The sequence below is a fragment of the Mastigoproctus giganteus genome, unplaced genomic scaffold, assembly GCF_048544385.1.
Source record: "Mastigoproctus giganteus isolate SK-2022 unplaced genomic scaffold, ASM4854438v1 scaffold_15, whole genome shotgun sequence".
NCBI classification, from domain to species: Eukaryota; Metazoa; Arthropoda; class Arachnida; order Uropygi; family Thelyphonidae; genus Mastigoproctus; species Mastigoproctus giganteus.
In genome coordinates, this window is record NW_028328292.1 from 2,586,750 (window position 1) to 2,708,645 (window position 121,896).

The window sequence follows — 121,896 nt, forward strand, 5'->3', positions numbered from 1 at the left end:
ATTGGCTGAAAGGTCATTATTATTTGTTTTTATCCAGAGTAAGTTCTGAAGGGTAAAAACCAGCAAAGTCCTGATTAAATGTAGGGTAGTTCAAAATTAACAAGTCATCAATGTATCTGTAAAGCTTTGTCTGAGGGTAGAGAGGTCTTAGACCAGTATAGGTTAACTAAGACACAGCTAGCAGGGCTTCCCATGGGGGGTACATTTGGTTTGCAAGTATATAGATTTTCCTTCAAAAATGTAATTGTTTGAAACACTAAGATTAATGAGGTTGTTCCAGTAAACTGAATTACAACCAATAATATCTTTGTAGTTGTTGTAAATTTTATTTAGTACCAATTTTAAGTTGGTTTGTTCTATGCTGGTGAATAGACTATTGAAGTCAAAAGTTTGCAAATGAGAGATGTTATCATATTTTAGCATTAAATCAGCTCATACACCAACCATAAGAATAAGTATTTACTGTAACTAAAATATTCACAAATTAAAATAAAATAAATATTTACAAAAACTAGTATTAAATTAAATTATATACATGTGAAAAACATTAAAACTGTGATAAAATCCTTGAGATAAAATACACTAAAATAAACCGGATTAAAAGTGATAAAAACAATAAAAATCTCTGGAGCTTTTGGAAGCATCGGCTTCCTTCCTCAGCAGTAACAAAACTTCCTGCAGCACGTCCTGCAACATATAACAGGCTCACGGTACTTATACACATGGTGTAGTCGGCGCATGGTCTGAACTGGAAGCGGAAATAGCTCAGGAACGTGTTAAGCAAAACCGTTCATCCGTACTTAGGATGATAGTTTCAAACAGAGGATGCATACCAATACCTCTGTCCCTATTCATAATATTGTGGTCAGATGAACAGATTCGTAGGCTCTCGAGCCATTACGGTTCTGGAACCGTAAATTTTTTTTTTAACTTCTTTCACTTTTTCACCACTTTACTTCCAGTGTCTACTATCCTTTAAACCTCTCTCAGTTCAGGCACTTTTTAATGCAGTACGTTAACTAACTTATTTAAACTTCCAGGAAACAATAAACTAGATATAACCCACTCTCCTCTTAAATTTTGATTTTGGAAAAGGGATGATAGAGACTAAATTCTAGAATTTGTTTATTTCATATTTTACTTGAATCTCTGATAGTAAAAATTTCACTGTTTACAGTTTGGCATTGTCTAGCCTCTGGGATAGACAACACGGAATTACAAAGGCACAATTGAGTGATCTTGCCTCGGTTTTGCCCCTCCCTCACCATACTTTTTTTTTTTTTTTTTTTTTTTGAAATCCTGCTTAAATATATTCAAACGATGATATAATTTTAATGACATAGTTAATAAAAGCTTACAACTGAGTAGAACAGTTCTGACTTTCTGGGATTTTCTGCATTTCTTTATCATTACTTCACTGAAGCAATGGTAAAGAAAAATATATATGTCCTTGATTAATGAATATAATGTCAGGTGTGAAGATTTTGAAAAATGTGACGGCGCACTGAGGACAGCCTTTCAGCTATAGCTGGGTGATACCTCAAATGTACCTGAAGGTTTGTATATTGAGTTTATTTAAGCCATCGGAAGACAGCATTCTGAAGTTTTTGTCACAATGAAACATCCCATTTAAGTATGAATGAATACTTTTGAATATCCATGACTGCATCAGTATGCTCGTCATTTACTCTCTTGCTTTGACAACCTATTGTTGTGAATCAACATTTCATTTATGATTATAATCAAGACATGCCTGCAGTCACAGAAGACTCACACTCACTTGGAAGATCAATTGAGGATGAAGACAACAATGCTGGAACCAAATGTCAGGTTCTTAGTTCAGAGCAAATGGTTAAAAAAAAACCTATTTAAATTGTTTTCACTTTCTCAGTTTTTTAAAATATTGGTAAATATAAAAAAAAAAATTATCATTTTTGTATTAATTCTGTATTATGCATTTTGAGAAATATACAGGGAGTCTAAGTTATTCACCTGATTATGAAGCTCAATTAAAATTTTATTATAATAGATATTGTAAAATGGCTTGCTGCACTTAATAAAGCAGCCCAAAGAATTTCTTATGACAATTTATCACACAACTGCACTTCAGTAAGCCGTATGGACACCTTTGGTAGCACATAGAATGTCAAGATGATAGCCATTTCATTTCAGGTGTTTTGAAGCATCTCTTGAAAAATGGAAGTCACTGCCTGTTCAATCCAGTCTTTTAACTCTGTGACCTTTTTAACTTTTTTTTTTTGCATACATCTTGTCCTTTACATAGCCCCATACAAAGAAATCCATAGGTGTTGATATCCAGAGAACAAGAAGGCCATGGAATGGTACCATTCCAGCCAATCCATCAGTTAGGAAATTGTGTACATTCAATCTCCAGTATGGTGGTGCCCCATCTTGCTGATAGAACACGTGTGGCTGCATATCTTCCAGCTGTGGTGCAGCATATAATTTGAACATATCTAGGTAATTTTCAGAGTTCACAGTGTTTTTGTTGAAGAAAAATGGTCCAATCACCAGGCTAAAGAATGTGCACTACATGTTTACTTAGGGACTATCATGCCCATTTTCACAAACTGAGGAGCGATTTTACATTGAAAATGTAAAATCCCTCCTCATTGAAAATAATATTTTCGAGAAAGTGCTCATCTTTGTCTATACAGTTGAGAATGTGAATGGCAAATTCCTTTCATTGTAGTTTGTCATGAGGCTTAATTTCCTGGATGATTTGAGCTTAGTAAGTATAAAGTTTCAATCTCTTGCAAACCACCCAGTGCAGTGAGTATTTGCAGCTACATGCTTGTCTGCCTGATAGATTTTGTACGACTTTGGATAAGTATATCCTGAATTTCCAAAACTTTATCTGCAGACACACTATGCCTACCTACTCCTTTCTGGAGCAGCATGCTGCTAGTTTCTTGAAACTGTCTCAACCATTTCCTCATTGATTGTTCAATAAGTGGACCTTTCTGCAACTCCCATTGAAAATGTCTCTCTACAATCACTGGAGATTTGGTATCCCACAGCTACAACACACACATTGCTTTCTCCTGCACTGTTGTCATTTCAATGCTGTACTGTCTCAGTGCTTGCTGGGATCAAGGCCACCAACCATATGAGAAAAAACTCAGTTTCTTTGATAACTCATTATTATTATTATTATTATTACAGACAACCCCCATACAACACAGTACTTCTACAACATGATTTTGCTCTAACACCATTGATAAATTGAGGAAATCCTCGTGCAACACCAGTACTTATATTAGCATTAGTAGAGGCATATGATGCAAGAGAACAAGCTTATGCAGCATCAGCCAAAAAAAAAAAAAAAAAACACTCTCCAAGTACCTGTCCAGCTCAGCCTAAAATTTATTTAGGCTATCAACATCCACAAAGGATGGAAGTCTGTTCCACCAACCAACCACCCGCTGGCTAAAGGCAAACTTCCACACATCTATCGTACATCTGTCTTTCCTCAATTTGAATTTATGCCCTCTCAGGTGATTATTCTAAGCAAGAGGAAGAATCCCATTAGCATTGAGCATGCTCAAACCATTCAAGGCTTTATACACCTCTATCAGATCACCTCGCTGGTGCCTAGTCTCCAGACACTGTAATTTGCAAAACTTAAGCCTTTCTTCGTAAGAGCAACCCATTGTTCCATTCACTAATCTTGTTGCCCTTCTCTGTACTCGTTCCAGCAGCTCTACATCCTTCTTGAAATGAGGCCTCCAGACCTGTATACAGTACTCAAGGTGTGGCCTGACCATTGCCTTATACAAGAGAATAATCACCTCCTTATCCCTGCTAGAAAAATTCCTGCATATCATTGACAAGACACCATGAGCTACTCTTGCAGCCTGTCTACACTGCTCAGAGAACTTTATATCTGCCTGCACAATTACCCTCAGGTCCTTTTCATTCTCCACCACTGTCAGTGTAGTACCACAGAGTTGATACGTTCCTCTGGGGTTACTGTTTCCCATATGTAGTACTTTACATTTGTCAATGTTAAATTTCATTTGCCACCTCTCAGCCCATCTGCTCAACCTTTCCAGATCCTGTTGTAGCAGCATAGCGTCAGTAGTGTCCTTAACAACCCTGCCAACCTTTGTATCATCTGCAAACTTGGACATTAAGCGTGATATACCATCATCAGTATCATTTATAAATACAGAAAACAATAATGAACACAACACTGAACCCTGAGGGACTCCACTAATAACATTAGTCCACGATGAGCAGTGTCCATTGATTACCACTCAGTCTTCTCCCCCTCGACCATCCCTTTATCCATAGTAGCAATTTGCCTGCAATGCCACACTGCTCCAATTTATGCAGCAGTCTTCCATGTGTAACAGTACCAAAGCCTTTCTAAGATCCAAATATATAATATCAAAGTTATTCCCTGCATCCAGTTCTTTTGTGACCACATCATAGTATCCAATCAAATTGGTCAGGCAAGACTTTCCCTTAACAAAACCATGCTGTGTCCGAGCTATAACTGAAGTTTTGTCTAGATGATCCTCAGTGCTTCTTTAGCCAGTGCCTCCATTAATTTTCCTGAAACAGAAGTTAAACTCACAGATCTATAATTACTTGTGTCATTCTTTGATCCTCCTTTGTGAATTGGGGTCACATTTGCACTTCTCCAGTCTATGGGTACCTCCCCTGAGTCCAAAGAAGCTCTCATAATTATGGCCAAGGGTTTGCTTACTTCCTTTGCTGCCTCCTTTAATATAACTGGATAGATCCCATCCACCCCGGGTGCCTTTTTTATGTTTATCCTCAACACTTTCTCCTCCATTTTCCTCTCAGTTATTACAAAATCATCTAGCTCACTGCCAGAGTTTACTTCACCTCTGGCATTCCCCTTCCTGAATAACTCCTCATGTGTGAATGTAGATGCAAAATACTCATTTAGTTTGTTAGCCACCTGAGCAGGATCCTCAACAGTTGAACCATCGATATGAAGTGGACCAATCTGATTCATCCCTTTCCTTCTAGAGTTTACATAGGTAAAGAACTCTTTTCTGTTTTTCTTTGCATCCTTTGCCAAGGATTTCTCATAATCTGCCTTTGCCTGGCTAATCTCCTTTGTGACTTGGTAGGCTTCCATGTCAACCATTAATTTATATGTATCCCATGCATTTTTCTTCTCTGCCATATGTCTCATTAGTTCATCTGACATCCATTTAGGCCTAAACCTTGAACAATATTTCTTAGTTGGTATGTAAAGCCTAGTAGCTTCCAAGATAAGTTCTTTGAATGCTTCCCATTTTGAATTTGCTGTTGGTAACATCATCAGTTGGTCCCACTGTATAGAATTTAAATACCGTCTCAGACCATCATAGTCGCCTTTATGAAAGCCAAAACCCTTCCCTTTACCCCTGATGGTAATTACCTCTTTGAGTAAATCCCACTTCAGCACACTGTGATCACTGCCACCTAGTGGTTTGTTTATCTGCAGATTCTTAATGCATGAAGAATCACTACTGATAATCAGATCAAGAGTATTAATCCCTCTAGTTGCCTCCTGAACATGCTGATGTAGAAAACAATCATCCAATAAATCCACAAAAGCCTTGCTAGTATGTGAGTGACTAACCCACAAATTACAGTCAATATCTGGGAAATTAAAATCCTCCATTATAAGACTGATTTACTGGCCCACAATTCCTATATATCATTGACAAAACCCCATGACCTGCCCTGGCAGCCTGTCTGTATTGCTCATAAAACTTCATATCTGACTGCACAATTACTCCCAGGTCTTTTTCATTTTCTACCACCTTAAATGTAGTACCACACAGTCGGTACGTTTCTCTGGCATTACTTCTACCCATATGCAGTACTATGCATTTGTCAAGGTTAAACTTCAGTTGCCACTTCTTAGCCCATCTGCTCAAATTATCTACGTCCTGTTGCAGTAGCACACTGCCATTACTGTCATTAACAACCCTGCCAACCTTTGTATCATCTGCAAACTTCGACACTAAGCCTGATATACCTTCATCAATATCTTTGATAAATATACAAAACAACAGAGAACCCAACACCGAACCCTGTGGGACTCCACTAATAACATTAGTCCAAGAAGAGCAGCACCCATTGATTACCACCCTCTGTCTTCTCCCACTCAACCATCCTTTTATCCATTGTAGCAACTTAGCCTTAATACCATTCTGCTCCAATTTGTACAATAGTCTTCCATGCGCAACAGTGTCAAAAGCTTTCCTGAAATCCAAATATATGATATCAAAATTATTTTTTGCATCCTTTGTAACCTTTGTAACTCCTTTGTAACTGTAGTTCCTTTGTAACCACATCATAATATCCTATCAAATTTGTCAGACAAGACTTTCCCTTAAAAAACCTCATGTGGTGTCTGAATTATTGCTGCAGTCTTGTCTAGATGATCCTGCAATGCATCTTTAACCAGTGACTCCATTATTTTACCTGGAACAGAAGTTAAACTAACTGGTCTGTAATTACTCGTGTCACCCTTTGATCCCCCTTTGTGAATTGGGGATACATTTGCACATCTCCAGTCCGTGGGGACCTCCCCTGAGTCCAAGGATGCTCTCATAATTATGGCTAAGGGTTTGCTTAGTTGCTTTGCCGCCTCCTTTAATATAACTGGATAGATCCCATCCACCTGAGGTGCCTTTCTTATGTTTAACTTCAACAATTTCTCCTCCACTTTGCTCTCAGTTATTACAAAATCATTAAGTACCCTGCTACAATTTGATAACCTTCTGCCATTATCAAACCTTAACTCCTAAAAGGGAAAAGGAGGCGATTGTCCCTCTGTATAAGGGAATGGTCAGGCCATGCCTTGAGTACTGCGCACAGGTCTGGAGGCCTCATTTAGGATGGATGTAGAGGATGTGAGGGGAATGAAGGGATCCTCTTACCAAGAGAGGCTTAAGTTCTGCAAATTGCAGTGGCTGGAGACTAGGCACCTACCGGGTGATCTGATTGAGGTGTATAAGGCCTTGAATGGGTTGAGCACACTGATTCTGATGGGACCCTTCCACTTGTTCAGATTACGAACCTAAGGGGGCATAAATTCAAATTAAGAAAAGACAGATGAAGAATAGATGTGCAGAAATTTTCCTTAAGCCAGCTGGTGGTTAATTGCTGGAACAAACTTCCATCTGTCGTTGTGGAAGTTGATAAGTTAAATAAATTTAAGGAGGAACTGGACAGGCATTTGGAGGGAATGGTGTGATTTTTTTTTTTTTTTTGGCTGATGCTGCATAAGCTCATACACTTGCTTTCTTGCATCACATGCCACTACTACTACTACTCCTCTATTTCTCTGTACAGTTTCTTATTATACTCATCAGAGTCATTAGGCACATTCCTACTCTCAGTTTTGATCTCCCAATGCTTATGTCACACCAAACTGACTCGACACTGCACTGTCCAGCGATGTCGACTGGCCTCACTTCCTTGGATTTTATGTGTTAACTAATAGCATAACCCCTCCTCCCTTCCCATCCTGTCTATCCTTTCTGTACACATTGTACTCCCCAAATTCCAGTTCTGCATTCCTTATAATACGGTTTCGCTCTAACATGGTTTGTGAATTGCGGGAAATCATGCATAACACTGTATTTTTGAGCTTTTGTGCTGGTTAAACTCTGCTATTATGTTTAATGTAATTTTCAATGTTTCTGTTCCTTTTTGTGAATCCCTGCTCTTTTTTTGTGAATCCTTTTTGCGAATCCCTGCTGGTGACTTGCTAGTCGTTATTGCCTTCATGATATTTTTCTACAGCACTTTTCCTTGCACAACACAGTACTTATATAATACAGTTTTGCTCTAACACAGTTTGAGAATTGCGGGAAATCTAACATAACACTATTTTTGAGCTTTTATGCTGGTTAAACTCTGCTATTATGTTTGTAATTTTCAATGTTTCTGTTCCTTTTTGTGAATCCCTGCTGTTGACTTGGTGGTAGTTATCACCTTCATGATATTTTTCTAAAGCAAATTTCTGGAGGTCACTACCATAAAACAATTTGCAGTTTCCAGTTTATTGGTCTCTTCTGTTATTGTAATTAATTATAAACTGGTAGTAAACTCAATCTTCTTGCATTTGCTATAGTACCAATAGCTGGAATTCTGTGAGTTTTCATGTTATAGTGAAATGTGTTTCTCCTTCCATGAAATATTCAATCATATAAAAAACATAAATAAATTTTCAGAAACTCATTACTCTGTATCTCACTTGTGTGTATCATGTTTATTGCAACTTGTGCATGCCATGGTCTTTTTTATTAATTGCTTATCATTTCTACTGTTTTAAATTTTACAACCAAAAAAAAAAGTCAGTGAACAGAAATATCAATTAGTTAGTATGTACATATTAATTAAGCTATGTACATAAGCATAAATTTATTTTTATTTTGCTAACTGGAAAATATTCTTCTGGTTTTCATGTATCGTTTAACTTTGTTAATTGGTATGGTAATAAGGTTAAAATTTGTGCTTTATATCTTTAAAGCAAGGTCCACTATATTTTGTTGGGCGATCCCGGGGTTAGATTCTATGCTATTGAACTTGTGCTTGTTTGTGACCATAAAAAATCGTGACTTCAAAGCATGCAGTTTGTGACTTTTAAAGAGAGCAGAAGGTACATGAAATCTAGATGCTGCAGAAGAGATTGTGCTTGGCTGCAATGAAGAGGAAGACAATTAAATGAACGTACATTATCTGACATATAAGTATGACAGTTTGTAAGGTAAGATGTTTGTTCAGTTATTAATATTTAAGTTATTATTATTATAGCCAAATGGGCTAGCCAGGTGGGTAAAGTGCCTGCCTGGAAACCCAAAAGTCGCGGGTTCGAATCCCGCCTCGGGCTTGGATCAGAGTAAAATGCAAAAACTTTGTGAGGTGCATTATGACCACAGAAGCCGGTGCGCGAACTAACAAAAAAAAAAAAAACCTACTATTATAAAAATAAAGTTCAAATATTAAGTTTTCAATAGTTATAAAAAAAAAAAGGTGTATTTTTGTTAGCTTTTGGAACATCACCCACCCCCTTTCGTACTGGTTCTCAGTCCCATATAACACGGTTTCGCATTACACAAGATTTTGTAGGAACCAAACTAACTTGTTATACGAGGGTTACCTATATTATCTTTATACAATAAACCTCCCAGATTCACCAATCCATTATCTGGTACCATCCATTTTCTGGCTGTATTTATGAAATTGAGTAAATCAACTGACTACCTGAAATTAGACAAATTTAGTTCCTCCACTGATTAAAGCAGTGGTTAAAGATGATTGCACATTTGGAAATTTCACCTTTGGCATCTTATGTTTTTACTGCACTCCAGTGACATCAACAATTTTGTGTTTGGTTTGGGACTGTATAATTCTTATCCATGAACAAGGTTGCTCATTTCCTGGCTTTGACAATTTGTATGTTTAGCATTAGCTTAACACACAAATTGGATTAGTCGAAAGATGAGTAAAATAAGCCAATATATATCACCAGTAGATTAGCACCGATGGAATCCATATTGGCAATCACTGATCAGATGGAAAATTTTGAGATGGTTCAGAGTTGATGATTGATGTTTTTCTCTTTTAATTTGGAAAGAGTAGGGATAAGTATAATGTGACACTAATTTTATGGGGGGGGGGTATTTGTCATCATTTTTAGGAACTGGCTGGATATGAGCACATTGAGGTCTGTAGTTACACAAAGGTGTGTTGTCTCAACACTGGTGAGTGTCCACTGGATCCATTTTAAATATTTCAGCCCTCATTTGTTTATCAGTGCCCATGATAAATGATGGAAAATGAGGTGTGCTACAAAATCCTCATTGCAAGGGTTTATATCTAAACAACACTTTATAATTAATATTCTTTGATAGAAAACCAAGCAGAAGGAAAAAAACCACCAGTAGAATAAAAAAGCCTAAAAAGGACAACACAGCACATGTGTTTGGAGAAAAAGTTGTTTGCTTACTTAGTCTGCTTGCAAATAAGTTTTATCTAAGGTGTGGACTGAATAAATAATTCCAGCTTCGTGATATTCCTCCAACAACTTTATGCAGTCCTTCCCTGTATTTCAGAAGTGTTTTATATTGTCTTACATAAACTGATTTATGTAAGACAGTATTAGTGGTTTATACTAGTGGCTACTTGGATGGAATGCACAACACCTGCACCTTCCATTAAAGCCATTATTTTCTCTGAAAAACATGATATACCTGGATCAGAAAATCAAGGAGTTCATGAAGGTCACCCTCAATGAAGTAACTGCTCTCATCAACAATTCCTTCATTTAAAGTACCTACTACAAAATATTTTAAAGGGTAGTAACACAAAAAAAAAAGAAATCCAAAACTTCTTGGTCCACCATAATCATCTTAATCCATATTGGGTTCGTTCCAAGAATTATATCAGCAGAAGAATTCAGCAGATTGTCAGTCACATACATAAATCTGAATGGAAAGTTCACTGATAATTCATGTATGATAAAGTTCAATTCTATAAGTTTAGAAACCATATGAGTTTCTCCAACAGTTTTTAGTTTCAAAACATTGAAACTAAAATAAAAGTTCCAATGTTTTGAAACAGACAATTTCCCTTTCCTTTCACTGTTTCGATTAAATGTTGGGAGATAAACCCTTCAGCACCTGTGTCTTGAATTGCTAAGCATCGATAATCAAAGACAGAGGTCTGAATAACTTGTTGAGGGGCAATACCTACAGATGATAGTGCCATACCATTAAGTGGTTCATTCCTTGGCCATATAGAATGCAGTGTGCATTCCATGCACCATCTGTACACATGGCACATCTATACAGGAAGATCCTATTTTAGAAATCTATGCTGAAGAAGAAGAAATGGATACTGGTTAGCCAGTTTTCCCAAAAAAAGACAAACCAAACTTGGAACATCATAAACCAGTCACCTTGAAAAGCAATCAGAATCAGCTCCATCAACTAAACAAAAAAATGCCTTGTATTTTACAATGGAACTGTAGAGGCTTTCACTGCAACACAGACGATATCCAAGATCTAATTAACCATTATTCTCCAGTTGCCCTTTGTCTTCAGGAAACGTACCTAACCTCGCAAAATTCTTGATAAAGAGCTATTGCCTTTATCGAAGAGATCAAAATACAGCTAATGCTGCCCATAGTGGTGTGGCAATCCTAGTAAATTCAAAGATCCCAACTAAATATTATCCCACTTCAAACGGAAATAGAAGATGATGCTGTTCATAGCCTCCATATTGCAATAACACTTGTCTCAATCTACCTACCGCCAAACCATACTTACTCTTTAAAAGATCTTGAAGACCTCTTCATACAGATACCTCAACCTCTCTTTATATTAGAGAACTTTAATGGGCACCACCCCTTATGGGGCATTCCTAAATTAGATAGACAGGGTCGACTCATTGAAAGCTTTTCTCAATACTGGTGCACCCACACACGTACAGCTCCCAACTGGACACACCTCAGCAATAGATCTCTCAATTTGTTCTCCAGTACTGGTCCCGACCATAGAGTGGTACTTAATAAATGATCCCATGGGCAGAGGCCACTTCCCAATAGTATGCAACCTTTTGATAGCACAGACTCCTTCAACTCAACCCTGCAGAAAATGGAAATTTGTCCGAGCAACCTGGGCAAAATTTCAGTCATCAACTGCCCTTGATGAGTAAAAAATCCGCCTCCAGCCTATTGATAATGTGACAGATTACATCACGTTGCATCTAAATGTGGCTAAAGACACAATACCACTATCAAATCCCCCAGGCCAAAAGCATTATAATTATTGGTAGAATGAGGATTTCACCAAAGCAAAGAAAGCCAAAAATAAAGCATGAAATTTATTTTGGCAATGTCCAACCACAACCAATCTCATTAATTATAAGAAATTAAAGGCAAAAGCACGTTTCATACAAAGGCAAGCCAAGAATGAATCCTAGACCCATTTTGCATCAAGCATTAACAAAAACACTGACACCAAAATAATATGGAAAAAAAATTAGACAGCTTTCTGGTAAGTTTCCTACCGTACCTTCTCCAATCCTCTCCTGTAATGGGCGAGATTTCTCTAGTCCTTTAGATATCGTAAATGCTTTGGGCAACACATTTGCTGAAAACTCAGCAGCATCAGCTTATATCTTTCCAAAGAATCTTTCCAAAGAATTAAAAACACTGCAGAACAACATTCTATTAACTTTCAAACTGCCCTCCTTTTGCCATATAACAAACCTCTGCAATATTCTCAACTCTTGCATGTCACTGGAACAGCCCACAATGCTGCAGGACCAGATGGAATCTATTATGTCATGCTGCAACATCTTGATAACAAAGCTTTGTGCCTCCTCCTTGTCTTTTAAAACCGTATTTTTCTAGAAAATGTTTATCCAGCTTCTGTTTTGGCATTCCTAAAGCCTGGAAAAGATCCAATGAATCCCCATAGCTATAGACTAATATCCCTCTCAAGCTGCCTCAGCAAAATCCTTGAAAAAAATGTCTACAGTAGACTCATCTGGATCATTGAGTTAGAAACTTAATGAGCCATAGTCTATATGGCTTTCATCAAAACAGGTCATACTTGGATCTTATGCTTAAGGCTGAATTTGCCATTCGTAATACCTTTATTAAAAGAATATAATCTGGTAGTGGTTTCAATAGATATAGAGAAGGCTTTTGACACCACCTGGTGGCACAGCATACTTAGAGATCTTTACTCTCTCTTGGTCTACAGGGTAACTTTCTTGTGAAGAATTTTCTACCTACTAGATCATTTCAAGTTCAATACCAGCATGCACTTTCTGCAATATTCATTCAGCAAGAAGGTGTTCCATAGGGATAAGTAACTGAGTGCCACACTTTTTGCTTATTTAGAATAGATTCTATCACTAAACAACTTCCAAATACAATTGAGACTTACCTTTATGCAGATGACCTTTCCATCTCCTGTCATTCCCAAAACATGAGATCTATTGAACAGCAGCTTCAGATATCACTGAATAAAATCCAGCAGTGGGCCAGCATCAACAGCTATCGACTCTTGCAGCAGAAAACAGTTGCCATCCATTTTTGTAGACAACACAAAATCTAATAACATTAGATTTCTAGGATTAATCCTGGACAGCAAGTTAAATTTCTTAGAGCACATTAAAAAAGTACACACTGGCTGTCTTAAAAAGATAAACATATTCAGAGCACTATCTGGCCTAACATGGGGTGGAGATCTACCTCCCTGCTCCAGTTATACAGAGCATTAACAGATCCCATCTCGATTATGGTGCTCCCATCTATGATTCTGCCAGAATGAGTGCATTACACTGGCTTAATCCAGTTCAACACAGTGCATTGAGGATTGCACTTGGTGCATTCAGAAATCAGCAACACATAGCCTTTACATTGAGGTTCACAAACCCCCACTAGCTTTACATAGGAAATTGCTATTGCTGCAGTATGCTGTCAAGATACAAAGTTGTGTCTTGCATCCCATTCAGACATACTGTTTTAATCCACTATTAGAAAATCTCTACAGAAATAAACCTAGCATAGTAAAACTAGCTGGTCTTTGCCTTCTTGAACTGATGCAGGTTTGGAATGTTTCCATGCATTCTGTACAACAGGTAACAACTTGTACTCAACCACCATGGGTTCCTCCTCCTATACCAACCTCTGACACTTACCTCTGTCAATGGGGAAAGAATATTTTGCAAGCATCAAATATCAGACAACTTCTTGCAGTTCACACTCAAAGATATATTGATTTTCTCCCAATATACACAGATGGCTCTAAATCTAATTCAAACGTTGGAGCAGCTGCAGTGTTTCCGAATACCATTGTTTCAGCATTCCTTCCATCTGAATTCAGTATCTTTTCAGCTGAATTATTAGCAATTAAACTAGCTTTACAAAATCTCATTTCTGACTGTTCCTTAAAATCTGTAATTTACACTGGTTCCCTTAGCTCAATCAAGGCATTGTGTAATTCCTCACATAAAGTTCACCCTGTTATAAATGAAATTAGAGGATTATTACTGCAGATTGAAGAATGCCACAAACTGGTCACCTTCTGTTAGATTCCAGCACATTCTGGTATTTTGGGCAATGAACTAGCCGACAAAGCTGCAAAAAACCAAGTCACCTTAGATTTAACCAATATCCCTGTTCCAGCATCAGACTATGCACTAATCATTCATGCTGCATGCCTATCAGAATGGACAGCACTATGGCATTCTCAAACTACTAATAAACTCTTTAAGATTAAACAGGATCTGAAAGTCTGTCATTCCCGTGGCTGTACATCAAGACGAGAAGAATTAATCTTTTCAAGAGCAAGAATAGGTCATACTCACCTGACCCACCTTAATTTACTCACAGGAGATGATACACCACAGTGTCCACATTGTTTTATAAATCTGACTGTTAAACACATTCTCATTGACTGCCTCTACTATAAACAAGACAGAATTTCAACCTGCAATCACTGGTTAATCTTCATCAACCAATAACTCTAGAGAATCTGATTGGTGACAATGCCAATATGTCTGAATTTTTCCACTTCCTCAAGCAAACTGGAATTTTTAATCTTTTCTGATTAAGGAATTTTCTGACTGTATAAGACTTTCTCATTTCCTTTTTTATAATGAATGAATAGGTGTATTATAGCCAAAGTAGCTTATGTGCCATCAAACCCCCACAATAACAACAGTTAGTCTTTGAATGCATCAATAGCTTATTGAACGTTGCAACTTCTAAAGAACAAAATTATTTCAATGCTCGGCATGTACTGCATAAACTTCTTTAATTTTTACTATCTTTAACTAGAGCAAAGTCCATTTACTTTTGAATTTAATTATCAAAATACTTAGCTTAGTAACTGAAATTTAACAAGGTAGCTTTTCTCTATTTTTCACATTGGCACACCAACTCCATAAGCTATTAGCTACTAGTGTTCTCTAATAACAACTGGTAACCAAGAGAATCACACCTTCACTTTTCTGTGTATGATTATTAACAGTACATAGTATTAACTCTAAACATTCGTTTCTGGTCAACAATAAATTACTACTGGTGCTAATAAATTTAATCTGTGTCCTTAACAATACAATAAAGTTTTCTCTACATAATGATAAATGCACAACATAGATTTAGATCAAAGAATGACATTGCAACGAAATATACATAACAATTTAAAAGTACAGTAAACCCTCGATTTACGACTAATAGGGGAGAAGGGGATGTCTGTTAATGCCGAAAGTCCGTTAAATCAAATGTAACCTTTGGGGGGGCATTTTTGTTATTGTTCTTAATGTAAAAAAAGCTTTAATACAATATACAGTACTGTACAATATAAAATGATGTTGCAATTTGACTTTTGATTTACGGATATCAGAAACAGTTTTTTTTTTTTTTTTTTTTAACGCCGTAAATTTCATAAACATGTGCCACTGAGATGCCTTGTTCTAATTTCTGTGCCACATTTAAGTTCACATGCTTTCTTTTAACTCCTCTATCATTTGATGCCATTTTAAATTGTAGGATTGAAAAATTATTTAATAAATAAAGCCACAATTCAGAAATCAACCTGACCGTACGATAGCTTGAGGCAGACTGAGACCGAAACAAAGTGAGTTGGTAGACCTGCAGTTTAGTGTCCCGAGTCATGTTCAGCTCGCAAGTCACTGCCTGCTCTTATGGGAAAACAGCTATTTGAACACGTTTTCAGAAAGAATAAAAACAATTTCCTGAATTTGATTATAAAAATAAAAGTAGGTAATTATCAAAACAATAATGGAAATAGATAATTATTATTAATTTTTAATTAATAATAACACTGAAGTTTTGTATAACTTAAAAAAAATAATATGGTCAAGATTAATATGTACATTACTGTATTATTTGTCCGGTCCGTGAAATCACTTATATCGGGTCCATTAAATTGAGGGTTTACTGTAACAGACAGGACATAAAGAAAACATTCTCTTTTTGTAACTATTTCTTTCTTAACGTAGAAAACACAAAAAAATAAAATAATAATAATAAATAAATAGTAGTGGAGAATATACTTCAGTTCAAAGTCAAATTTTTTGCTGGAAGTACACACATAAAGTAGAAATGCCATCAGGATCTGGACCTGTCTTAGCATCAACGTTGTTCATAATTCTTCTAACCTTCTTCTGTCAGCAGACCACAGGAAATGACTGGAGATGCTAGGTATGGTATGAGGTGGTTTACCTAAATTGTTGATATATGAGGTTAGAAGAAAAGTAGGGTGCTAGTAGATTGGCTTTATCTTTTGCTGAGGATGCAATTAATCATCAGGTTGTAAGAGAGGTGGGAGTGTAGATGAATAGAAGTTGTGGCCAATAGCTTTGGCTGAAGGCCAAAATGTTCGACTTCCACTTGAACAAGAAGTAATTTTTGCTTGATTGAGTTTTACAATTGTTGCAAGCTTTAGTGTAGGGAGGAAATGAAGCTGGAGATTTGGATGCAAACCAATCACCATATGCAGCATTCTTCTCATGGCCAGCTTAGCATATTAATTGGAAAACCAAAGATCACATTTTAATGTGGAATAAAGGATTTCATCCCTACAAGAATAAATGTGCAATAAGAAGAAAAACCTTGCAGATCATCCCATTTTGGCTGAGAATGACAATGAAAGAGAGGCCTCAGTGAAAAGATACCATCACTTAGTTCTGATCTGAGGTATCTAGAAGACCACTAACATTGACTGTGTACTTTTAAAGATTATTTGTCAGGGAAGCAAAAAGATCAAATATTGGGTGTGTAGTTAGGATTGTCTGGTATTCTTGTAGATAAATGAACAAGCTGTGTGAGATCGTTAGTAATTCAAAAGCCTCAGCATCTTGAATAGCTGGCTCTTTAGTAATAGCAATAGCTACATAGCATAAGGAAGCCACAGGCTTTTGATGTACTGACCAAAAAAAACCTAGAACCTTACATCTTTTTATACTAATGATGTATACTGCTGGAGGAATAACTGATATCTCGTGGTCTTTATTGCCTTTGACCCTTACCTTAAACAACCCAACTGCTGTAAAAGTTTCTTGTTTATCTAAGTGGTATTGTAGACCTCCAAGTTTGCTTACTGTTCTTCAGATATGAAGTTCAGCTTCTATTTTCGTAGTAAACGCATAACACTGACACCATTCTGCAGAAAAATTGTTAGTACATTTATCTTTTCTGTGCAATCTCAAACAAGAAAGGTATTAGAACTTAGTACCATGCATGTTGAAGGCTGAGAAGACCGAAGATATTTATTGACTTTAGACTTGAATTTCTCTTCACTGTAATTTTCAGGAAATAAGTGTGAAGGAAGGTCGTTTCAGAAAGCTAAGGTTGAAGGGATAAATGAGGAAGAAGAAAAATTGATACTGTGAGTTTTGGCATTGGACAGTGAATGGACATGTTAATTACTTGTGGCACGTGTTTGGACTGGTTTGGAAGGGACTGGGGAATTACAGATTCCAATTCAGAAAAACAGTGCCTAAAAATATCTATAGAAAAGGCATGCAGCAGAAACTGAACATCTATGAGTGAAGGAGTGCAGGGATGTTATAAGAGACTGGTCAATAATTAACATCGACTTCTTTCTTTTGAATGAGATCAAGAAGCTTGGGAAAATTTTGAGGAGACCACCCCAGGGAGCAATATTCAATGTGGGAGCAACATTTAGTATTGGGCCAATTTCAGACTTGTACAGAATGCTTAGTTATTGTTTAAAAGAAAGGTAAAGGTGAGAGGGAAAATGAAAACCACTTTTTATGCAGAAGGAGCAATATTTGTGTCAGAATGGAGCAGAACAGATTCCAAATTAGAAAGTATGACAAAGAATATCGGTGCAGACATAAGCACAAGTACTGGAAATGGACATCACTGAGATTGAAACTGAAACAACATAATTTATGAAGTGAATGAAGTTTTTTTTGGAGGCTTAGATCTTTTTGCAGATAAGTTTTTTCTATTAGTTTGACTATTTGTGATGCATTTTGTAGATAAAGTAAAAGTGTTAGGGGACATACACGAATTAATAAAATTTTTGGATGCAACATATACACAGGAAGAATATCTGAGCTCCTTGACATTGCCATGACCCCATACACTACTTGGACTCACTAGCTCATTTGGATGCCTCCTAGAGCTGGGTTCCCCAAAGAGTAGTCCATAGCCCAGTTTTTTTTTTTTTTTTTTTGTTAGTTGTTGGTGCATTGGCTTCTGTGGTCATATTGCACCTCCCAAGGTTTTTGCAGTTTCTTTTCTACTCTAGTCCAAGCCTGAGGCGGGATTCGAACCCACGACCTTTGGGTTGCCAGGCAGGCACTTTACCCACCCGGCTAGCCCAATCAGCTCTGCAGCCCAGAACTAGTCCCCAAACAACTTATTTGAAATATACCTACATAAGACTATAAGAAGATTTCCTGATAAAATGAAAATGTAATAAAATACCAAATACCTAGTTATACTAAAAATAAATTTAATTCTTTTATAATTTATTAAATTTATATCTATGATGCCTGCAGACTACTCTGCTCTTGGGAGGGGGAAAACAAACAAACTGCAACATAGTAGCTGATGCGCTCATCAGTTTTATTATGCCGTATAATTAGCATGCATGCGTACATCTTGTGTCTGGGGTGACGGACTGCCTCCATGTGCCATCTTTTAACTTACAAACCATGCCGCAGTCAGTGAGAACCCGACAAGCGGAGTGTACGTGCCTATTGTTGTGTCTTATTGCTTTTCGTCTCTGTCACCTGTGAAGTGATAAATTTAATACATAGTACAGTATTACATGTTTTTTAAAGTAAATATTTATATAAACATCCTGTCATTTTGATATGGATAAGTGGCCGAAGAAATGTCTGCCTAACAAGTCAAGTGACGGTGCAGCCTATTACAAGTAGAGATAACAGAAATAATATTAATAAATGCCCTGGCAATGGGCAGACTGACAGCATGGAAAAGAAATCCAAAACTTCTTGGACAAGACAGTATTATGAAGATAATTTAAAATTTGGTTTTATCTGCAATAATCACATGCCATTGTTTATTATTTGTTTTGAAATGTCAATTGAATGCAGGAAACTGAAATGCCACTTGGATTGTGTGCATACAGAATACCCAATTCAAAGAAGCCAAAGGAATTTTTCATTGATAAGAAAAATGAATATATTTCATCTAGAAAAAATTTTGTAAAGACTGTTTCTGTGAGGTGCTGCAATGAAGACCTGGTTATGGCTTCATGTGAAGTTGCAAAACTAATAGCCGAGACAGGATACCTCATACTATCGAAGAAACTCTCATGAAGCACATTCAAAGCTGTCAATTTTTTTCTTTACAAGTGGATGAAAGTACAGACATAGCAGATAATGTCAATTTAGTATGGTTTTAAGGACACTGTGAGTGAAGATTTTGTTTTTTAAATCCCTACCAACAAGAACAATGGCTGAAGAAATTTTTAAATTAATCAATAATTATATAACTCAAAGTGGAATTGATTGGAATAAATGTATCGGATTGAGTTGCGATGGTGCCCGGTCAATGGCAGGTTTCCATATGGGACTTTTTCCGAGGGTCTGAGAGGTGGCTCCAGATTGTGAATGGGTGGATTGTAGTATTCACAGAGAAGCGTTAGGTGTAAAAAAAAATGCCTTTGGTTTTGAATAGACTAGAGCAGCAAAGCAACGAGCACAAAGTAGTGGTAGTACTGTGGCTTGCGGGAGAACTGAAGGGGGTGATTCTCCAATGCATCACAGTCTAAAAAATTTGCGAAATGTGAAATGTTTGCAGACCTCTCTAGAACAGGACATGACCTAGCCAAGGAGGATGTCTCACTCCTGTGTATCAGGCAACACAGTGGCAATCTCTAAGGCAGGATAATGTGCTGGTCCCACAAGAAGTAGCTATTGTTGGGGACTCTATTGTCAGGGAGATGGGGAATATGTTATGTAAAAAAGGATAGGTGGAACAGGACCAGGTTATGTCTGCCAGGGGCAAAAGTTGATGATGTTGTAGGGCAGATATCATCTTTTAAGGGCACAAAAGGTGATATTGTTGTACACGTTGGCACCTTAAGAGTAAGAGATCTGCAGATTTACATAACAAGTAAAGGTCAGTGCTGAAAAAAGCCAAGAGTTAGGGTTAAATTTGAAAGTGTCTGCAATTCTGTCCAGACATGATAGGAGAGAGTATATGACGAGAGCCTTGTCAATCAATTTGGCCCTGGAGAGAGACTGTGCAATGCTCATGGGGTAGAATTTTTTTCAGCATGGTCTATGCCTGCTAACAGGAGAGACTGCTTTTTTACAGGGATGGATACACTTAAATAGAAATGTGCAAGAATATTTGCTGATGCTATCGAGGCAGTGTTTCGGAAAACTGCTAGCTTTCGGGGTTTCACAGACTAAAAGATTAACAGTAGCTGCAGGCAGAGGTGAAAGTGATTCTTGCACTGCTTCTATTGTAATGAGCAGCAGCCTAGAGAGCAGGTTACTGGGGATTTCAAGAGCTGCTGGGAGTCATCATGGAACAAGTAAATACGTGGACTGTGTTAGGGTAACTAAGAGTAAGAACAGGTGCGTGTATACTTGCATATACACCAATGCTAGAAGTACAGTGAATAAATTTGATGAATTTGAAGTGCTGATCAAGACATCAAAGGCAGATATTGTTGGGATATCAGAGATATGGTATCACACAAATATAAGCAGTGCAGAATTGGAATTTGGGGAGTACAATGTGTACAGAAAGGACAGATAGGGTAGGAAGGGAGGAGGGGTTATGCTGTTAGTTTTTTTTTTTTTTTCATGGATAATGGGAAGAATCCCATCAGAATTCAGTGTGCTCAATCCATTCAAGGCCTTATACATCTCAGTCAGATCACCTCACAGGTGCCTAGTCTCCAGACGCTGCAATTTGAAGAACTTGAGGCTTTCTTAGTAAAAGGACCCCTTCGTTCCCCTCACCAATCTTGTTGCCCTTCTCTGTACATGTTCAAGCAACTCTACATCCTTCCTAAAATGAGGCCCCCCAGACCTGCACGAAGTACTCAAGGCTTTGCCTGTCCATTGCGTTATACAAAGGGATAATCTCTTCCTTTTCCCTCCTAGCAAAATTCCTGTATAACATTGAAATTGCAGAGAGCCTGTCTACATTGCTCAGAAAACTTTGTATCTGACTTCAAATTCACTCCCAGGTCTTTTTCATTTTCTACCACCCTAAGTGTAGTACCACACAGTTGGTACATTCCTCTGGGGTTACTTCTACCCATATGCAGTACTTTCATTTGTCAATATTAAATTTCATTTGCCACTTCTCAGCCCATCTGCCCAAATTTTCTAGATCCTATTGCAGTAGTGCACTGTCATTAACAACCCTGCCAACCTTTGTATCACCTGCAAACTTTGACACTAAGCCTGATATACCTTCATCAAATATCATTGGTGAAGGTATCATCAAATATGAAATAAATATACAAAACAACAGTGGTCCCAACAGTAGACCCTGTGGGACTCCACTAATAACATTAGTCCACAAAGAGCAGCATCCACTGATTACGACTCTGTCTTGTCCCACTCAACCACCCTTTTATCCAATGTAGCAACTCACCCTTAATACCATACTGCTCCAATTTGTACAGTAATCTTTCATGCACAAGTGGCAAAAGCTTTCCTGAAATCCAAGTATATGATATCAGAATTATTTTTTGCATGTAGTTCCTTTGTAACCACATCAAAGTATCCAATCAAACTTATCAGGAAAATTTTAGAGGGAACAGTTGCCTGAAATGTTTCATGCATTTTTATTTCTTAGCCACCAAATTCATCAGTTCGTGTGACATCAATTTTGATCTGAACCATCAAAAGTATCTTGTAATTGGTATGAAAAGCTTATTATCCTCTGATTAGCTCCTTGAATACTCATCATTTAGTATTTGCATTTTTGACATCAGTCGATCCCACTGAAATTATATAAAAAACTAAGGCCATTGTAACCATAATACGTGAACAGGTACTGAATTGAAGATTATTGCTTTCTCTTGATGCCTTTCTAACATGGCGCACTATGGTCATAGTTGCTGATGCGCCCAATAAATCCCGAAACAAACCTTTCTAACATGTTGGTATAGAAAACAATCATCATAAATGCAAAAATGTTCTTCATATTTTATGCAAATATATGATAATGAGTTGCACTGATAATATTTGAAATGTTTTTAAAGTTTTTTTTTTTTTTAGTTCAACTCATTAAAAAATTTACTAAATATCAATTTCTTGTATTGTGGATTTATTTTGGGCCATCACTGTGAATAAGCAAAAGCTTATTGACAGTGATGGCAAACAGCAAAAGTTGGGAGTGAAAAGGAAAGGTAAATAAGTAAAAACAGCAATTTTGGAGGGTCATGGTCTTTGAGGATTATCTGTACTTGAAGATCACCCGCTTTATTCTGTTAACAATGATCAAGCAATTAAACTGACTTGTTTCATTTATAATTATTTATAATGAAAATAAATGTGGTAAAAAAACACTTTTTCTTTATAGCCCATGTATACTAGCAAACTTGTGGGACGTCACAGATAAAGATATTGACCGCTTTACTGATGCATTTTTGAAAACCTGGCTTCCTGAATTTCATGATGTTCATAATGGCCCTCTAGTTACAGAAATTGGTCATGCTGTTAGGTTGGCTAGAAAAGCTTGCAAGCTGCCTTATCTTATAGGTGCTGCACCTGTTCTTTATGGCTTACCTGTATACAGTCAGAAATGTTAAATTATTGTAAGCCTAAGATAAATATATTTTAAGACAATGTGTGGTGATAAGCATGAACTTTTTTATTCTTATCTTTAAACTATGTACAGTCTTTGTAAATGAATGCCTACTGGTTTTTCTCACTTAGATAAGTAATAAATAGCTATTTGTATTTATGCAATAAAATTGGAAAGTGTATCAAAAGGTAACAATTTTTATCCATTCAAAAGTGCGTGCATGCATAGGTTTGTCCATTTATTGAGCACAAGACATCAGATATTGAGCACAAAATATCATCAGATATTGAGTGAGACGTTTTGACAGTTGGCAGAATGCAGGTACATTGTGGCAGCAAATTTGAGGAGCAGTACAGTGTTTATTGAGCACATAACATCAGTTTTTAGGGTCTGTAGTCTAACGAAGAACCCTTATAATGTCACTCAGTTGTCTGTCTGTCCGTCCATCCATCTGTCACAGCATTGTATCTCTGGAACCACTCACCTATTAACTTGAAATTTTGCATGGGTTTGTACATCATGTGGGCCAACATAATGCCATGTTGATCGTTGTTGACAAAAATTTGTCTGAGAAATGGGAGAGACAAAAAATGTTTTCGACAACCTATAGCTTATTATACACTGTTGGAAAAGAGCTCAACAAGCCCAACAAATATTTTAAAAATTAAAAGTAGCAGTGCCAGCCAGGAAAATGTGAGTAATTTTCGTGTACCCCCTTTATTTCCGTTGCTAATGGAGCTAAAAATTTAAAAATCGCATTAGCTATGCGTTATTCAATGCTTATCAAGGGAAAACTATTCCGATTGAAATCTATCATTTACTTTTTGTGTTAAAATTAAAACAATTTTTTATTGCACTTCGATAGCATGCTTCTTTGTCCTAAGTGACTCTCCTTTTGGTGACAAATGCTAAATACAGTAGACTCTGGATTTTCCAGGATAGATAGTAAAATAAACATCCCGGTTAATCCAAAAATACAGTAATTTCCCGACATACATTCCAGACTTCTTACATATAAGTCAAGTTTTACGTAACTAGGGAATGACTAATAAAATATTGCTCCTATATCCGTGATATGCCAAAATTACAAAAACCACATAATATCCTCAGAAGAATTAAGAAAAATAGTTAAATATTTTTAATTAGTTCAATTAAAAACTTTATCTGGGGACAGCGATCAAGTAGTTGGAGTGGCACATATGAAAAGAAAACATTAAAGGAAGAAATTATACAGTAAAAACTGATATGTATTTTGTAGCCTTGGTTATCATAGTTGACTTCATTGGTACCAATTCCTTCACTGCTTCTCATATCCTGTCTTTTTTCTTTATTATTGTGTTCACTGTTGACACTGACAAATCTAAATTCCGCGCGATACTTGTTCATGTTTGACCATTTTCAAACATCCTCTTTTTTTTTTTTTTTTTTTTTGTTAGATTTACTAGAACTGCTGTCACTTATACTCTTAGTTGGCACCATGATAATGGTCAAAATGAAATTTTATGTAAAGAATTTCACAGGGTTAAGGCAAAAACTCGCTATTATCACTCCACGCGAGCTCACTTTTTACTAAAACACCTTTCTGGAAGTCACTACCATAAAACAATAAAAACAATTTGCACTTTCCGGGTTATTGGGCTTTTCTGCTACTGCAATTCATTATAAAGGTAGTAAACTCGATCGTATTGCATTTGCAATAATACCGATAGCTTAAATTCTGGGGGATTTTACATTATTATGGCGAAATGTGTGTCCCCTTCACTGAAATCTTCAGCCATATAAAAAAAAAAAACCTAAATAAATTTTAAAAATCATTCCTATTTTTAAGCTTGTGACTCCATATCCCGCTTGTGCAATTTGTGCATGCCGTGATCGTCTTTATTGATTTCTCATTACTATTATTATTCTGTTTTAAATTTTACAATCCTAAAAAAGAAAAAAAAATTGAGTGAAAAAAATTAACGTAAGTTCGAAGTTACGTAAGTCGAGGATTTACTACAGTACAGTATATCCAAAAATGATCAGCAGCCTACGTAAAAAATATGCCGATAGATAAAAAAAAAAAAAAAAAAAAAAACTTACCACGCACCACTACTCGCGTGTCCAATATGAGCTTCCCTTTATTTTTTTTTATGTCGATTTTAAATCTAATAGCTTCCCTTTATTTTTTATGATGTCATGTATGGTTTGGTCACCAACATTATTATTATTATTATTATTAGCCATATGGTGCAAGGAAGCCTAAGGCTTATGCTGCACCAGCCAAAAAAAATTTTCTGATTTACACAGAGAGAAAGAGAGAGAGAATCACCAAGAAAAAGAATGATGATGATATTGAGTTCAGGACCCTGGGTGTGCCAAGCCCATACTCACCAGATGTGAGCCCCTGGGGTTATTTATAATGGTTCATTAGAGATTTAATGGGTGCACCATTTTAAAACTTTTGAATAATTTCAAGTTTTTGTTTAATTGAAAGCGCAACTCATTTGCGTTTACCCATCATTTTCACGATTTCTAAACAAAAAAAATTTCGTTATCCCTGACATAAATAACGAAACAAAATTTTTCTCTTTGCGGTGCGACGAAACAGAACAATCCAAGTAATGCACTAAAACAAACTAAACTTTTTTTTTTTTTTTTTTTAGCATTGGGTGTGAAGACAGTGAGGATTGCAAGATAATAATCTCCCAATGAAGACTTTATAACACCCTGCTTGTTGCTTATTTACAACTTGCAAAACATCTGTTTATTATTATTTGAATTTTTTTATTTTTATTTTATTTGGAGTCTTGAAGTGTCCAGGTAAATCGAGAGTCTACTGTGTAGTTAGTTAATAATTCTATAAAGGTAATTTATAAATTTTGCAACGAGAAGTATTTTTTAACAATTTTCAAAGCTGTAGTTCTTCCGGCAAGGAGGTACTCAGAGCCAGTGTTGGGGAGATGCCTGCATGGAGTCTTGCATGGCCCTCACCTGCCAGTTGCTTCTCCAGGAAGAAGTCAGAGTCTCTTCTTTAGGCCAAGCCAGGGTACTAGAAACTTTTTTTCAGTTATCATAAAGCTCTCTATTTGAGATACTACACAAATGACCATTCGTGACTACCGACCCTTCATCCTGTGTGCCCGGTACTCAGTAGTTGACCGATTTATTCCCTCATAGCCAAACATGATATTAATGGCTGTCAACATTACTTCACACACCAAAAAGAGTGCATTCATGTCTATACAAGCAAGATGAGCACCTCCAGCATATTCGTTAACAGTTTTAATAAAATTCTGTTATATTTGATTTTAACCCAGTATCAAATAAATTGAATAAGTCACATGCAAGCATGCTACTGTATTGCATGCATACCAGCATTTTTGGGAAAATGGGGCAAGAAATAGTTTAAAATTTGTTCACTTTATAATTCTATTCTTTATTCTGACATTGTATTACATAATAAGAACAAATGATAACAAAATAAACTATATTCCCACTATCTCATCCTTTAACACACAAGGAAAAAAAAAAAAAAAAAAAAGTTGAAACCAGTTTATGGGAAAATAATACCCAAACAAATCAGTTATGCATAATCACAAGTGAAGATCATAATGGAGGAACTGAAATTCACCATTATAATTCTAACAAATATTTTATTTGTTTGGTTAGATAAACCAAAGTGCCTGCAAGGGGGTTAATTTAAGTATGTGCTACTAGTGAAACTAAAAAGATATCCCAATTATTTAATTTAATCAAAGCTATATACTGCTTTATTAGGACCCCTATGCAGATATCTGGTTTAGAGAATGATGGGCAGTCAATCCCCCAAAGGTGAAATTCTTCATCTTCAAACTAACTCTCCTTAGATATTTGGGAGTTGGAATCAAAAGTGGTGGTTGCAAAGTTGTAGTCTCCATTTAATAAAACATTTTCTTTTTGAACCATTTTTATGCATATCTGAAAACAACTATAATAACTATATATATATATATATATATATATATATATATATATGGTAAGATAAATATCCATTGTTATTAGACACTTGTTTATGTATTAGGTGTATTTACTGAGCAGTTGGTGCAGAGATGCCATGTTACATTTATAGTAGTATTACTTCAGTGATATTGAATTTCAATTAAAAGTGGCCATTTACAATAACTTGCATTATAATACTGTTTTTCACTATTTTACCACATTCATTTAAGCTTGCACCTCATGATACAAAAGTGCAAGCTTAAAAATCAGTGCACATCACAAGCAGATGTGCATTTATTCAATCATTAAGTCTACATAAAATAGTTGATTGGCATCTCCAGCTTTGCAACCGACATTTTTATTTTTATCTCCCACATCCTAACTTTACTCCTTTGGATTACAGAATTTTACATCATTCTAATTGATAATAAGGTTCACCATAAAGAGTTATGGTAGAATTTTTAGTGCCAAAGAAAGAAATGGCAGAAATATCACAAATATCTGAATACAATGGTCATTCAAAGCCAGCAGTAATCCCCAACAGAAACATGGATGATGGCATTCAATGGAATCAGAATGTCACACACAGAGTTGCCTCTACTGCTCACGAGGGGGCTGAAGCTAAATAAGAAATATAAATTTATTCTGGAAGTAAGATACAGTACAGTACAAGGATGGTGTAGCAATTGCATTAGAACTAGCTTGAAAGAATGTAAGATGGGCTGGAATTAATTATCTGGAAGAGTTGTGGCAGAGGTTCTGGACCTGGTGCCAGAACTGCTGTAGCTAGTAGTATGGTAGTTTTGCCACCGGTATACCTCGCCCATACTTTTTACAACTATAGGATGGGATAAAATAACACCGGTCTGACAAAAGTAACCAACCCAAATACACTTTGTCTAAATTAATTAGCTTATTGGCAGTATTTCTGTATTATTTTGAGACTCAATCATCCGGACAATGGCAACATAAAGAGAAGGATACATCCCAATGGTTGGGGAAGAGGGGGTCTATTCTATCTTCCTTCTTAGCAATACTGATTGAAAGCTAACTAGGAGAGTTTTCAATCAGAATTGCTCAGAATTAGGCATTCTTGTTTGCTGCTGTTGGCCTGACAATAGTCCCCAGGTGTTAAATGAAACTAATCTCAAATGGGAGTAGTATTATTCTTTATGTAACTAAAATTATACAAGGTCTGATCAAAATATTTGTTGATTATTGCAAAAAAATTGATTTTTTTTAAATGATAAAAGTTTGTATTGTTAATATTCTTCAATATAACCTGCAGCCACATGCTTGTTCCATCATGCCTGTCACTGATAAAACATTTTTGGAAGTTCTCTTTAGTGACTACTTTTAGGTGGTTTGTCACATTTAACTGAATTTCTGGAATTGACTCATTGCTTTCCAGTCATATTCTAGTTTAATTTTGGGAATAACCAAAAGTTACACAGTGCCAAATCAGGTAAATAAGGTGGTTGTGTGCAAAGGGGATGTTTTTTTTGTTAGTTAAAAATTGATGGACAGAGTTTTTGCATATCAAGTTTGTTGTTTTCAGTACATGCAAAAAATAGGAAAATCAAGTGTTCACTCATGCTAGACTGACATCATTTCAAACTTGGTCTGTGTGTGCTCAAAAGATGCAAGCTCTGTTCACAATCTTTTAGCAGTAGTTAAAAGATTGTGAAGATTCTGAACTTTTTTGATTAAACCTTATGTCTGGTGAGTATGGGCTTGGCACACCCTGGGTCCTGAGCTGGATATCATCATTCTTCTCTTTCTTGGTGATCTCTCTCTCTCAGGGTAACTCAGAAATTTTTTTTGGCCAGTGCAGCATAAGCCTGAGGCTTCCTTGCACTGTATGGCTAATAATAATAATAACATCCACCATATATTAACAGTGGCAGTCAACTGCACTTATTGTAAATTCTCTGTAATATTTTTTTTATGAAAACCCCAAACACAAAAGGTATCAAAACCTATAGTACTTAGTACCGTGCATGGGTTGAATGAGAAGTATGGGGGGAGGGGGATGCCGGAAACTTTGCTCTAGAGACTAAACATGGGTTTCACCACTTCAAGCCTCCAATAAGCAAAGTGGTGGTATTTCACCGGTTGATGAAAGTCATCTACCACCTTAAAATATGCAGTAATGTTAAAAATAATGCAAATGTAGCCTATAGGAAAAAACTTACAATGGGCAATTTTTGCTATTTTTTTTTTTTTTTTTTTTCCATTTAATTATGCACTTATGCTGCATAGAGGAACATTTTTATCAGCATAATTGTTGTTTGGTTTTTAGGAGCATTAGCAACTAAGGCCATATTGCTCCGGGGATATGCGGTGGTTATTCCCTGACCTTTCTGCATCCTCCATATTTGGTGGTCACGGGGCTCGAACCCCGGTCTAAACAAGAAGCATGTGCTACGCACTGCTGCTCCTGCCCACCTGGCTATGGAGGTGCCCTTATCAGCATAAGAGAAAAGACAAACAGCATAAGTCAGCACTAAACTCTAAATTCGTGAGCTCCAAGTAGAAATTTATATCAAAAATGATTAAAAGCAACTCCAAAAAAGTGGCACCACAAAATTTACACTAATGTTATATGCAAATTAGACGCTACTGATAGGCTTGTGAAAGGGCCACAAGGACAATAACAGGTAAGACACAAAAGGTCTTTGGTACATGTGCTTATTGGTACAAGTCACCTTTTCAAATCTGTATGCTGCCATAAAAATTGTACAGCCCAAGGCAATGCCATTCACACTTGTTTTGAAAACTTAACTAAGCAGCAAGTATGCGGAACCTTTCAGGTGCCTCTTCCTTTGCACATCAATTGTTGGTTCAAGATTAATTTCTGAAATTTTCTCTACCTTCCAAAATATAGATCTTATTTCACTATTACTCATATCTGAAGTAATATTTTTGTTTTTTTGCAAAATAATAGCATGAAAGAACCCGACAGGTGCCACTTATGTTTGATTTTGCACATTTATATTTCGATTTTACGTTGAACAACTGCCATTCTAGTTCAAGGTCACCAGTTAACCTCAATCTTGTAAATGTAGCATTGTCTCGGTCTTGAACAGTTCAGAGCTTTTGAAGAGTAATTAAGCTGTAAGCACATGAGAACACCTGATAGAGTTGGTTCCCTGCAACTTTTTTTGTAATTATTTTTGTGTAGGATTCTGTGAAGTGAATAGGTACTCCTTTCAGTTTTATTTTTAAATTGAAAACTATTGAATACAGTAAATTCCTTACATACGCATGTTCCAGGACTTCTTATGTAAGTTGAGTTTTACGTAACTCAACGGAATGACTAATAAAATATTGATACTATATCCCTGATATGTCGAAATTACAAAAACCACAAATTATCCTCACAAGAATGAAGAAAAATAATTATACATTTTTAATTAGTTCAATTAAAAACTTTATCTAGGGACAGGCGATGAAGTTGCCGGAATGACACATAAGAAAACATAAAAGGAAGAAAAAACACGTTATTGTACTTTAAAAACTGATGCATTTTGTAGCTTTGGTAATTGACTTCATTGGTGCCAATACCTTCACTGTTTCTCGTTTTCTGTCTTTGTCCTTTGTTATTGTGTTCACACTGACAAATCTAAATTCTGCGTGGTACTTGTTATTATTTTTTTATATCCTTATTATTTTAATTTTTGATCCAAATCAATCTCATTCCTTTTCTTGGTAGATTTATTAGTAAATTTCTAGTAAATCTACCGAGTAAGCGGTAGATTTACTAGTAAAGCTACCGCTTAACTAAGCAGCAAGTATGCGGAACCTGTCCCTGCTAGCAAAATTTATTAGTAAATCTACCGCTTACTAGAGAATAAGTGACCAATTCGAGAATACTAGAGACAGCGATGTCACTTCTCTTAGTCAGCACCATGATAATGGTCAAAATGAAATTTTTGTAAAGGGCTTCACAGGGTTAAGGTGGAAACACACTATTATCATCTCACGTGGTCACATTTTACTAAACCACATTTCTGGAGGTCACCACCATAAAACAAAACAATTTGCTGTTTCCAGTTTATTGTGCTTTCTATTGGTGCAATCTATTATAAATGGATAGTAAACGCAATCTTATTGCATTTGCAATAATACCAAAGTTGTAATTCTGTGGGTTTTTACATTATTACGGTGTGTTCCCTTCACTGAAATCTTCAGTCATATAAAAAAACAAATTTTCAGAATATTCTCTTCATTCCTATTTTTTAAGCTTCATAAACTTGTTACTCCATATCACACTTGTGCAATTTGTACGTGCCATCTTCGGCATTATTGATTGCTTTTTTTTTTTTTTTACTGTTTTTAATTTTACAATCCTAAAACAAAAAAAAAAAAAAAATTTGAGTTAAAAATAATTTAGGTAAGTCTGAAGTTACGTAACTTGGGGTTATATAAGTCAGGGACTTACTGTATTAGCATTAGTTGAGGCATATGATGCAAGAAAGCAAGCTTATACAGCATCAGCCAAAAAAAAAAAAAAAAAAACCCTTTCAATTTCACCCATCCATTCACTCCAAATGTTTGTCTAGTTCTGCCTTGAATTTATTTAAGCTCTCCACTTCTACAACAGATGGAAGTTTCATCAAAGTTTCTTCCGATAGAAGAAAGATGGAAGTTTGTTCAGCAGTCAACTACCTGCTTGCTAAAGGCAGACTTCCACACATCTATTCTACAACTGTCTTTCCTCAATTTGAATCTATGTCCCTTCAGGTTCTTAATCTGAGCAAGTGAAAGAATCCTATCAGCATCAAGCCTGCTCAAACCATTCAAGGCCTTATACACCTCAATCAGATTGCCTTGCAGATGCCTAGTCTCCAGATGCTACAATTTGCAAAACTTAAGCCTTCGTAAAAGCACCCTCTTGTTGCCCTTCTCTGTACTCATTCTAGCAACTATACATACTTCCTAAAATGAGGCCTCCAGATCTGTATGCAGTACTCAAGGTGTGGCCTGACCATTGCCTTATACAAGGGTATAACCTTGTCCCTGCTAGAAAAATTCCTATATATCCTTGACAAGACTCCATGACCTGCTCCATGACCTGAGCAGGTCATGGAGTCTTGACAAGACTCCATGACCTGCTCAGAGAACTACTATCTGACTGCACAATTATCCCCAGGTCTTTTTCATTCTCCACTTCCCTGAGCATAGCACACAGAGAAACGTACCACACAGTTGGTACATTACTCTTGGGTCACTGCTACCCATATGTGGTACATTTACATTTGTCAATGTTAAACTTCAGTTGCCACTTCTCGGCCCATCTGCCTAACCTTTCTAAATCCTGTTGCAGTAGTATACTGTCCTTACTTTATTAACAACCCTGCCAATCTTTGTATCATCTGCAAACTTCGACATTAAGCCTGATATACCTTCATCGATATCATTGTGATAAATACACAAAAGAACAATGGGCCCTGCACTGAAACCTGGGGAACTCCACTAATAAAATTAGTCCATGTAGAGCAGTGTCCATTTATTACCACTCTCTGCTGTCTCCCACTCAACCATCCCTTTATCCATTGTAGCAATTTGCCCTTAATGCCATACCGCTCCAATTTGTACAGCAGTCTTCCATGTGGAACAGTATCAAAAACTTTCCTGAGATCCAAGTATATGATATCAAAATTATTTTTTGCATCCAGTTCCTTTGTGATCACATCGTAGTATCAAATAAAATTGAATACTACGATGTCAGACAAGTCCTCTCCTTAACAAACCCATGCTGTGTCTGAACTATTACTGCAATCTTGTCTAGATGATCCTGCAATGTTTCTTTAACCATAGACTCCATTATTTTCCCCAGAAAAGAAGTTAAACTAACAGGTCTATAATTATTTGTGTCACCCTTTGAACCTCCCTTGTGAATTGGGGATACATTTGTACATCTCTAGTCCATGGGACCTCCTCTGAATCTAAGGATACTCTCATAATTATGGCTAAGGGTTTGCTTACTTCCCTCGTGGCCTCCTTCAATATAACTGGATAGATTCCATCCACCTTGGGTGCCTTTTTTATGTTTAACTTCAATTTCTCCTTCACTTTGCTCTCCATTATTACAAAATCATATAGCTCTCTGTCAGAGTTTAGTATACTAAACTCTGACAGAGCTATAACAGAGTTTAGTATACTTCTGTCCTCCCCTTCCTTACAGAATTCCTCATGTGTGAATGTAGATACAAAATACTCATTCAGTTTGTCAGCTATCTGAGCAGTATCATCAACAGTCGAACCTTCAATATTAAGTGGACCGATCTGATTCATCCCCTTCCTTCTAGAGTTTACATAAGTAAAGAAGTCTGCTGTTTTTCTTTGCATCCTTTGCCAAAGATTTCTTTTAATTTGCCTTCTCTTGCATGACCTCTTTTATGACTTGGTTATACTTGCAGCTTTCTTCGTAAGTGCACCCTTTTAATCCTGGTAGGGTTTTGTGACCTGTCATAGGCTTCTGAGTCTCCAGATAATTTATATGCATCCCATGCATTTTACTTCTCTGCCATGAGTCTCATTAGTTCATGTGCCCTCCATTTAGGTCTAAACCTTGAATGGTATTTCTTATTTGGTATGAAAAGCCTAGTAGCTTCCAAGGTTAATTCCTTGAATGTTTCTCATTTAGAATTTGCTGTTTGTAATCTCATCAGTTGGTCCTACTGTATAGAATTTCAAAACTGTCTCAGACCACTGTAGTCAACTTTATGAAAGCAAAAACCCTTCCCTTTATCCCTGATGATATTTACAACTTTGAGTAAATCTCACATGAGTACACTGTGATCACTGCCACATAATGGTTTCTTTATCTGTAGATTCTTAATGCATGAATAATCACTGCTGATAATCAGATCAAGAGTATTACTCCCTCTGGTTGCTCCTCGAACATGTTGCTGTAGAAAACAACCCTCCAATAAATCCACAAAAGTCTTGCTGGTGTGCAATTGAGTAATCCACATGTTCCAGTCACCGTCTGGAAATTTAAAATCCCCCCATTATAAGACAATCTGACTAACTTGGCCCACTCTATTTCTCTGTACAGTTTGTTCATTGTACTCATCAGAGTCATTAGGCCTATAACACACTCTTACTTTCAACTTGGTTTTCCCAGCGCTTATGTCATACCAAACTGACTCAACACTTCACTGTCCAACCATGTCAACTGGAATGCACTGCCTTAGATTTTGTGTTTCTTAATTAACAGGATAAACCCTCCCCCCTTTTTGTACACATTGTACTCTCTAAATTCCAATTCTGCACTGCTTATATCTGTGTGTCATGTATATCTGTGTGTCATATCTCTGATATCCCAACAATATCTGCCTTTGATGTCTTTACCAGCACTTCAAATTCATCAAATTTATTTACTATACTTCTGGCATTGGTGTACATGCGAGTATACATTCACCTGTTCTTTCTCTTAGTTACCCTAACACAGCCCATGTATTTACTTTTCCATGCTGACTCCCAGTAGATTATGATACACTACCCTAGCAATTTTAATTTTTGTTGGAGCCCATTGACTTTTAAGTGCAGTATACAAAAATAGAATGCAACAACTTACAAAATTGTGAAAGAAAGTATCTCCACTCTGCATTTACATCAAGATCTTGTGACCTTCAACATAAAATGTAAACACTTTGTCTGGCAGCATTAAAGGGATTAAAAAATTCAGGCAATTTGGATAGACTTTGTAGGCCTAGTTGATGCTTGAGATGAACTTTCAGTTAATATTGAAGGATGATCTAAGATTTGAGGATGCTAATCTTTTATGAAAGTAGGAATCCAATGAAGTTTGATTTGTGGCTCTTCTTTTCTTTTCTCTGTATATTTCTCTATAACAGGCATATTGATCTAAAATACCGGCATTTATTTTGGAACTTCTTTTAAAATTGGAATCTGCCCTTTCAGAAATGGGTATAGCTCCTTCTAAAAGCCTGAATTCTTTTGAAAGTTTCTTACAAGTTTAGGAATAGGATTCAATACATCCTCAGGATGAGAATCTTCTTCGTTACTTAGGGGCTGTGAATGTGACGCAAGCTTCTAGCTCTAACTGCCTTGCCATATCTACAATATTTGTAATAGCCTCTTCAACATGATTTTCAAATCCTTCAAAATCATCAGTGGTAAACTGGGGACAACTTCTTCCAAATGCCTTTAAGTGTTGACTGTTTCACTTCATCCCTAATAGTCTTGATGCCATCCAAGATCATGAAGCCTTTCTAGAATTCTTTTACATTTTCTCTAGGCCTAATACTTTCCGATTTACTATCTATTGCAGCTACAACCTTAGCAAATATTCTCCTTGGGTAATATGATTTAAATGCAGCAATAACACCTTGGTTGAAGCAATGTGGTAGTATTTGCAGGGAGGAAAATTGCTTGAACATTTGTGGTAAGGTCATCTAATGATTTAAGGTGACCAGGTGTGTTATCCAAAAGAAGCAAAATTTTGAAGGAAATTTTTTTTTTCTGTACAGTATTCCTTAACTGCAGGCACAAAGTAATTTGAAAACCACTCTTCAAAAAGTGATGCAGTAATGCATGCTTTTGAATTTGATTTTCAATAAACAGGAATACTTGATTTTGCATAATTCTTTAAAGCTCTTGGGTTTTCTGAATGATAAATTAGCATAGGCTTCAATTTAAAATCCCCTGCAATCTTGTGCCTTCCATTGGAACCTAACAAAAGAGTTAGCCTATATTTTGCTACTTTAAATCCCAGTATTTACTTCTCTTCCTTTGCTATAAATGTTCTCAAAAGCATTTTTTTTCCATTAGAGGCCAGTTTCATCAACATAATACCCCTCATCGATGGCTAGCTCATCAGGAAAATTAGCTGCAACTTTTGTATCTGCACCAGCTGCTTCACCTTGAACTTTAATGTTATGGAGGTTGCTCTTGTACTTAAATCTATTAAACCAGCCTCTACTGGCAGCAAATTCATCATCCTTAGCTGGCTTTCATGTTAGCAAAGAGACTTATTTTTCTGGATGATTGCTTGGCTTAAGGGAACAACACTGGCTAGTTTGATCAGTTTTTCCATATCAGCAATAATATTGTCACATTTATGAATTATTGTTATACTGACTAGTGTAGCACTTTTCATTTCACTTATAATTTTCTCTTTATTTTTAAGAACAGTAATAACTGAAGTGTGAGGTAAGCTTAGTCTATGACCTATCTCACTGTTTGATTCACTGTCATCACTCAATTTAATAATTTTAATCTGTGAGAGCATCCAATGTGAGAGCCTGATGGCTTTTCTTCTTTTCACTTTTACTATTATTAGCCATATGGTGCAAGGAAGCCTGAGGCTTGTGCTGCACCAGAAAAAAAAAAAAAAAAAATTTCTGAATTACCCAGAGAGAGAGAGAGAGAAGTAGAAAGGAATTATCAAGAAAAAGAATGATGATGATATCCAGCTCAGGACCCTGGGTTTGCCAAGCTCATACTCACCAAATGTGAGCCCCTGCGTGTCGGTTTATTTCTTGTTGGCATGTCATGCCCTACCCCCGCAACTTGGTGTCTCAGGAATGGAGCATAGGGTATAATTAAAAAAATGTCTTAAATATGGATTGTAGTAAAGTGGATCATCTTAAAGTGGGGTATGCTTGTAACAAAAGAGGAGAAAAGGAAGTATGTACTGGAACTTAGTAACAAGTTCTTGGTCCTGAAAGGTCTTCTGCAGACCTTTTGGGACCAAGATATTGACAAGGAATACAACTTTCTGAAAGTGATAAAGCCCAAGAAAATATGAAAGAAATCCAAATATGAAACTGATATGAAATATGACATTGGATTTCATATGACAAATATGAAATCCAAATAGGTAACTGATCCCTGGGGAACCCAATCTGTGGAATAACTTTATCACAACCCTCTGGCTCCTTCCCTGAAGCCATCTAATGATTCCAACCTGTTCCATATATGAAAGAAATCCAAAGAACAAAAAATTAGTCAAGAAACTCTCTCCTCATGATGAATTGATAAAGAGCAAGATAAATGCCGACAAAGCCAAAATTGAGTTTACTGAGTTATGCAAAGCCATTAGAAAGAGACTCAGAGAGGACACAAGAAGATTTAATACAAGAAAAGTAGAACTGGAATAGGTAACTTGTTCCAGTAATTTATAACTTGCTGGCTAAAATAAAACTTCCTGCAATCCAGTCTAAATATTTCTTGCCCTGCCCCTGCAACTTGAATTTATGGTCCCTAATTCTAGAATCATTTATAACAATGAAAATTTCATCCTCATTCATTTTACTTTTGCCTCTCAGAGCCTTAAACACCTCAATAAAGTCTCCTCTAAGGTACCTAGTTTCTAAGCTGTGCAGCCCACACATTTGTCTTTCCTTGTACGAATGCCCTTTTGCCAATTTCACCAAGCGAGTTACCCATCTTTGGACTCTTTCAAGAAGTTTGCTGTCTTTTTTTTTAGGTGCAGTCTCCATACTTGAACATGGTATTCCAAGTGTGGTCTAACACTAGCCTTGTATAATGGGATTATGGCATCCTATCTCTTAGCCAATGTTCAATAAGTCATCAATAAGAAACCATGGACCTGCCTTGCAACCTGTGTACAATGCTCAGAGAACTTGATGTCTGACTGTATCGTAACTCCTAAGTCGCTTTCTTCCACTACTGACTTTAGTTCAACTCCAAGGGTATAAATTATTTTGGGGTTGCTGTTCCCCAGGTGTAAGACCTCGCATTTTCTGAATTAAAGCATAGCTGGTCACTTATGTGACCATCCCTGAAATCTATCTAGGTCACTCTGAAGAAGCTTTACTTAATGGTGATCATTAACTACGCCACCAATCTTTACATCATCTGCAAATTTCGACATCACACCCTCTATCCCTTCATTGATGTCATTTAAGAAAATCAAAAACAACTTTAGTCCCAATACTGATCCCTGGGGAACCCAATCTGTGGAATAATTTTATCACAACCCTCTGGCTCCTTCCCTGAAGCCATCTAATGATTCCAACCTGTTCCAGCTTATAAAGTTACTGCTCATCTGGGACTGAGTTAAATGCTTTGCTGAAATCTAAATAAACAATGTTGAAATTATTCCCTAAATCCAGCTCATGAGTGATCCTGTCAAAATAGCTAACCAGATTTGTTAAACATGATTTTCTCTTTACAAAACCATGCTGCACATCCTTCAGAATTCCATTTCTATCTAAATGATCCTGAATTCCACCCTTCATCATTGCTTCCATGATTTTCCCTACTACTGAAGTTAGACTGACAGGTCAGTAATTTCTCACTACACTCCTAGAATTGCCTTATTACTGGAGATACATTGGCATTTTTCTAATCCAACACAATCTCTCCTGAGCCCAGTGATGCTCCCATAATTAGCCTCAATGGTTCAACTCACTTCACTTGCTGCCTCCCTGAGTTTGTAGACATTGGGTTCAAAAATGTTCTGCAACATGACAACACTTGATTTCTTTCTCTATTTCCAGTTATTGAGGATCCTCCCTATTGATAATGGACCAAAGCCTTACTTTTTCTCTCAAGAACACTGCCTAGTGATGATAAAAAAAAATTTCTTTGAGAATAATTGTGGGGAAATGGATTTGTGGTTGGTTCAGATACAACTCACTTTATTAAAAAAAAACAATCTTGGCAATGGAGAAAAGAAAAGTGTGACTGCAATTGTTTTCAATTATTTATATCACAAGGAGCTAAAAAAGTGTTCAAAGCACTAGAGGAGAATGGAAATAATGCCGATACGATCAAATAATTTACAAATTTTTATGAATGTCTCACTTACATTGATCTATGGGGAAAGATCTATTGGTGGAGCAGAATCTTTTGTTTGGATAAACAACAGTGACATTACATAGCCCAAAATTGAAACTATAGCTGAAAAAAAAATCAGTGAAACTGAGAAATGCTATAATATGCTTGGATGAACTGTTTTTTTTTTTTTTTTTTTTTTTTATGAAAACCCCAAACACAAAAGGTATCAAAACCTATAGTACTTAGTACTGTGCATGGGTTGAAGGAGAAGTATGGGGGGAGGGGATGCCAGAAACTTTGCTCTAGAGACTAAACATGGGTTTCACCACTTCCAGCCTCCAATAAGCAAAGTGGTGGTATTTTACCAGTTGATGAAAGTCATCTACCACCTACAATGAAGTGGTAATTGCCAAGGCAATCTGAACTTCAAACTGTGACACCTGGAAAACCAAGAATATAAATTGTGAAGAAAAATGGGTTCAACTCTTTAATCATTTCAAGGACTAGAGCATTTCTGTATCCAGCCTCAACCAAGTTGTGGAGTACATTTTCTGCCTTCCAGGAACTTCTGTTCCAGTTGAGTGTTCACAGTAATGAACAATGTAGGTCTAATTTTGTGCAAACTAAATATTTAATTAAGCTGCAAAAATTAAGAATAACAAAAGAATATGAAAAAATTAAGAATAACAAACCACTTTTCAAAAAGGTTCATGCTAGTAACAAGTGGTTTCAGCCAGGTAATTAATGTTTTTAGTAATAAGTTTGTTGTGCTCACAATAAATTTTATTTTATAACTTTGTGTTCATTCTTTTGTCTGTATGAGATTCAGAAGTACAGTCCTTTCAGTGAGTTAACTTCACTTTTTAGGTAAACAAAATTATAAAAATAGCTTCAATATTGTCATTTTTAAAACATTTCTACCCCTGGGGTCATGGTTTGATTGCATGAAAATATTGGATAAAGATGACAGAATTTATACTGATCCAAATTATTATGATACTATTTTATAATAGCATCAAAATAATTTGGTAATATCATTTAGAATAGCCATCCAGAATTTTTCCCCAGTTATCTTGCAGTTCTGAACTTGAAAGATATGGTAACCCTAATTTGTGAACAAGGCATAAGTTACATTCCAAAATGCTTCTTTGGTTGTCACTGTTGTACTGTGTTGCTCTTTGACTGACTGACTAGCCTTTCTGTAACCCTGCAGAAGCCTTGTCAACCTCCATTGGCTTCTTGTGCCAATGAGCTATTTCCAAATGCAGGATCAATTGGAAACAGCTAAATAACTTAAACATGTTTAGTTATTGGCACAATCTTGATACACTTATGAATGCCCATATGTGAAACCCCAGCAGGGTGGCAGTTTCTAAAATACTCATTCTGGAATTAAGGCACATGCCATGTTTGAAATCAGATCTTTTGTCTAGCTTATTCTAACACTGAATTACACATGTACAGAATCTATACATATCTGTCCACCTCCTTTATATTGCATTGTATGAATACACAATGCAATTACTAAAGTAGTGCTCTATTTCCTGAAAAGAGTAGGTATACCTGATAGTGGCCACTCAGTATCATAATGATAATATCAATTAATGTACATGTGCAAAACACAGGACTCCATACACTGGTCAAAAGCAAAGTGATGGCCATATTGTAAATGGCTGACAGTGGCAAACTAACTTTCCACAACATAGTTGTGTATCACCATCCCATAAGCTGGAAATGGCATTAGTAGAGACATACGATACAAGAAAGCAAGCTTATATAGCATCAACAAAAAAACTTCCATTTCACCCAGCCATTTGCTCCAAACGTTTTTCCAGTTCTTCCTTGTATTTATTTTAGCTATCAACTTCCACAATGACAAATGGAAGTCAACTACCTGCTGGTTAAAGGCAAATTTCCACATATCTATTCTTTAACTCTTTCCTCAATTTGAGTTTATGTCATCAGTATTGAACCTACTGAAACCATTCAAGGCCTTATATGCCTCAATCAGATCACCTGGCAGGTGCCTATCAACTGTAAGGTTTGTTGCACACAATGAAGGAATTATCCCCTGTTGCACTTAAGGTTCCCATATGTAACCCTGCCACCTGTGTTCAGTTATTCTATGCTGATTTGGGCACTTCTGCAATGCAAGGTTAAGGTGAAACACCATGGAGGCCTGCATGCAACTTCATACATAGAGGCAAACATATTCCAGCTATGGCTATCAGCAGTTGTTATGGTGCCAACCTGTATTCATGCAGACAATCAAAGTTATTGATCTTCATAGATACGTAGTGAAATGTGTAGCATTGTATTAGAAATCTGTTAGCTTAGTATAGTATTATCAATTAATCAGCAAAATTTATTAATCTTATTAAATTTCATTGTTAATTAAATTGTATTTAAACAGAATTATGACTCACTAGAGCAGCAATGCAACAAGCAATGTAGTACTGTGGCTTGAAGGGGGCGATTCTCCTTTTTTATCTTTGGATTACTCCATGGTTGGCTGCATAGAGGTAGTCAAAGGTGTGCATCTGAATTATTACTATCTGTATATATATATATATGCATACACACATTAAGAGAAAAAACTGCAAAGTTTGGTTTGGTTTTATTGGCGCATTAGCTACTAAGGCTATAATGCACCAAGACCACACTGCAAAGTGGTAAAGTCATTATGGTCAATTGCTGGTTACAGATGAAGTATTGAGAGTTAAAGTAGTGACCTATCTGAAAATGAGTAGACTGAAATGATACAACAGTATGCTAGGACACTACATATACATTTTTTAAACTTATTTTGTATAGCTTGTCAATTTCTAGTGTTTGTTACATTTAACATTACTAAAATGCTTACTGTATTGTGTTCAGTATAAGAGAGTGACACAGACTGAATTTATGCAACACAAAATGCATTACATTTTTAATTACAAAACTGCTTTTATTAGAGCAATAAATTTTTTGAAAAAAAAACACAAAAAAGATACAATAATTTAAACTGCAGTGAACATTTTAGTCAACTTCTTCAATAGTTGGTCCACCACCAGCTCCACCTCCTGGAGCAGCTCCAGGTGCACCACCAGGTGCAGCACCTGCCTGGTAAAGTTTTGTAATGATTGGTGAACATACTTGTTCCAGTTCTTTCTGTCTGTGTTCATATTCTTCCTTCTCAGCTAACTGAAAGGAAAAGCAGTATTTATGAGTTAATTTTAATAATTAATTCATTTACTAAAACTGCTCTATTTTCACCACAAACAGTTTTGTGGCTAAATCTAAAAAAACTAATTTTGAAAAAACTACACTTATCAATAAGAAGCTTATCAGAAATGGCAAAATACATAACAGTAGAACTCAGATAAGAAATTCCTGCTTAAGTTTTCCCCTGTACTCTGTTTGGTTTCTTAAGTCCCAATTTCACCTCTATGTATTGTAATGTAGAAGTTTCCCGGGTAACAAGTTTTCCTGCATAAAAAGTTCATATAATAATCATGAATAATTATACACAGTGTATTATTATAATGACGTTTTCCCCACTTAATAAGTTTTTTAAATATAGAAATTATTTTTAATATTAAAACATTAGTAAATTAATAAGAGGAGTTTACCTCAATATAGTATGTGGAACACTTCCGTATGATACCCTCCAGAAATTAAAACGGAAAAAATCGACAACTTACTGGTACATTAAAGTAAAATATAAATAAAGTAAAATATAAATAATCAATTTAACACAATTCAAAACAATTAAAATTCAAATTAACGCAATTAAAAGAATCTAACGAACATCCCCCCCACAGACACATAACGCACTACCACAGAATATGTCGGCTAGTTCACGAACACCCCCTCACCCAGTATCCAACGAACCGACATATCAACAGGTTACAAATCTTTCCTCGTGTACACTATTGCAGGACCAGATTTCACTTTTATCCAAAGGATTAAATTATAATTTACCACCTCGAAAGCTGCCAAAAAAACAATGCGTAATTGATATTGAATTTGGACTTCGTAGTGTTCCACAAAAAGATGTATTTATTCAACAAGTTAACCAAGTAGTGAATAACATAAAAGAAACGCGACTTCCTAAATTGAATACACATGACAGTTCAGCTTTACGAGAACTTCGAGAAAATAAGGACATTATTATACAGAGGGCAGATAAAGGAGATACAGTGGTAATACTAGATAAACATGATTATATTAATAAGTTAGATTCAGTTGTGTCTGATACCTCCACTTATCGTGAAGTGGACCCGACACTGTTTACCAATTTGGTAAATCAATACAATAAAACGTTAACCACATATCGTAAAAAGACTACATTACTATGGTTCAGTTGAAGGAATTGAAGTCCAGAACATACAATATTCCTGCACTTTTTGGTCAGGTAAAATTACACAAGCCTGGATTTCCGATTCGACCTATTGTTTCCTACAGGAACTCGGCATTTTCAGCCTTAGCCACACATGTATATAACATTATAAAACCTTTTAGACAGGTTATACAATTTGGGATTAAGAATTACGATACACTATTTAATAATCTTAAAGACTGTAGACTCGGCGACAATGACAATTTATTCTCATTAGATGTTACCTCATTATATACGAATGTAAACGTTGAATACACATTAGATATTATTTGGGATATGTTAAATAAAAACTCAACACCGATTAATTATACGAAGCTGCCTATTAAGGAAATTTTTCACTTAATTAAACTATTAGTTGAGGCTAACTACATCACCTTTCGAGACAAGGTGTACAAACAAATTTTTGGATTACCAATGGGTTTGAGCCTGAGTGGCTTAATGTCAGAGATCTATCTCTCAACGATTGAGCAGATACATTTGACATCTTTTCGTCCCCGTATCACATACTATGGGAGGTATTTAGACGATGTTCTAGTTATTACCGATAGTAGTACTATCCAAGACATTTTACATTCGTTTAATAATATTCATTCTAGACTCAAATTTACATTGGAAAGGGAAGATACAGATACTAAGTCATTAAACTTTCTAAATTTCACGCTTACCCGGGACTCGAACAAAATACAATTTAGCATCTATCGAAAACCCACAAACACCGGTATGCTTCTACATTATAATAGCTACCACCCGTTCACCTACAAAAGATTGATTATCTTTAATCAATTTCTAAATGCCTATAAATATTCAACGATGGATTCTGCTTTAGACTCAGAAATACAGATATTAACTAGCAGATTCTTGAACAGGGGTTATCCCATTAACACAATAAATCGAATTAGGGTACAAGCTAAGGATAGGATACAAAATACTGCACCAATCAACAATAGTAATATCAAAAAATACTTTATTTCTGTCCCATATGTTGAACAGTGGCACAAACAGCTTAACAGATTCTTTAAAGATACCGAATTTAAAATTATAGCTAGGCCTATACGGAAGTTACACACTATACTGAACAATCGCTCGGTTCTTTCTGCGTTCGCAACACAAATTAATGATCTAGTATACAACATTTCTTGCAGTGATTGCGACTCGTCTTATCAGGGTTCGACGCGGTTTTCTCTTAATATTCGTGTAAATCAACACGAAGCCTCAGTTCGTGCTTCTCGTTCGGCAGCATCAGAATTAGCCTTTCATGCCATTAACGAAAAACACTTATTTAACGAGGCCAAAATACTTAACGTTCAACGTAATTATACGCGACTATTAATTGCAGAAACCGTTGAAATTAAATTACACGAGAATTCTGTTAATGTTCGACGGCCATATTTGATCTCCGATGCGTGGACCTTTACGCGCATGCGCGAAGACACATAATCACTATTTAAGTTGCAGGTTTAGCCTGATTCGGTAATTTTCATTCCTGTGATCACGACAGTCGGTCGAAAAGCATTGTCAGCTTCAGGAAGGAAAATCGTTTTGAATATTTTTGTTAGATTCTTTTAATTGCGTTAATTTGAATTTTAATTGTTTTGAATTAATTTTGAATTGTGTTAAATTGATTATTTAATTATTTATATTTTACTTTAATGTACCGGTAAGTTGTCGATTTTTTCGTTTTAATTTCTGGAGGGTATCATACGGAAGTGTTCCACGTACTATATTGAGGTAAACTCCTCTTATTAATTTACTAATATTATTATCAACGTAGAACATATTGAGTATTACAGCTCTGATTCATACTATCAAATATTAAAACAATATAAACATTTGGTAACTGAACAAGTTATTGCCAAGCATCATTTTAGTTTGTAGTAAACCACCAAAGTGGGTGAAATGGCATTGTTTTTTACATCTATATGCGAATGCCTTCACGAGTTGCCCCATCTCCAATAAGCAACGCTTCACCACTGAAAAGCTCAATGTTACTTACTGCCAACGGATACCATGACTTTGGGGGGGGGGGGAGAGATGGTACTGTTGAAGGGTTGCTTACTTGCTTATTCTAGGTAGTTCAATATTAGGGCAACTGGTTGTGAAGGCATTCACAATGAGATATCACAAAAACGATGCAGCCTAGTTTGGTGATTTATTACGAACTAAAAAAAAATTTTCACCAAAATTAAATCTTAATGTTCTGACATTGCAAGATAAACAGAATCTCCAAATCAAGAGCCAAAGCAAAGAATGTTTTTAAGTTAGCTACTTGAATATGATGATGGTATAAACTAGAAGGATATTTAGAAAAACAAAATTATATACTAAAATTTTGTTCAGACTTTTATTGTGGCATGTCCAAAAGGACAATGACAGAACAGCAATGCTAAAAAACTTGGATTCTGCAGTTTGAGTGGTTTAAGCAAATGTGCAGAAGAAACTAAATTTCTAGACCTTTGCTATTAGCAAAGACCAAATGGTTTAACAAACAGCCAGAAGTCTAAGCTTTTCATGCATCCTTAGGATGGCTGCATGAGATCCAATGACTTAGATGGAATATGGCAAGGCAAGATGCCAAGTGCTGGCCAATCAGCAGCCACATTTTGATAGGAATTTTTTCTGGCTGAAATTATGTCGTAAGCAAATACAGCAGAACATCTTTATTGCAAACTTCTATTTAATGAAGTTCTGTATATTGCAAAATTACATGCAAAATTAACCCCATATAGTGAAGTGTTAGTCACTCTATAATGAATTTTTTAAAAAAGTTAACAAAAGCATTTTGAAAGAATTAAGCATTTACTGCTAAACAGCCACTCAAATATAAGATGGAACTCTTTCCCTCTGAAATTGCTCATTAGCATCTGGAATTAACCATCCATTTAGTGAACACTTGTGGCCATTGACACCCATAGGAGGAGCTTTGTTTCATTTTTGTTAGTTATAAAACTTAATTTTTTTCCTTAAAAGTGGTCAAACTTTCACCAATAAATAGGATAAATTTATAAATTAATATTGGCTAAGAAGAAAACTAAATTTCCTGCAGGTAAACCTTTAGCACACTGTGGCGGCAATACATAAAAAAGGCTTCAATAGTCAGTTTTTAGTCATGCCTACCGAGTGTCATTTGCTTCATGACTGATCTTCCTGTCAATCATTATATGATTGATTTTTGTATGTCTGTTCTCATCTAACTGGACTCCCAGTAGATGGTATTCATGAAATTTTTTAAATTGTTCTTTTAGAACAATTTGTCAATCACATATGATATGCTTTTTTTTTTTCTCTCTGAGAAAAAACAATACAGCATACATTTACAATAAATTTTCTTTTGTATATGAAAGCAAAATAATTCCTTTATTTTGCTTTCATATACAAAAGCAAAATAAAAGGAATTCACAAAGTTGCATATTTCTTCAAACTGACTGACAGGAAGTGTCACGGGATACTGTTGAATTGATAAGTGAATGACATTGAGTAGGTGGTACTAGCAATTCACTGTGGCCAGGGAAGCAAAGTTTCCAGTGGCTACACTGTGTACGAATCAGCAGTGTGCTAGGGCCTGTTGCAGCCAAGTAATTTTTAACAGAAACAAAGTTGAAGAGAAAATATTTAAGTATTAATGATAAAGTCAAGATTCTTTGTGATATTGACCAGGGTTTTAAGAAAAAAAGATCTCAGAGAAATATAGCATACCTGCAAGCAGTTTATCTACAATTTTAAAAAAATAGAGAATCAATTTTAAAGGCAACTGAAGCAGCAGACAAGAAGCAAATTAAGTTGTGTGTGTATACAAAGATGTTGATAAAGCTGTTCTAAAATTGGTACAAATGATACATGAAAAGAATATACCAATATCAGGTCCAATAATTAAGCAACAAGTTCTGAAATTTTCACAGTTCCTTGGCCACAAATTTCATACAGGCACTGGGTGGTTAGATAAATTTAAGGAGTGCCACAAAATTGTGGAAAAGGTTATTTGTGCAGAAAGTGTTGACATAAGTGAAGAAGATTGCAACAGTCAAAGGAACAACACCTTACAAAGATTTTGGAAGAATATGAACCTATGGATGTTTTTAATGCTGACGAAATGGGTTTATTTTTTAAATGTTTACCTAATAGAACATTTATCATTCTTAAAAGCAAGTTTTCTGGCAGAAAACAAAACAAAAAAAAAAGAATCACTGTGCTAGTTGGAGCCAATATGACAGGAAGTGAAAAACAGACTGTCGTCAGAAAATAAAAAACCCAAGATGTTTTAGCAGAACAAAAATCATTGGAAGTTGACTAAACCTTTAATAAAAAAAGCATGGATTTTTCATGCTTTTTCATTAAAGGTTTAGTAGTGACATTTTCAAAGAATGGATATTACAACTAGACAAACATAACAAAAGAAAATTTTGTTGATTACTGACAACTGTCTGGCATATCCTGCCAAATTTAAAACTGAAGTTGTTTCTACCACCAAATGTAAAAACTCCAACCAATGGACCAAGGCATTATTAAAAATTTTAAATTTCATTATCAAAAGAGAATATTAATGAAGACTGTCAATACATTACAAAAAAAAAATAGAAACTTGTAAGTTACAATTAAACTTAGAGATTGCATCTCTGAACTGGCAAAAGTTTGGACAAACGATGTCAGTGAATACATTATTCAAAATTGTTTTTCGAAACCGGGATTTGCATTGAATACAGAAGTCGAACAAGATGAACTGCCGCTCTCATAATTGGAAAAAAAGAAAAAAAAAAACTTTTGGACATTAGAATAGTCTAGAAACATCGAAAATCATAACACTGGATGGTTATGTAGATCAAGATCTGGCTACAACAGAACAATCAAATGAAGAAATACTGCTGAACAGTGATAGATGCAATCATGATCATGAAGAAATTAATGATGAAGCTGAAGACTCGTCAGAACAACACATAGAAAAACCAACTTGCAAAGAAATGATTCATGCTTTTCAAAAAACAGTTTGTCTGGGTCTACAGTTTTGTGAAAATGTTCCCAATATTGTTTTTAATGCTCTGAATTCTGAATAAATTCAGTTTTCTTTGAGAATCACATTTTTTTAATTGTACTGTGCAAACGAAATTGCTGATTTTTTAAAATTTGTAATACTTACCGGCGATAATTGTGTGAACATAATTTAAATAACTGTTCTTGAAATAAAATACATTAAAAATAAATGAAGATTCATTTTCATTTGATAATTAGAACTATATCCAATAAAAAAGATATTCTCTGTAGAATGAAATTTCTCTATAACGAATTTTCTCGCTGGATTTTGGATTTATCCAATTCGTTATAGGAAAGTTGGACTGGACAGTAGAACTTCAATTATCTGCCTGGGTACAGGACCGAGACCATGACGGATAATCGAATAGAATATGTACATTAAAACCACTATACGTACAATAGACCAAGTCATAACTTGTTTATTTTATTACATTACCTAATGAAATTCAATTAAAAAAATTTACCAGGTTAAAAAAACACATTTCTACATACGTACCTATTTTTAATGTTTTGACTTGCATTGGTCTAGTAACGCCATAAAAAAAAAAATTAACTATTACATACAACTTCGTTCTATGTCATTAAAGATATTTAAAAACAATATTACATAATTAAATTTCTTTTCTAAAAAAGTCAGTCAATTTTTTTTCATTATCCTTTAGCCTTTTGGGAGGCAATGTTATGAATTTTACACAAAAGTAACACTTCTTGTACCTTGAACCACTTAATGCACTTGACAGTTTCAGAGGCTAATTATGTTTGTTGTTCCATCAGCAACAGCTTTTTCTTCTTCAATTTCAGAATCATCTGAAATTGTCACTCTTTGCACAATTTCATCGTAGTCTAAAATTTCGCATCCGACGCCCATACCCAGCCAATTATTTACTTCCTTCATCGAAATATTTTTAAAACCAGAAACATTCTAACATAACTGCAAAATTTGTTTCTTTTGGAATGGTTTCTGTATCAGTTGAATACATTTCTGTCCACAACTTATTCCAGCTTCTTTATATGGTTTGCACTGGAACATCATTCCAGGTATAAGCAACATTGAAAATTGTCTTTTATATTGTAACTTTTCCAAAACTATTTAATGAATATTTTGCAATAACAATGTTTGATAATCTCAGTCATGTCTTGGTCCATCAGTTGGATGAGAGATATGTTATGTTTGCTGGCAAAAAGTGGCATTATATTTTATCATCGTTGCTTTTTAAAATCATACATGTATGGGATGAGTAGGCGTATTGTCCATTGGTAGCATTGCATATTGTGGTAAACCTTTTGATGCCAAATGTGATCTTACACATGGTACAAATATTTTATGAAACCAATCATGAAATATCTTGGCTCATCCATGTGTTGTTTTGTGAGAAATATTTAACTGGCAAAGCATCTAAATTAATATTTTAAAATTATCTAGGCTTTTTTGGTTTCTCTATAACAACCAAAGGCAATTTATGACTACTGCTGGCATTAGCACATACCATTATAATGATGCAATATTTCTGCATCTTAATATCCCGGTGCCACATGTTCAGTCATTTGAGGCCAGTGTCTTTTGAGGTAGTGCCTTACAATTAAGGCCAGTCTCATTGCAGTTGTATATTTGGTCTTTAACCAAACTTTAATCATCCATTTCCTTCTGTAGTTTTTCACAATAAACAGAAATTGATGCATTATCTGCACTTAACTTCTCACCCTGGATTGACAACTGCCAAATACCATGGCAAAACTTAATTTGTCCAACCATCTGATGTTTTTTTTTTTTATCGACTTTAATGGCTTTTATTATAGGTCCTGACAATGGAATTCCTTGGCTACATTTTTGAACAAACCATTGAAACGTTGCAGTATCCAACTGTTCATTTTTAGCAAACTTTGTTTTATGACTTTTAACCTTACCGTCAGTGGTTTCCATTTTTGACATGTGGTTTTCAATTTTGTCCACATCGTGCTTTATGATTTACTGTTTTCTTCCTATTCCATAAACTGATGCTATACTTTTAGTACTTTCACTTTTTCTTAGACAACTGATTTCAATTTTTTTGTGACAATCCCAATACTACTCATTTATGTTTCTGTCATTTCAATGGGTTTACTAAATAAAAATTATTAAAATATGAAAGAAGAGGTTAAGTACAACTGTATATAAAGACAGAGTAACACATGGTGCCAGTATCACAATGCATTACAGCATAGTGGGGTTAAGTGACAGACAAAGTTCTACTGTATATATATATATACAGCCAAATGAATCTGGCATGTTTTGGAAACTGCTTCTATCAAAAACACTCATTGCCCAGACTGAAAGAATAGCACTTGGATATAAAAATAGCAAGGAGCACAACTATAATGACATACTCCAATCAGTACAATGAATTTAAAATTGCGATGCTCAATGACCAATTATTTTGCTGTATAATAAACATTTTTTGTACAGTAGTTTTACTGTAAGTAGTTCGAATGTTTTGTGCTAATTCAAACAATTCTCTTGTAACAGTGTTGATTTTCAATTATTCAGTATAACCCTTCCTTGTCATCAGCATGTATAATACAGGTCACTCTTAACTACAGACCTATGGCAAATAGACCACAAGTTAAGATGGGAGGGTTTATTGAGGGGAAAAACTGATAATGAGTAATAGTAATATAAAATTATTGAGAACAGAAAAAAAATAATTTACTTTCATATGAATGTAAACGTTACCTACTACCTACATACAACAGTGCATTACATTGTCATAGGTTTTAGTGCAAGGGCTACTTGGGTCTCATTAAAAAAATTTACTTATTTTAGAAAGTTATCACTTAGTAAATATTTCACACTGCCACCACCATAGTAGTCTTCTCAAACCATGATACAAGTCCAACAAATTTCACCATTGGAAACATATCTGGAGCCAATATTTTGGCTCTCTTCATATATTTTATTTTTCAATCTCTGAAATGTCATAACATCTGTTTTTTTTTTTTTCAGTGCAAAAGATATGGAACGGTAAGCAAGGACATGGAGTAAGGTCTACAGCCATGCTATTTTTGGCTGCAAAGTGTTGCTCATTTCATTTAGCAGGCTGGCAAGGTCTGGTCTACTTCAAAGTTTTTTTTTTTTTTTTTGTGACAAAGGGATAGATGTACAAAGAATATATTCTGCTGAATCAAGCTGTTAAACAGTATTTTTATATGCACATACTTGTAAAGTAGGCATGAGAAGGCACTTGTAAAGTAGGCAATCATTTCCCAAATATTTTTATAAATATTTGGGAAATGATTTGCTGGAGATTGACTACTGCATCCCTGTGAGCAGATATTGTTTGGGATCAGTAAGTTGTGACGTGTGAAAATCCCGTGCTTTCTTATTCCCAAATATAAACTTTTACACTGAAATGGTAGAGATCCAAGAAGAATCGAGACATGTGTCAATTCTTTATGAAGACTACTTAGGAAATAAAAGCATGAAATAAATACTTGATGCCTCCCATCAATAAAAACTTGGAAATTGATACCCATGATTAGTGACAATTCTTCACACTGCATACTTCAATTCACAAAAATCCAGGCAGCTTCACAATACTTAACAACCTAGCTCATTACAGAGGCACAAAAGCAGAAGTAATTTTAGCATTTCCTCATTTGAGGAAATTGTTTTCTATCCCTCAAATAATTTATATATTACTCTGCCACCCGCTTGTGTTGTTCAGTGTTACATTTATTCTTCTGGTTTAGGCAATTAAACATTTTTTTTTTTACACTAAAAAAGTACCTCACAAAAATTTAAAACAAATTATACAAACAATTATTATGCTTACTGAAAACTAATGCTGCTATTGAATGCATTTTTACTATGGTGAGGGAAAAAAAAAGACTATGAAATGCCATTAAAATGGAAATGGCTATATGGCTTTAGATTTTCACAAGTGTCCCAATTTTATATAACAGTTGAATTCCTCTACTATGACCCAACTGCAGTATAACCAGATATCCTGCTTTGTTCACCAAAATATCATGTCAGCACATAATGATATGTCACGACATAGTTTTGACAAGGATAAGGTCTCATCTCATATGTTAGCTAGTACACCAGCTTCAGTCTATTTAAGGTTCCTGAATGTGTTTGTGCACAAGAAGTGCACTACAGTGGATAAATAGATGGTTAATTGGTAGAAGACTGTGGCTATAAATGGTTTCTAATTTATTATATTGATGGTATTACAAACATCACAAGAAAATTTGTCAGTATTAAGGTGGAGAACTCTGCTATAATGCTATTACAGTGCAAAGTTCACAGTATTTACTTCAGAATGTGGATAACAGCACTCCTAAGTTATCAGTGGAGGTTGGAGGGAAAGTAACACATTAATAATCTCCACAGTCTCAGCATTAACAAGGCCAAGAAGACTGGTACAAGATTCTATCAATAATAACACAATTTGTTCAATAAGAAGCAATTGCCCCACATTTAAAAAAAAAATTTTTTTTTTACTGATAATCACTTGCAAGGTATATAACCTTTTCCCATACCTTCAACTACTAAAATTCATTGTTTGTGGGATTCTTCAAACCAGTGAAGGTAGGGGATTGATAATTCTTCAACATCATATGACAAGACCTAAATTCAAGTTCAAACTACAGGGATAAAAAAAAAAAAAATTCTCCAGTAACTACAATATGACAAAATCAATCCCACTTACTCTTCATGCATATAGATGGCCTCAACTTAATTTCTAAACCATTCCACCACTTGGATGAAAAAAAAAAATAATACAAAACTTCAGCTTGTCATGTTTCCTTTTTATCCAATTCAAAGTAACTAAATCTATATAAAGTTACCTTGCACACCAAGAGAAAAATGTTAAGAACAATTAAAAAATTCATGGGGCACTCAACCCCATGGATTTCTTAGGGGAAAGAAAAAACTTCAATAACTCTTTCACCAACCACAACAAAGATATTGTCAATAAATCAAATTCAGAAGAATAAACTACTTTGAAGATAATTTCAGTATAAACAAACATGCTACCAAAAAATCAAAATCATATTAAGGTATGTTACTTACTTGATTACTATCTAGCCATTTAATAGTATCCTGTACTTTATCTAAGATTTTCTTTTTATCATCTTCTGTTATCTTGTCTTTCATTTTTTCATCTTCTACTGTTGACTTCATGTTGAAAGCATAGCTTTCTAAGGAATTTTTAGCTGAAATCCTGTCTTTCTGCTTTTCATCTTCATCTCTGTATCTTTCTGCTTCTTTTACCATTCTTTCAATCTCTTCCTTAGTCAATCGGCCTTTATCATTGGTGATAGTTATCTTGTTTTCCTTTCCTGTACTTTTGTCAACAGCTGAGACATTGAGTATGCCATTAGCATCAATGTCAAAGGTTACCTCAATCTGAGGTACACCTCTAGGAGCAGGAGGTATCCCTGTTAATTCAAACTTACCTAACAAGTTATTATCTTTGGTCATTGCACGTTCTCCTTCAAATACCTGAATTAATACTCCAGGCTGGTTATCAGAATATGTTGTGAAAGTCTGAGTTTGTCTGGTTGGGATTGTAGTGTTACGTTTAATTAAAACTGTCATTACACCACCTGCAGTTTCAATACCCAAAGATAAGGGAGTAACATCAAGAAGCAATAGGTCTTGTACTTGCTCTGACTTGTCCCCATTTAGGATCGCAGCCTGAAAATAGATTCATTTATTGTAGTATGTGAGAAGCAAAAGAACAGTAAAATTAAATATAAAATGAAGTTAAAATCACAAGTACTACATAATATTTCAAAATTAGAAGCCAATCACTTTTAATTTACTAATATCAGATTAGAGAGAAGCACTTTTTTTGCATTTATCCTATTATCTTTCTTTAAAAAAAAATAAAGGTTAATTATTGTCTGGAAAACAGAATTTCAGTAATTTACATCTTGTTAAAGAATTTTTACATGCATTAAAAAAAAAAAAAAAAACATTACTTTTATGGAAGTTCAGAATGGATTATGAGCAATTAACCTCAATCTCTCATATATATATATATATATATATATATATATATATATATACATATATATATACACACACACATATATACACAGTGCTTTTTTTGTAAAAAAGCAGGTGCCAGTACTCATTCTTTGCTATCAGGAAAAATTGACGATTAAAAGGATACGAAAAGTACTCTAAATTTTTCCTGATATTGTTACTTTAGTAACAAAGTTTTTGGAATAAGAACAAAGAATTAAGTATTATTAAGCATACATTTATTATTCAAGTATATAAAAAAAATAAGTTTTAAAATAAGTAAAATGTGAGTAAACTAAATAAAAAAATAAGTAAAATAATTGAAAAATAATAAGTAAAAATAATTTCATAATAAAGTTTTTGTAGAATATGCCAAATTTTTATTAAGTTCTCATTCGACACCCTTTGGCTTATTGCTGCACCAGCCAAAAAAATTGAGTTACCCTGAAAGAGAGACAGCATGTGTCAAAAGTAAAAGGGAATCATCAAGAAAGAGAACAATGATGATATCCAGCTCAGGATGCTGGGTGTGCCAAGCCCATACTCACCAGAGTGAGCCCCAGGATGTCTTTTCTTACTGTTTGTGTTGGTTGCTGAATGACATTTCCAAAGCAGCCATGAATCGACATAATTTGCTGAATCGAAGCGGGTCAGCGGTGGGCCTACAATTTTAAGAAATAGTAGCAAAGAAATTGTTTTTGCATTAGGGAAGCTCTGGTTGGGCTGACGACCAGATTCATTTGTGAATATCCTCATTCACTCGAGGAAATTGGTATCTTACTCAGAGCATTCATCAAATGCTTCAATCCTTCCGAAACCATCTTTAAAATTAGGTATTCCGAAATCCATCTCTTTCATTTACCTGAAACCTAATTGACAATTTTCTAACTTCATTTTCACAAAATGCCAACATTTCATGTCTAGAAGGTTTAATACCTTCATTGTCCTCATTTTCCTCCTCTCATCAATTTTGTCACTAGTTCTTTGAATTAGTTGTTAAATTTGAATTTTTTTTTGAAACTGTCCAAAATGTCAGTGTCATTCCAATGTTCAGGTACTGTGACCATGTAAATAGAGATAGAGAAATTTTACTGAAAAATGTGGATAATGCACTTCTGCAAAACAGATTATTTGTCAGAGTAAAAGAAAATCACTTTCCTAATTCTCGAACGGGGCGCTTACAGTTGATTCACAGTAGTGTTCAATCTACAGCCTGCTCAGAAAGTGAACTAAAACAGCATTTTAAATTTTGTTAATTATCAAAAAATGCTCATTTAATGTTTCATTCAGTAATTGTGTATAGTACTTAATAAATTTTTGGATATTTTCAATTTTACATGTAACAAGATATGGAAAATGTAAAATGGCACGAAAGAAATCTTATTTTGAATATGGCCTCTGTACGAGAACCAGTTGGACACCATTGCGGTAGAAGGTTGAGCAGAGCCCATTGTCAGCATCGGGAATACCCTTTGCTCTGTTCACCGTAGAACAGCACGACTTCTCCACGTGTGCGCCAGGTGGTCGGATAGGTTTTACGAGTACCACTAAGTTGTAGAATGGCAATCCTGTTAGCTCTCTTAATTCGTGCTGCAGCACTAATTGCCTGAAGGCCAGAAATGCAAACAGTGCGTACCAAGTTAAGTCTGTCCTAATCAGTTCATTATATGAAAAATTTCTTTGCTCAACGGAACTGTTTTAAATATAACTTCCAGGGGGAAGTAAAATAATTCGCTATAAAAGGACTTCGTTAAACAGAGGTCCCAAGTAATTTAGAATTCTAAAAATGGTTATAAAGTTTTATATAGAAATATCTTAACAACAGACAATGAAAAGTCAAATTTAGTTAAATAACTAAGCTTATTTGAATAGTAGGCAAACGTGAAAAAAACAATTTACAGAATATTACAAATTTCGAAGTGTATTGCATCCAAATGTCATAAGCCACTGTTAATAAAGGTGCCGGTACGTTGTACTGTTGAGTACCGTCCCAAAAAAGCACTACACACACGAAAATAACAACTTATTTTAACATATAGCATCTATGCAATGAGCTGCACGATTAGCAATAACAACAAAACTCAATGAAATGGAATTGATTGCATAGTACAACTGTTCTTTCTTATATTGAAAGAAAGTACATGCTCAAATCTATCCAGAAATGTCTATTACAATCAAACGAAAAGACTTAACATTTTAAATGTTAATAAAAAAAAAAAAAAAAATATATATATATATATATATATATATACACAGCAATTCAGTTATCTGACTAAACATTTGACTCATGAAAAACACTATCCTTTACATATATCTCAAAACAAGTTTAAACTAAGATGGACATATTTTGATCCCTTAAACTTCAAATTAAGGAGGTTTCAACATAGATCTGATGTAGTTGTGGGCAACATTTTTTATGAATACAGAGATTACACTGGTCGGCATCAATTTCTTCCCTGAAATAATTGACAGATTCTTGTAGGAAATATGTTCAAAAACCCGGATACGTGCTTAAAAAAAAAAAAAAAAAAAAGTTCTCAAATATTGTAGGTTAATGACCAAAAACCAAGACCTGTAGTTGATTTAATCATCTTTTCCATCTATTTTTTTCCCTAAAACATTCAGGAAATTTCTGGAGCATTTGGGAGCTTTTTACAACATTCAAGAATATTCTGGAATGTTTTAGAATATTGTTATGTGCAGAAGAAAGGTTCTAGAACTTTGGATGGAATTCTCTAAAAACTCCTGTATCTGTATACTTTTTCAAAAAAGTATGTGTGTTACAAAAAGCAAGTGGTGAAAAGAGTGAACAAGTGTTTTAGTGAATCAGTGTTAACACTGATTCACTAAAACAGTGTTAACACTGATTTACTAGTGTAAACAAGTCCTGTGTGCATAAGTGTAAATTGTGTTCTTATGTGCATGTACCTCAACCATACATGAAATATGTCACATTTTTTGCCAAAATAAGCTTTTGCTTATTCATGGAGAAGTGGTATAAAAATTGCATAATGGTATTAAGATAAAGTATGGGCTCCAAAGATTTTATGTAGCTCATGTCCAAGGACATCACAAGCTGGCTAAGAGGTAGTCATAAATTATGCCTTTTGCTGTTCTGGTGATATGGAGGGAACCTAGAGACCACAAACAATTGTTACTTTTACATAACCAACCAATGTTTCTGGGTTTTCAGGGAAATCCAAGCATAAAGTAGAGTATCCCAACATACCTTCTGCTCTAAGGTCAGTTTCTCATGATGATACAATGCCAGTGCCAAAGCCACCAGAAACTTATGGACTTGACTAATTCAGGATCACAAAAGGAGTCTCCAGAATGTCCCCGTGGGTAGCACAGTTGGTAGAATTGCCATCCTCCCCACACCAAGTGACCCGAGTTCTAGTCCCATCGATGAAGGGAGGAATTTTTACGGGCTTTTCAACACAGCTGAGTTAGTCTGTCAGGCAAGGGTAGAATGGTGTTTCTCCCGAAAACTCGGGTTTTTCATCCAGCAAGCCTAACTCAGAACACATGCAATTTACAGACAGTATATATATATAGCGCAATAAAACCCTACTACAGCAAACTGATCAGCTGTCTCCAGAAAATGTGGAACCCAGAACGAGTACAGATCCAGACTTCAACTCTGGATACTGCAAAGAAGCATCTAATCACTCAGGCAAAATTGAACATTTGGTCAGAAATTTGGACCTCTACAAAAGCAGGGCTCAATTACTAGCATCACGGCTCCAGCAGTGGAATCTTCTTGAAAAGGGTCAAGGTGTCTTTTTATAGGATGAGGCAATCTAACATAATGACCTATTATGGCATGAATGGTGCTTTGGTTTATTGTAACCATGTCCAAGAATTAATGAAATACATCTGGGGCATGTCCCCAAGCAGTGGAGGCTTTCATCGATTCATCCAAGGTCAGTTGGAAAGCAGTTTTTACTCCAGAAGGGAAAAAAGTATCCATCTATACCATTGGCCCATGCAGTTCACACGAAGAAAACGGTAAGAGAACCTACAAGTTCTTTTTCAAAAAATATGCTATCAAGAATACAAATGGAATGTCTGTGCTGAACTAAAAGTGGTAGCTTCGGTGACTGAGTTGCAAGGTGGTTACACTAAGTACTGCTGCTTTTTATACAAGTGGGACAGTTCAGCAAAGGATTGCCACTACAGGGTAATAAAAAATAAAAGCCAGACCATTCAAAACTATACCAGGCAAGGAAAAATGTAGCACATCCTTATTTAGTGGATAAGTCAAATTTATTTACCCACATTGCACATCAAGCTAGGTTTGATAAAAATATATTTGTGAAAGTAATGAATTCACTAAAATTAAAATGTTACAGAAGAGCCTGGAAGGTATTCAAAAACATTTGCCAGAACTTTTCAGGCAATGGGAAATCACAGTGAAATTATGGATGAACTAATTTTAGCATAGACAGTTGGGATGCAACATGTCAGTTAAAGCTTCATTTCCTACATTCCCACTTAGACAATTTTTTCTGAAAAGTTGGGAGCAGTCTCTGATGAACACGGTGAAAGGTTTTACCAAGATATTTCACAAACAGAAAAAAGATACAGTGGAAAATTGAGGCCAAATATGTTGGCAGACTACTGTTGGAATCTCATGCAGGACACACCAATGAACAATTATAAAAAGGTAAAAAATGACAAAATAAGTCTTGTTATCAGGTAAATAGAATAAGGTTAACAGATTCATTTTTCAATATTTAGTACAGTATGTAATGTTTTCCTAAAATATATGAAATCTTTTTACTTTAATCCTTCTCCCTTAAAATTAGTGGGTGTTACAGCAATATGGTTGTCATATTTAAATTCAGCAACATCAAATCTATAAGAATCACCCCGAATTTTAACGAGAGTAAAAAAAAAAAAAAAAGTTTTCTGACCAGTGTTATATTTCTTGTTATAAGCATGCCAAGGTATAAGCAGTGCTTATACATTGCATGCTTATTTTAAAAAAATAATAATAAAAAAGGTTAAAGCTAAAAAAATTCAAAACTTTGTCTTGGAATATTACATGCATAAAAAACCAACTATTGTTGAATCCGAAGGAGCAATTTACAAACAAATATACAAATTATATCAGGTCCCTTTATCAGCTGACATTACAATGGAACATCAAATGATGCCATGCATGGTCATGTATTACACAGTGAAGCACTGCACAAGGTTAGTGCATGTTATGGAGGCAATTGTCTTTCAATAGAAGAGACAATGTAATTATTTACCTGTGCATTTGTAGTGACATAATTGCCCCGCCCTCTTCTCATTGGCTCGAATAAATATCACTAGAACTTTTTTAATGTAGAGAGATAATAAATAACATTTACTGAACAAAACTCATTTAATGAGATGATTGAGGCTAAATGTTTTCAGATAACTGTTCAAAGTTTGATGCCAATTCTCAATATGGAACGAAGATGCTCATCTGTTCTTTCTTTTTAAATATTTATTCAATTTCATGCATAAAACAATTTGCTCACAAACATATGCTGATCCAAATAAAGTAGCCATTTTCATGGCATTTTCCTTTATTAACGGAAACCTTTAGATGGGAGAGCCTTGTACAATTCAAGTAGTTTATTTTCGCAGTCCATATACTTATTTTTAAACCATGTTTTGGCTTGAAGATCAATAAGTTCAAGTTGCATGCTGGGATTGTAGTTGTCAGCCATAGAAGTAAATGGATTCTCAAACAAGCTTGTCTTTTTCATCTTATATCAGCAAATCGACTTTCAAACTCATCAAAAAGTAATTGTAATAACAAGCAGCGATTCTTTGTAAATATCTTTTTCTTTTAGCTTGATACAACCTTCAAAGTGAACCAAATTATCTTGCTAAATTTGGGATTTAAATAATAAGAACTTATTCTAAAATGATTTGATTTCACCATACAAATCACAGACCAATTTTCTTTCCCTTGTAGTTTTAAATTAACAGCATTTAAATGTCTGCAAGAATTACATCAAATAGAAACTGTGTTTGATAGTTGTTTTATAGATTGCCCTTTTTCTGTCATAAAAAGATCAATTTCATGATGCAGTTTAAAGAAACGATATAACACTTTGCCATGACTAAACCATCTTGCTGCATAATGTAAAATTATAACTTAGTATTGAGCTTCAGTTTCTAAATGTTGGAACATATGGTAATTAAGATCATGTGATCTTAAATTTGCAGTTGAAATAGCCGCATTCATAACATGTTGGAGATGCAATACATTCCCACAGAGCTTCTTGATGCACAATGCTATGAATTCCAATCAGAGGTTCAGCTCTGATAGCTATCATTTTCTTCGTTATCCTACTCATAAGCCCAATGAGTTCCCCCAATCATTTTTTTTGCACTGCCAGTTGACTCCTACCAGGTTTTAATATTTAATCTTAACTTTTCAATAGATTGGCAAAAATTTTCAAAACTATTTTCACCTGTATTTCCATGCATACTCTGTAGATCAGCTAAATCTTCAACTGGTACAAAATTATCATTAATTCCACGTATGAAGATAACGAGTTGGTCTGCATCAATTACATCAGTACTGTCATCCAATGCCAAACTAAAATATTTAATTTACTTTGTTTTCAAAAGTTGTTCGAACAAATTATCTTCTACTCTGCATAATTCTTTGTCGATACAAACTAATGTCTGTATCATTATTCACTTCTCTGGACAAATTTCTTCCAGTTTTTAACAAATTCACCATCACCGAACGGTTAAACTTTCAAAAGCAATCAAATGCATAACTTTATAACTGGCACTTACAGCAGATAAATTTCTTGACAAATGTTTTCAGGTGTTTTGTTTTCTTAATTTGTTTTGTAACATTGGACACTTCTTTTTGCAAGACTCCTTTATATTGATCACAAGATTTATATCATAGTGTCATTTTAAATTATATTCTTTAAAAACTAACACAGTCTCCTTGCACACCAAACACTACTTTTCCATCGTACTCTTATGAAGAAATAGTATCTGGTACAATTTTGATTAAAAACACTCCAAATAGACTTTCCTCTTTTGGAACATTTTTAAGGATGATTTTTTTAATTCAGTACAAATTAATAACAATTCAATACAATGAACAAGTTATATCAAAATAGGAGAATTTAACAATACAAAAAGATAGATATGTATATATAACTGTATTTAGCATATATATGACTGCACATATACACATTTGTATATGTTTGATACAGTATAGATCTACGCTTGCACACACCATGACGAGACTTTCTAAAATGTTATTTTAGTTCACTTTCCATGCAGGCCATGTAAAAATTATTCGCGGGCCAGATTCGGCCCGCAGGTTGGACACCACTGCTCTAGAGCAGTAGTGGGGAAGCGGCATCTGTAAAATGGAAAGATAACATCCAGAAGAGGAGTGGCAGGGGGACAAGTTCGCACTCTCGCTCTCTCTACCAGCTAGTACAGTGGTTTTCGACCAGGGTGCCACGCAATTTGGGTTTAAGTTACTTAAACTTATTATTTAATTTATGTTAATTTCATTATAAAACGGTGTACAATATCTTTAATTTTGTGGTCACCTTGATGTTTACTTAGTACCTCTATATAAAGAATAAAATTATATACTGTTTATATATATATAATCTGTATTATGAAATGTAATTTTAATAATTATATTATTGTAATAAATATCATATGACATTTATATTTTTAATATTATAATATATTGAGAAAGTTGAGTAGAGGTGGCGCAAAATAAAATAAATTACTTGTTGTTATTAAAAAAAAAAAAAAGTTGAACCACTGAGCTAGTTTGGTTTGGTTTGTTTGGATTTTTTGGCACATTAGCAACTAAGGCTAAAATGTGCCAAGACTACTAAGCTAGTACAAGAGTAACTAAGAAAAGTTATTGCATATATGCTCTCACAAAATTAAGTATAAAATACTAAACCAAGTCTATTTTCAACCTTTTCTGAAGGTAAGTGGCATAACCAGCAAATACAATTGGCATTCAGTTCTGCATATTTCATTATTACCTATCATTAATTAATGCAAGGATAACTAAAGTACAAAAAACCGATTATGCTTTAATCAAATGAGAAAGAATCTTAATTCAAAACCAGTACAGCAGGCCCCTGTTATAACGCGGTTCGCTTTACGCTGATTCACCATAATGCTGTTCTTGCATATCTGACTATAACACTGTCACAGATCACTATAACACCCTTTTACAGATTGCATTTTTGGCATATTTAACGAAATCTTTTCATTTGATGGAGTCACAAGCTTGAAAATGAATATAAAAATACGGTTAAAACGTTTCCCATGCCGACTTGAGAAATATTCCCATGCTCAGTGAAATTCTCTCGTGCACTAATTTAATTGCAGTACAGTGACTTGTTACATAGTTCCGAGATCAACATTTTAAAAAAAATGATCACGTATATTGCTTGTAATATTTGCATTACATGCATTTATCCAAAGTCCAGTCATCACTCAGTATAGTATTAGACATCGTGCATAACAATGTCTAATATCGTAACAATGTTCGATGTCTCAAACATTGTATCATAATTAATGCCACCAACACAGTTACATTTTCGAAGAGTTAATAATGGCCAATAAGAATGAAAAAGCAACAACATCTGGGTGCAGTACGAAGACTATAAATGTAAGAAAAATACTACTGAATTTGAAAATTAAATTAGATGTTTTTAAGTGAATCAATCCGGTCAAAGACAAGGGGATGTGTGCCATAATTTAGGATTTGCAAGTTTAACTGTAAGAACAATTATGAAAAAATAAAGAATTAATTTTAGCAGTGGGAAAGACAGCTGTTCCACTGCAAGCAACTAAGACTAGGCCGGCTATTAGGATTGAAATGGAAAGACTAACTAATTTTATTGAAGATAATATCCAATGCAGAATTCAGTTATGTTAAATATTATAAATAATAAAAAAAAAAAAATTGAGAGAGAGAGATTAGCCTATATGATGATCAGAAGAAAACTCACCTAAAAAAAAAAAAAAAAAAAAAATTGGAACCATTTAAAACTAGTAAGGGCTGGTTGAATAGATTTAAAATCCAGGGAGAAGGTGCAAGTGCAGATCAAGGAGCGAAATTTTCAAAAAAGAACTTGTTAAAATTATTGAAGAGGGGTATTGTGTGTTATAATTCTCAACAAGGTTATAACATAGATGAAGCAGGACTTTTGTGGAAAAAGAAGTTTCATATTGAAAGAAGAAAAAACATGCCAGGTTTCAAAGCAGCGAAGGATCAATTGATTTTATTGTTGGGTGGTAATTAAGCTGTGGAGGATTTAAAATTAATACCCTTTCAGTTTATTTGGAAGAGGGCCAAAGTTCAACCCAAAAGACTCATTTTTCATAATTAAATTCATGATTTTAATTGGAATTTTAAGTTTAATTTTGATACATAAGTAGTTACCACATAATCATATACGTATGTAATGCAGAATATTTTATATGTACAAATATTTGAATATTAAATATTTTGACTGACATTTATGCATCTTTTCACTACTATTTATTATTGATTAGGAAATATCCTATGGCACCGACCACAACTCACAAATACATACATTACCTTATGGGAATGCGGCGCTCGCTTAGCGCTCTGTTTTTTCCGGAACGCATTATCAGCGTTAAGCGGGGGTCACCTGTATTAATAATTTAATGAAGGTAATTTACTTATATCATTATTGATTGCTGATCCATATTTAAAACTACTAGTTATTTTAAAATATATGCAAAAGTTATTTTTATGTACTGACCTGCACTGCAGCTCCATATGCAACAGCCTCATCAGGATTAATACTCTTGTTCAGATCTTTGCCATTATAGAAATCTTGAAGAAGCTTTTGAATTTTTGGAATACGAGTAGAACCACCAACTAATACTATATCCTGTACTTGGCTTTTGTCCATTTTTGCATCTCTTAATGCTTTCTCTACAGGTTCTAAAGTACTTCTGAAGAGATCTGCATTCAGTTCCTCAAACCTAGCTCTTGTAATAGTGGAATAGAAGTCCACACCCTCAAACAAAGAATCTATTTCAATGCTGTAAGAAAGATGAACTGTTTTAGATGAGAATATTACATAAGCCTATAAATATCAGTGAAAGAACCATTTTAGCTTCCCTTTTAGTGCTCTTAAAAATAGAATAAATATATATATATATATATATATATATATATATATATATATATTCATTCTTGCTTATTTTATGAATTTTCTGCAAAAAAACATTTGAAACAAAACAATAGATTTTTGACCTATTTCAGTAGTTTTATACCCTTTTCTAATGAAGGTAGTTGTGTGGGATACTGATGTGAGTTGTGTGGAAGACTTTAGGTTGCAAGAGGATTAAATGGTGAAAAGCAAAGAAGCCTCATGATTCTGAAGCAGCATAATGGAATAAGTCTATTTGTACATATTACACAGTACGGTATTACTATATGGTGATATATTAATGCAATTTTAATATTCTTTCTCCATTAAAAAACTAAATATACAAAACTGGCCAGAAAGATCAGAGATGTGGCATCATTCAGGAAGAATAGTTGCAGAATTTGAGTATTCTGTTCCATCCTCACGATTTTTTTTTTTTTTGCAGGATGCATAAAAAATATACATAAACAGGAAACTTCTGTTATAAAGCTTATGTGGCCATATGAATATTTTTCTTGCCCTCTCCCACTCCAATACTGAGTACAGCACAATATGATGCAGCTTCTGGAGGGTTAACTTTAATACCCACATTATACGCTAACTGCATTATAACCAAAAATAAAATTTATATTTTTGAAATACATTTCCAAGAAAACTGACTACTAAGCAAGCATTTCTGATGAAATTTCAGTTTTGAAATTCAGTGCCTTAGAAATCCCACACTTCTAGATAAAAGAATAACAGAGAAACCAATACAGTAGGCCCTCGTTAAAATTTGGTTCACTTTATGCTGATTTGCTATAACGCTGTTCTTATATTATAACCTCTATCTCACTGTAACACTATCACAACTTACAATAATGCTCTTAACAGTGTATAAGATTGAATCTTTTAATTAAATTCTTTTACAGACTAAATTTTGGCATGTTTAATGAAAATGTTTCATTTGATGTAGCCGATAGCACGAGAATGAATAGCAAAACAGCAATAAAATGTTTCATATGCTCAGTAAAATCTTCTCCCATGCTGAATTAATTACAGCCCAGTGACTTGTTATATAGTTCTGAGATCAACATTTGGAAATATGAAGTTAAGGAATAGCAGTCTGCTTTTAATATTTGCAGTATGTGCATTGATCGAAAGTCTAGTCATCACTCAGTATGGTGTTAGACATTGTCTCTAACAGACAGCTTACTTGAACATTGCATCATAATTAATGCAAAACTCAGAATGAAAAATCAACATCTGGTTGCTGTAAAAAAAAAAATAAAAAAAAAAAAAAAAAGTTTAAAAAATTAAATTAGACATTTTGAAGCAAATCAATTCCGGTCAATGACAAGTGGATGTGTGTAATAATTTAGGGCTGGCAGGTTCAACTGCAAGAACAATTATAAAAAATAAAGAATTAATTTCAGCTGCAGGAAAGACAGCTTTCCATTGCAGACAACTAAATTGTCTAGGGCCAGGCCGGCTATTATGATTGAAATGGAGAGATCTCTAAATAATTTTAATTAAGATAATACCAGAATTCCATTAAGTTCAATTATTATTAAAGAAAAAGCAATTAACCTATATGAAGATCTGAAGAAAGCTAACTTCGGGGAAAAAAAAAAAAATGTGTAACCATTTAACGCTAGTAAGGGCTGATTCAATAGATTTAAAAAGTGCTATAACCTACACAACACATCAATTCAGAGAGAGAAGCCACAAGTGCAGATCAAGAAGGAGCCGAAACTTGTTGAAGGAGCCAAAAAAAGAACTTGTTAAAATTATTGAAGAGGAATGTTAGATTGCTCAACAAGTTTTTAACAGATGATTAAAGAGGACTTTTTTGGAAACTAATTCCTAAAAGAAGTTTCATATTGGAAGAAGGAAATAAACTTGCCAGGCTTCAAAGCGGCAAAGGATTGGTTGACTTTATTGCTGGTGGTAATGCTGCAAAGGATTTTAAATTAAAACCCCTTTAGTTTATCATTCCGAAAATCCAAATGCTCTTAAATGCTTCACAAAATCAAACTTACCAATAATTTGGAAGGCTAATAAAAAAAGTTTGGAACCAGGATTCTTTTTGTTGATTGGTACTCTGTCCTGCAGTGGAAAGATATTGTGCAAAAAATAACCTTAATAAAGCAATTCTGATCATGGACGCTCGCTTTGCTTGCGTGCCACGACACGCAAGCAAAGCAAGCTTAGAAGACTTGATCATATAAAATTTTTTTTTTTTTTTTTTACATGCCTCCAAACACTACCATCTCTGATCCAACCAATAGACCAAGGTGTTATTGTCACATTTAAAGCTTACTACATAAGGAACACTTTTCCCAAGCTATTATGGTGAAAATGTACCTAGCCTAAAGGAGTTTTGGAAATCCTACAACATTAAAACTGCCACCTACAACATTTCAAGTGCCTGAGATGAAGTGACTCAGAAAACCAGGGAGTATGGAGGAAAGTTTGGAAGAATTGCATGAAGGATCCCCAATAACCTGATGATTCGGTTGAGAAAGTTAAAAGCACAAATTGTTGAGCTCAGAAAAGAATCAGGAGTGGACAAAATTGACAATGTACAAGAGATGATCAACAACAACGGGGATGGCCTATCTAAACCACATGGAAATGACAAAAGAACAAGGGCTTTTGATTGCAATTGAGGGAGAAAATGATCAAGATGCAACAGACAAAGAACCAATAAAGTCGCTGACTGCAAAATTTGCAATTATTTCTGGGAAAACAACTGTGCCATGGAACAAAGTTCTAAGGTAATAAGAAATTTAAAGATAGAAATGAATCTTTACATTTTGTAGGAGAGGAGCAGGAACAAAGTACAATCAACATTTTTCAGTCTAAAGATACGAAAACTTGACAGACCAGGGCAATCAGATTAATAAATTCATGATTTTAATTGCCATTTTAAGTTTAATATACAGGGTGTCTCAAAAATATTGGTACAAACATTTAGGGGAGGTAGGTAACATCTGAAGGATGTGTGAATTGCATAGGAACCCATAACTGGAAACTTCATGGGAAAGTAGTAGCAGAGGCACAAGAAGCAGAAATGACACCAGACAATTAGTGGCAAACTTTTATTTGGCATAATATTAACAATGGAGTACGAGATGGATGCATTTCGTATGTTACAACAGATGCTCGAAGGTTCCACCATGACATGCAATGCATGCGTGACACCGATGCAACATGGATTGGCGGACGCGGTTGAACACACCTGGAGTTTCTTTGACAGTAGCAGCAGCGCAGATGAGTCTTGCCACAAGATCCATTTCCATCTCCACAGGAGATTCATACGATAGATTTGAGGGGCTCAACAGAAAGAAATCAAGGCTCGATAAATCAGGTGAGTGTGGGGGCCCAGGCAACAGGTCCACCACACCCAAAACGCCTGTTCAAATGGTCACAAACACCTTCCATAATGGGCAGGTGGCCCTATCATGTTGAAACCAAATGTTGCATCTCACATTTGCTGGAACATCGCCAAGTAACCCTGGTAGAACTTGTTCAAGAAAGATCCGATATTCAGCGGAGTTCATGCAGGATGGTAACAGGTATGGGCCAAATAAGCAGTCACCGACCATACCTGCCCACACATTTATTGCGAAGCTTTGTTGTGCCGCATGGGGGTTCACACCGTGTGGGTTGTCGTGAGCCCACACATGAGCATTGTGCTGATTGAATAATGCCTTCCAGAGTGAAATAAGCCTCATCCGTGAACAAAACATAGGCTGGAAAATTCAAGTCTTGAACAATTTCTTGGATAAACCACTGCGCAAAAGCCACACGTGCAGGATGATCTTGGGGGAGCAGTAACTGAACCCTTTGAAGATGAAAGGGGTGTAAGGAATCGTGGTGCTAGACATGCTGTACACTGCAACGAGACACTCCTAAGGCAGAGGCAACGACATGTGTGCTGGTAGTAGGATTATTCTGGACGGCATTCAACACACTTTCTTTCATGGCGGGAGTTCGTGTCAAACGTAGTCTGCTCTCACTACTCCTGTTACCTCTAAATGACCCATAATCTCAAATTTTGACGCACACACGCAAACAAATAGTGGTCCGGTACATGTCTGTCTGTGAAGAGTTCTCCATAAATTGGTTGAGCAGCTTGTCCATTGCCCTCTGCTAATCCATATACTAGGTGCATGTCTGCCAGCTCACAGTTTGTATATCGATGCATGCTCTTCATGCGGCAACTACTGCTTGAATGAGTAAACCAGAAATTTTCCCTCTCGCGAACTGATGAACAGCGCAGTGTACAGACTTACGGTGACGTTTTCGGTTATGGGTTCCTATGCGATTCACATTCCTTTAGATGTTACCTACCTCCCCTAAACGTTTGTACCAATATTTTTGAGACACCCTGTAAAATGTAGTTGCTTACCACATAATTATATACATATATAATATTCTATATGTACAAATTTTTTTATATATTAAATAATTTGACCAACATTTGTGCATCTTTTCACTACCAGTTATTATTGATTAGGAAATTATGGCATAGACCGCAACTCAAAAATACATGTTATTTTATGGGAATACAGCGCTCACTAAGTGCTCTGTTTTTTGGAAACAGAATTATCAGCATTAAGCGGGGGTCACCTGTATGGCATTATACAAGCAAGAAGATGGCTCAGCTACATAAGCCTTCACCCATACATATGTCATTAAGAACTGTCACATGGTTATAGTAATAACTTTGTTAAATGTATCTTTTCTTTAGTTTACTGTGCACTCATTAGAGATACATTATTATAATCTAATACCACTATTAAAAATTACATTAGGAGGATAAATTAAATTATGAAAATTATACAAATTGTTGCATAGAGTGCTAATGACATAAGCATGTTTATCATTTAATAGCCTTTGCTTTAGGTGAAATTTTACAGAGAGAGAGAGATAAGTGGGAATGAATAAATTTTCTTAACATTTTAAAATAGTTTATTTACACACATTAAGAAATTACTACTTACATGATGTGCACAATATATTAGCACACTTAAGAATTGTCTTAAAATATTTGGGTTTTTTTTTTTGTTGTACACTGGATTTTACTGTACATCATTCATAAAAATGCTCGCATTTGTTTAAGCACTCATATTTTATGGCACATTTTCTTTACACTGAAGGCCTCAACGCAAAGTTTCAAATATGCTGTCGTTGACTTACGACCAGCCGCACTTATGACCACAAAAAAAAAATAATAAATAAATGAATAAATTAATAATAAATCAGGAAGTCACTACTGAGGACACCCATAACCCAGGTGAGGAGGCACATCGATGACGGGAGGCCTGAGGACAGCACCAGGCACATACTCAGTTGCTCTCTCTCACATATCGTACAGGTCTGGAGACCTCATTTTAGGAAGGATGAGGATTTGCTTGAGCGTGGACAGAGAAGGGCAACAAGATTGGTGAGGGGAATGAAGGGATCCTCTTACCAAGAGAGGCTTAACTTCTGCAAATTGCAGTGGCTGGAAACTAGGTACCTGCACAGTGATCTGATTGAGGTGTATAAAGCCTTGAATGGGTTGAGTACGCTGAATTCTGATGGGATCCTTCCACTTGTTCAGATTACAAACCTAAGGGGACATAAATTCAAATTAAGAAAAGACAGATGTAGAATAGATGTGCGGAAATTTGCCTTTAGCCAGTAGGTGGTTAATTGCTGGAACAAAACTTCCATATGTCGTTGTGGAAGTTGATAGGTTGAATAAATTTAAGGAGGAACTGGACAGGCATTTGGAGGGAATGGTGTGATTTTTTTTGCTGATGCTGCATAAGCTCATACACTTGCTTTCTTGCATCACATGCCACTACTACTACATACACCCAGTTGCTTTCAAGCATCTGTTGTGTGTGGTGTATTAATTAAAATTCTACTGAAATATGCATAAAATGTTTAGTAAAAGGAAAATGCCTTCATCTACATATACGCCAGTCAAGGAAAACTATTGATTTAGAGTGCAAAATGAAAATTATCCAGCAGTATGAAGGCAGAAAGAAAGTGAATACGATAGCACGTGACTTTAGGTTATCACATTCCACAGTATCGACGAGACTTTAGGACAAAAAGAATTCAGGAAGCTGTGAAAGGTTCTGCACCTATTAAGTCTACAATTTTAACCAAACAACAACGGGAACCCATCCATGAAATGGAGAAATTGTTTATGTGGATGGAAGATTTAATACAAAAAAAAAAAAAAACCCCACACCCGTGAGCCTTCACACAGTGCAAGCAAAGGCTAGAAGTTTGTTTCAGAGTTTAAAATCACACGCCGGAGACAATTACGCAGAAGATTTTCAGGCTAGTACTGGGTGGTTTAAGCGTTTTAAAAAAAAGATTTGCTTTGCATAATGTCTCTATAAATAAACATCTACCTCAACCCAAGAACATGACCCTGATGATGCATAACCCAACACAAGCAAAGATTAAAAATTGATTTTGTAAATTTCATTTGTATTAATTTTAGATTGTATTTTTGTGTTTACAGTACAATATGTACAGTATTTTTCACATTATGTACAATATAATTATAGTTTTGTTTTTTATAAACAGTATGAATAATAAACCAATTAAAATGTAGAGAACATTTGAATTTAACCTCAGAGAGAAAACACACCTAGGCGTAGAAACAAAGATGTATGTACAGTATCGCTACGTAAAAGATAAAAACATTACTGTATTTAAAATGAAAAATAAAAGATGATAAAAACAAATTATAAAGATGATAAAAAGATTAGAAAGGTTAAAAAATACTGTTAATAAATATATGGCCGACATACGACCAGTCAGTCAGAACAAAAGCCGGTTGTAAGTCAACGACCAACTGTACTGCCAACATTTCACATTTGGAAGGTTTAATATTGCCCTCATTGCCTTCCCCTCATTTTCATCCAACTCATCGGCAATATTGTCACTAGTTCTTTGAATATTCTCCAAAATGTTGGTGTCACTTAGATATTCAGCTACTATGACATCATTTAACTCCTAAAAATTCTTCAAGAACAATTTCTCCAATGATCAAACCTCTTGCTTGGATTTCTTCACAAGACTGTTCAATGTCTTGTAGCAGTTCATCCCCCTCATTGCTGTTAATTGGCATTTTAGCAAATGCCTGCTTTTGCTAAACAATTCAATTGTTTCCATCACATCTTGACTCCACACTTTTGCCAACTCTGATATGTACATCTGCAAATCAATAACAGAATCTATAGGTTGGTTGGTTTCTATTCACAGTAGAAAATTTTTTCAGTATGTGCCTTTGGTAGTACATTTTCAAATTCTTGATAATGTACTTGGTCCATTGGCTGCAATTTAGAAGTATTCGAAGGGAAGAAAATAAGCTTCCCACTTGTAAGTTTTGAAATTACCAAGTGGGAACCAACCAACCTATAGATTGTTATTGATTTGACTTAATTTCACTTGTCATCCAAGCTTTTTTGTTGTAATCCAACTCTAACAACCTTACTCCTTTGAAATATCAGGATTTACTTTTTGCCTATTACCAAAAGTTTATTTTTCATTACCAGGCAAATTTGCACCAACCAAGACTAATTCTCTCCTTAGTATTCTTACCACCTACACATTATCACCTTTAAAAAGGCAAGTGTCTTGTTCAGCAAAGTTTAAAATATAGACCTGTTTCATCAATAATGAAAATATCTTTGGGCTTGTAGTCCATAATTTTTTTTTTAAAACAGTTTCTTTCCAATGGGTAGCCTTCTTCGATTACAACCCCACTATCACCAGAAATAACTTTTGAGTAAGCCATGGTGCATTTTAAATTTGTGCAGCCAACTAGAACTGGCTTGGAATGCTTTACGCCCCAGAAAAAAGAAAGCATATTCCATAACCTTTCTTTTATTAATGGCCCTGAGATATCAGCGTGTTTTGGTCTTGAATCAACTTCACCCACTTAAAAACAGCTTCATCTACATCTTCGTGCAGGCATAACTTTGCATCCTTCCGACTGGGTCCCGTTTCCTCAAAAACTTTGAGAATCAAAACTGTTTTTCAGAATGGTTGACACTACTAGCAGGGATACCAAAAATTTTAAAGCAACTTTTTTTTTTTTTTTAAACACCCTGATCTACACTATTAAGCACTTCCACTACACAAGGATTTCCTCTTAAACATTGTAATGTTATTTGCACAGCAGTTAAAACAAAAAAACTAATTTAGGGACCACTTGTACCTACCATACAGAGGTAGATGAAATTTAATGAAAGTGGATGACTCATTTCTGTGAAACAGATGAATTTCCAGGATAAAGGAAAATCACTCTCCTAATTTTCTAATAGGGTGCTTAAAATAGAAAAGAGGTTGAGCAGAGCCAATGTCCATCAGGAATATGCCTTAATCTTTGCCAATGACTGTGGGCATATAAATAGTACAGTAATAATAGTTGACCAGCACAACTTCTCGGTACTATAAAGGCTTAATGGGCACCACTAAATTGTGGAATGCTCTTAAGAATTAAAGCCTTTAGTTATTAAAAGCTAAAGTGATTAATTCTTAATCCTTTTAGTTCTTACTTCGTGCTTTCTACAGTGTCAGCTCTGTTGCCTAAATGCCAGAGGTGCGAACAATGCATACCCAGGTCTCTCAAAATCTATTCTTTATATGGAAAATTTTCTTCGTCACACGAAAACTATTTTCAGTGTAATGACCAAGAGGGAATCGAGGAAAAAAAAAAAAAAAAAAAAAAGTTCGCTACATAGAAAAATTCACAACATGGAAGTTCATAAAAGAGGTCTGACTGTATAATAAAAACCTGACAGAACAGATTGGGTCTAGTTTCAAGATACAGATTTTAGAGTTTTCTTAACATTGTTCAAATATTGATCTATTCCAAAAACCTAACTAAAGTTACCAGTAAAAGGGGAAAGGGGGGGGAAGTCAGATTAATGAGTACTTACTATACATCTGCTACGTTCTAGGCCTGATGTACCCAAGCAGAGTAGAACACCACAAGAGCACAACTACATGAACATGGTTCAAAATCATTCATGATTATTTCTCATCTAATATTTAGAAATACAAAAATTTGTATATCTAATATTTATATTTATTATCTAATTGATAAATACAGAAATAACATTCTTGCCAAGAGGATTAATCGTAAACTGCTCTCTAACCTATATGGCCATGCTGGCGAATAAATAAAAAACTTTCTTTGATACTTGACAATATAAAAATAATGTTAATTTACTTTCAATTAAATGGTCTAACATTGAATAATCACTATCATTTAGCATAGAAAAAGATGAGCTGTAGAAGCAAAGCAAACCTCAGAAACTCCTCCTAGATGAAGTATAAGCAATAAATTGAGTAAACAATAATAATAGAGCTGTCTTATTAAGAGCATCAATCATAAAAGGCCCCCATTCTCTTCCATATAAAAGAGAAGATTACAAATAAACACTTTTCCTAGGCCATGAAGTAGAAGTGCAGTTCACATTAAATATTTCAGGTAGCAACAAACATATCACTTGTCTCTGTAAAAGAAACATCATATTTGTGATAAGTCATCCTGAAAGAGGTGGGGGAAGGACTTCTGAATCTAAGAACAAATGACCTCTTCTGAAAAGTTCATACTTAAAACTGTTTCTGTTAAAGTGAAGTTGTGCGCTATACAGGCACTCCACAGCTTGCGTAATACTCTACTTACGAAAATTCGACTTTACGTAAGTTTTGCCAGCCAGTACAAACAAAAAAAACACGTGGAAACTTATTCTGCATCCAGTAGGAATAAATGAAGATACTGTGAACACATCACAATGTGAACCCAATAACACACTGGGGGTTTTTAATTATTTTTTTGTAATTCGTTCCAAGACCTTGAAAGTTGAAAATTTCTATATATAACCAAGCTATTTATCTCTGTAAAAGGTCATTTTATAATGGAGCACTACCCTTTCATCGTTATCGTATTTTCTGTTATAAGAATCATTTCTTGAAGTCACGACCATAAAAGAATATGCACTTTCCAGTTTATTGGGCTTTTTCTGTTAGTGCATCTAATTATAAACAGGTAGTAAACTCTTATTGCATTTGCAATAATCCTGATAACTGGAATTGTGGGTTTTTACGTTATGATATTTTGGGGATATGTTTCCCCTTCACTGAAATCTTCAATCATATAAAAAACAAGTTTTCAGGATCTTGTCTTCATTCCTATTAACTTATTACAATGGTGAAGGGAAAACAACCAATGGAAAATGTAAGTGGTGGCAAGGCTAGGAAACAGAACAAAACTGATTTAGAAATGAAGATGATTTAAGAAGTACGAAGCAGAACAAAGTTTGTCATCTATTCCATGGGAATTAGGTCTAAAACAGCTTTTGGGTGCTATATCAAAGATGGAAAAGCTATTAACAATATGGATGGAAAATCAGATTCAGAAGCAAATGCCCTTGCGTCTAATGGCCATTCAACCAAAAGCAAGAAGTATTTATGAAGACATTAAGAATGAGTATGGTGAACCCCAAGCCAAGTAACGGGTGGTTTAATAGGTTTAAGCATCACTCTGGTTTCCAAAACAAGTGTGTGGAAAAGTCATCAGTGCCGATTCTGCAGCAGCAGAGAAATTTTGCTGAAAAAAAAAAAAAAAATTTCTCTGCTGCTGCAGATCCCTTCTAAATCTCCACAGCCCTCAACTTCCGCAGTGGTGTACTTACCAGCTGGAGAGTTAATTCTGGCAACTATGGTCGAAAGGTAAAACTTGTTGACGTTATGCCCGTCTCCTCTCTCTGCAATTTTATAATTTTGAAATTTTTGTAATTTTCCTGTGCATTAGATGCAAAAAAAAAAAAAAAATAATAATAAACAAATAAATAAATAAATAAATAAATAAATAAATAATTCTATTTACATGTTCATCGAACATTTCTTTTTTGCTTCAATCAAATCAGCGAGCATAGTTGCAAGTGCTGCATAAGCATTTATGCAAATTCCGGCTTGTGTAAAATTCTATTTACATAGAGTTCTGCAGAACACAATCCTTACATAAGTCAGGGAGTGGCTGTATAACACTTTTGACCTCTGGGCTGAGGTGTCTAGCAAAGTAAAGTCTCAGCAAACTAAGGCAGAATTTTTGCATGGAAGTTTAAATAACACTGGAGTTGTTTCGCTTGTGTCTACTGAAGGATTAACAATATTACAAAAAATCACAATAATCCGAGTTTATGAAGTCAGAATTCGAAATTACAAGAAAGAAGCAGCACTGGTAAACTGGTATTGAATTTTTGGAATAGAAGCCATTTCATAAATAATGACAATTTAAAAATTGCTTATACTAATAAGGGGAAGTACATTAGGATTAACAAAGAAGTAAACAAGACAATATTTTATTTATTTTGCTTACTTATTGCTAAAGTATTTAATAATAATGGCAAATCAGCACAAGGAAACCAGGATTATTTAGCATCACACACACCTACCATAAAAAAAAAAAAAAAAAAAAAAAAAAATCAATACTGCTCCATTGATAGGTGGTCATGTCCAACCCAAGCACCACATGTCAGACAACTATAAAATATAGTTGTAGGCATTTGAGGTGGTGGTAGTAGCACACATTGTAAATGCAAGTTACTACAATTGACTTGAGTTAAGCAGAGAATGATAATAGGATGCCAAATAAGTAATCAAATCTATACTTGACATTTCAACAGCAGTGAGGGTTCATAGGCTGACAAGTGGTGATGTGATCTGCAAATGGAAGCAGATTAGTGCTGAAACTGTCACAAAATAACCCAGAAACCTACAAAGCAGTTGATAGAACACAACAAGAGAGCCCTGCAGCAAAGAATTATCTGCTTGGAATACAGATTGCGGCATATACATAGGCCCTCAGTGAGATAATTGGGACACATCATCAACACCAGTACAGTGCACAGGATACTCCCTGATATGAGTTACCATGGTAATGTAGCCATCCTCAAGCCACTAATAACTCCAACTAATGCAAGGCTCCAGTTAGCTTGGTGTAAGGTCTGCTGTTCTTGAACTGTAGACAAATGGAAACATGTGCTTTGAAGTGACAGGTTGCAGGATAATGGTCTATCAGGATAATGGTCATGTCTGGACTTGGTGAATGCCTGAAGAAAGCCATCTGTTGGACCTTAACTACTGATGAAATTATGCAGAAATAGTAAGATGGCCCGAGGCAGTTTTTCATGGTTTGACTACAAACTGAGGTCTATCTTCTAGATGTCCTGGACAATAATGTATGCTGTTTTATATATTCATGTGCATGTAATTTTATTTATTTATATATACACATACATGCACGCACACAGGTACCTCAGTATACATCTGCTTTGGAATAAGTCCAACTTGATATATGCCCTGTTTGGACGCAAAAAATTTTGTTTGGTATACAACCTTTGTTTGGAATAAGACTTGCATGCTTCAAAATGAGTCACAACACCGCGCACTACCCTTGTTTACCTCTCTCAAGACAAAGCCACGACTCAGATGCCAGATCTTAACCCCCTCCCCAAAAACCAAATAAAAGCCGACCAAGGATGGACGCTAGCAAAGTAATGTGCCCTTCCTCACTCGGCTTTCCAAATAAAACCGACCGAGGACGTATGCGCGCGCACATCCTCGATCGACTGAATTCGGTTTTTGGAGAGGGGGTTAAATCTGGCATCTCTGCCATGAACGTCAGTACGACAGTTTCTACCATTCAGTGAACAGCCCGCGCTGTATTTCACGTGTTTGTTTTTTCGCGTAGATGTTTTGTAAATTCATTAACCATAAGTTCTAGGAAAGTTAATGAGAAGAGCCAAGCAATGAAGAAAATGGGGCAGGATTACCACGGAGGTGAAAAAAGATTGTTGATAAGTATGAAGGTGGCATGCGTATCTGGGAGTTGGCTGCTGCATACCGTATGCCAAGAATGACAGTATCTACGATTGTGAAAAACAAAGACGTTAAATCTGCTAACGTTGCGAATGGGGTGAAATTGATTACCAAACAAAGATCAGGGACACTGTATAAGATGCCAATAACAATAGGATTTTTTTTCATGGGAATGGATTAATCATTTTCCCTTTATTTCTTATGGGAAAAATTCGTTTGGTATATGTCCTGTTTGGTATAAGTCCAAGGATCTGGAACAGATTAAGGATGTATACCGAGGTACCACTGCATATAGAGTGTCTCAAAAATATTGGTACAAACGTTTAGGGGAGGTAGGTAACATCTAAAGGAATGTGAATCGCATAGGAACCCATAACCGGAAATGTCACGGGAAAGTAGTAGCAGAGCCACAAGAAGCAGAAATGACACAAGACAGTAATTAGTGGCAAACATTTGACATAACATTAACAATGGAGTACGAGATGGATGCATTTTATGATGTTATACAACAGATGCTCAAAAGGTTCCACCATGAGACGCGATGCATGCGCGACACTGACGCAGCATGGATTGGCAGACACTGTCGAACACACCTGGAGTTTCTTTGACAGTAGCAGCAGTGCAGACGAGTCTCGCCACAAAATCCATTTCCATCTCCACAGGCGAGTCATACACGATACATTTGAGGGCCCCCACAGAAAGACATCAAGGCTCGATAAATCAGGTGAGTGTGGGGGCCAGGCGACGGTTCCACCAAGGCCAATCCATCGACGCCCAAAACGCTTGTTCAAATGGTCATGAACACACCTTCGATAATGGGCAGGCGCCCACTCATGTTGAAACCAAATGTTGCATCTCACATTTGCTGGAACATCGCCAAGTAACCCTGGTAGAACTTGTTCAAGAAAGATCCGATATTTAGCGGAGTTCATGCGGGATGGTAACAGGTATGGGCCGACTAAGCAGTCACTGACCATACCTGCCCACACCGTGTGGGTGCCCTCTGCTAATCCATACACTAGGTGTATGTCTGCCAGCTCACAGTTCGTATATCAATGCATGCTCTTCGTGCGGCAACTACTGCTTGAATGAGTAAACCAAAAATTTTCCCTCTCGCGAACTGATGAACAGCGCCGTGTACTGACTTACGGTGATGTTTCCGGTTATGTATTCCTATGCTATTCACATTCCTTCAGATGATGTTACCTACCTCCCCTAAACGTTTGTACCAATATTTTTGAGACACCCTGTGTGTGTGTGTATAGATTTTTTCCCCCTTCATATGTATAGGCTTGCTTAAAGCCTGTAAACTGCTAATAGTTTAAGTACGAGAATAATTTTATAAAATTTAAAAATTGGAGCATTTAAACTTAAATATTCTATGCTTTTTTTAAAAAAAGTAATAAAAATGGAGTAAGGATAACATTTAAAGAACACTGACATGGTGAGCTGCCCTGCAGATCATTATGAGTATTGCAGAGGTTTGGAAATCTCATTTGAGGATGTAGACCTACGGTAAAGGAAGAACGAACATAAGGTCGAAGCAGAAGAGCCCCATGTGGTACCATGCATGAGAGAATATTAAGCCAGCTTAGAAAATCAAAAGCTGTGTGCTTCTTTCTAGAGAAGTTTTTGAAATGCTCCTGACTGTCAAATGTAGACAGCAGGGCCATTGTTATGAACAAAAACTTTGACTCAACTTTTCTGAGAGGGCAAAGTCTGCAACAATTTTTATTTTTTAGCATCATTCAAAGTCACTTGATGTCTAAACATCAAAACAAATTCAGACAAGACATTAGGAAAGCTTAAAAATGTTTAAAAGCATACTGTACTGGGTAAACAATATTGTTTGTATTATAAAATAAAATTTATATAATGCCAATGAAATTATAATTTCTAGCACAGCGTAGACATGCCTATCATTTCTAGTTGAAAAGATCCACGGGCATGCACCATATTCTAAAGTTTAACCAAAGAAATTTTAAGGTATTATAAATATTTTAAAATCCTTCAAAGAAGGCTCACCTTGCTTGTGTACTGGAAGATAAAGTCCTTTTAGCTCTTTCACAGGCAGTTCTTAATCTCCTAAGTGCACGCTTATTACTAGTAAGATCTTTCTTATGCTTTCGTTTAAATTCTTGGACAAAGTGATTTACCATTCGATTGTCGAAGTCCTCACCACCCAGGTGAGTGTCACCTGCAGTAGATTTTACCTCAAAAATTCCATCTTCAATAGTTAGGATAGAAACATCAAAGGTTCCTCCACCCAAGTCAAAAATTAAAACATTCCTTTCACCAGTTCCCTATAGAAAATAAAGCAAGATATAAAAATTTGCAATAGATCATTTTGAGACAAACTGAATGATGGAAGTAAAATTTAAGACATACCTAAGACACTGCCTAATTTTATATTTTAATAAAATAGAAAAAAAACAGACTAAATTATGAAGTCTTTGCAAGGACATCCTGTTGCTAAAAATGAAGGTTGTTGCTGCAAGGCATTCATCTGCACCTCAATTTTTTTTAACATTTTTTTCCCCGTATCGAAAGTAATAACTCAAAAGATTCATAATCATATAGATTGTTCCTATAATCATCCAAATTATTAATTAATACCTAAAACACTTACACTTATTTTCCTTAAATTCTAACCAAAGCCAATTATTGTTATGTTGCTGCCTATATTTAATCCACTTCTTTTTGCCATTTTATATTGCAAAGCACACCATTATTCACTGCTATCCCTGCACAGGCAATCACTCAAACAGTTTTTGTTTGCAATAAACTAGATATTTTTCAAGCAGAAAATGTTGTGCAGAAGTATGACTCCAAACTAATAGGTTACACTGGTTAGATGGCATGAAAGACTCAATTTCATGCAGGCTACGAGCTAGGTATGAGATATGTCTCTAGACACAGATCTAACCATGAAGATCCAGATCATGGGCAGATCAGAAGGTAAAGCTTATTATGAAGCACTTTCTTTAAAAAAGTTGTAGAGGAATAAAGGATAAAAAATAATATACAAGACAAATCATCATTATCCAAACCTGTTACACTCAAAATAATGGCACCACAGGTCACTTATAAATCAGTCCAGTGCCTTTCTATTAAATCACAGAAATCAGTGTATATACAAATCAGAACAGTTTACCTTCTAATAAAGTCTTAGAAATACTTACACTATAAGAAATACATACAAAATGTTGTTGTTATATTAATAACACTCTTAACAATGTGAAATTAATAATATAGTACATTAGGCTGTTTCGCCTGCATTACTATATATTAAAGTGATTTTCATTTATCTTACCAATACCCATCACCAGACCATGCTGTTGGGGGAAACAGAAAACGTTACAAATTTTGAATATTGTAGTTATAATTAACAATAATACAATTACCAAGTTTTTTCAATTATAATTACCACTATTACAATTTGCAAATTAATATTCTAAAGTACAGCAGACTCAATTTACCAGGACACTTCAAGACTCCAAATTTAAAAAAAAAATCATAAAATTCAAGTAATAACTAGAATAGGTATAAACAGATTTTACAAGTCTGAAATAAGTGACAATGGGCGTTATAAGTCATTAATCTCCCAAAACGTCGGCCTCTGTAGCCGATTGGGCAGGAGCAGGAGTGCAGTAGCACACGCTCTTTAAGTAGACTGGGGTTCAAGCCCCTGACTGCTGAATACGGTCGATCTGCCAACCCGCACTGGACCAGCGTGGCAGATTATGGTCCATTTTCCCTCAGCATGAATTGTTGAGGAGGCTTCCCTCCTGCAGTGGGTTGATAATGGCTGCACTTTACTTTTTTTACTTTAATCTCCCAATGTACCTATTATCTTGCAACCTCACTGTCTTCACACCTGCTGTTAGAAAGGGAAAAAAAAAAAAGTTTAGTTTGTTTTAGTGCGTCCCGTCAACTTGTGTTCCGTTGCACCGCAAAAAGACAATTTTTCCCCCGTTATTTATGTCAGGGGTGCCAGATTTTTTTTTTGTTTAGAAATCGTGAAAATGGGTAAATGCAAAAGTGTTGCGCTTTCAGTTAAACAAAGACTTGAAATTATTCAAAAGTTTGAAAACATGCATCTGTTAAATCTTTAATGAACCATTATAATGTTGATGCCCAAACCATACGCAACATTGTAAAAAATAAAGGGAAGCTATTAGATTTAAAATCGACATCGCAAAAAATAAAGGACATGCAAGTTTTTTTTTTATCTATAGTCATTTTTTTTATGTAGGTTGCTGAACATTTTGATACAGTAAGTCCCCGGCTTACGTGACTACGGATTTACATGTTTTTTTTCACTCTTTTTTTTTTAGGATTGTAAAATTTAAAAAAAAAATAAAATAAATAAATAATAAGCAATCAATAACGATGATCACAGCACGCACAAATTGCACAAGTGAGATACGGAGTAACAAGCAAAAAAAAAAAAAAAAAAATAGGAAAGAAGATTCTTACAATTTATTTATGGTTTTTTTATATGACTGAAGATTTCAGTGAAGGGGACACTGAAATCTTCAATCATATCAATCTTCAGCACTTCACCATAACGAAAAAAATCCACAGAATTCCAGCTATCGGTATTTTCACAAATGCAATAAGATAGTTTACTACCCATTTATAATTAGATGCATGAACAGAAAAGCCCAATAACACGGAAAGTGTAAATTGTTTATGGTAGTGACCTCCAGAAATGTGCTTTAGTAAAATGTGAGCTTGCACAGGGTGTTAATAGTGAGTTTGCCTTAACCCTGTGAAGTTCTTTACAGAAAATTGACATTTATCATGGTGCCAACTAAGAGAATAATTACAGCAGTACTAGTAAATCTACCAAGAAAATGAAAGTGATCGATTTGGATCATAAAATAATAAGGATGTATGAAAATGGTCAAACATTAACAAGTATCGTGATGATTTCAATAATAATATAGTAGCAATATGTTATTAGCCATTCCCAAGTAATGTAAAACTCAATGAAGTAAGAAGTTACATCTTGCGTTACTATTATGTATGTCGAGGACTTCTGTATTTTTGGATTAACCGGGAAATAGATTATCCAGGATTTGTTTTGTTTTTTTTTTTACCATCTATCCCGGAAAATCAAGAGTCTACTGTATTAAGTTTTGAATTCTGTTACAATAGAAAACATGAAATCAAAAAGGTAAATACAGAGATTAAATTCTTACCTGCCGACAGACTCCTCTTGCCAACACACCCACAAACCTAATGTGTATACAGGCACTGCCAGCAGTTAATTTATAAGTGAGTGATTAAATTCATTAGGTAAGTATTTAATTTCTTGGTATTTACCTTAGATTTCCTGTTTTCAATTGTAATGGCAATTCAAAACGTTAGAATCATAATTTGCAAATTGTAATATTTATAGTTTAACTGTAATATTGGTAATTATAAATGTAAAAATTTGGTAATTGTAGTGCTAGTAATTTTAATATTCAAGATTTGTAACCTTTTCTATTTCTGTTTCCCCAACAGCATGGTCTGATGATGGGTATCAGTAAGATACCCAAACAGCCTAATAAACTATATTATTAATTTTGTGGTATAGAGTGGTATTAATATAATAACCTTAATTGAAATAACCACATATCATCCTTCTCTAACTATATTGGTACAAAAATGTAGTCTTGCATAAAAACTTTCCACTAACTTATTTTACAAGTTATTTTCTGCAATCTTTCTTTTCAGCCATATTTTTTATTTATTTAAGTGAACTAAAAGTATAACAAAGTTCTATAGTTTTCCTATTAAATATGAAAAAGGTGGGTTTTGTTTGTTTTTTTAACAGAAAAAAAACAGGCAATTGGTTTCAAGAACACTGTGATACAATTCTTCTGTCTTTCCACTGATTTATTTATTACTTGCAATTATTGTATAACACATTTGCTCCTGAAATGCAAACTTGCATCCAAATGAACTGGAATTTATGTACCATGAGCTCTGTTTAGGGAATAATTTTGACATGGCTTATTTGAATTTTAGCAAATAATTTGACTATCCCTCATGAGAGGTTACTGTATAAACTTGAACAGGTTGTGATTACTGGCAAGATTCACAAGATGGGCTGCTGAGTGACTGCAGGGAAAAACGGCAGAGGATTGTGATGAATGGATATTCTTCAGATGTGTAATGTCAGGAGTGGGGACCTTCAAGGATCAGTTCTTGGACCACTGCTGGTTTTTATTTTCATAAGTTACATTGATGAAGAGATAGAAGGCATGACGTAAAAATTTTTAGATAACTTAAAGACTGATGGCTTATGGTCAGAGAGGTGGCAGTTATGTTTTAATGCTACTAAATGCAAGATCTTACACTTCAGGAATATCAACTCACAAATAAACACTTGGTGGGGATGAATTATAACCAGTGGAGGAGGAAAGGGATCTGGGAGTTACAATGCATGGTGTCCTATTGATTTATTGAACACTATCCTGTAAGGATATGAAGGTCAAAATCCACTGCATAAGGGAATTGTAGGACCACCAAATTTCTAATACTGTGTTGAAGCATGGAGACCTCATCAGAAAAAAAAGACATTCAGATTCTTGAAAGGGTCCAAAGAAGGGCAACTTAAATGGTGAGATCAGCAGGACAACTGTATATGTGGGCTACAGAGCTTGGCCACATAACCTGAGTTCAGCAGGACAACTGAACTCAGATTACGTGGGCTACAGAGCTTGGCAACCAGGCACCTCAGAGGTGACCTGATTGAGGTCTCTAAGGCTCTGAGAGGGATTAGTAAAATGAATGAAGGTGGAATTCACTGTTCTAAAGGATTTTGCAGAGATGGAGGAAACCCTTGGTGCAGTTTGACACTAAACACTCTACACTTTGTTCTGAAGGATTCCAGAACTAGGGGTCATAAATTCAAATTACAGGGCTTGAGGTTTGTAGTAAGTTCTTTTAGCCAGCGAGTCATTGACAGCTGGAAAAAGTTGCCCTCACAGTTAGTTGAGGTTGACAGTTTGAATAAATCAAAAGTCAACTGGATGGCTGCCTGTGAGGATGGAAGCACACAATGAGTTTTCTTATCTGCTTTTTTTTTTTGCCAGTGCAGCAAAAGGTTGTGACTTGCTTGCACTATATGGCAAATACTATTACTATTTTACCTTAACACAGATGTGTACACATTTATTTGTGGTCTTTGAATGAGCATTTTAAAAAGGTAAGGTACATGAAATGAACACCTGAGCAATGTCAGCACACTGATATAAAAGCCTTATACTTTGTTTGCAGTTTCAGATGTTCTTTACTTATGCTGAAGTTATTTTATCTAGTTTGGTATTTTCCACAAGAAGATAAGGTAATTTTTTGAATATTATGCTTGCTGAATTAATTTTCATTTGTGAAAAAGATCATCCTTAGTGTGTCTACTGACAAATTTGTGTAAAAAGTGTTTTCCTATTAAATTTTATCCTAAAGGTGTTGGCTCCACAGCCTGGAACATCTGATCTGAAAAGGAATGGGGATGGACAGCATGTTGAAGCTAATGACATTGAATCAGCTCTTTATAATATGTCACCTGATACTGAAACAGAATTCCATTCAAGTGATGCAGATTCTGAATCCCATTCAAATGCCTCTATCAATGTTAGAACACTACAAAACTAGATGCTGGTGTTACTTGGAGTGATGATTCTTCATAGATGAAATCCATTTACTAAAAATGTACTGCCTACTTGTTCCAACACCCCAGAGAAGTGTCTCAAGGCATGCAAAGAACTCATGCAAATATAAAAGTCAGCAAACATAGAAATTATTTATTAACGATTTGTGTTACATCCAGCATTTCATTCTAAATGAAGGAATGAAATATTTCCTTTTCAAACCCACTATGTACATAAAATAGAACAAATGCATCCTTTAATTTCTTTTGCCTATATAGACCCCATTAAATAGTAAACCAAGTCATAATAATCTAAAGAAATTAAATCATGAAATAAAAACTACAAAAAAACACTAACTTATAATACAGAAAGTTTAATGTTTGAATAAATCGACAAAAACAAATAGAATAACTTATACCAATCTTTGTATTGCTATTTTCGATAATTCTTGATACTCTTCTTGAAGAGAAGAGCCAAAATTTTTCACAAGTAGGTCTTTAAATGAGCATGTAATGCTTCGTCAGATGACAGGTCGGTAAGATCTTCCTTTTGCTGAATGGTAATTTCGGGGCATAAAGAAATATTAAAAGGATCACGAGATATTTAAAGAAATATCAAAAGGATATTGGATCACGAATCCAATGCAACATTTTTTTGGAGATACATTAAATCGTTTGGAAAAATTCTTAATTAGCACTGTTAGGTGGGTGGTAATGATATTCCTAAATTGTAAAATCAATATTATTGCTATTAACAAAATCAGAAAAGCATAGGAGCATTTCAGTCACATTACACTCAAATTCAGTTTTCCAAAGATAAAGCTTCTATTTTATCAACAAGTATTAACATATATATAATAGAAGCTGATAGGGTCATTTGTAGGTTGCAGATATTCACCTCCATTTTATGCTATATCTATTGAATTAAATAAGAGTGAGTGAGCAAGTGTGTGTGTCCCTGAAGACTTAAATAGTTTTTCAAATATATCAACAAGGGAACTAAGTTTTCCAAGCCATTTTTGATTTGTAAACAATTGAGCAAAGTTCTGATTTTTATCCAATAAAACTTATTGTTTGAGGTCAAAGAGATGTTGCAACACTTTACCATTGGATAACCACCTCACTTTCATATATAAAAGAAGCATTTCATCCCATTTCATTACAAAGCATAATGAAAAGTGTTATTTAAGATTCTACTTTTTAATAAAGTAGATCACACTTACTGCATCTTTCAAAACTTGAGTTTTGAAATCAGTTTCCATTTCCTTTACTATTAATGCTTCTCTATGTACAATGCAATGATTAAAAACTATATTTGGAGCAATTTCCTTTACTTTGCCTTTTAAACTTTTATCCTGTTAATGCATCTGCACCATTAGTACAAATCACAAAATAATTGTTCCACGTTAGATTTTTGTTTGAAAGAAAATATATTTCTAACATCAAAAATCAGCTAAGGTAAAGAAAGCCAACACGAGAAACTGATAACTTACGCGGAAAATTAGTTTCCCGACACCGGACCCTAGCACTGCTCGCTCAGTAAACAGATGGTACGTGTTATTGGTCTGGAGCCAAAATTGAGAAGGATATATTGATTGACAGGTAGGCGTGGCAAACAATGAAATGATTGGTGGTGGGCAAGACAGACAGACAGGCTACTGTGTAGTCATTGGTTGGCATTATAATGTGTATTTAGGAGTAAAGAACAGTGCATAATAGTTTTGTGATGAACAGTAAAAAAGTAATAGTAGCAATGAATCTTTTAAAGATGGAAGAAATTTGTAAGGAAAATAAAACGCTGGTTGATTTTTTGATGAAAACTAAATTAATAAAAAAAATTTTTGTTCTGTTCATTTTTATGTTCTTCATTGTTTTTTCTCAATATTAAAAGCCGATTTTTTTGGAGTTCATGTGTGTATTTACTATACTGTTGGTTTAGGTTTGGTTACAAAAAAAAGGAAAAGGTTTCTTTATTTTTCGTAACCTGACCTTAAATGGTAGGTTAGGAAATAATAGAAAAGGTTTCCTTATATTTCGTGACCTAGCTATTGAGGTGTTGATTGACAAATTTAGCCAAATGGTCAGGAGCAGAAGTGCAACAGCACATGCATTATTTGAGAAGACCAGGGTTCAAGCCTCTAACTGCTAAATACAGTCAATCTACCAACCCACAAAGGACCAACATGGCAGATTATGGTCCATTCCCTCAACATGACTGTTGAGGAAGCCTCCATCCTGACAATGGCTGCCAATTTTTTTTTGAAGTATTTTTGAAGTTAACTATTGGTCTTAATGGCTTTTTTGGTTTGTGTAGTTTTAAAACTACACAAACACACAGGGAACATGTATTCTAAAAATCTGTATGGAAGTTACTATTAATCTTACCCTCTGATCTTAGTAAGACTTGTTTTCAAAATCTGTTCTAATTTCTGAAACTCATTTCTTTGTAATGAGAGAAAAATTCTTTCCTGGAATAGACCATTAAGTTAGGAAACATGTAAAGGGGAGGAAAACACACTGGGATTGTTCTTCCCTCTCCCTCAAGACATCTAAATAGTTAATGTTGACAAACTGACTAGTGTGCAACATCTTTGAAAAATTCACTTAATGGTGAATTAACACACTATCAGGATTACAACTTGATTATTCTAACAGTCTTTATTGGCAAGTATAGTGATAACATGGCATTTCATTTATTACGTCTGTAGAATTTATCTTCTTCTCCCCATGTACATATGTAGTGTTATTTGGTTTTTAGGAGCATTAGCAACTAAGGCCATATTGCTCAGGGGATAGGCAGTGATCATTCCCTGACCTTTCCGCATCCTCCGTATTTGGTGGGCACGGGCTCAAACTTCAGTCTAATAGCATTAGCAGAGGCACATGATGCAAGAAAGCAAGCTTATTCAGCATCAGCCAAAAAAACAAAAAAAAAACCCACTCCCATTTCACCCCTCCGTTTGTTCGAAATACCTGTCCAGTTGAGCTTTAAATTTGTTTAGGCTATCAACTTCAACAACCAGTGATGGAAGTCGGTTCCACCAACCAACCACCCGCTGGCCAAAGGCAAATTTCCGCACATCTATCCGACATCCGTCCTACCTCAATTTGAATTTATGCCCTCTGAGGTGATTATTCTGAGAAAGATGAAGAATCCCATTGGCATTGAGCATGCTCAAACCATTCAAAGCCTTATACACCTCTATCAGATCACCTCGCCGGTGCCTAGTCTCCAGACTCTGTAATTTGCAAAACTTAAGCCTTTCTTCGTAAGAGCAACCCTTTGTTCCATTTACTAATCTTGTTGCCCTTCTCTGTACCCGTTCCAGCAGCTCTACATCCTTCTTGAAATGAGGCCTCCAGACCTGTATACAGTACTCAAGATGTGGCCTTACCATTGCCTTATACAAGGGAATAATCACCTCCTTATCCCTGCTAGAAAAATTCCTGTATATCATTGACAAGACACCATGAGCTACTCTTGCAGCTCGTCTGCACTGCTGAGAGAACTTCATATCTGCCTGCACAATTACCCCCAGGTCCTTTTCATTCTCCACCACTGTCAGTGTAGTACCGCAGAGTTGATACGTTGCTCTGGGGTTACTGTTTCCCATATGCAGCACTTTACATTTGTCGATGTTAAACCTCATTTGCCACCTCTCAGCCCATCTGTTCAACCTGTCCAGATCCTGTTGCAGCAGCATAGCATCAGTATTGTCCTTAACGACCCTGCCAACCTTTGTATCATCTGCAAACTTGGACATTAAACTTGATATCCCATCATCAATATCATTCATAAACACCGAAAACAACAACGGACCCAACACTGAACCTTGAGGAACTCCACTAATAACATTAGTCCACGTTGAGCAGTGTCCATTGATTACCACTCTCTGTCTTCTGCCACTCAACCATCCCCTTATCCATAGCAGCAATTTGCCTCCAATGCCACACTGCTCCAATTTGTGCAGCAGTCTTCCATGTGCAACAGCATCAAAAGCCTTTCTAAGATCCAAATATATAATATCAAAGTTATTCCCTGCATCCAGTTCTTTTGTGACTACATCATAGTATCCAATCAAATTGGTCAGGCAAGACCTGCCCTTAACAAAACCATGCTGCGTCTGAGCTATAACTGAATTCTTGTCTAGATGATCCTGCAGTGCTTCTTTAACCAGTGCCTCCATTAATTTACCTGGAACAGAAGTTAAACTAACAGGTCTATAATTACTTGTGTCAGCCTTTGAACCTCCTTTGTGAATTGGGGTCACATTTGCACAACTCCAGTCTATAGGTACCTCCCCTGAGTCCAAGGAAGCTCTCATAATTATGGCTAAGGGTTTGCTTACTTCCTTTGCTGCCTCCTTTAATATAACTGGATAGATCCCATCCACCCCAGGTGCCTTTTTTATGTTTATCCTCAACAATCTCTCCTCCACTTTCCTCTCAGTTATTACAAAATCATCCAGCTCACTGCCAATGTTTACTTTACCTACATCATTCTCCTTCCTGAATAACTCCTCATGCGTGAATGTAGATGCAAAATACTCGTTTAGATTTTTAGCCACCTGAGCAGGATCCTCAACTGTTGAACCATCAATATCCAGTGGACCAATCTGATTCATCCCTTTCCTTTTCGAGTTCAAGTATGTAAAGAACTCTTTTCTGTTTTTCTTTGCATCCTTTGCCAAGGATTTTTCATAGTCTGCCTTTGCCTGCCTAATCTCCTTTGTGACTTTGTTATAGACCAACTTATATCTATCATAGGCTTCCATGTCACCCATTAATTTGTATGTATCCCATGCATTTTTCTTCTCTGCCACATGTCTCATTAGTTCATCTGACAACCATTTAGGCCTAAACCTTGAACAATATTTCTTAGTTGTTATGTAAAGCCTGGTAGCCTCCAAGATTAGTTCCTTGAATGCTTCCCATTTTGAGTTTGCTGTTGGTAACATCATCAGTTGGTCCCACTGTATAGAATTTAAATACTGTCTCAGACCATCATAGTCGCCTGTATGAAAACAAAAACCCTTCCCTTTACCTCTGATGGTAGTTACCTCCTTGAGTAAATCCCACTTCAATACACTGATCACTGCCACCTAGTGGTTCATTTATCTGCAAGTTCTTAATGCATGAAGAATCACTACTGATAATCAGATCAAGAGTATTGCTCCCTCTTGTTGCCTCACGAACATGCTGATGTAGAAAACAATCATCCAATAAATCCACAAAAGCCTTGCTAGTGTGCGAGTGACCAACCCACAAATTCCAGTCAATATCTGGGAAATTAAAGTCCCCCATTATAAGACTCTCTGATTTACTGGCCCACTCTATTTCCCTGTACAATATCTTATTATACTCATCAGAGTCATTAGGCCTATAGCACACTCCTACTCTCAATTTTGATTTCCCTATGCTTATGTCACACCAAACTGACTCTACGCTGCCCATCGATGTCGACTGGCTTCACTTCCTTGGACTTTGTGTTTCTTAATTAATAGCATGACCCCTCCTCCCCTCCTGTCCTGTCTATCCTTTCTATATACATTGTATTCCCCAAATTCCAGTTCCGCATTACTTATATCTGTGTGACACCACGTCTCTGATATCCCAACAATATCTGCCTTTGATGTTTTGAGCAATACCTCAAATTCATCAAATTTATTTACCAAACTCCTAGCATTGGTGTACACGCAGGTATACATGCACCTGTTTCTATTCTTAGCTACCCTAACACAACCCATGTGTTTACTTGTACTGCAATGACTACCAGCAGTCTCTGAAATATCCTGCATCCTGTTTTTCAGACTTCTGCTCATTTCAATAGAAGCAGTGCAAGAATCACTTCCACCTCTGCCACTGGCTACTGTTAATCTATTAGTCCTTGTATCCCCCCCCAACTAGCAGTTTTCCGACCCACCTAACACTGCCTCGACAGCATCAGCAAAAATTCTTGCACCCTTTCTATTTAAGTGTATCCCATCCCTGTAGAAGCAATCTCTCCTGTTAACAAGTACAATCAAGAAGCAATCAAGTACAATCAAGTATAATCAAGAAGCGTGTGCTACGGCACTGCCTCCTGCCCAAGGAGGCACCACACATGTAGTGTATTAATAAGAATGAACATAGTCAGAACTACTAAAAGCCAAAGCAAATGTTTAACTGAAGAGGTAAACTGGCTTAAGAATTAGGAAGATGTCAGAAGATAACTTAAGGGCAAAAAATGTCAATAGGTTATTTTTAAACCACATGGTATTAACAAAATCCCATAAACATTGAACACAATTTATCTATGCAAAATAAATTTTTCTTACCTTTTTATCTAAGCCATATGCAATTGCTGCAGCAGTAGGTTCATTGATAATTCGAAGTACATTTAATCCAGCAATAGTTCCAGCATCTTTAGTGGCTTGTCTCTGGGAGTCATTGAAGTATGCTGGAACTGTTACTACTGCATTAGTTACAGATTTACCAAGGTAAGCTTCAGCAATTTCCTTCATTTTTGTTAGCACCATTGAAGATATTTCCTCTGGGAAGAAAGTCTTTGTTTCTCCTTTGTAGTCTACCTGAATTTTTGGTTTGCCACCATCACTAATGACATTAAATGGCCAATGTTTCATGTCTGACTGAACTGAAGGATCATCAAATCTACGTCCAATTAGGCGTTTTGCATCTGTTAAAACAAATTTTAAATTAACTAATCTTAAATCTTATTTGATTAAGATATTAGCATTTGACATTTAAAAAAAAAAAAAGTTATGTTATAGAAAATTATATTATAGAAAATTTACTCTTATTCATTAAAAGTAATTTAACAAAAACTTACCAAAAACTGTATTATTAGGATTCATGGCCACTTGATTTTTAGCCGCATCCCCAATTAACCTCTCTGTATCTGTAAAAGCAACATAACTGGGAGTTGTGCGGTTCCCCTGATCATTTGCAATTATTTCTACTTTTCCATGCTGAAACACTCCAACACAAGAATATGTTGTTCCCAAGTCAATACCAATTGCAGGTGTCTTTGCCATTTTCCTGCAAAATGCAATTAATTACCTTAAACATTTAGAAAACTAGAGCAGTGTTATACAGAGACTTGCTTAAAACCATATTATAATTATTACAAATTTAAAAAAAGTTAAATCACAATAAACCATTCACAACAATGGCAAGGATAACTGTTATTATCAAAGGTGTGATGTGTGGCCAGATTCAAGAAAGGAATATCATAACCTAGCTTTCTTTAGGCTCTGAAATACAGGCACACATGAAACAACCTTCCATTTATGAATGGTATTTTTATTACTTTAAGGAAATAAAATAACAAAACTAGTTTGTGGCAAGTATCTGTAGCTTCAATTCAAGTATTTCATATGACCATTAATTTTCAATTAAGGCTAGTCAAGAAACAAAATTACTTCAAATTATTGAAGTGCTCTGGATTAGTAATAAAAATCTCTAATAAAAAAAAAATTATTAATAAAAATCTAACTCCATGTTTTCTAATAAATTCAAAGGCTGGATTTTAAGTCCCATAACCAAGAACTGTGGAAATTAAATGTTAAATGGTTTTTGTCGATATGACCATTAATTTTCAATTCTGTCTAACTTCAAGCACTAATTCTGTCCTCAGAATTACCAGGAGAGTATTCTTTAGAAGACTAGATACACTAAAATGATATAATCTTGTTGGAATATGATTCTGTAGGACACCTTCATGAAATCTGGAAAAAAATGGCCCCCAGCAAAATCATAGCATACCTTGCCCCAGTTATTTAGCAGAACTATTTATTATTTGAAAAAGTCTCAATTCCTTCCTCAATGAAATATGGACCAATCAAGAACTAAGACAATGTCATACCATACAATAACCTTTTCATCATGGAGAGGAATTTTAATAAAAGCAAGAGTAGCCCAAAATGAGTCACAGGTTTAAGAGTAGCACAAAGGTAGAGAGAGGGTTGGGGGGAGACACATATATCCACAATACATGTGTAGCCAGTCCGGGATTTTCACCAAAAATTAAAGTTTCAGTAAAACCCATCCTGTCCACGTCATTTCAAGTTAGACAGAACACATTTGATCTTTTTTTTATATACACACACACACACGTGTGTGTGTGTGTCATTGATTTTTAAATGTCTCATTAAAATATTTATGTGTCAAGGATATCAAACGCTGCAAATGTCAAAACAATTTCTTGAGCAGTTTATATTATTCCCTTAGTTGTATTTTCAGGGGTCATTTATCTATCAGTTCTAGCATTATGCATACTTCCTGTCTTTTCAAATTTATTTCCAAAGAGCAATAAATACTTGAATGAAGCAAAGCCAAACTTTGCTCTTCCTCTCACTTCATGCCTTAAGGCAGTCCACAAAAGCACTCTTTATATAAAAAAGAGGATAGTGCATTTTTAAATTTAGTAATTTCAAAATGATTAAATAAGAAACAGGAGGGATTGCTTCTACACAAATGGGATACACTTATATAGAAGCTGGTGCAAGAGTGTTAACTGATGCAATCAAGGCAGCGTTAGATGCTTCTGAAAACTGCTAGCTTGTGGGGATTCACGGACGAAAAGGTTAAAAGTAGCCGCAAGCAGAGGTGAAGGCAATTCTTGCACTACTTCTATTAGAATGAGCAGAGGCCTGGAGGGCAAGGTACTGGGGGTTTGGTACCTCCGTAGCCAGGTGGGAAGGAGCAGCAGTGCTTAGCACATGCTGCTTGATTAGACCGGGGTTCGAGCCAGTCACCACCAAATACGGAGGATGCGGAAAGGTCAGGGAATGACCACCGCATATCCCAGAGCAATATGGCCTTAGTTGCTAATGCTCCTTAAAAAAAAAAAAAAAAAAAAACCCGGGGGTTTCAGGGACTGATGGCAGTCATCATGAAACAAATAAATACATTGGCTGTATTATGGTAACTAAGGATAGGAATAGGTGCATGTATACCAATGCTAGAAGTATAGTAAATAAATTGGAAGTGCTGGTCAAGATATCAAAGGCAGATATTGTTGGGATATCAGAGACATGGTGTCACACAGATACTAGGAATGCAGAATTGGAATTTATGGAATACAATGTGTACAGAAAGGATAGGAAGGGAGGAGGAGGGGTTATGCCATTAATTAAGAAAAACAAAATCTAAGGAAGTGCATCCAGTTGACATAGATGGACAGTGCAATGCCGAGTCAGTTTGGTGTGACATAAGCACTGGGAAAGCAAAAATAAGAGTAGGAGTGTGTTATAGGCCTAACAACTAATGAGTACAATGAACAATTGTACAGAGAAATAGTGGGCCAGTAAATCAGAATGTCTTATAACGGGGGATTTTAACTTCGCAGATATTGACTGGAACTGGTGGATTGGTCACTCTCACACTAGCAAGACTTGTGGATTTATTGGATGATTGTTTTCTGCAGCAGCATGTTTAAGAGGCAACCAGAGAGATTAATACTCTTGATCTAGTTATCAGCAGCGATTATTCATGTATAAGAATTTGCAGATAAACGAACCATTAGGTGACAATAATCACAGTATATGGATGCGAGATTTACTTAACAATATACAGCAGACTCTTGATTAACCGGGACACTTCAAGACTCCAAATTAAAAAAAAAAAAACAGAAATCAAAAAAATTCAAGTAATAACTTAGGATAGGTATAAACAGATATTTTGAAAGTCGTAGGATTGAAATCATCTTTTCCCCACTGGAGATTGGCATTTAAGAAATGGTAGTGGATATTCGAGAGAAGTTTAAGATAATGGAGCAGGGCAAGGTTTCTCAAAATGGAAAGCAATGTGCTATCATTGGCAATACTATGGATAGGATTTCCAGTTAATGGAATAAGGTCATTAATATACAAGAGGAAAACAGTGGGAGAAAGAACTGAACATTGGGGGGACACCAGCATCAGTGAAATTAGAAGACAACCATCTACCATCACCCTCAGTGAGCGATCCGAGAGAAAACTGGATAAACAATTACAAAACAGTTGGGAAACTGTAAGATGGGAGCTTGTTTAGAAGACCTTTATGCCAAACACAATCTAAAGCCTTTGAGATGTCAAGAGCAACTGCTTGTTTCACTGAACTTTTCCACTGAATTTGTCCATAAATGGGTAACATAAGGATCACAACTGATGGAATCCATACTAGCAATAGTTGATCAGGCAGAAGGTTTCTAGGTAGTTTAATAAGAGTTTGCATTTAATTGATTTCTCCATTACTTTAGAAAGAGAAATAATTGCAATGGGACAATAATTGGATGGGAGGGACTTGTCACCCTTTTTAGGAACTGGCTGGATATGAGAAAATTTCCAAGCAGAAGGAAAAACACCTTTGGAATAAGAAAGTGAAAAAGGGGACAAAGAACAGGAGTAAGTTCAGGAGCACAGGTTTTGAGAACAAGTGGAAAAATACTATCAGAACCTGGAGCTTTCTTAGCATCGAGATTTGTCAAAATTCTTCTGACATCCTTTTGACAGAATACCACAGGAGGCATTGAATGGAGTGTGTTGGGAATGGTGGGAGGTGTTTTACCAAGATCATTAATACATCAGTTGGAAGAAAAATGGGATGATAGCAGGTCAGCTTTATCCTTGGCTGAAGTGACAACAGAACCATTTGGTTTTGACAGAGGTGGAAGCAGAGATGGGCAAATGTTGCTGCCAATAGCTTTGGCAAGAGACCAAAATGCTCAGCTACCATTAGGATAAGAAGCAAGTTTTCTACTCTTAGCCTGTTCAAAATATGGTTTGGACAAATTAACAACTGCTTTACAATTGTTGCCAGCTTTGGTGTAGGCAGAAAAATGAAACTGAAGCTTGGAAACAAGCAATAACAATATATTGCAACATTCTTCTCTTGAATAGCCTTAGCACATTTATAGGAAACCAAAGTTTAGATAAAGGATGAGATTTTAAAATGGAGTGTGGAATAAAGGATTCCATTCCTACAAGAATAATTTCACTGACATGATCTGGGCAAATGTTGACATCAGAAGTTTTGAAACATTAATCCGACCAAGGAAAAGAAATCTCACAGGTCATCCCATTTTGCATTCTTGTAATGCTAAACAATACAAGGTTGGGAATAGCCATGAGATAAAGGCTCTACTGGAGAAGAGACAATCACCAAGTTGTGATCTGAGGTGCCTAACCTCAAGGACCACTCACTTCGACCATGTACTTAGAAGGGTTGTTTGTGAGAAAAAGATCAAGTGTGTTGGCTGTATGGTTAGGATTGTCCAGTATTCTTGTAAGTAAATGAACAATCTGTGCAAGGTCATTAGTAATTGCAAAAGCCTCATCTCAACCAGCTGGGTCGGTGTGTCTAAAGAATGGAGTCAGCTGGAATTGTGAACATTAAAATCACAAAGGAAAATTATCTCACTGTTAGGAAAGTTGAACTAGAGAAAGTCAAGTTGCAAAGAGAGGAATTCAAAGAGCTCCAAGTGATTAGTGGAGTTGGGAAAACGGTAGACAACAGATGATTTTCACACAATGAGATAGATTTTAAGCCAGAGAAGACCAAAAAGAAGAGATCCCAAATTATCAAGTCTCTGAGAGGGAATATCGGAATGGACATGTGCACAAGTACCACCTTTGAGGTGAAAGGAATCACACAGCAAATAATTTCGGTAACTGAGATGAGCAGTAGTTGAATCAACCAATAATTGAGATTATATCAGAAAAAGTACATGGGGTTTGGCAGACAGCAAGTGGAAATGGACATCGTTGAGATTAGAATTGAGACCACGTATATTTATGAAATGAACTAGGAAGTGTTTGGGAGGTTTAGATCTTTTCGCAGATAAGCTTACTATTAGTTTGACAATTCATGGTGTATTCAATAGTAAGAAAAAAAGTGCGTGGGACATGCTGTATGAAGTAATGAAATTTTTGGATATGGGGTACACATGGTAAGAATATTCCCAGATCCTTGACATAACGTGGCCTCAACAATGCCCCCAGTATACACACTACTCTGACTCTTCAGTCACTATCTGGCAGATTAGAGGTAACAATATTATACACTAGCTGATCGGAAGCCTCCTAAAGAGTTACCAATAGGTTTGGTCCAATGTACTAACACTTGCCCAGCCTGCGAACACTGTTTTAGAGCTTTACTCTCAAAATGTAAGGAAGATAGGATCTCGCCACAATGTTCATCATAACCTCAAAAGTCATCAATCATACTGCATGATGGAAGAGTTGACTGGAACTTAGCTCTGGAGACTAAACATGGTTTCCACCACTTCAAGCCTCCAATAAGCAAAGTGGTGGTTTTGCACCAGTTAATGAGTCATCTACCACCTAGTATTGCTTGGTAACACAGACTGGCGGCATTCCTCCATGTGGTGTGGGTGCCACACCTCGACCGCTACTTACATTGGTTCACACCTGGGTGGTCACCCACAGTGTGCTTGTATGTTATACCCAGGATTACTAACAGTCCCACCATTATAATATTTTTAAGTCCCGCCATCGTGGGACTGTTAGTAATCCTGGATATAACCAGGTTATTAGGTTCACATTACGATATTTTCACGATACCTCCATTTATTCCTACAGGATGCAAAATACATTTCCAAGATTTTTTTTTAAGTTTGCACAGGTCAGCAAAAACTTACATAAAGTCAAATATTGACTAAGCTGGAAGTGGCTGTATAGTAAGACTCCCGTATCCACAGGGGGATGTGTTCCAAGACCTACCTTGGATGGCTGAAACTGCAGATATAAGCAAACACCTGCTGACCCCATATATAACATGATTTTCTTGTACATACATATAATAAAGTACAGCAGACTATCGATTTATCAGGACACTTCAAGACTCCAAATTTAAGGGGGGGGGGGGGGAATGCAGAAATCATAATATTCAAGTAATAACTAGAATAGGTATAAACAGATATTTTGCAAGTCATAAATAAGCAACAAGAACTGGCATTATAAATTGTCATTGGAAGATTAGTGTACCTATTATCTTGCAACCCCACTGTCTTCATACCTACTGCTCAAAACAAAAAAAAAACCCTAAAAGTTTGATTTAGTGTGTCACGTCAATTGTGTTCCATCACACCGCAAAAGGAAAAAAATTGTTTCGTTATTTATGTCGGGGATGTCAGAATTTTTTTTTTGTTTATAAATCATGAAAATGGGCAAAGGTTTCAACTGTATTCAATACAGTGCATCCGTTAAATCTCTAAAGAACCATTATAATGTTAGTGACCAAACCATACGTGACACTATTAAAGGTAAGTTGCTACAATGGTTGATGATATATTAAGGAATTTTTTTTTTATGGAAACCCCAAACACGAAAGGTATCAAAACTTATAGTACTTAGTACCATGCATGGGTTGAAGGAGAAGTATGGGGGAAGAGGGATGCCAGAAACTTCTCTAGAGACTATACATGGGTTTCAATCCTTGTGCTGTGATGTAACAACTAGATTTTAGGTATAGCATAGCTTAATTAACAGCACTCACCTCATAGTAATCCGCTTGGTTTGATGAAACTTATAACAGGTACATACATAGTAGTTAAAACTTTTTAAATTCCAATTAGTAGCTATTTGTAACTTAAAGTAATTAGGAATTTTAAAAAATTAAATTACTAAATAATGAGCTTTAAAAAATGTTAAATCTGCCTAAGAAAGTAAAGTGCACATTCCATTCTATAGTTGTCTTATTAAAATCATGTATTAAAATAAAAAGCAAAATAAAAGCTAATAGCTACACATGAGCAACTTTCGAAACCGTCCTCAGTTAGCTATAGTGGGAAGAGAAGAACATGCGAAGTATGTTATATACTGGTTAAGTTCCCAAAATGCATTTCAGTGCACGTGGAAACTTTATATGTGCTAAATTCCAAATAGGGGAGAAGGTGATTGGCACCTTCATGTTTAATATGTTGAAGGATGTGTGCTGCTTAAACCACTCAATGATTAGTCTTGTTTCGAAGAATTTAACTAGAATTCAGTTTAACTACTGTAATAGCCAAATCAATGCGTGGGTTATGATTGAGATTGAACATCTGTTAATTCTGTACCCAATCAATTAGATTTTAAGCTATTAAAGTAGTAGCAGGCACATGTGTTAGAAATTTTTGAAGTCCCAAATTTTGCTGTTGTACTACCAATGTAACATGCTTGACAATCTGAGTTATTAATACTATTATGGACTTCAGTAATGGTTTCTTTTATTAGTGGTACGTGGACGATGTCCTTTTAATAGGTAATAAAACTATTGACACTTTATTTAATACAACGCATTAGAGGCTCAAATTTACCCTCTAAGTAGAAATGGATAATAAAATTAATTTTCTAAATCTCACTATATATAAAAAAAGTACTAATTTAGGCACCACAATATACAGAAAGAACACACATACAGGTAAAGTTCTTACATTACTACTCACACCATCCTCTATACATCAAAAAAGCAGTTTTGTAATCATATACAATGCTATTAAATATAGTCACACACAAGCAGATCTATCCACAGAGTTGTAATACCTTACTAAAAAAAAAAATTTATTGACAGGAAATACCCATTACACTAATAAAAGAAACCATTACTAAAGTCCATAATAGTATTAATAACCCAGACAACATTAATAATCATTTGAATAAGATACACAAACCCCTTATCGTTTTTCCATACCATCAACAATAGGCTGGATGACTTAGATTTTTAAGAATCCAGATATCAAGTTAATACTGTATTTATATTGGATGGAGCCGGATCCTTTTTGCACCTGTGGTCAAATGGAGGACTGGATACATGTCTTACTATTTTGTCCGTAATATACAGACCATCGAGTATTGCTATTTAATCAGGTTCCAGGTCTAGCTGAAGACAATGTAAAAATACTAGTTGAGAACAAGACAAACTTTGAGACTTTCCAGAATCAGTCTTTAAGAAAAGACTTAAACTAAGAACTCAAATCCAAAATCGAATATAAATCTGACAGCTGAGAAGATAATAGCATTTTAGCATAGGCATTTGATGCAAGAAAGCAAGCTTATGCAGCATCAGCCAAAATAAAAAAAAAATTTAAAAACCACTTCCACTTCACCCCTCCGTCCTTTCGAAATACCTGTCCAGCTGAGCCTTAAACTTATATAGGCTATCAACTTCCACGACAAGGGTTGGAAGTCTGTTACACTAACCAACCACCCACTGGCTAAAGGCAAATTTCCGCACGTCTATCCTACATCTGTCTTTCCTCAATTTGAATTTATGCCCTCTCAGGTGATTATTCTGAGCAAGAGGAAGAATCCCATCAGCATTGAGCATGCTCAAACCATTCAAAGTTTTATACACCTCTATCAGATCACTTTGCTGGTGACTAGTCTTCAGACATTGTAATTTGCAAAACTTAAGCCTTTCTTCGTAAGAGCACCCCTTTGTTCCATTCACTAATATTGTTGCCCTTCTCCGTACTCGTTCCAGCAGCTCTACATCCTTCTTGAAATTAGGCCTCCAGACCTGTTTACAGTACTCTAGGTGTGGCCTGACCATTGCCTTATACAAGGGAATAATCACCTCCTTATCCCTGCTAGAAAAATTCCTATATATCATTGACAATACACCATGAGCTACTCTTGCAGCCCGTCTGCACCACTCAGAGAACTTCATATCTGCCTTCACAACCACCCCCAGGTCCCTTTCATTCTCTACCACTGTCCGTGTAGAACCAGAGTTGATACGTTGCTCTGGGGTTGCTGTTTCCCCATATGTATTACTTTACATTTGTCAATGTTAAACTTCATTTGCCACCTCTCAGCCCATCTGCTCAACCTTTCCAGATCCTGTTGCAGCAGCATAATGTCAGTAGTGTCCTTGACAACCCTGCCAACCTTCGTATCGTCTGCAAACTTGATCCACCATCATCAATATCATTTATAAATACAGAAAACAATAATGGACCCAACATTGAACCCTGAGGGACTCCACTAATAACATTAGTCCACGATGAGCAGTGTCCATTAATTACCACTCTGTCTTCTCTCCCTCAACCACCCTTTTATCCATAGCAGCAATTTGCCTCCAATGCCACACTGCTCCAATTTGTGCAGCAGTCTTCCATGTGCAACAGTATCAAAAGCCTTTCTAAGGCCAAGTATATAATATCAAAGTTATTCTCTGCATCCTGTTCCTTTGTGACTGCATCATGGTATCCTAGTTGCTAATGCTCCTAAAAACCAAATAACAAACAAACAAACTGCATCATAGTAACCAATCAAATTGGTCAGGCAAGACTTCCCCTTAACAAAACCATGCTGTGTCCGAACTATAACTGAAGTCTTATCTAGATGATTCTGCAGTGCTTCTTTAACCAATGCCTCCATTAATTTTCCTGGAACAGAAGTTAAACTCACAGGTCTATAATTACTTGTGTCAGCCTTTGATCCTCCTTTGTGAATTGGAGTCACATTTGCACATCTCCAGTCTATGGGTACCTCCCCTGAGTCTAAGGAAGCTCTCATAATTATGGCTAAGGGTTTGTTTACTTCCTTTGCTGCCTCCTTTAATATAACTGGATAGATCCCATCCACCCCAGGTGCCTTTCTTGTGTTTATCTTCAACAATTTCTTCTCCACTTTACTCTCAGTTATTACAAGATTCTCTAGCTTACTGCCAGAATATAGGTTTGTATCCCATTAAATATAAATAGAATGACTTGTTGTAAGATATGTAAAAAATAATTGTATTGCTAGGATTTAAGAGTTAAATTTTAGTATCTTGTACAAATGTAAATATTTACTTCTTAAATATATACTTTGCTAAGTTTATTGGAGTTTTCCAAATTGGCTTGTATCTACTGCTGCTTGGATATTTTCCCCCTTTTTTTTGCTGGTTTCCAGGTTTAGGCAACCTGGGGACGGGACTGCTGGCACCCACCAGTATTGCACTATCTCTGGTGGGTGCGAGATTTGTGCACAAGGCACTAAAGGTGATAGCAGACCCAGGCTTGGCTACTTGTGCCTGGGGGCAGGCAGCATGTATAATGAGAATGCTTATGAATATAACACTGTATATATCTTCTTTGTAAGTTTTTGTATATAATTTGTAAATAATTGTGTGTACAAATAAATGAAAAAAAAAGTATTTATATCTTATAAATTAGGTTCTAAATTTAATTCATACAGGACAACTGTTGTACTACCAATGTAACATGCTTCCTATGTTGCATACTCATGAGTATGCGACATAGGATTATAATAACATTATATATTTGATTAGATGTCAAGCATGTTACATTGCCAGTACAACAGTTAAATTTGGGACTTCAAAAATTTAACACATATGCCTACTACCACTTTTAACAGCTTCATTTCTAATTTATCGGGTACAGAATTAACACAACATGTTCAATCTCATAATCATAACCCATGCATCAATTCGGCTATTGCAGTAGTATAACTGAATTCCAGTTATAAAATTCTTCAAAATGAGGCTCTTGTCATTGAGTGGTTTAAGCACCACACATCGTTCAACACGAAGGTTCCAATCAACTTTTCCCTTATTTGGAATTTAGCACGTATAAAGTTTCCACATGCACTGAAATGCATTTTGGGAACTTAACCAGTATATAACATACTTCGCGTGTTCTTCTCTTCCCACTATAGCTAACTGAGGACGGTTTCGAAAGATAGGGAAAAAAAGATGGATCCTAACAGCAAATGATTCTTAAAAGTTAAGAGGGGTGAATGATATGCATGCTTGCTACAAAGAAATATACAATGAAAAGAAAAAAGCCACAGTCTAGTCGTTTTCTTTTTAGGAGCATTAGCAACTAAGGCCACATTGCTCCAGGGATATGCGGTGGTCATTCCCTGACCTTTCTGCATCCTCCGTATTTGGTGGTCACGGGCTCGAACCCCAGTCTAATCAAGAAGTGTGTGCTATGCACTGCTGCTCCTGCCCACCTGGCTACAAGGTGGCCCACAGTCTAGTCATCCATTAATGTTATTTCGTAAGGTTGAGCGGCCAACCCCTTGTAAATCTCCAATCCTCAACTTCCGCAGCACAGTACTTATCAGCTGAAGACATTGATTCTGGCAACGATGCTTGAGGGGTAAAACTTAATGACATTATGCCGTCTCATCTTTTTTTTGTAATTTTATAATTTACATTTTTTTAAAAATTGCACGAGATAAAAAAAAAATTGAACAAATACAATAAATAATTCTATTTACATGTTCGCCGAACATTTCTTTTTTGATTCAATCAATTCAGCGAACACAGTTGCGAGTGCTGTACAAACATAGGGGAAATTCCGACTCTCATAGTGTTCCGTGGAATGAACTCTTACATAAGTTGGGGAGTTCCTGTATATATATATATATATATATATATATATATATATATATATATAAAAAAAGTTGTAAAAATGTAAAAACTATAAAAAAGGTAGGGGAAAAAAAAAAGCTATAAAATGTAAAAAATTTGTCTGTGAGCAAATGATATAAATTGCATGTTCTATCCAGCCTCTCCAACAGATGGATGGATGACCATGGGAACCTTATGGACCACAAGGTCATCCATGCTGTTGGCTGTTCATAGCCAGCATGCTGTGGAATGCTGTCCTAGGTGGGATATAACCACCAGCACAGCTCAGCTGCTGCCATTAGGCATTCCTAGCCACATCCCTTGCGTGGTCCTTTGCCTCCACTCCCCAGGTCATCTGTGGGGGAGGTTACTTCTAGTCTCCTCCACCCTCACTGCCCCTCTTTCTGCTCTGGTGGGGCAGGCCTGCTCCACTGATTTGGGGGTCACCTTCTCTATGGACCCCATATCTCTGACATTTCCCCACCCTTCAGTCTCCCCCCCTAACTTATCAGAACTACTAGCATTCGAATCTTAAATTGCTTGAGCCCTACACCCAAATCTTAATGACATCAAATCATAATTAGTACTGCTTTTGGCTGATCCCTATTTACTCAGGACCTGCCAGAGTAAATAATTATAATACTCATGTACCTGCTCTGCCTCCATGGGGCAGAGCAGGTACATGAGTATTATAATATGCTCCAGTGTTGCCCATACATGGGGCAGAGTATGGGCAACACTGGATCCCATTAGAGGCCCAGCAGACAAATGACCAGAAGAACACTACACATATACAAGATCCATAAACTTTTAAACCTCTGGCATTGACAGTGTTCTGTTTCACACCAATGTATACTATGTGGAGACAGGGAGAGGAAACCCCTGGTACCATTTGACACTAAACACTAACCTCCATATCTCTTCAAGACAATGTTTGATAAATCATAGATAGGACAAACTTTCCAGGCTGCCTGTTAACACTGCTCAGAAAACTTCACCCTCTCTCAGTATTATAAACTCCCATATCCCCTTCTTCCTGTACTATTTTTAACTCAACCCGACCAGGTGGGTAATTCATTTTGGGGTTGCTATTCTTAAGTGTAAGACCTTGTATTTTGTTACATTAAAACATAGATGCCACTTTTCTGACCATTCTTGCAGCCTGTTAAAGTCATCCTGAAGGAGCACTGGTTGGTACTATTCATAACTAGTCTACCGATCTTTACATCATCTGCAAATAGTAATAGTAGTGGTGGTGGTGGCATGTGATGCAAGAAAGCAAGTGTATAAGCTTATGCAGCATCAGCCAAAAAAAAAAAAAAAAAAACACACCATTCCCTCCAAATGCCTGTCCAGTTCCTCCTTAAAATTATTTAACCTATCAACTTCCACAACAATAGATGGAAGTTTGTTCCAGCAATTAACCACCCGCTGGCTAAAGGCAAATTTCAGCACATCTACCTTTTCTTAATTTGAATTTAAGCCCCCTTAGGTTTGTAATCTAAACAAATGGAAGGATCCCATCAGAATTCAGCATGCTCGACCCATTCACGGCCTTATACACCTCAATCAGATCACCGCACAGGTGCCTAGTTTCCAGCCACTGCAATTTGCAGAAGTTAAGCCTCTCTTGGTAAGAGGATCTCTTCATTCCCCTCACCAATCATGTTGCCCTTCTCACATGTTCAAGCAAATCTACATCCTTCCTAAAAGTCCTACAGACCTGCACACAGTACTCAGGGTGTGGCCAGACCATTGCTTTATACAGAGGGACAATCACCTTTTCCCTGGTAGCAAAATTCTTTATATATATATATATATATATATATATATATATATATATATATATATATATATATATATATATATATATATATCATTGACAAAACCCCATGACCTGCCCTGGCAGCCTGTCTGCATTGCTTAGAAAACTTCATATCTGACTGCACAATTACTCGCAGGTCTTTTTCATTTTCTACCACCTTAAGTGTAGTACCACAGTTGATACATTTCTCTGGGGTTACTTCTACCCATATTCAGTACTTTGTATTTGTAAAGGTTAAACTTCAGTTGCCACTTCTTAGCCCATCTGTCCAAATTTTCTACATCCTGTTGCAGTAGAACACTGACATTAACAACCCTGCCAACCTTTGTATCATCTGCAAACTTCAACACTACGCCTGATATACCTTCATCAATATCATTGATAAATATACAAAACAACAGTGGACCCAACACCAAACCCTGTGGGACTCCACTAATAACATTAGTCCACGAAGAGCAGCACCCATTAATTATCACCCTCTGTCTTCTCCCACTCAACCATCCTTTTATCCATTGTAGCAACTTGATAATACCATTCTGCTCCAATTTGTACAATAGTCTTCCATGCGCAACAGTGTCAAAAGCTTTCCTGAAATCCAAATATATGATATCAAAATTATTTTTTGCATCCGGTTCCTTTGTAACCACATCATAATATCCTATCAAATCTGTTAGACAAGACTTTCCCTTAACAAACCCATGCTGTGTCTGAATTATTGCTGCAGTCTTGTCTAGATGATCCTGCAATGCATTTTTAACCAGTGACTCCATTATTTTACCCGGAACAGAAGTTAAACTAACTGGTCTGTAATTACCAGTGTCACTTCAATCCCTCTTTGCAAATTGGGGATACATTTGCACATCTCCAGTCCGTGGGGACCTCCCCTAAGTCCAAGGATGCTCTCATAATTATGGCTAAGGGTTTGTTTAGTTGCTTTGCTGCCTCCTTTAATATAACTGGATAGATCCCATCCACCTCAGGTGCCTTTCTTATGTTTAACTTCAAGAATTTCTCCTCCACTTTGCTCTCAGTTATTACAAAATCATTAAGCACCCTGCTACAATGTGATAACCTTCTGCCATTTTCAAACCTTAACTCCTCATGTATGAATGTAGATGCAAAATACTCATTCAGTTTGTTTGCTATCTTAACAGGATCATCAACAGTCAAACCATCAACATCAAGTGGACCAATCAGATTCATCCCTTTCCTTTTAGAGTTTATGTAAGTAAAGAAATCCTTGCTGTTTTTCTTAGCATCCTCTGCCAAAGATTTATCGTAATCTGGCTTCGCCTGCCTAACCTCCTTTGTGACCTTATTACAGACTAACTTTATCTGCCATAGGCTTCTGAGTCACTTGATAATTTATATGCATCTTCCTTCTGTCACAAGTATCATTAGTTCATTTGATAACCATTTAGGCCTAAACCTTGAACAATATTTCTTAATAGGCATGAAACTTTTAGTAGCTTCCACGATTAATTCCTTGAATGCTTCCCACTTAGAATTAACTGTTGGTAACATCATCAGTTGATCCCACTGTACTCACCTTTACGGAAGCAAAAACCCTTTCCTTTACCTCTGATGGTAAATATATCTTTAAGTAAATCCCATATCAGTACACTGATCACTGCCACCTAGTGATTCCTTTATCTGCAAATTTTTAATACACAAAATGATCACTGCTGATAACCAGATCAAGAGTATTACCCTCTCTGGTTGCCTCTCGAACATGCTGCTGCAGAAAACAATCATCCAATAAATCCACAAAAGTCTTACTAGTGAGTGAGTGACCAATCTACAAGTTCCAGTCAATATCTGGGAAGTTATAAGACATTCTGATTTACTAGCCCACTATTTCTCTATACAATTGTTCATTGTACTCATTCAAGTAATTTGGACATCAAGTCTATCCTTTTAATGCCATTTATGAAAATTAAAAACAACAGTGGTCCAAGAACTGCTCCTTGGGGCACTCCGCTTCTGACATCCGCTTCTGACATTACACCAATCTGAAGAATATCCGTCAATCACAACCCTCCACTTTCTGCCCTGCAGCCACCCATCTTAAAATTTTTCCAGTAATCCCAACATGTTCTGGCTTACACAGTAACCCCTCATGTATGAATAACTGCGTCAGATGCCTCGCTAAAATCTAAATAAATTATGTCGAAATTGTTCCCTACATCCAGCTCACAAGTAACTGTGTCAAAATAGCCTACTAAGGTAGTTAAATGGAATTTTTCCTCAACAAAAATGTTGTGTTATTCAGAATACCATATTTATCTAAATGTTACTGGATTGCACTCTTAATAATTGCCTCTAGGATTTTTCCTAGCACTAGTTAAGGACTTACTCTTAGAACCACCTTTATGTACTGGTGATGGGTTGGCACTTCTCCAATCCAAAAGAATCTAATTCAAAAATGGCCTTTAAATTAACTTTAATGGTTAATTACACTCCCTGGCATCCTCCTTCAAAATTACTGGGTGCGTGTGATCAACTCCATGAGCCTTAGTTGCCTTTATGCTCAAACATTTTTCTAATGAACAGTTCTCTGCAATTTTTAAAATTGCTAATTTCACGACTCTGCTTCATTCATCAATTTTGGCATTCTCCTGAAATATTTTCTTAAATGGTCTATGGTTTCTGTGATTTTTGCTTTAAAAAAAAAAAAAAGGTATTCTATAATTCACGTGTATTTGTCTTCACTATGCAATTTGTTCAAATAATATATGCCATATGGTACCCTAAACTGTCAGAGTCCCCTCTTTTGAAATTAAAATCTGAGCCTTTAACTTTAACTACTGCAACATTTGAATTGCAGTGAGTTGCAAATTGAGTAGGAGTGTGTTATAGGCCTAATGACTCTGATGAGTATAATAAGGAATTGTACAGGGAAATAGTGGGCCAGTAAATCAGAGAGTCTTATAATGGGGGATTTTAATTTCCCAGATATTGAGTGGAATTTGGGGGCTGGTTACTCACACACTAGCAAGGCTTTTGTGGATTGATTGGATGATTGTTTTCTACATCAGAATGTTCAGGAGGCAACTAGAGGGAGTAATACTCTATCTGATTATCAGTAGTGATTCTTTGTGCATTAAGAATTTTCAGATAAAGGAACCACTAGGAGACAGTGATCACAGTGTGCTGAAGTGGGATTTACTCAGAGGTAACTACCATCAGGTAAAGGGAAGGGTTTTTGCTTTCTTAAAAAGGTGACTATGGTGGCCGAGACAGTATTTAAATTCTATATGGTGGGACCAACTGATAACGTTACCAACAGCAAATTCAAAATGGAAAACATTCAAAGAAATTATCTTGGAAGCTACCAGGCTTTGCATACCAACTAAGAAATATTGTTCAAGGCTTAGGCCTAAATGGATGTCAGATGAACTAATGAGACATGTGGCAGAGAACAAAAATGCATGGGATACATAAATTAATGGGTGACATGGAAGCCTATGATAGATATAAGCTGGTCTGTAACCAAGTTACAAAGGAGATTAGGCAGGCAAAAGCAGATGAGAAATCCTTTGCAAAGGATGCAAAGAAAAACAACGAAGAGTTCTTTACTTATATAAACTCTAGAAGGAAAGGGATGAATCAGATTGGTCCACTGGATATTGGTGGTTGAACTGTTGATGACCCTGCTCAGGTGGCTAACAAATTAAATGAGTATTTTGCATCTACATTCACCCATGAGAATGTTATTCAGGGAGGGAAATGCCAGAGGTGAGAAACTCTGGGAGACAGCTGGGTGATTTTGTAATAACAGAGGGAAGTGGAGAAGAAATTGTTGAAGATAAACATAAAAAAGCATCCGGGGGTGGATGGAATGTATCCAGTTATATTAAAGGAGACAGCAAAGGAAGTAAGCAAACCCTTAGCCATAATTATGAGAGAGAGCTTCTTTGGACTCAGGGGAGGTATCCATGGACTGGAGATGTGCAAATGTCACCCCAATTCACAAAGGAGGATCAAAGGGCAACACAAGTAATTATAGACTTGTTAGTTTAACTTCTGTTCCAGGAAAATTAATGGAGGCACTGGTTAAAGAAGCACTGCAAGATCATCTAGACAAGACTGATCTAGTCCAGTGGTCAGGAGAAAGAGTGCATAGCACGTGTTCCTTGAGTGGCCCGGGGTTCAAGCCCGTGACTACTAAATACAATAAATATTTGTACTTACAATTTATTGTAAACTCTACTGACTTTGTTGTCGTGCCGGAGTATAAACAGAAATTTAACTTCAGTTATAGCTCGGACACAGCATGGTTTTGTTAAGGGAAAGTCTTGCCTGACCAATTTGATTGGATACTATGATGTGGTCACAAAGGAACTGGATGCAGGGAATATCTTTGATATCACATATTTGGATCTTAGAAAGGCTTTTGATACTGTTGCACATGGAAGACTGCTGCACAAATTGGAGCAGTGTGGCATTGGAGGCAAATTGTTGCTATGGATAAAGGGATGGTTGAGTGGGAGAAGACAGTGTGTTAATCAATGGGCACTGCTTATTGTGGACTAATGTTATTAGTGGAGTCCCTCAGGGTTCAGTATTGGGTCCATTGTTGTTTTCTGTATTTATAAATGATATTGATGATGGTATATCAAGCTTAATGTCCAAGTTTGCAGACAATACGAAGGTTGGCAGGGTTGTTAAGGACACTAATGACAGTATGCTGCTGCAACAGGATCTAGAAAAGTTGAGCAGATGGGCTGAGAGGTGGCAAATGAACTTTAACATTGACAAATGTAAAGTACTACATATGGGAAGCAGCAACCCCAGAGTGACATATCAACTCTGTGGTACTACACTGACATTGGTAGAGAACAAAAAGGACCGGGGGGTAATTGTGCAGGCAGATATAAAGTTTTCTGAGCAGTGCAGGCAGTCTGCAAGAGTAGCTCAGTGTCTTGTCAATGATATACAGGAATTTTTTGAGCAGGGATAAGCAGGTGATTATCCCCTTATATAAGGCAATAGTCAGACCACACCTTGAGTACTGTATACAGGTCTGGAGGCCTCATTTTAAGAAGGATGTAGAGCTGTTGGAACAAGTACAGAGAAGGGCAACAAGATTAGTGAATGGAACAAAAGGGTTACTCTTATGAAGAAAGGCTTAAATTTTGCAAATTTAAGTGTCTGGAGACTAGGCACCTGCGAGGTGATCTGATTAAGGTGTATAAAGCCTTGAATGGTTTGAGCATGCTCAATGCTGATGGAATTCTTCCTCTTGCTCAGAATAATCATTTGAGAGGATGTAAATTCAAATTGAGGAAAGACAGATGTATGATAGATGTGCAGAAGTTTGCCTTTAGCCAGTGGGTGGTTGGTGGAACAGACTTCCATCCTTTGTAGATGTTGATAGCCTAAATAAATTTTAAGGCTGAGCTGGACAGGTACTTGGAATGAACAGAGGGGTGAAGTGGGAGAGGTTTTTTTGGCTGATGCTGCATAAGCTTGCTTTCTTGCATCATATGCCTCTACTAATGCTAATTTCTCCATCTTTCAATAGATGACTACAACATTTTCACTACTTTTCAATGGTTCCTGTATTTTAAGCCCTGTGATGTAATCTAATTCATGAGTAATGATGAGGTCAAGAATATTCTCACCCCTAGTATTTTCTCTAACATGCTGATATAAATAATAACAATCTAGTTTCTTTAAAAAAGATTTTTACCCAAGGTGAGTTTTCTTCCCACTTATTCCAATCAGTCTAGGGCAGTTTGAATTCACAATTGCTTGGACAATTCCCCGGCATGCAGAGCGTCTCCTTCTATAGTTTACTATCCTGACACACCTCTTGAAGTTATTGGGGTTTTTTTCTCCATCTTTAGCATCCTGCTCATTTGTAATATTGCTGCCCCCAGAACACCTTCCCAACATCTATCAATCTGTTTATTGAGAGAGAGAGAGGGAAAAAAAAAAAAAAACCAGAAACTAAATACAAAATTTTAACCTCTAAATAGTAATGACAGGCATCATAAAAAAAATGAATTTCAGCATCCAGTTGGGTCAACTAACTCAATATTTGAAGGCCGAGATGCAACATCCTAAGAATAAATTGATTAGAATGTAAATTCATGATAAATATAATGTACAGAAGAATGGGAAAGGCTGACAAGGGAAAAGGGGATGCTTCTCATCAAGAGCTACCCAAAAGCAACCAAGTCTTTCTAGAATCTTTAAGCATAGGTGAAGTTAGCTATGTTGAGCATTACAAGCAAAACAAAATCCAAGATTATGATTAAAATCTTTAGACAAACCAAATGGCTAAACTCATGCATGACAGCCCTATTATAAGCAATTAACTTACCAAAAGGCAAGTTAATCTCTGTAAGAATATAGAACAATCTATAATATTAGATAGAAAATCACGGATTAGCAATAAACTAAATGGGATCAGAATTTAAAACCAATTGATGACTTTTTATTCTGTCAAGCCCCTTTATGAAAATATCCTTTTTATATGGTTCATCAGGGGATGAGATTGCAGGAACAGATTAAAAAAAAAGGTAGGGGTGCATTTACAGCTTTGTAGGATCTAGACTACAGTAGATTCTATACACAATCCCTACAAAGGAAGCCCATGGAAATTTTCAAATAAACTCTTCTAGAAACACAAATTTGAAAATGGTATAATACCCATAAATTTGTACTGTAAATTGGTTACCTAGTTTCAAAAGATAATCTAAGTAATGCAACAGAACCTGGTCATAAAGTTGCTAGACATATATGCAATTAGTATAAGTAGCAGCAAATGATGTAAAAGATATGAGAGACCACCAGCATCATCATCTGTCCATCTCTCTAATAATTTAATTCTTCCTTAAATTTATTCAACCTGCAACAACAATTATAGTTTATTCCAAAACTCACTCTGGCTGAAAGCAAGGGTTTTGCTAATCTACCCTAGGACCATGCTTTTACAATTTAAATTTTGTCCCCTTACATGTGAGCAGAAGTTAGGATGCCATCCAAATTTAATTTACTCCATTCCATTTTAGACCTTAAACAGATCTCCCCACAAGTGCCTAGTTTCCAGACTAGGATTTTCAGAAATTAAATCTTATGGTACGAATACCTTTTTACACAGGGCTGGAGCTAGGGACACATTGAGTATAGCACTTGCAGCAAGCACAGTGCCTTTAATAAAATATTTTACATTTACAGTGGCGGACAAAAAAAAAAAAAAACTGCATCACTTGTGAATTTTGCAAATACTGCATTTTGTGCTGCATTATGGTTTGCAGAAATGTTTGAAATGCACTTGTTAGATGGGATATATATATCTGTGAATGAAATCCAATAAAAAGACTCCACCTGATATACCTAATTGCCATAAATATCTTCCCAAAGGGTAAAATACATGATTAATGGAAATATGAGAAATCATGTAAAATGGGTCATTCCATATCAAGTGGCCTAGGGGACCCTGCTCAACCATCTTCAATTTTGTTGAAACTTAGTGTGGATGTTTAAACAGGTTTCAAATGAAGCTATGCAAAATTTCAATTCAAAATATAGTATGTTGAGGCACCAACACCTTTTTTGTTGAGGTCACTTGTGTTATGCAGAATAAATCACAAAAAAATTTTCAATGTTTTAAGTGTTACTTTGCACAACAGTGAGAGGTAATGCTCTGAAACTTGGTACACCTAGTTAACTTTTGGCAGAGAATGCAAAACTTGGTGTCCAGGCTCAAAAACCTTCACATTTTTTACAATGCGGTCTAAAACTGGCACCAAAAATTTGTCATAAATTTAAGCAAGACTTTTGAAGGTCATAACTTTGAAATAAAAACCTTTGGTACCTTCTTTGAATTGCATGAATTCAGCCTAACCAAATATCAGCTCTTATACTTGTTTTCTGGCTGAGATATTTTCCTTCAAAGATTGAAAGTGAAATGTGACCTATCTTAAGGGGCAAATATCTTAATGTGGGATACCTTCAATTCTCTTGTTTTTGCCACCACTGGAAAGAGCAGAATTTCAGCTACAAAGATCATAATTTATCTGTTCTGTGTCTTCATACTTAAGACCTTAAAATTAAGCCTAAACATTAGTTTTATGTGCTGTATTGTTATTTTGCAAGACTTTTGTTGCAAAACACTTCCTTAATCCTGCCTAATGTTTAGAATAATCTAGAAAGAGTATATTCTAGAATTCCAAAAAAACTGATGAGCATTCTAGAACTCTGGAATATTCTAGAATCATACAAAAAAGTATAAATAGCTGATATTTGAACCATGCTGTTATGTGTTTTATCTTCATGATGAATGGTTTATTTTATTCCACTATTTTTTATTGTTTGACTGTAATAAAGTTACAAGTTTTTGTTACTTGCAGAAACATCCACTTATTAGACAGCATGAAAGCCATGGAATCAGAAGATTTTGCTGGAGATAAACTGGACTCATGCACCATCAGTCATATGGATAATTCTAAATGTTATGTGCTATCCTATACATGACAAACTGGGTTAAAATTATTTAAAGAATTTGAATAACAACAGCTGATAGGGTGTGGATTAAAACGGGGTGAGGAAGACAATGTCTACATCATGAAGCTTTGCTTTTGACAAAATTTGAATTTTTGCAGCATTCATGTTGCAATCCTTTCCAGAAGAAAAATCATATGGTGAAAAATAAATTTACAACCAATTGATTTGTCAATGGCAGACTACCTGAAAGACCTAATAAAAGTAGACATAAAACCAGGCCAGAAGCTGTGACCATCATGCTGAAAAGAGTCTAACAGCCGAAAAGCAGCAACAGGAACATCAACTTCATATGGATCAGACCATGACAAAATGTATGTGACTAAAAGCTTGAACACAAGTTTGATGGCTATTGGCATTTCTCCTCTGAAATTTCAGTGAATGGCTAAGAGAGACTCACAAGGCTATACCAAAAGGCAGGCAAGTCAAGTACAAGATGTAATTGCCAGTAAAATTGCATCTATTGGTGGCTTGGAGCCAAGTGCAAACTTATTCATGCAGTGAGACAATTGGGGGGGGGGGGACTGAGAAATTGTTAGTGTTGTGGGTTGACGATATGAACCAAAATAATGTTCCTGTTACACAGGCAGTAATTATGGACAAGACGGTCATTATTTGACTAAATATGAGGAGTCTGGTAGCACTGAAACATTTACAGCCACCAAAGTGTGGTTTCATTGGTTTAAAAACCGTTCTAAAATTCAATGTGAAAGTCTGGTGAGGCTGCTAGCGCTGATTTTGCAGAAGAGTATCTTCCAAATTTAAATGCTTAATAGACGAAGGCAACTACCACCCTGATTTAGTTTTTAATGTGGACAAAACAGGGCTTTATTGGAAAAAATTGCCAAATAGGACATACATCACCTGTGAGGAGAGGGTTTCTCCTGGTTTCAAAGCTGCAAAAGATTAGTTGACAATGCTTCTGGGTGGCAATGCATCGTGAACATTTAAACTTAAACTGATTATTATTAGCCATGTGGTGCAAGGAAGCCTGAGGCTTATACTGCACCAGCCAAAAAAAAAAAAAAAATTATTCGGAATTTACCCCAAGAGAGGGGAATCACCAAGAAAAAGAAGAATGATGATATCCAGCTCAGGACCCTGAGTGTGCCAAGCCCATACTCACCAGATGGGAGCCCCTGTGGGTTGATGTTGGTGTACCAGTCAGACGCCTTGTGTAATGAAGGGCATGGTGAAGACAAGACTTCCAGTGTTTTGGTGCTCTAACAAAAAGGCGTGGGTGACTCAGACAGTTTTTAGCGAATGGTACACCTCATAATTTTATCCAGAGGTTGCACAGTTGTGTAACAAATGGCTTACCTCCCAAAGTCATGTTGGTGCTAGACAATGCCCCAAGGCACCCAGCCAGTCTCCAAGAAATCCACACTGACCATTTGGAAGTTGAAGTTGTGTATTTGCCTCCAACACAACTTCACTTTTGCAACCAATGGACCAGGGTGTAATTGATATAACTATGAGGGACTACTAGACGTCATAACATCCTGAATGCCATCACAAACATGGATTCTACCTGAGAGGGAAGTGTCACAGTCCTGCATGAATGGGGGGGGGGAAGAGAGAAGAATGATGATATCCAGCTCAGGACCCTGGGTGTGCCAAGCCCATACTCACCAGATGTGAGCCCCTGGGGTTAAATAAAATATCCTACAACAGTTATCTTAGTTGTAAAGAATCTTCTCATATACATCCACTTATTTTTTTAAATTCTTTTATTGAATATATAAAATTAAATACATAAATAAAATCAGTATTACACATGAAAGTCCATCAAATGATGGAAATGAAAAATTAACCTTTTTTCTTTTTTAATGAAAGTCCCAAACATGAGGTATTAGAACCTATAGTACCTAGTATCATGCATGGGTAGAAAGTTGTGAAGATGAAAAAAGAAAATATACCCAATAACAGAAATAAAAAGCCATATTTATAAACAGAGGGAAAATATGGCAAAAAAATTATCTGGCTACAACTATATAATTTTTTGCAGCAAAGATGCACTGTTAAATCACTAATCAATACTGAAAGGCACAATTGAAAATTTTCACCTAGAGCAAAAAGAGCTTGGGCCAGCCCTGGGTTTAGATAATTATATCGATGTAATTAGTTCAGGGATCCCTTCTGTGTGGACCATGGTGGATTGATTGTTAACTAAGGAACAGTGGTGGCATAAGACTGTCTGTGCAATAGAAGATCCTATAGTTACAAGGACTGGTTTCTGTGATGCAGTGGACATTATTTTGCAACAACAGTGAGTCATTTGGGGTTCCTCTGGTTGGAGGTGTGATGAGTTCTGTGTGAAGGCTCCTGTAGTTCAGTGAGCCCATACTATTTATGTTAAGTATTAGAGACACCTCTTTGTGGGGAGGTATTCACATCCCAACCATGAGTTGGGATGTGAGTACCCATTCCTGCTGCAAGACGAAGTCACTGAAATAATTTTCAAAAAAAAAAAAATAATAATAATAAATAAATCATTTCATTAGTTATCATCTCATTTGAATTGACCCAAGTGGGATTAATGTGTAATTACACCAACTAACAGGTCACGTTGCCAATTCTGTGGTGGCCTCCCAGTCAACAGATCTCAAATCCGTACCACCTGTGAGATGATGTGGAACAAGCTGTTCAGAGGAGAGATATACAACCATCACAGTGAAAAACTGAGCAGCGATTGAACATGGACTAACATCCTTGTAGGACACTTCAACATCTTGTTCAGTCCATATCACAACAAATTCAGACTGTTCTAAAGGCTAAATGCAGATCCAATCACTATTAGGTAGGTGTACGTAATAAAGTGGTCACTCACTACATATGTGTTGTTGAGATCTTTGGTCCACCAATAATGCCCTTTGGATTTTTTCTATATCTTTTGACATGCACAAAAAAAAAAAAAACACTATGGCCTCTTATAGGATCCATAATCTCTTATGGATCCTATGTCTGCAGCCATCCAAGTCCACTAGAAATATTCAATGTTCGGTTTCTACTTTTTTTTTTTTAACAATAAAAGGGAATCCCTATTCTGATATTCCTGTTCTTGAATGCTTAAGCTGAAATGCGTTTTCTATTTCTTCATATTTTTTATGCTTTCAGATATGGCATCTGCTTTGACTGACACAGAAACCATGTCAACATTACACAGATTTGATTTTCTACATAATTCATACTAAAATCTGAGTAGCACTGGACTGGTTTTCGTTGACTATTAAGAGTGCTATTTTCCTCTTGTACGATTACTTGATTTACTGCCAATATCTTGGAATCATTATATAATAACCTCCTTTGAATTTACTTTCTCAGTTCTTGTTATTTGGTTTTTAGGAGCATTAAGAACTAAGGCCATATTGCTCTGGGGATATGCAGTGGTCATTCCCTGACCTTTCCACATCCCCCATTTGGTGGTCACTGGCTCGAACCCCGGTCTAATCAAGAAGAGTGTGCCATGCACTGCCGCTTCTGCCCACCTGGTTATGGAGGCGCCTTCTCAGTTCTATTATGACAGTCAAATCCTCCAATAAATATTTTATTATTGGAAGCAAAAAATTGGTTTCTTGTTTTTGCTTAAAAATCTAGTGGAGAATGTGTAATTCAAGACTTTTTAACACCACTTTTTAAAAGTAGGTTAAACAGGCCATAAATTTATGCATTCAGAACAGATTTTTCTGCTAGTAAGCTTATAAGTGGGACCTTATACGAGTAAAAGGTCATCCGAAGTGAAGGGTAAAGTTCTCAAATTCTTAGGGAGAAACTAAAAGGAAAATGCTGCACTGAAGTCATTTTCAGTTGTCTTTCCATGGGTTCGATTTAATCTTATTTATAAACTCCCTTTGAATCAAAATAACTGGTTCATTACTGGTGTAAATAATTCTGGTTGATTACACTGTTCTCAAATATTTGTTCTTCTGAGGGAACATGCACATGCTGTATTTTACACATAATGAGAGATGAGACAATTTACATGCAGGGGTCATATTAGAAGCTTTGCTCCCGGCAAAGAGGATAAAGTCACAAATGTTCCTAATAATCTATTCACTGGTGTAAATGACAGTGAAATAACTGCAGTGGTCTTAGTTAGGGGAGATATTAGACTCATTTCTGTGACCCTTGGGTTGGCAATTTTTGTTTTTTGCACTTGATATATTACGTCCAGTAACCATAAAAGTTCTTTAATGGGTGAAGACTAGCTTATTCATTGAATACACCGTGATTTGATGCATGTTCTTTATTTCTTTTGCTTTGAAACTATTTCGGACAGACTGTTTCCCTTCGCATACCATGCACAACGTTTCTATTCCAGACAGGCATACCGAACATCTTTTCCCGTGTCTCTTACTGGTAGAGAAACAAGAACACCAATCTTTCTTGAACTAGTAACAACCGAAGTAGCATAAAAGAATAAGAGTTTGTGAACTTTTTAATTCTTTTTTGAAAGGGGTTTTTGAGGGAAGCAACATAAGTAGTCAACCTGTATGTAGATCACTTGGTGTTTGAGGGGGATGCTGGCATTCATCTGTAATCCTTTGAAATTTTGGCTAAATAACATAGTTCAATTTAAACTTTTTATTCATCTTTAGTTCATTTCTTTCCTTATTCAAGTTGAGGAAGACTAAAATGTAAGAACACTTTTGTAAGAAAGTGTTCTAAAATGTAAGAACACAGTAATGAACACTTTTTTCAAGAAAAGGGTGAACAGAAAGTGGACATGGAAGAGTCCAAATGGATTAACAACTAATGAAATTGACTTCATCCTCACTAACAGAAGATATATTGTGAATGATGTTACTGTCCTGAATAAGGTAAATGTTGGAAGTGATCACAGAATGGTAAGATGTACACTTGATATAGATGTAGGAAAGGAAAGGAAAGGAAAAAACTCACTCGAGTAAATAATACAAAGGTCTTTGAGATAACAGAGGAGGAGAAAAAGCAGTATGTACTGGAACTTAAGAACAGGTTTGAGCTTCTGCAGACTGCTCAGGACCAAAATATCGACGAGGAATATTACAACTTTCTGAAAGTGATAAAGCCCAAGAAACCTATAGGGAAACAGAAATCCAAAGAAGAAAAAAATTAGTCAAGAAACACTTGTCATGATGAACCGAAGACTACAAATGAAGAGCAAGAAAAACACTGATAGGGAGAAAATTGAGTATATTGAGTTATGCAAAGCCATTAGAAAGAGACTCAGAGAGGACATAAGATTTAACACAAGAAAAGTAGAACAAGCATTAAGGGAAAACAAAGGATTTAAATCAGCAGCCATGAGCAGTAATACAGAAAGACAAATGATACTGAAGGATAGCAGTGGCGTACTTATAAACAGCAGAGAAGGCATAATTCAAATAGCAGAAGACTACTATAGAGAATTATACAAGGAGCAAGGGAATCATACCAGCAGTGGGGAAGATGGATTGCCAAGTAGCAACACATACGACATACCCAATATTCTTCCTGATGAGGTAGAACATGCATTGAAGAAAATGAAGAATCAGAAAGCCCCAGGGGAAGATGAAGTTACTGTAGAGTTGTTAAAATTGGGAGGAAGAGACATAACACAAAAACTGGCAAGGCTCTTCACAAAGTGCATTAGAAAAGGTGTGACGCCTAAGCAGTGGAATAATGCAATCATAGTTTTGCTGCATAAGAAAGGAGATAAATCAGAAATTGGAAATTATAGACCAATTAGCTTATTATCCCGCATCTATAAGTTGTTCACAAGGGTCATTACTAACAGATTAGAACGAATACTTGATGTGAATCAACCGAAAGAGCAAGCTGGCTTTAGGACAGGATTCCCAACTATGGATCACCTTCACGTAATATCACAGCTAATGGAGAAAGCAAATGAATATAAAACACCATTATGCCTGGCATTTGTGGATTATGAAAAGGCATTTCACTTCATACAGCAGAAGGCAATGTTTCGGGCACTGGAAAGACAAGGCATAGATACCCCACACATTATGATTTTGAAGAAAATATATGAGAGTGCTACCTCCTTTATTAGACTAGACAAAGACAGTAGCAAATTTAAAATCGAGAAAGGAGTTCGACAAGGAGACACAATATCTCCGAAGCTGTTTACTGCTGCCCTTGAGGAAGCTTTCAGAAGATTAGACTGGTCGCAGAAAGGAGTTAATGTGAATGGAAAGTACCTAAACCATTTACGATTTGCAGATGACATTGTGGTTATAAGCCACGATCCCAAAGAATTAGAGGAAAATCTTAATCAGTTATGCACAGTTAGTAAGAATTTTGGACTAAAGATGAATATGGCTAAAACAAAAGTAATGATGAACAAGTATGCCACGGAAAGGCAAATAATGATTGAAGGAGCAGTAATTGAAAAGGTGGAGTCATATACTTATCTGGGACAAGTTATTAGCTGTAATAATGATTAATGGCTGGAAGTCAAGAGAAGAATAAATTTTGGATGGATAGCATTCAGGAAATATAGTCACATACTGAAGAGCAATATCCCAGTTTGTCTGAAACGTAAAATAATTAACCAATGTATACTCCCCACCATGACTTATGGAAGTGAAACTTGGGCACTCACCAAAAGAATGGAAGAGAAGCTGAGAACTACACAGCGAAGAATAGAACAAATTATATAGGGAATCAGACTGTTAGATAAGAAGAGAAACACATGGATTAGGCAGCAAACTCAAGTAAAGGACATTCTTATCAAAACTAAAGAACTAAAATAGTCTTGGGCAGGACACATAGCTCGAAGACATGATGACAGATGGACTAAGAAAATAACAGAATGGTACCCAAGAGGAGCTAGAAGAAAACGTGGAAGACAAAGGCGGAGATGGATAGATGAAATTCATGAGTTTTTGAGTAGTAAATGGATGGCCAGTGCTCAAAACAGAAGGAACTGGAAAGTTGCTGGAGAGGCCTTCATCCTGCAGTGGATTGAAAATGGCTGATGATGATGAAAATGTAAGAACGCTTATTTTACAGGCTGTTTCATTTGGTAAATAGAACTCAGATTTTCAATTGTAACTGATGCACTGGGCAGTGGTGAATTCCCTGAAGTTATTAGTGAATTATGTTAAGGTCTGCCAGGAGGACTCTAGTTCAGCTAATTAGCTGAAGGGCTATAAAAAAAAAAAATCCTTAAGGTATTTTTCGAGACCAGATGGAGCAGATGATTGCTTTTTGTGTTAATAATTCTTCCGCGGCATTAATAAAAAGACAGTCTAGTTTTTCCATTTTCAATATAACCTTTAAATTCCTTGGTAATTTCAAAAACATATCAAAGTATTGTGAGTGGGCTGGGGGTTAGTCATCGGAAAGAACTTAACATTGAATGGTTTATAGTATTTCCGTAAGTGTATACAGAAGTAGGGAGAACCCCAGACATCCGATGATTATGGGCTTGGCACACCCAAAGTGCTGAGCTGGATATCATCATTCTCTTCCTTGGTGATTCCCTTCTGCTTCTCTCTGTCAAGGGTAACTCAGGAATTTTTTTTTTTTTTTTTTTGGCTGGCGCAGAAAAAGCCTCGGGCTTCCTTGCACCATATGACTAACGATAATAATAATATACAGATGAGAATTAGTCGCATACAGGCGGAAGCCTGGTGCCCATCTGGATATCAGCTTATTCAAAGGTAAATGTCTGTATCCCACTATTAGACAGTACAAACGCGAGGCCTGTTTAACCTTATCGCAAAGGTTGCCTGTTAAGTTACCTGCATTAACATGCAAAATTCAAATATATATATATATATATATATATATATCTTTTTACATGTTCCTTCAAACTAATCTGAAATTCAATCAAACGTGAAAGTAAAATTATGATTTAAATGAAAGTATATTTTCACGATACGTTATTCATGATTATGTATATTTTACTACTAGTAAATAATACATTGGCTGAAATTTGGGGAAACAAAAAAATATATATATACAGTAAATAATTATACAACGAGCTTCGAGATTTCACTTGTTCATTCCATTGAGAGGACATTCTCGTAAACATTTCCTGAGTAAAACCGTTTGCTTTTTGGTACTAGTATATATTAAAATAAGCACTCATAAAAAAATCAAACACATACCACTTAAAAACTTGCTTTCCGTGGTCTTCAGTATATGTGCGTATAAAAATCCCAACTTAACCGATTATACTTTCAAATATAAGACACCATATACAAAGAAACACTGCCCATCCGATTACTTTCTGCTTAAAATTTATATATATATTATGGCATTCTGCTTCCGGATATGACGCAAATCAGAAAGTTCTAGAAGTACACGAACAACAACCAATCATAGTTGGCCAGGCTGCAATGGGCGAAGTAGTGGTACCATTCCAGAAGTCTCGCGAATCCAAATATGTCTGCTTAAGAAGGTTAAAGGAAATAAAAAAAAAAAAAAAAAAACGGGTGTGACTGACATACAATATATTTCGAGTGACAGTGACATCAACAGCGATAAGTTGAATAACGTCGAATATCATTAAT

At 35.8% G+C, this 121,896-nt stretch overlaps 1 protein-coding gene across 1 annotated transcript; it reads right to left on the bottom strand.

The window, feature by feature from the left end:
• Nucleotides 1-41,554: 41,554 nt before the first annotated feature.
• LOC150074909 (heat shock cognate 71 kDa protein-like) lies at nt 41,555-121,613 on the bottom strand. Its single transcript, XM_090389354.1, has 7 exons — nt 121,492-121,613; nt 91,538-91,746; nt 91,026-91,384; nt 79,089-79,366; nt 63,777-64,062; nt 53,026-53,652; nt 41,555-41,749 (listed from the first exon to the last, which is right to left on the bottom strand). Exons 2-7 carry the CDS (start codon nt 91,740-91,742, stop codon nt 41,585-41,587), a joined length of 1,920 nt encoding a protein of 639 aa, XP_090245480.1. The 5' UTR covers nt 91,743-91,746; nt 121,492-121,613; the 3' UTR covers nt 41,555-41,584.
• Nucleotides 121,614-121,896: the final 283 nt, after the last annotated feature.

What these genes read in the sequence shown, in the direction of transcription:
- LOC150074909 (XM_090389354.1), bottom strand. Translation starts at nt 91,742, where the DNA reads ATGGCAAAGACACCTGCAATTGGTATTGACTTGGGAACAACATATTCT. An exon ending in TCTTCCAGTACACAAGCAAG is followed by an intron (nt 64,063 to 79,088) that starts GTGAGCCTTCTT and finishes TCTTTCTTACAG; the next exon opens with CATTGAAATAGATTCTTTGT. An exon ending in AATGGCTAGATAGTAATCAA is followed by an intron (nt 41,750 to 53,025) that starts GTAAGTAACATA and finishes TTTTCCTTTCAG; the next exon opens with TTAGCTGAGAAGGAAGAATA.